Genomic DNA, 144,179 nt, shown 5'->3' with positions numbered 1-144,179 from the left:
AATTGTATACCTTAAACCTGTGGTTACTGAAATGTCAATTATACTGCAATAGAGCTGTCAATAAAAGAAAAGGAGACCAAACTCAGATATAGCAAAGACTAAAGAATAACAGCTGTGTTGTGAATAAAATTAATGTTATGTCTGAATGACACTGCAAGTTGACTTCAAGTTGTAAATGTTTACTTCACCTTGAGACTGTGGGAAAAGCAGTGAGGTCACTCATCACCTATGTTACATTTGTGGTGCCTGTAAAATGCTGCCACCATATATCTTAGTGCCTTTAGAATCTGAACAATCTGTCCCCTTCCTAGGAACTTAATTGTTCTTAATTCTTTTGGGTATAGGAATTATTAGAAGGAAAGTTAGTCATTACATTAAATTGGTTTTGATCGATCTCTGAGCCATGAACCTGTGCCAGTTACCACATCTGCTTCCTTTGATAGTTTCATTAGTATCCTCTATGAAGTGCAATTAAAACAGAATAGATAAAAATTTTTAAAAGATTCAAAATCCTGCTGGGGAGAACATGGATGACCCTTGAAAACAGTAAGCTGAGTGAACTCAACCAGGCACAAACAGACAAATATTGTATGATTCCACTTAGATGAAATGTCTAGAATAAGCAAATCCCTAGAGATGGAAAGTAGATTAGAGGTCCCCAGGGGCTGGGAGGGAGCAGGAAATGGGGAGTTATTGCTTAATGGGTCCAGAGTTTCAGTTTGGGATGATGAAAAAAATTAAAAAAAAAAAAACTGGTAACGGATGGTGTTGATGGCAGCACGTTGTAGCTTTAATTAATACCACTGAATTCTACAAATGGCAAATTTTATATTATATATAGATGTTATCATAATACTTGTTTTTAAAAATCTTCCTGGCTCCACCAGTCTTGGAATGACTGGGACGTGGCACCACTGCGGGGGGCAGCCAGGAGGCATTTATTTACATGTAAGAGGCTCCGCAGAGGCTGGGGGGCGGAGCTCACCGCCCTGTGCAAGGGAGGGGACCTGCCGAGACTGAGCAGCGAAGGGCCGAGTCAGCCTGGTTCAGAGGGTTCAGCAGCCAATCACTCCTCTAAGGCTGAGGATGGCCCCCAACATTGCTTCCCTAATAGCTCCTGCCTAGATGTACGCCAGTACAAATATCACCCAATACTGTATGCCAGGCTCTGGACTGCGCATTTGTCATCTTATAAATCGTTCACACTAACCTTAGTAGGTAGTACGTTAGGTGAGGTTGCATTTAGCTTCATATAGCTGAATTTAAGAGGGTCCTCCTCCCCACCCCACTCCTCCACCCCCTCCACCGCCTATCCCCCCTCCTTCTTCACCTCTTCCTTTTTCTTTTTTTCCTTTTTGCATATGTGAAGCAATCCAGGCATGGGCAGTCTGGTGTTGGTGCAGTTGTCCAAGGAGTGATGCTTCCTGCTCTTACCTGCTCCTCCTTCGCTCTCAGTATGTAACTTCACTCCTTAGTGCTGCTCCATCTCTGGGTACTGTATCCATGTCACAGACAGCAAGAGGGGGAAAGTAAAGAGCAAAAGCAGGTGCCAACTGAATCTGTCTCCACCAGGGAAACAATAGCTTTGTTGACAACCGCACCTATGACATTTGCTTATAGTCCATTTGCCAGAATTGAGTCACATGGCCAGTTCTAGCGAAGTCTGGGGAAAAGAGGGTTTCTAGCTGGAAATATCCCTAAATTGAACAAAATCATGGTTCTATGGGTAGGAAGAAAGGGAGCGCAGATACTGAGTAGGAAGCTAGCAGTGCCTCAGAAGATGATGTTTAATATTCCCATTTCACAGATGAGAAAGCTGAGGCTCAGAAAGTTTAGCACAATTAGGAACTGATGAAGGTGAAATTTTAGCCAACTGCCTGACTCTGGCGTCTGGCACTTTGTCACCACAGTAGGCAGCTGCCCTGAGTATTGTGTCCCTGTATAATATCATCAGGAGTGGCATTCTACATAAATGTGAGAAGGATATTCTGGCTCCGTCTTTTGCAAGATCAATAAAAGATGTTCTTCCAGTGATTTCCTGACGGTAGGTAAGTCAGCGATCTGACCTCCATGCTGTATATATTCTGATAAATCGATTCGAGATTTACTGGAATAGGTATGGGCATTGTGAGCTTTGTTTATGGGTTTTACTTTTGGCTTAAGAAATGCAGGGCTTTCCCTACCTCTGGAATTAGCAGCAAGATTGCAGCTGTATCATGGAATAGGCCAAGGCACATCACAAGAAAAACTGACAAAGCTGTGATAATAACCTAAATTCCTCGTTCAGAATCAGGCCTCTGAGTTCACCAAACACATCACGCAAGCTGTTTCCTGACATACAGCAGTCTAATTTGCAGGCTTGACTGCTACTTTTATGTTAGATTGAAATAAAGCATACCAGTTTCCATCTCCTCCCTTCTCAGAAAAGATACTAGAACTGCGATCCTATAAACCCTCCTTTCTGCAGGAGTTCTGAGTTTCATGTGTGTGGCTCAGAGTAAGTACCAAACCCGTTTCACCGGTTTCAAGGGCCACTGAGTTGGCAAAGGTACATTATGTGCTTAACTCCATCCAGTTCCTTGTCTTGATATGAGGCCATGTCTCCTTGGTAATAATCAATAATGTCAGACCTGAAAACACTTTAAAAGTCACACATCTCTCATCTGTAGGAGTCCCAGGTATGCAGTCCTACCTAAGTAGAGGGTTGTAAGGCTGGGGATACCTATGTATTTGAAGCTCATGAGAAGTATTGCATGTATATGTTTGTAGGCAAGCAAATAAAGTAATTTACCTTAGTATATAAAAGGATTCTTAAATATGCTTTATAAGTGAATGCAAACAAAAACATTCGTGAAGTTGTTTAAGTGATCCTGATAACAGCTGGAAAAATACCAGAAAGTTCCAATTCCTTAATAGATATTTTTTCTCTCTGTAATGTGTGTGTCCACAGTACCCAAATTAGCCAGTTAAGTGGCAAATCTCTCTTAACTTGGTGCCAACTAAGGAACGAAATTAAATTAGCATTTGATTGAGTTTGATCTTGAGTTTCAGGATTTCCTTTCATTTGTTTCGAAGAGGCCTTGTGGAAGAACTGCAGAGTTTGAGCCGAGGGGATATTTCTTGCCTCTTGTTTGGTTTGTTTGGATATTTTTGGCAGCGGACACTTGCATTTGTTTGCATGTTTATAAAGAGTCCTTTATTTCACCCTGTGTGAACTTGACATTTCTCTTTTAATATAAATAAATTGCAAATAAAACAGTAGTCATTTAACCCTGTGCCAACCAGAGTAGCTAAATACAAAACCTGAAAGTCTAGAGGCTCCCAAATGGGTTGTTTTTGTTGGAAAGACAACCTCCCTGCAGTAGCTCAGAGCTGAATGGTTCAAGGAAATGGTAAAGGACAATGGTGTTTTCAATTTCCTATTCACTCCCTCGATCGTGGTTCACAACAATAGCGACCAAACCATTTTGACATCTTGGTTTTGTAAACCAGCTTAATGACAGGAGTCCAACTGTTCCTGGTTCTGACCAATGCTTGGGCAATGACTTCATGTCTTTCCTCTCTTCCTCCCCTTCACAAATAACCTAACCTTTCTGAGGGTCTTTTCTCATCTGTAAAATGTGGATGTTTTCCTCACAGAGTTATCACAAAGAGAAAATGACTTGTGGGTGTGTCTTGAACTGTCCCTGGAATGTAGTAGATGCCCAATAAATGTGAATGCCCTTCCCCTCAGTTTTCGCTTATTCCCAGGTCTGACTTCACAAGCTGTGTCAATTCAGACAGGGCTTTGCATTTAGGAAAGTCTTACTCTTGGTTTAATGCTTTGCTACGGCCGTCTTGAAATTCTTAATACTGTTTGAGCAAAGGGTCCACATTTATATTTTGCCCTGTATCCTGTAAATTATTTAGCCAGTCCTGCCACATCTCTTTTTACCCTTTCTCCCTTCATCCAAACGTTTGGGTCGACCAGACGCTCTCTCAATTGCCTGGGTCAGGTGATCCATGAACTCTCCATAAGGTGTTCCAGTAGATGCCTGTGACTGACCTCCACTCTCCCAGCCTTGACCTCAGCCTTACCCATCTCCTACACAGGATTGTCTCCATGCTTCCGGTTAAGGCACCTGTGAATAGGTCAAGAAGTAGCTTTGAACAATGAAGTCTTTCTTAAGAGAAGATGTTTGTCCACAACTACTAGTTGGTCAAGCACAGAAGTAGTATCAAGAGTCCCCAGCAGCAGTCAACTTGTCAGGTCAGGACAGTCAGGACATGGGTGGGTTTTGTCTCCATGTCTTATTCTCTTAACTGCACCATTGGGGGCAAAACCAGGTTTTGTAAGGCCTGAGCTTATGTAATCTGGGGGCCCTTTTTAGAAAAAAATATTATTTAATTACAAATACAAAATAACATCCAGGGGCAGGCAACCATGGCACAGCGGCAGAGCTCTCACCTGCCATGCCGAAGACCAGGGTTTGATTCCCAGTGCCTACCCATGTAAAATAAATAGATAAAAATAACATCCAGACTCTTTAAATCACCTATGTAAATAAGGGTGCCCGAAGTGTATGCCTTTCCCAGTGGTTCTGCCCTCTACCACGACCCAGCCCTACTTCTTCCCACCAACACCCACCCTTCCCCTTTCTAACACAGAGTTTTTACTTTCTATTCCTTCTGATTATGAAAACTGAAAAGGACCAGGGCTTTGCTCTTACCAATTCATTTGTACCATCTTGCTTTTTATGCACTGGTGATACTAAATTATTTAAAAGATCTTGAACATCGCATATTATTTAGCACTTATGAATTTTAGAATTCTCCAGGTCTGGGTCCAGAGTCTGCCTTTCTATAGAATTCTGTGAGTGATCTGATGTATCCTGATCTATTGATGCCATTTGATTGCCAGTGGCTTGCTCATTTTTGTCTTCAGACAACATCTCTGTAAATGCTATGGCCACCATGACACCTCCACTCAGCTCTTCTCTTTCCCTCACTCTCTCCTGCATCCAGTCCATCCCACGTGCTATTGCTTCTCTCTCCAAAATAAACCTCAAAGGTCACTCTTCCCTTGACCACAAGCCCAGTCCAGGCCACCATCACCTCTATCCTGCTCTCCTCCACCAGTTGCCTCCTATATGGTCTCTCTAATTCCACAAACACTTCACTCCCATCCAGTCTCTGTTTAGCAGTCGGAGGAATTTTCTAGAACCTAAATAGAATCAAAGCCCTCCTCTCTTTGGTATCCTAATGGCTTCTTGTTAGGCTTTAAATAAAATTCATCATGGTCCACAAAGCCCTACATAAACTGTCTCTGGCCTCATCCCCACCTCTCTTCTCTTCAGCCATAATGCCCATTGCAGGTCTTTAGACATTACCAAGCTCTTTCCTGCCTCAGAGCCTTTGCATGTGGCTGTGTCCCATCCGCTGGGGAGAGTGCTACCTCTGCCCTTTACATGATGGACCTTGTTTGTCCTTCAGCTCAGACAACTGAGAGGGCTCTCCAGTTGACTCCAGGAGAATAGGTCCACCCCTCCCATTCTCACTGTATCCTTTTTCTTTCCTTTATAAAATTTATGACTTTTGAAACTGCAAACTGTTTGTGTTGGTTTTTTTGTCTACTTGTTTATGGTCTTGTTCTTCCATTAAATAATAAGCTCCATAAGGTGGTTAGGGTCCATGTCTGTTTTTTCCCCCAGTGTACACTACATGCCTTGTATAGTAGTTGAAGGAATTAGGTACTAAAATACACATCTGTGGAAGAAAAGAAGGAAGGAAGAAAGAAAGGGAAGGAAGGAGGGAGGGAGGAAAAGAAGAAGTAGGGGGAGGAAGAAAGGAAGGAAACGGCTCCCTGACTACATTGAATAGTCTTTATTGCACATATTTCATAGTGTATTGAAATTTAATATTTCCATGTATATTTTCTATTTAACAATGAACTACATAAACAGGTTATATATAATATTTAATCTCTGAACCCCCAGATTTTTAATACAATGCTCAACATGCACATATCCTGCTAAGTATTCAATGTGCATTTTATTAAGTTGACTACCAAATCATTGACTCTCCTGGACGGTCGTAGTTTAGAAATTTTATCTCTAATTATGCCTAAGCATAAATAGTAAACTCTACACAAAAGTTCACTCTGAGATTTATCATTTTTTTGACATGACCATTAGCTCCCAACTTAAAAACATTCAAAGGAACACAAGGTCCACTTGGAGAAGCAGATGAGAGGGAGGCAGGCAAGTTTCAGAATTGACCAGGACAGGATGACATGTAATTCCACAGTAGTAAGTTAGAAGCCTGTGACAATAACTATCCGACTACTAATAAGAGTTTTAATGTAGGGTGTTACTGTAGCGTACATAAAGGAAGAGAAAGTCACAACTTTTCCTTAAGTACATCAGTAACCTTTTCTAATGGTATTCTTTAGGTTAAGATCTAAGTCATCCAATAGGTTTCCAATAAATGTTTATTAATTTAATTAAATACCAACTGACACTTCTGATTATTTTTATCTGATATAGCTATTTTCCCAACTAAATTATAATCTTAATGTATTAAAAGCTTGGTGCTAGAATTGCTATGAATTCTGCTACATTTCTAATATCAGTGACTCATTTTTTTAAGCCTAGTTAATGTTTGTTGGTTGATATATGCATGTTCCCACACTCTATGGCAGGGCAGAAAAGCAACCCCTTCATTTATATTGATTATTTTCAAACAGGTAATCTTCTTTCTCAATAATTCTGAAACCCAGAGGTGATCTTAGAGCCACACTTGACTTTCCTGAGAAGGAAATAACCCTGAGAAATTCAGAGACTTGATAAAGCAGTACCATGACATTGATTAGAATTCAGGATTCTCACTGAGGGGTCTAATGATTATTATACTCTAAAATGCTGTGTGTGGGGGGCAGGCAATGGTGGCTCAGTGGTAGAGTTCTCTCCTACCATGCTGAAGACGCGGGTTCGATTCCTGGAGCCGGCCCATGCAAAAAAAGAAAAAAAAAATGCTTCAGAAGAATAGTGAAAGAAGGAAACAGAAATTAGATATGATTTTCTTTAGTTACAGATTATTTAATGGGATCCTTAAACATTGAAAAGTATTCTTATTTTATTGGTTTTATCAGTGAAAGCTCGGTAATGATTCCAAGGCTAATGCCAGATTAATTTGCCTTATAAAAACTCCATTGTCTTGAAACAGAGAGGAAAGGTGCAGAATTAGAGTATTCATATTTCATAGAGACAATGTTTATGATTTATGATGCTATCCCATTATTTTTCACAAGCTATAATTCATCTCAAAATATTTTAGGATTATTTTATCTTTCTAGAAGAGGAAGGAAGAATTTATTTTTAAGGCAATTAACTAGCCAGAGTAAAGCACCTAATTATGAGGATGGCTTTTAACCTTTGATTTACCTTCTTTTCCTGATTTTTATAAATATTAAAAATTAGTGTAAGCCCCAATTCAAGACACAGGAAAACCTTGAACAAAGAGCCTCAAATAGCCTATATTTGCCCTGATGACCCAGGCTGATTATGTGATTAGGAGGCTTCTCTCTTGTTGGAAGGTGGTACATCCTTTAGGGCTACACTTCTCCCCACGTTGAACAGACTGCCAACACAGGGGATTCTTATCTGGCTGCACAATAGTATTATCTAAGGAGTTTTGAAAAATATCATCATCCAGGTCCTACCCCAAAGCAATTAAATTTGAATTCTAAATGTATTAAATAGTTTGAATTATGCAATGCGAATGTGTAGTCCAAGTTGAGAGCCCCCAGCCTGGATGGGTCCTTCTGTGCAGATGGGACTACTCTGTCCCAGTCCCTGCATCGGTGAGAAAAGGCCCCACCTGGGAAAAGGAAAAGATGGTTCTACAAGAGCCCCCCTTGTTCTTTCTAATCCTGAGCTCAGAAGTGGGAAAGAGAGCAAGAGTTCTAGGTGTGTGCCCTGGGGGCAGACTGTTTTGTTTTGTTTTTATCTTTCTGCCAAAGACACAAAAAGTGAATAAAGGCCTCTGCTATCTTTAAAGGTAGAGTTTTTCATCATTAGCCCTATGAACAGTTTAGACTGAATTATTCTTTGATGTGGGGAGCTGTCCTGTGCACTGTAGGATGTTTAGCAGTATTCTTAGCTTCTACCCACTAGCTTCTATAGTACACATGCACAGGGTTGTGACAATCACACACAAAAAATGTCTCCAGACATTGCCATGTGTTCCCTGGGAGCAAAATAGTCCCCATCTGAGAACCACTATCCTAGAGATAGTTATAGAAGCATAGATGGAAAGTTGGGTGGGAACTGTGAAGGCATGGCTTTCATGAGTAGTGTTCAAGAAGGACAAGGATGGCTGTGTTGGTAAGCACATTGGCAGAGATGGTGATTTTGGCCAAGGCAAAAAGAAAAACTTTAAAGGTAGTAATAGTGACTGGACTGAGGCCCAGCAGAGAGGAAGCTGGTTATACTAAAGCTATGGATTAAGGGAGCAATGCCAGGCAGCCAGGAAGTTGAGGGCGGTTGCAGAGACTTCAAGAAGACAGAAAATATTGGTTGAACTTTCACTGTGCTTGATGGAGGAAAACATAAGAGCAATGTGTGAAAGGTTGGGGTTTGGCAACTTTGCAAGTGAAACATTGCCCTCCCCACCACATGGGACATGATATCCAGGGATGAAAGTTTTTCTGGTGACATGGGAGATAACTGTCAGGGATGAGCCTGGCTCTGGCACCATGGGATCAACAATGCCACTGTGGCCAAAAAGGGGAAAAGAAGTATAACAAATAAGGTATCAGTGGTTGAGAGAGTTCAAATAGAGTCAAGAGGATACTCTTGAGGTCACTCTTATGCAAGCTTCAGTTAGACATTGCTACCTATCATGGCTTGCCGAACCCCAACTAAAACCATTCCTGCCAATCCTAAAGAACACCTGGAGCATTTTATAAGATTCTACAAATGTTCCATGCACTAAGGTAACTTTCCAGAAACCTACAACATCCAGATGGGCCCCTGGACCAGTTAAGCCCTGAAATGCAGAGGGGCCAGCTTCTCCAGGACATCAACTAGTTCCATCCCCCTATCTCCTATTATCAACAGCCCCTTCCAATATGAAAAAGTTAGAATGGGCATAGCCCAAGTACCCATAAAGAGTGAGAGAAAGATCAAAGGTGTTGGTGAATTTAACAAATGAATATGATTGCTGAATCATTATATTGATTTTTTTTTAATCTTCAGTATCTTAAAGCAGCTAGAAGTATAAACCTAAAATTGTGGAATTGTAACCCATGTCAAACTCTGAAGTCTGTTCTATAACTAACTGTTGCGATGTGCTTTGAAATTTATTGCTTTTTTGTATATGCGTTATTTTTCACAAAAAAGAAAAAAAAAGTCGATTGTGATGATAAATGCACAGCTATATGATGATATTGAGAACCACTGATTGTATGCTTTGGATGATTACTTTGTATGTGAATATATAACGTATATCAATAAAAAATGAAGAAAGAAGGGCAGGACTTGAACACTACTTTTGAAGGAAATGTCACCTTTGGAGTGGATCAACAAGGATGGTCAATGAGAAGGAACTCTCTTTGATAGGATGAGAATCCCTGGATATTAAGTTAATAGAATGTAAAAGAGCAGGCTTTGCTTTGAAATCACCTCAAGATTTAATTACACTATAATCAATGTTTCATTAGTCATGGGTATTGGAGTAAGACCTTAAAAGTTCTTCTGCATTTCAGAAGAACTTTCATAAATTTTGTCATAGTCACTTACCTCAGTCTCCTCTCCTTAAATAAAAGAATAGAGGGAGGTTAGAGTACATATTCATTTGTTAAAGCTGCCAGAATGCAATATACCAAAAATGGAATGGCTTTGAAAAAGTGAATTTAATAGTTACAAGTATACAGTTCTAAAAGCCATGAAAATGTCCAAATTAAGGCATTAACAAGAGGTTATCTTCACTCAGAAAGCCTGATGCCATCCAGCACTTCTTTATCAACTGGGAAGTCACATGGCTGGCATCTGCTGGTCCTTGTTCCTGGTTCCATTGCTTCCAGCTTCTGATGCCAATGGTTTCCTCTTTAAGCATACATGGACCTTCACTTAGCTTTTCTGGGACACAACTCTGGGCTCTGGCTTGCTTAGCATCTCATGGGAAGGCACATGGGGATGTCTGCTGAGCTCTGGCCGTGTCTAAGCATCTGCTCTCTGTCGGCACTCCATGCATCCCCAAACATCTGTGTCTCTGTCAGCTATGAAGCAACTTTCAAATCAAAAGCTACACCAACAATTGGGCATGCCACATCTTCATGGAGATGATCTATTCAAAAGGGTTTCCACCCTACAATATTGAATCAGGAATAAAGGGCATGACTTTTCCAGGAAACACAACACTTTCAAACTAGCAAAGAGGGGATGAGTGAGGGAAATTTTAAAAGCCTGTGAGATTAGTTCTGACTTCACAATTTAAATCATGTAATTTTGCCTTTGAAACTTGGAAGAGACCATCATTTCATCCTTGTTTTTCCATGATGTTTTCATACAGAAAGATCATCGATGATGTCTACACTGACAATGGGAGTTAAAGCGTTTGCTAAACAATGGATAATACAATCATTTTTATGTTTCTACAATAGATTATTTGAAATAAACAAAAACAGTGCCAAAATGCTTTCCAGTTGGTGCACTTAATTCCCCAGATTTTCTAAGTTTAGGGAATAAATGACTTTTCCTTTTTAGAAAAAATCATAAACCTTAAAGCAGAAAGTAATGGTAGAGGTTATCTGGCCCATCCAAAATCAATCTTAATAAAAACTATAGACTATGAGAGAATCATATTAACAATTTCTAACCTTAAAAGCACGTCTGGTTAAATACAAGGTATGTTACATGGTGCTTAAGTTTTAAAGTTAAAAAGATTCCATAAGCTCTATTTCCTCTTCTGACATGTATAACTACCATTTTACCATTGCCCTTTCAATAGTTTAGGAAATGTACTGTTAATTTAGCCTCTTCAAGTGTTTCAATGGAAATAAACCAATTGCCACTTGGAAAAATTGTTGAAATGTGTTTATAGAACTCTACACCAAGATTTTAGCTGGTTGAGCTCCAGGTTTGATATCAAGTTGCATACAGGCTGCTTTTAGACCAGATCAGCTTTCCTTCACTTTTTTTTCCTTTCCTTCTTTCTTTCTTTTTAAGGTCATGGAAGCTGAAGGTTGAAAAAGCAAACAGAAAAAAAAAATTTTTTTTTCTGCTTACCAATAAGCAGGAAACTTAAACAACATGTTCTTAACAACAAAACCTCAATAATAACACTGAATAGAGGTACAACGGAGTAGAACTGGCAGCAGCCCAGGCTGACGTCCAGGAGATTCTCACGGTGAGCTGCTGAGTCATTTGTTCTCTCTCTGCCTCCCTGTCCTCATCTGTACATTGGGAATATAAACACCGAAGCTTGTGTCAGCATGAAAGCATGATTTCATTTGCACATCTTTAAAAGATACTTATACAGGCATAGTTCATTTCTGAAAGAAACATCCTCTCAAGGGCTAGAGGTATAGTTCATTTACAACCCTGTATTCTGATTAGTGGGCTGAAAAATACTGTTGGGATTGTCATAATCACCTATAAGTTAATTCCACATGTATGGCAGTTTTTTCCATATATGCCAAACATAACCCCCTTCCCCTGGCCTTGTCTGTCTTCAGATAATCCTGTGTCTACCACCGGCTTGCAGTGGGATGTAAGAATTTCTTTGGGCCCTGCTTTCCTTGTCTGCCAAATGAAGAAAGAGAAGTAGGTTATCTGGGGCCTCCAGCTCTAACACTCTAGGGTTAAGATGAGTCAGCTATAGTGTGTCAAACCCCCATTGCACTCACCCTCCTATAAGAGTCTCTATGCTGCTATAATTAAGAACATATAGGAATTTTCCGTAGGTGTGGGAGAAATGAAAGGTCAAGAGTGATTTTGTGTGTGAGAGAGAGAGACAGAGAAAGAAAGGGGAGGCTGGGGAGAGTGTTGAGAAAGCTATGTTGAATGCTGAAGCCCTTGGTTTCAAGAGAAAGCCGTGATAGGTGAAAAGGAAAAACAATAAAAGATCTCCAGCCACAGACCCTCGCACTTCTGTGTGGAGGTGCTCGGTGCACAAAGGACTCACCAAGGCCCCTTCCTGGGGGAGGATCTGAGACACAGTGAGATCATGGATTCGGGTTATGCAGGTTGGGACCCTGACCTATAGGTGCTGATTGTAGTTGCAAGAAGATTCTAAGAAAAAGGATGGTTTGATTTAAAAGTTTGGATAAATGACAACTAAAAGAGGCCACCAGTATATTAATTATGACCTCATTGCTCTCTCTCTCTCCCCTATATATATCTCTATATATATATCTGTAGGGGTGATATATATATAGATAGATAGATAGATATAGGGGAGAGGGAGATACATATACATATATATGTTTACATAAGTGTTTATCTTGTATACACACACACACACACACACACACACGAGATGCTTACAAATGTACAAATCACTTTTAAGATATTACTTAAGAAATTACCAGTGATGGCTTTGGGAAATGGGATTAGTTGGGATGGAAGAGGTGAAGGAGGAAAGAGACTTGTTTTTTATTGTGGTATGTAGGGGGGAAAAATGTATCGTGTGCAAGTTAAACTTTTCTAATAAAAATACTAGTTAATTTTAACCATATGGGTTGGATATGATATGAATTGTGTGATTTAAGGCCAAGAAGTGGTTTAGGAGGCCAGGACCTTCCCAACCAGCAGGTCATGGGGATGTGTTGGGCTGCCTCCAACCCAAATTTCTCCCAAGAGAGGAAGTATCACTTGATGGAAAGGAGTTGGACTTGGGAGGAGAACAGACGAGAAATCGAAGCCGGTTCACCACTTACAAGCCGTACAGCACTGAGCATGTTAACATCTGGGCCTGTTTTTCTCTATACGTGGGAAGAATAATACCTGCTTTGTATCTTGTACTTTGAGGATGCAGTCAGATAATAGAACCTTCACCCAGCTGGTGATAGCTTTTATTACTATTATTATTATGACACAGCAGGTTCTGGCATGACTTTGCACTGTCTGGCCAGTATCCATTGTCTCATCATGGATCTGTCCCAACATAAAAAATAATATTGATTGACTGATTTTACAAACCCTAAAATAGCATTTGCTCCATGCCAGGCACTCTTCAAAATTCTATGTAAACGTTAACTCATTTTATCCTGATCAGAACTTAAGAGGTTGGTACTATTATTATCATCCCCATTTTACAAATGAAAAAACCAAGGCACAGAGAGTTCAAGTAATTTGCCCAGGGTCTCAAATAGAGCAAGTGGTGGAGACAGGATTCCAGTCTAGACGCTGAGAAGAGTACTTGTCTTTAACCCACCCAAGGCACTGCCTCCACACAAAACTGTGGTAAACAAAGCACAGTTTGGCTAACAAGTGACTCTCTTTATGGGAATATGCTAAATGTCCAAGTCAGAGATGCTGCTCTGCCCCTTTCTCCCATCCATGAGTTTGGGAGTTAGAGACTGGTTAATTCACTTTCTCCTAGATAGAAGCAGTAAAGGAAGGGTCTGCAACCTTCACCAGTTGCAAATATATATACAGGGTCTCTTAGTGCCTAAACTCAGGCTCAAGGTTATAGTGTTTGCATCTCTGCTGCCTTAATCCAAATAGGAAATATTAAATTATGCTTGCATTTATTGCATCCAGTGGACATTTGTTGGGTGCCTGCTATGTCTTTGGGGCTTTTAGATTTTATGAGATAACAGTGTAAATGACAGATGCCTACCCTCCGGAAGCTGATTAGAGACCATAGCTACATACCCAGGAAAATATAAACGACAATAGGATAACAAATGGATGTGTATTGAATGAGCTGTGTTTAGAGACGTGGTTCAGCATTGGGGGCTGGCTAGTTCCAAACAATCTGACCACAGGAATGATTATAAGATGAAGACATTCCACAGGAATGAATATAAGATGGGGACAAGCTGGAAGACTGTCCTTCTTTGCATGATAAAAAATTTTGATGGTCATGTCTAAAACTGAACTTCAGTCCCTGGAAGCATTAAGATACCAGAGATACCAGGGAGTTTCTGTTAGGAGGGTTAAATTGGCAATTATCCTATTGTGAGTGATGGAAAGCACTTCCTCCAGAAATCCTTCCCAGTCCCCCTCGAGCCTGGGTTAGCCGCACTGGCCCTTTTCTGTGCTCCCACTCCCCTCCCCAAATTTCTCAACCTTTGCTTATTGTATTATAAGGCCCTGCTTAAGGGCCTCTCCCTCCTCCGGGTTTTGGAGGCTTGACTAAACTAGATCAAGTGTGTTTCTTCTGAAAGACTTCCTAGGCTTTTAAAATGCTCACACGTGTTGCAACTATGCAGAGCCTTCCTCAAACATCTTTGATCATGGATTTTCTTTTGAGGAATTCCTTTTAATAACTCAAAGGATGAGTATTCTGAGGAAGGCGTTTTAGAAGTGCTGTGCTGGCTGCAGAGGAGAGAGCAGTCACGAGACAAGGCCCCCGCACTCGAGAAGCTCAGAATTTAGTGGGAAAGATAAAAGCCAAAACAAGGAGCTACAATTCAGTTTGTTAAATGCTAGAATACAGATATGTATAAGGAATATGAGCGGGGAGAAGCACTGAGGAAAAAGAAAAGGTCAGAAAAGGCTTCAGAGGGAAGATGTTTGGGTTTGCTAAAGCTACCAGAATGCAATATGCCAGAAATGGAACAGGTTTTAAAAAGGAAATTTGATAAGCAACAAGTTTACAGTTCTAAGGCCATAAATATGTCCAAACTAAGGAATCCAGGGAAAGATACCTTGGTTCAAGAAAGAAAACACCTCTGTCAGCTGGGAAGGCACATGGTTGGTGTCTGCTGGAATCTTTGGCTTCTGGTTTCAAACAGCTTGCCCAGGGGTGTTTTCTTTCTGCATCTTCAAATGTCTGGGTTTCGTGTTAGCTCTGTCATGTCTGTTGGCCCTTAAGCTCTGAAGCTTTTTCCAAAATGGTTCCCTCTTAAAGGACTCCAGGTAAGACACATATCCATGGAAACAACCTATTCAAATGGTCCTGCCCAACATAATGAATGAGAGTTAATGGCTTTTCTGAGGTACAAACAGTTTCAAACAGGCACAGGTGACATAAGAGTTTTGATGGATGAGTAGGCATCCAGGAGCATAAAGGGGAAGGGCATTCCATTTATAAAGGTTGGAGTTATGAAGCAGCATGGTGCACTCAGGAGATTCCCACTAGTTGTAGCTGACACCTGAGGAAATGGAAAGCATGGAAAATTACTACACATGAGTCTAGAGAAGGAGGAGGGAAAGTCAGGAAAGAGATCATGTGCCAAACATTGTGTTTTAATTTTATCTAGTGGTAGACAATGAGAAGTCATTAAACCATGGAGTACTATCATCAACTTCCCATTTAAAAAAAATATTTATGGAAATGAAGTATAGATTAGGAGATTATAAAATAGACACAGCATCACTTCAGGAAAGTAATGGAACATCTGGGTGAGAGATGATGAGGGGTAAACTGGGAAATTGACACTGGAGGTGGAAAAGTGTGAACAAATCAAAAGATGATCAAAAGGCAAATTTGACTTTGGTGTTGAGGAAGGCAGATGAGTGAAAGATGACTGCCACAGTTTCTGATTGGATGACTGGGTGGATGATGGTATCATTACCCAAGGAGAGAACAGAGTTAGAGAAGAAGATACAGACTTCAGTTTGAGGCATGTTGATTTTTAGGGCTTTATGGAATCTACAGGTAGACTTATAGATCTGGAGTTCAGACTGGAAATATTGAACGGGGGGGTTGTGAACATATAAATAGTATTTTAAGCCATTCAAATAGATGATCACCCAGGAAAGTGAAAAAGGAAGTGAAAAGAAGTGATCTAAGTGCAGAACCTTGGACAACAAGGGTCAATTGAGCACAGAAGAAGAAGCCAGTATGTCTCACTGAAGAAATATGGGAAAGTCTCATGGAAGTAATATCTACAAATCAGTCTCTATGTGCTGTTCCTAACCCTAGAAGGAGTGCATTAACTCATGTCAAAGAGCCATGCCATGGTCAGAACTCAGGGTCCATGAGAGAAATCCTAGACTGACACCAGACCTGTCTGCACCTTGCTTTCCCTCCTCCTTCCCAGCCCTGCAAATTTGTGTCCTGGTTGATGCCTAGAGGTCAACATATCCACTTTGTATTCTGTTCTTCCTCTGTCCCTGTCTACTTCCCGGACTAGTGACACTTCTAATTTCAACTCACAGTTGCAGGATGTTTTGTTAAAAGCAGCCTGACACTCAGCTTCTTTCCCCAATCCCTAATTTCAGAGGCCCAAGACTACAATGACTAGGTACGGCATCAGGGCTTGGGGCTTAGATTTGGAAGTCATCCTCATAGAAGCCATAGCTAAGACTATACAGGAGATTGTCAAGGTAGAGTTTGAAAAAGGAGAGAAGAAATACAGTGATAGAAATTTAGGCAATATCTGTTTTCAAGAGACTTAGAGAGGAAAAGAGCCAGCAGTGGAACCTGAAAACTAATATACAAGAAGATTAAAAAAGAACCAAGAGAAAGTAGAGATATGGAAACCATGAGAAGAGACTGTTAAGTGAAAGAGGAATGTTTGTTAGAGTAGCTTTAGGTTTACAGAGAGATCGTGGAGGAAACAGAGTTCCCATATACCCTATTTTTAACATTTTGAATTTCTGTTGTACCTCTGTTACAATCAATGAGAGACCATTATTATGATTGTGCTATTAACTATATAGTCCATTGTTTACATTAGGGCAAGGAGCAATGTTTGTCATTCTAAATGCTGCAGAGAGATTGTAGGAGGTGGCTCAAGAATGGGCCAATGGATTTGACAAGGCAGAGTCATAAACAATCTGATACAGGGATATTTAAGTCAAGTGGTGATGGCAAAACTCTACAGGTAAAGGTTGATGAAACAGAGACTAAGAAAAATATTCCTTCCTGAAGTTTGCAGGTAGAAAAAACAAGGTTGATAATTATTCCCTCTGTCAGTGGCACTGAAGAGAGGCAAACTTTTTTTTTTAAGTATCAGAAATACCAAGGAATCTACAATCTAACTGAGACAATAAGCTATACCTAAAAACTTAAATGACAAATATTGTATGATCTCACTGATATGTAATAGATAGAATAAGCAAACCTGTAGGGTCAGAATCTAGAATACAGGCTACCAGGGGAGGGGGTCTGGAGGCTAAGGAATTTCAGGCTTAAATTCTACAGGGTTCCTATTTGGAACAATACAAATGTTTTAGTAATGGACGGTGGTAATGGTAGCACAACACTGTGAACACAATTAACAATCCTGAAATATGTATCTGAATGTGGCTAAAGGGGAAAATGTTGGGTTATATATGTGGTAATAGAATAACAAGATTTTTAAAAACCCATGGAACTGCAGTACACAAACAGTGAAACGTAAGTGCAAGTGAAAACTTTATAACTATTAACTATACTTAATTGTACTATCACTAATAGTACTATTATGAGTGGGCCACAGTGGCTCAGCAGGTAAGAGTGCTTGCCTGCCATGCCCGAGGACCCGGGTTCGATTCCCGGTGCCTGCCCATGTTAAAAAAAAAAAAAAAAGTACTATTATTAAAATGTGCTTTCATCAATTATAACAAATGTTCCAACTAATAATAAGGTGGTATATGGGATTCCTGTTATTTATTTATTTATGTGAATCTACCCAATTTATTTCACCCTTTATCCCCCCCATTATTTATTAATTTTTATGCATTTTTTTTTACTCATCTGTCCACACCCTAGATAAAAAGAGCATCAGACACAAGGTTTTCACAATCACACAGTTACAATGTAAAAGCTATATTGTTATATAATCATCTTCGAGAAACAAGACTGTAAACCCACAACTTCTCTAATAAAGAAAAAAATTTTAACTGAAAATACAAAGCATGAGATCGTTCGGCATTTTCCATACCCAACCCTGTTTTCACTCCACTTTTATCCCTCTGTAACGTCATCCACTCCAATGACTGCAAAGATGACCTATGACATTGGCTCCTTAATATAACAGTGATTCTCAAGCTCTGTCTTAAGTCAGACCTTGCCTCCAATCTCCAGATCCGTGGGTCTGCCTTCACACTCAGGACCTCAAACTCAATCTAACTAGACCAGATGAATTTGGTAACTGAACTGGTGGCCCTTTCAGTATCGGTGCCGGGACATTTGAAATCAAATTTGGGGCCATTTTATCAAAAATGCAAATCTCAGCTCTAGAAGTTTAAGAAAATGATTTTCAAATGGTGCTTCCCTGAGCCCTAGGCACTGCCTCTGCTTTATCTGCTAAAGAGCAGAATTGGAAAAGCCTTGTATTTGGAAAACACTTACCCCCAATTCACTTTCTGTCCTGTCTTTGTTCTTTTTTTTTCTGCAACTGTTTCTAAGTTATGCCCTTCTGCTGGAACCAAAACTAATGGGGAAGACTGCTCATTCCCTCTTTTCTGACTATAGATCTAGTTGAGATTTAAGACCCAGGGCAGGTGGAGTGGAAGATGACAGCATTCATTCATCATTCACAAAATCCAAGCACTCCTCTGTCTCATATACAGAAGTGACCCTATTTCAAAGGGAATTCAGAGGATTAAATGAGAGCGTGCATGCAAATTCTCCCACGCTTTCAACAAATATTTATCAGTGTGCCAGGCATTGTGCAGAGAGTAGGAATGCAGTCGAATAAAAATTATAAGCGAGTTATTATAAGAAAGCAGGAGCTCTGCTATGATAGGAGTAGCTGCTGTTTTCTGCCAGGGAAGCACAGAGAAGGGGCAAACAGCCCAGGCCTGAGGGACTTCAGGCAGACTTTGAAGGAGTTGCTGAAAAGTTGCTCAGAAGGAGGAGTGACAGTTAGCCAAGGTGGAGGGGGTGGGGAGGTTGGTGTCTGAGGAAGAGGCCTGGGAGGGTTTCCTAGGCCTGGAGAGGAAAGGGCACTGGGTTGGGGACAGTGTATAAAGTGGCCCTCACATTTAGAATGCTGGGTGGAGTGTGGTAGGGGCTGGATTTAGATTCTTCAAGAAAATACAAGCAATTTATATCTTATCCTTCAGGCAATAAAAAGCCATTGAATGGGGCAGGCCACGGTGGCTCAGCAGGCAGAGCTCCCACCTGCCATGCCAGAGACCCAGGTTCAATTCCTGGTGCCTGCCCATGAAAAAAAAAAAAGCCCTTGAATGGTCTTGAACCTGGAAGTCACTGCAACAGCTGTGTTTCTTGGAAAGATCTCACCGTGTGAATCCTGGATGCAGCTGGGGAACGTGGGTGAATCTAGATTCTAATCTAAACCAGTGTTTCTCAACCTTAGTTTCATTATTGCTTCTCTAAGGAACTTTTTTGGAATTTTTTTTTCCTAATCGCACCCTCCCCCTGAAATTTTAATACCACTGTCTGTTTATGTACTCTCTGTATACCTATGCCTTATACAAAAATTAATAAGATATGCTTTTCATTCCCCAAGAACCAATTTTCATCTTGTGGGGTGGGGGAAGGGTTGGTAACATGATAACGAGCCTCTGGACTAAGGTCCAGTAAAGGCCTGCCCATTTCCCTCCCCTCCCGCCAACCCCATCGCCATGCCCACTATCCAGCTTGGCATTTCTGAACACTTCTATCTGGATTCCCTCTTCTTCATTCTCGTACAGGGGTTCTCAACCTCAGAACTATTGACAACCAGGGCCCAATAACTCTTTGTTGTGGGAGGCCGTCCTGTGCATCGGAGGATGTTGAGCTGCATCCCTGGCCTCTAACCCACTGGATGCCAGTAGCACCTTCCTGCCCAGTGCTTTCAGACCCTGCCAAATGTCTCCTGGGGCAGGAGAAACAGCTCCCCTTTGTGAACCACTGCTCTAGTGCTTTAGGCTGTAACTCCTAGTTCCTCTCAGGAGGGACGGCAGCACTGGGTCAGAAGGCCACCAGGACCAGAACCTTGGAATCTGCTTACCCTATAAACCACCTCCGTGTCATTTCTTTACACAACACAGCCCTCTCCAGCTGAGACCTCCCATTCCTGAGTTGATAATCTCATTACAACTAATCCTGTTTATGGCTGTTCTCTTGGCAGAACAATCTTGTCAGGACTGAGGCTCTTTCCTTGCCACCCACTGTTCTTCTTGCCCCATTGTTCCTGAGCTCCGTGACCTGGCCACATAGAAGTTCTCATTGATAGGACTTATCCTGTTTACTGGGAGTCTGCAGAAGGGTCTCATCAAATACTTCCATCCCTTCCTTAAGTAACAGGCTCCCTTTGATCGAGCAATGCAAAATAGTGTTTATCAGAAGCTACTCTGGCTGGGTTTCCTCTTGCTGATGATGGGGACATCCTGTCCCAGAGAGAGTCCCCAAAATAACACTCTCTAAATTTCAGAACATTTTCAGGCTTCTCTCTCTCTCTCTCTTTTCTCATGTGTATTTGTGTGTGTGTGTGTGTGTGTTATTGCTGTTTCTTGCTAAGCATTTTTCACAGGGTATCTCCTTATGCCAAGTGAAGGAAGGGCTAAGTTTATTTTTTTAACGTCCAAAATAACATCAAGCTTAACAGTTCAGCAGGTTGTCACCGTCAAACATTAGAAAAGGACAGAACTGATGATACCACAAACATTTGGAAGAAGCCCAATGTACGAGATTAGGGCTGGCCAGGTAAGATCTCTTTTCGTATTGTCCATTTTTAAACTACAAGTTATCTAACGAGGTGAAAGGGGGGTCATGGGTGTGAGTCATCAGGATCACAGGCTGGTAGAAGGGTTCAGTTAAGCAGAGGAGCAAAACGGACGTTCTGCTCACTTAGGTTTTAAGAAATTGCCAGGTTAAAGGTAATCTCAGAGGTTGCACTATAGACTACAGCAGACCTAGAGGTACACAGAAGCTGGAGATTGGGGAGCTTAATGCAGAAGCTAGAGAGGTTGAACTTAAATGCAAGGGAAAGGGTAAAAGGGACGGTCACTAATTAGTGGAGTTATACCTAGCATTGTCATATTGAAAGGGATTGTCATGTCAACTGAAAGGGGATGTATAGTGCCATATGCCCTATTGATTAAATCTACAATTATAAATGAGTTCTCACATGAACTATTCCAGAGGTTTGATATTGGACCAAGAGTCAATAAGAGAGGGATAGAGGGAGGAAAAGTAAAAATGCATGCTGTGGCCCCTAGTTAACAGGAAGACATCAACAGTACCGCAGCACTATCAGGGACAGCTTTTTGGGAGGTGGGGGGAGGAACAAGTGATTGGGGTAGTTTTGATTTGATATTTGATGAGTCTGTATTTGTTGGTTCTTTGCCTCTATGGACCAATGAAAAGTGTTTAACATTAAGAGTGCTGCTGATTGTACAACCATGTGAGGATATTGTTAAGACACAGTTTGTTTATTTTGGATATCATCCATGATGCCCAATAGATGGAGGGAGCCAAAGGTTACAATAACTGAGAAGCAGAATGGCGAACTGAGATACATTTATGTGATGGAATATGGTGAAGCTACAAAAAGGAACGACATCGAGAGGTACAATGAACTGAATAAACCTTGGAAACAACGTGTTGTACAAAATAATCCAGAAATGAAAGAACAATTATACCAAGGTTGTTTCAGAAAATATGTATAAGAATATTGGAGCCTAGACTGTAAGCCCTTATAGCAGCCACAGTTAGTTTGAAGTTGTAAATGTATTTCTAGATTCTGAGACACTGAGCTATATGTGTATCAGCAGATATTTCTCTGGAACTTTGAGTAACTCTATGACACCTGAGACCCAGAAATGGAGTGGTGCAGCCCTGAAAGTTAGCACAGATATATACAATAACAAAGTAAATGAAAAAGGGATGAGGCCTCAAATAGAGATAAAACCAAAGTCAATCTGACTGGGACTAAGGTAAATCAGAAGGCAGGGTAAAAATGAGAGTGTGTGCACTCTAGGCCTTCACCTGCTATATGAGACCAAAAGCAGAGTAGTTTGTTATGTCTAGAACCTAAATTTTCTGTAACACACAATCTAAATCAACCAGTCTGGATGGCTCATTTAAACAACTCAAACTTCTGGAGTCCAGAATAGGAACAAGGCCTTCTAACTCGGTATAGCTTCATGTAATACCAGGACACATCTTAGACTATGGTGGGCTGATAATTAAAATGTATTGTAAAGTCCCTTGAAGGTACAAAGAAAAAAAAATGAAACTATTAAATTTTCCCATCTGGGAAACCCTGGGCACCCTCTCAACAATTGGGGACTCCCAAGAAAATAGACAAGCCCTTGATTTTGAGACTTCCCCTTATGAAATTTATTTTTGTAGGGGAGAAGCTAAGACTACCTATTACGAGGCCAAAGAGTTGCTCCATGAAACCTCTTTTGTTGCTTAGATGTGGCCTCTCTCTCTCTAAGCCCAACTCTGCAAGGAAAATCATTAACCTCCCCTACTACGTGGGATGTGAAAGTCTTTCTGACAACGTGGGGCATGATTCCTGGGACCTGGCACCATAGGATCGACAATGCCTTCGGGACCAAAAGAGGGAAAAGAAGTGTAATAAAATAAGGTATCAGTGGATGAGAGAGATCAAATAGAGTCAAAAGGCTATTCCGGAGGTTACTCTTCTGTAAACTTCATTTAGATAGTGCTGATTGCCATGGTATGCTAAATCCCAACCAATATCATCCTGTTAACTCTGAAGAATACCTAGGGCTCCAACTGAGATTCTACAAAGGTTTCATGCACTAAGTTTGCTTTCCTGGAACCTATAATATTCAGAGGGTCCCTAGGCCAGGGAAATCCTGCAACCTAGAGGGATCAGCCTCTTCAAGATTATCAACTAATTGCATCCCCCTACCCTTTAGTGTCGACAACTCTTCTCAACATGAAAAAGTCAGAACAGGCATTGCCTAAAAATCCCTATACATTGGGGGAAGGATCAAAGGAGGAGGAGTTATAATAGACAGAACAGGATTTAACAAACAAATATAACTGCTAAATCACTATATTAACATTTCTTCTAGCCTCCAGTGTTTTGGAGCAGCTAAAAGGAAAAATCTGAAAGAGTGAAATGGTAAACTATGACAAACTTTGAAATCTATTCTGTAACTACTTGCTTAATTGTATTTTGAAAATTATTGCATTTTCTTTCTTTTCTTTGTATATATATTATATTTCACAATTTAAAACATTTAAAAATTAAAAATAAATTTAAAGATAATAGTAAATTAATAAAACATTTGAAAAGGGTTGACATATATGGGGGAAAAAAAAGAGAAAAAATTGCCAGGTGAAGATAAATTCTCCATCTGCAACAGTATTTTGCAAATTGTGATTCCTAGCATCACCTAAGAACTTGTTAAAAATACAGAGTCTCAGGCCTTGCCCCAGATTTACTGAATCAGCAACTCTGAAGGGTGGGGCTCCATCATCTGTGTTTTATGTGCACTGCATGGGATTGTGAAGCCTGCTAAAGTCTGACCACCACTACGCTACATCAACAGCTCAACTGTCCTCTTTAGGACAACTTCAGTGTACATAACTACTTAGTACATTATGATTAAAATGCAGATTCCCAGACCCTGTCCCTAAAGAAACAGATCTGCTTGGTCCATTAACAATGTACCCTGGGAAATCTGCATCGTTAATGAGCATCCCCCAGTGATTTGGGTGCAGGTGGTCCAAGGGCCAAGCTTAGGGAAACTGACCTGTATACAGTGGGCAATAGAAAATTCCCACTTTGTGTCAGTCTGATTCTAAAGAGATTCCCTTCATAATTAAGAATGAGCAGGAATCACGGTTCAGTTTCCATGCCGATTCATTCCGTAAAGCTGGCTACTAAAATTACCTATTGTGGCAGGTGGTTCTTTTCAGGATTACTCTAATACTAGAAGGTTGGGGACTGGCACTATCAATTCCTTTCACACTGACATTTGAAGCATTTTGCTAACTCCTAACCTGGATTGGACTCACTCTTCTGACCTGGAAACGAAAGCTTTTATATCCCATTACTGGTTCCTTGAACCACGATTCACAGCCCAGCTTTGTTTTCCCAGGAGTTTTGTTTTGCACAGCTGATGCATTCCAGGCATTGTTGGGATGCATTTTCCTTCTCTGCTTTCCCTCCAGTCCCTGCACTGTGCTATATGTGTATATATAGCCTCCTGGTGGGAAACTTCCTCAAATCCTGAACCTCTCTCCCAGAACCAATACCCAGCCAGGTTCCTGGCCTTTCACTCCGTGGACCTGTTCTTGTTGAGACCACTATCGATTTCTAATTCCCATTTAGAGAGGAAGCTGCTGCATCTGGATTGTCTTGGAAACCCCCGCAGACACCCCTTTTAGGTACAGTATTGCTATGATTTTTCTCCCTCCTTCATGGCCTTGTTTCTGTATCTCTTTAGACATCATTGCACACCACTCTTGATGGTTCTGAGGGCCTCTTGGGGCTCTGATCTTGGCTGTTTACTCTTTCTCCTATGACATGGTATTTTTCATGTGGTTTACTGTGATTTATTCTCAACCCGATTTTCTCATCAGTCTTTGGCACCCTACAGAGTTGGTCCTCCTTTGTCCACAGTCACTGTCGCCATACCAACCCTGACTTGGAGTCCCACAGTAGTAACAGACAGGGACCCAACAGGATCACTGTGGACAGTTGTGCAGGTTGTACACTGCACAAAGACACTTGAAAAAGAGGGCAAGTGGGCACAAAAATCCAGCTTGTGCTCTACTCACCAAGATGAGTGCCTTGGCACTGTGCTCTGAACACCTGGAGAAAGGTGTACTTTTCTCTCTGTACAAAGGAGCATCTCCCAGCCTAAACCATGGGGATGCTTCTGCCCAGAGAGGCACCTTTTAAAAAAAAAAAAATATATATATATATATATATATATGTATATATATATATATTATTGTGAAATATAACACATATACAAAGAAGCAATAAATTTCAAAGTACATCTTAACAATTAGTTATAGAACATATTTCAAGGTTTGTTATTGGTTACAGTTCCACAATTTCAATTTTTTCCTTCTAGCTGCTCCAAGACACTGGAGACTAAAAAGAAATACCAGTATAATGATTCAGTAGTCATACTCCCAAATCTTATAATTCTTTTTGAAAATTAACATACATATGAAAAAGTTATAAATTCAAATATAGTATAACAATTAGTTGTAGAAAAGATTTCAGAGTTTGGTATAGCTTATAGTTCCACAATTTTAGATTTTTACTTCTACTGCTCTGAGATACTGGAGACTAAAAGAAATATCAATATCATGATTCAGCAGTCATACTCATTTATTAAACCCTACCTTCTCTGTATAACTCCACCATCACCTTTGATCTTTCTCCCACTCTTCTAGGTATATTTGGGATATGCCCATTCTAATTTGTTCATGTTGGAAGGGGCTGTCGATAATATGGGATAGAGGGATAGAACCAGTTGATGTTCTGGAGAGGCTGGCTCCTCTGCATTTCAGGACTTATCTGGTCCAGGTACCTATTTGTAGGTTATAGGTTTCTGGGAAGTTACCCTAGTGCATGGAACCTTTGTAGAATCATGTATAGCCCTAAGTGTTCTTTAGGATTGGCAGGAAGGGTTTTGGTTTTGGGGTTTGGCAAGTCATGATAGGTAAGTAGAAATGTCTAACAGAGGCACCATTTTTCTTTTTAAATTGTGCAGTTTCTATAGAGACTGGCTAATGACTTGAGTCTAAGATGTAACCCAATTCAGAATCTATTCCTCTATTACTTCAGTTTATCCCATCTCTCATTTCCCCTTATCTCATGCATTCTTGTCCTGGTAAACATTATCTTATACTCCCCTCCTTCCCATTCTTTCAATCCTTCCCTCCCTTTTTCTGGTGTGTCTAAGTCCGTGTTGTCCAATAGAACTTTCTGTTATGAAAGAACTGGTTTATAGCTGTGCTGTCCAACGTGGTTGCCTCTAGCCGCATATGGCCATTGAGCACTTGAAACATGGCTAATGTGACAGACAAATGGAATTATTATTTCTATTTTAACGTTAACTCTTTAAATAGCTCCCATGTGACCAGTGGCTGTTGTACCAGATAGTGCTAGGATTAAGTTTATATCTATGGCAAATCGTCCATTCTGGTAGAAATCATGAGCTTTCCTTCTACCTTCTTATGGGAAACTTTCTCAAGCCCCTGCAGCCTCCCCTGACTCATTAGAAAAGAATCAGAGATTTCCTCCTGACCCTCTGCTGAAATACACTCCTTCTAAGTCTATTGCATTTATCACCATAAAATATGCACATTATCTTTTCTCTTACAAAGTTAATGGGTCTTGTAAAATTTCTTTAATTTACCAGCTAGTTGGTATCTCTATATTTTTATGTCTTCTTCTGTTGATGTTTTCTGTTGAAAACAGAGCAGAATTACAAAACGCTTTATTTGGCAATATCTACAAGACCATAATTAATGGGTTAGCACATGCCATTTTTAGATGTTTGCGGTACCACATTTAAGGTAAAAACAGGGGAGAAGAGAAGACACAGTAACATTCAAAGAAATGAAGACCTTAAAGTCAGCATGGGGTGAAGTAGGGAGCCATAAGCTGTGGACCTCAGGACCCTGGAGCTCTAAACACATCTGCCACCAAGAAGCCATGATGTCGGTCCAATCACTCTCTCAAGATCTTGGCTTTTGCCTTCATAGAATGCAGAGCCTTGGCCTGACATTCCAGTTTAAGGTATTTTCAAAATTAAAATGCTCCCTTGGACAAAAGTGGTCTAGGAATAACTAGGAGCACTGAATCAAACTTTTATCACAGAGAAAAATTCACAGAATCCCATCCCCATCCCCAACTAGTAATGCCTGTGATAAACGCGCCAACTTTGCTGAAGACCAAAACAGTATTTTAAGAACCAACAGAAGCCAGTTTAGAGTGAGTCATTCGTCCTGACTATAGCGGTAAAAGCAACCACAAAAGTTTCTGAATAGTCTATAGGGTGTCCTCAAAACATCTGCTCAAACCTTTTATTTACAGTGCCTTAAACAGAAATAAACACAGCCGTTAAGCTAAATTCTACATTCTACAAAACAAATGAAAAGTTAAAGTGTAAGTGTGTATTCCCTGGCTGAATATCTCTTGCTAGCATGCCCCTCCTATGTGAATGGTCAGGAAGACGCCTGGTCTGTTATATAAGCAGTAGAAAATCTCCGCATTTAAAAAAGAATGGGATTGTGCTAAAGCAAAACGGGTGTTCTGGAACTCTTAATGTGCCCGTAATTACCACTTAGGCTTCCAAGCTAAATGATTTGCTAATGGCGACTAAAATGTGACATACCCAATGTGAAATCATTGATTCATAACTTAGAAGGTTCTGAGTGGATTGTCCTCAATCCAGTGCCTAAATATTTTTCCTTTCTCTCCCTAACCTTGCTCCTGCTACCCATCTGTAAAACAGGAATAGGGTTATTGTGAAAACTTAATGAAACAAGGGCAGTCCCCTGAACAGACTCTGTCACGGCACCGAAAACCCTTCCTTCAGAATCCAGGACAACACTGCAATTGTACTTTTGTGTTTATCACTTGATGACCGCCTCTCCTGTTCGACTATTGAGTTTCACCAGAGCAGGGATTGTGTCATCTTGAATCAGCCTTGTATCATGGCCTCCGTTATCAGAGCTTGGCATGTAGTAGGTGTTCAATAAAAATCTTTTGAACGAAATATGCAAAACATTTATTTATGGTCACTGGAGTCAGGCACCTGGGTTTGGATGCTGTGACCTTGGACAAGTAATTTTTTGACCTCTGCCTCCTTTTCCTCTTCTGTATAAAAAGGAGAAAACGGTGTCTACCTGTTTGAATAGTTGTGAGAATTAAGTGGGATCACACATGCAAGGGGCTCATACATAGTAAGGACACAATAAACGTTAATGAATTTTGTCAGTGATGGTGGTGGCCGACAGGCAGTAAGCACTTCATACGTAATAGCTGTTCTTAATATTATTTACTCTCATTATGTGCCTGTGGAAGAATCAGTTACAGAAGTTTTCAGTTATATGTAGCACAAGGCCACTGTTTTATCTTTATATGCTAAACCAGGCAGAGACTATAAACAAAGGGAGTGGGGCAAAGGAGACACCAAGATGATGTTCACAGTGGTACTTGGGTCTTAGGGACCAAGGGAAAATTACCAAATGCTTTCCCACTTCCCTACTTTCATCTCTCTTGCCTCCTGGTACCCCTTCCTCATCCTTCTGTGGTCCTCTGGCTCTTAGACCCGTCTTCTCCAAAAGTCCCAGCCTATAAATCAGCCTTCCACACATTACCTGTCTTTATCCATTATGGTCAAAGGCTGGTCTCAAGAAAAGAGACTGGAGGCTAATTCTAGGTCCTGCTTGTACTAACTGGGAAAGTGCTTAAATCATTGTGCCACAGAATAGTTATCCCTCAGGCCGAAGTATTCAAGATGCTATCTTCCTCCAGGACTTGTGACCTGGGCTTGTGAAAATTAAATGAGATACATACATAAAGGACCTAGCTCCTAATTCAGATAAGAGAGTTTCCAAACTGTGAAAAGTAAAAATTTTGCCACCCCCATACTCCCAACTCATCTAGCCATTCCAAATTTTCAAACTGATTTGGCTGGTTTAGCTAATGGCCTTTTCGTTTCTCCAGGGTTCCCCTTTTAAATGAAGTGGTACTTCTTGTCTGAGGACAAAGGAGAAAGAGGAGAGACACACACGCCACACAAAACACACTTTTTCTTTGCCTTCCGACTCTTTGATATCCCTTCTCTACTTTGCAAATGAAAGTTTAACTTTGCTATAATTCCATTTCAGTATTTTCCATATAAATGTTCTTTAATGGGATAAGGTTGCAAAATCATTTCTTTATCCTCTTTATCCCCCAATTTTCTAGATTTTATTACACCAGATTTGAAATTCATGGCATTTTAAGGAACAGACTGTATTTATTGGAGAGCTAACTGTTGTAAAGTTTAATTATTTTTAATAAGCAAAATTACTTTGATCTATTGTATTCTCTTTTTTGCAAGTAAGGAACATAAATTAATATGCATAATTCTTTGAAGCTTATATTATACATTACTATTTCTTCTATAAATATGATTCAACAAGATCAATAGCTAACTTAAAAAATTTTAAAAAGTGGAGGAGAGATTAGCACTGTGCTAAAGGAAGGCAGTATTCCAAAGAACATAATTTAAAAAATAAGATCAGTAGCATAGATTTTTCTTAATATAAAAGTGCAATAAATGTTAAGACATACACATAATTTGATCCAACTTATTCTGGTGAATAGAAATCATAAATGCCTTGCTTACCTATAGATCGATGATTTAGAAAATAAGAGGAAAAGCATAAGACATTTTATAAAGCTAGCATAAACCTAATTCTAAAGAAAAATTTTCATGCAAATTCCCAAGTTCAGACCTTGTTATTCCTCTCATCCTGCTAGGAGCCATTCCTCCAGAGAACATTAAAAGGACAATGTTGGGAGATGTTTGATTAATAGATCGAGATCTAAAACCTTTTTTAAAAAGCACTCAGAAAGATCACCTTCCATGAGGGAGACCTGGGTTCGATTCCCGGATCATGCACCCCCAACCCCCAAAAAAAAGCACTCAAAGAATTAAGCAAATATAGCTTCAGATATTTAATTCCTTACTTATTTGTCTGAACAAAATCTGGCATCCTACTGACAACTGTAACTAAACACAGCGTTTAACCTTAAAAATAAATGAAACCACAAAAGGTAAAAAAAGAAAAATGTGCTTTGGGGTTTGGTTAAGAATTGGAGATTCATTTCCTTTCTATGTAGCACTGATTTTGTGGGGCTTTTCAACAACGAGGTTGGTTAAATTTTTTTTCTTTAAGCAATGGGGAATAATTTGCTTTTTGGACAGCTCACATTATGCCATAGAGAGTATTCTTCGTATTTAAATCATCTTCCCGTAGGCCCCTTCCCCCACCTAAGAGTCACAGCCGAGAGAGAAAACCTGCCTGGCTATATGTCACAGACACTGTGATTTTCAGGAAGTTGGGCTCTGAACTCCCAGTTCTGGCATTTGCTACCTGCGTGGTCTTGGCCGAGGGGCTCACCATCGGAACTTCAGTCTCCTCACCTGCAACAGGGAACCCACTTTACAAAGCTGTCGGCGGAACTAAATCTGAATTTTGCTAGTAGGCAAATGGTTTCCTTCACCACCTCCAGCTGCAGTGAACTTTCACTTCAATATCATATTGCTATAGGTTACAAATAAGACCAACCTAGGAACAGGTTGGGGATGGGGTCAAATTACAAATTGTGAACTCCTTGGTAGCCACAAAGGAGCGGCAGGCAGGGAACTCCTCCAGGTAGGGTCTCTGAAATCCTTCACCTGACATGGGTCCAGGAACAGAGTAAACACTAGATAGATGCTTTTAAATGGCTTTTATGATGAATTCAATAATGATAAGTGACCCTGACTAGAATGAAGCCGATAAAACTAGGATATGGTAGAGAATGGTGGGTTGGTAAAGAGCAAGGACTGGCGTCAAGCATACCAGTTATGGGTGACTTTGGTTGAAGCTGCATAATTTCTCTGAATCCAGATTTAAATCCGATCATTCTTCTTCCTATCCATTCTCCCTCCTGCCTTTCGCACACTCAAAATTACAACAACAAGAACCACTTTTAATTGCTTCCCACTGTCTCTAGGATAAATTTCCAAACATGGCCCACAAGGTCTGCTGCCCACCTCTCTCTCCATTCTGATCCCTGGGCATTCTATCGCTAGTTCTCATAGCTCCAGAAATACTGAACATTTTTCAGTTTCTCAAAAGCGCCACCCAGCTCGTTCTTGCCCGCAAGCTGTTCAGCGACATCTTGTCTCATCTGCTTGGAATGATTTTTCAGCCCCAGCGCAAACCTGCCTATCCCTCCATAGCTTGGAATACCCAACTCATCCTTCATAGCTAGCTAGGCTTAAGCCTCGTGTTCTACTGAGATTCCCCCAACCATCCCCATATGGTTAGGCTGCCATTATACCCTCACTTCTACTCACTGCATTATGATCTCCCTTCTTCCCCATAAGACTCCATAAGGTATCGGTAGTATGCATGTGAGGCATTAGTCCTCTCTTTTTCACTCCTGCATTTTTCAGTAGCAGTTCTTAATGCTCCCTGATTGGATGAGTTAAGAACTTAACATCAGGAGACTAATATCGACTTCATAGGCTTGAAGGTTAAAAGAGATGTTGTACGTTTAGTGCTTAGCATGACACTTGCCATTTAGTAAATGTCTCAATCAATGGTAGCTGTTATTACTAATAAAAATATTTAAGTGGTATTTTTATTTCATTTCCATATTATTTTGCTGGGTTCTGCCATCTTGTATCCATTCTTCTGAATAAGAGTTTTAAAGCAGAATAAGATGAAATAAATTGCCAAGCCTAAAACTGGAGCCAGGAGAGAAAGCAGCTTTGATGTGAGGAATCTGATGTAATTATATGTTTGTCTGAGTCTGGCAATGCTCCAGGTACAAACATTCATAACTAGATATTATCACTTTGGAGGGCAGTTTTGCTTTTTTTCCTTTTACAGAAATGTGATTTATCTCTATAGGAACCTACCTGTTAGCACTTGGAAAATGACTACAGTGAACATCATATAAACACACAATTTGCAAAAGATAATTATGAAATATCCACGAAAGTCTTATAGCTAAGTTCTCTACCTGAGCAATAGAAGATGAGCATTATGCTTATAGCTGGAATTGTAAGAAAGAAATTTCATAATGGAGACTAGGCTACGTGAAGCTTGTTATATTGAAGGGGCATGCTCTTTTATTAAAAGATTATAAATAAGTATGAAACTTCTTTCATCTCCAACTGACAGGGTCTGTTAAGTAACAAGCTTTCCTGAAAATATAACATGGCAGGCTAGATGCTAATGATTCTTAGTGTTAGAAGAACCTTCATGATTCAAAGGAATGCAGTCATAATGTTGATATGTCATGCAGCGGGGCTGATGTTTTTAAATGGGACTTTTCATTCCATTTTCTAAGGATGACCCAAATTGCATGGGAAGGGGATAGAATCAGGGGGCACATGGACTAGAGGAGGAAAATTTTACCCCCTTCGAACTCCTCTGAACTATTATTTCTCTACTCTGAGACTTCTCAGAGCTTCTATCAATAGATTTGATGTATCAGTTAGGGAGGCATTTGGTTGCAAGTAAGAGAAAACACATACAACAGTGGCTTCAACAAATAGAGGATTATTTTTCACACATAACAGAAATACAGAGTTGGTTGGTCATTGGCATGCTTGTACTCACAATGACCCAAGTCATTCCATGTCTCTGCTTTTCCATCCTTAGTGCCTCGTGTTGCAAGTTGTTTGCTGTAATTAGACATCATATCTGCTTTGAAAGCAGGAAGAAAGAGATGTCTCTGTCTCCTTTTATCAAGACCTCACAAACTCTACCAGAACCCCAGGCAAATGACTACTTGTGTCTGGGAAGTGAGTATTCAGTCGGAAAGTATTTAGCAAGGAAAAGGGATGAAGTGGCTATAGGGATTAACGACTAACTGTCATGCTACACTTACTTGGCTTAGTTGCTTCATACTAGTCTGGTTGCAGATGCAAAGGATAGAAGGGGGTTGACTGATTTAGGTGATCAGTCATGCTATCTTGGCAGGTGAAAAAATGAAGATTTGACAGGCCATTTCTGGTGGCTTCCGAATCTATAATATCTCAGCCAGTAAGGAATCTCATGGAAAATATTTTGCTATTAAAATTTTATTTTAAAAAATTTCCTTCTCAGGATAAAATTATCATTTCGTTATTTAGAATAGGTAGATTAAAGCAGCCATTCTGAGCTGGGCCAGATGCCTTCTTATCTGAAAGAAGATGAGCAACTAAGCAATCAGTCACAATGGTTCATAGTCTATTCTGTGTGATTGTGTGACCCTGTACACACAAGCATATCTGGGACCTCCTGATGTCCAGACTGGCATACAACCTTTATTGTCAAGTTGGAAAGAGATCTGAAAATCTCCATTCCATTCCATTTACAGAAGCCACCATAGCGTTTCTTCTTCTGACCCTAATGGGAAGCACATGGAGAGCATTGAATGTTGGGAGCCCTTCTATGCGCAAATTATGTTTTTCAAGCAAGGGTTATGATAAAGTAACCTACAAACATGACCCTGACAAAAGTCAGTAGCCTTGCTTATTCTGGCATGGTCCTGGTGCAATCCAGGGTTCTGGGAAGATGTACTTTAATCACAACCTCTTTTGCCCTCTATCTTCCCCTCCCTGTTACACTCATGATCTCTTACATAACATATATTAGAGTTACCAAAACCAAAAAATTCATTTCTGAGCTAATTTAATAGATGTCATTTGTACTTGACATCTTTTCTTCTAGAAGATCTGATCAAATTAGCATGTTGTTCTATTTATCTAAGGCATACATAATTTAAGTTCTTTTTATTTCTTTAGTGTTTGTGTCTGAGAGTAATGTTCTCTTTTTTCCTGTAGAAAAATAATACAGAGATGTATGGTATTGTCTAAATTTTCTTTAGCCACAAAAATATCCTATGAGGAATATTCCTTTTGAAAGTTTTTTCTTCTTAATATGCTAATAAGTCTCATGAGATTCAGTTCATTTACTAAAAAGTCCTTCATGGAGCTTCTATATTAAAGCTAAAGTTTACATTAAATAGTTCAAAACATTTTGGTTAATACTAGAAACACTGCATTCTCCACGATTCATGAAAATATTAAACATTAAAACACCAAATTGAAAAAGTGTTTTAAATTGTACCATATGACTCACCACAAATTTGTAAATTAGAATTTTTGCCTTCAGTCCAACAGCAGCTCAATGTAGCACACATCATGTGAGCAACTTCTGTATGTGTGAGGTTCACTGCTCTGAGTGTAGAGATAAATCAAACACCAGAGTATCTGCTCTCAAAGACCCTTATTCCATTAAGAGGAAATAAGTACATAACAGACAATTACAATCCAATGTGGCAAAATACCAGAAAGTTACATAGGGACAAGGTAAACCCTGTTGGGGAATGGTGGAGAGAGAATTCAGATGAAAGATTACGTCTGACGAAAAGCTTTCTTTAATGGGAGTGTTGTTAGGGGGTGGGGAGAGGCAGGAGGGCATCTAGGCAGAGGGAAATCAAGTAGAGGGGTCCATTAAAATTGCAGGTAAGCGCTGACAAGAACCAGAGCTAAGGCAGTACCAGGAGACGGGGATGTATTTGTGTTATTAGGACATAAAATTGAACACTTCGGCAATTTGACTTGGTATCTTCCAAAAAAGTTATCAGAAATGAGGCCTGTTAACGGTTCATCAAGACGATTTTGTGGATAAACTCTTTTCAATAGATTTCCTGATTTGACGTAACGTTTTGACAAATGCTAGGTGAACACACTCTGTTTTCATTTGAATACTAATAGATATATAAATTACCAGGGCTGTTTGTACAAGCAACAGCTTTCCAAGGCATTTGCTCTTGGTACATAACAGAATTTGGAACAAATAAGAAAATAACACATGTATTTTGTGGGCATGGAGGAAAAATCCTCTTCTTTCTGTCTGAATGAAGGAGAGAATTACTCAGCCACTTGCCACTGTAGACTACTAGAAAAGCTTTTCCAAACCTGTCTAATAAATGCTCAAGCAGCAAACAGCCTAATTCATTCCTCCCATAGACATGTCCTGAGTATTAGGCTGTTAGAACCAGTAATAGAAAAGTTAAGAAGTGTAGTCTTTTCCCGAAGGTGGAGGTGGTACAGTTAACTTTAGTACAGTGTGATAAGGGTCAGAGTCCTGAGATACTACAGAGAGAGATGTTAGTTAACTCTGCCTGTTGCCAACAGAAAAATTTCACAAAGGAGGTAATAATAAAAATTTGAAAGTTTTGAAGAGTGGAGAGAAGCAGAGCCAAGTGATGGTATACCAGATACAGGGAGGCATGGGAGATTATATTATTGCTTCTAATAATTTGCTCCCTTTCCCCATGAGAGGTCTGTATTTCCCAGCCCCAGTGAAGATCAGGCTTTGTCATCTGGTTTGGTGTGGCCAATAAAATGAGAGTGGAAGTGTCTTGTGCTACTTCTGAGCAAAACCTTTAAGAACCATCTTGGCATTCCAACAAAAGAGTAATTCCCTTACTCTTTTCTCTCTACCACATGAGAAAATCATTTCCAGAAAGAGTTGCTCATTCCGCTTGGGCCCCAGAAGAAAGAAAATTCCTGGAGTAGAGCCGGAGCCAACCTGGAGTCAACATGTAACGCAAGCAAGAAATAAACCTGTGTTGTTGAGAACCACTAAGGTGTGGGGATGGTTATCACAGCAGCATACCTGGGAAAGCTGACTCACACACAAGAACAGCACATGCAAAGGCACACAGCTATGAAAACATATGAAGCATTGGAAGATTGCTGAGAAGTTCAGCATGGCCTACAGCATAAACTCAGTGTTTAGAGCATACATAGCCAGAGATGAAGCCAGAAATGTAGCTTGGAACAGAGTTTTGAGTGGTCATAAATGTGCTGCTAAGAAAATTGAACATATCATTTAAATGATAGGAAGCCAGCAGAAGCTAAGGAGTGACATGATCAGAAGAGATCTCTGAAGAGAGTGGAAAGACACTCATATCAGTGAAGGCAGCTGAAAAGTTGCACTAATACTAATGTTTAGTGTGAACTTTCAATGTGCCAAGCATCTTGCATGTATTTACCAAAGTAATCCTCACAACAACCCTATGTGACAGGCACTGTAATAATCCTTATTTTAAAGATGAGGAAACTGAGGCACAGAGAGGTTAAATAAATTGGCTAGGTCACTCCACAGGAGGCAGTCTGGTACCAGAATCCCCACTCTTCACACCCTGCAATCCCAGAAACCTGGAAAATGACACCAGCATCTGAACTAAGGTTAAGCATGGAGATAAAAGAAGGTCTCAAGTCTATATTTCTGGAATTGTATGGGCTGAATATGGTAATGAGTTGAGGCTTAAGGGGGAGAGAAACGGAGGGGCCAAAGATAATGCCCCTTTTGTGCGTGTGTGAGGATGTTCTCAGGAAGCTGCAGTAGGTGGTGACACAATGAATGGAAACAGGAAATACAAGAACAGGTTTGGGGAGGAAAATGAAGAGTCCTGTTGAGGATATGTTAATTCCAAGGCAGCTATAGGGCATCAAGTGGAGATGACTGTTAGTAATCAGAAAATAAAACTGAAGTTCAGAAGCAGTGTGGGGTAGAGACAGATCTCGGTGGGATTGAAGGCCAGAAAGCAGATTAGTTCACCCTGACAAATGAGAAGAGGTTCAGGGCAGGAATCTTAGGAACACCATTATTTAAGGAGGGATGGATCTAAGAGGAGGATCCAGGGAAAGACTGAATTAGTGATAAAGAATGGAAAGTGTCAGAGAACGGAGGATGGGTTTTCAAAGAGACAGTCACCAGTAGTGACTTAAAACTGGAAGAATCTGTAGATGGGTGTGCTCTGCGTGTGTCATGCTCCAGCCACAGTGACTTTGAAAAATAAAGAAATCTTCATATAGAGCAACCCCATTTACACAGGGCGTGAAAACTGTACAACACGTGTACCCCAGTCGAAGTGCAAGGAGACAGTTGGGTGGAGGTAGGGGAAAAAGTAGAAAATTAGCTCCCTCAAATCATGATTCTCACAGAGTTGAGTACTTTTATACTTATTTATAGTTACAGAACTGCTTATGAACTTTGTAAAATAGCAATTTCCCATAAATGGGAGGAAAAAAGTATGCATTGCTTCAATTTACAGGAATTGTGTAATTCCAGACATGGTCATGAGAAAGAATTAAGAGTTAAATCTTTTCTGGAACACTCCCATACCTGGAACAACTGGCTTATTAGATTCACTTCTAATGTGCTCTCCACTAACACTATTAAATTTCAACAGCCCATAAATAGAGTAACATGAAAGATATTTGCATAAAATTCCCCAGATTTTTTGATGACCTAGTAGAATAACTGAACTTGTTTTTACATATATAATGACTTGAAACCACACATAATTTATTATGCAAAATATTCTACTTGGAATATCCCACATGAATGCTTTGTATTCAGAGAAAAAGAAAAATATTTTATACATATCACGAATGACTTCCTTGGCCAATGCATCTCACATTCTGAAGATTTGTTCAGATGATATTTTCTTTTTAAAACATTCCATGGAAACAAAACTTAGAAACTTGGGGCTAAACAATGTTAATTTTGTTTCTAGCACAAGACTTCTTAGAACCTTTAATATGCTGGTTTGCATTGTATAGTTCCAGAGCAATTCCCAAGCTTATCTAACACTGAGTCCTCCCTTATCTTTCAAGATATTCTTGAAAAATCTATCAATGTCCCATGTGGTAGAAGATGTTTCTGTTGAAAATGTTTGCTGTCCTTCTCTGTGGTGCCTGCCCCTCCTTGCAATATCCTTTTCCTATGGAAGGATTTTTCTTCCCCACACCACTGAACACAGGAGTGATCACAGGACCTACTCTGGCCATGAAATGTGACTCCAAGTAACATGTGTTGCTTCTGAGCAGACAGTTGAAGAGCTGGCATGTAATTCTCCTATTCTTTTCACCCTCTGCTGCAAGACCAGTAATGTCCCAGACAGAGATTGCTTCAACAGCCTGGAGTCCTAGAGTGTCCTGCGATGGACATGTAAATGCCTAAGAAATAAACGTCTGAAGTTGTAAGCCATTAATATATTGGCTCATGTGTTACCACAGTGAAGTTAGCCTACTACATCCTAAAAATTTCTGAACTTTTATTGCCCTTTACAGGTGTACTACTCATTTAGTCTCGATCTTACATATGCTAAAATGTTCTTAAAATTATTATGTAATTTAGGACAGTAACATCTGAAGGTGAACTGAAAAACAAATATATGAAACATGACAAAACAATAGTGCTCAAACTCTAGTGTGCCTAGAAATCACAAGCTGTCAAAAATGAACATTCTAGGGCCCAACTCCCAGGGAGCCTGATTATATGGATATGGGGTGGATCCAAGGAATTTGAATTTTAAATCAGCCTCTTGAGATATTACTAATGCAGGAGGTCTGTGAATCACACCCGAGGGAAGGTCACTCACTTAATTATTAACAGCTATGTGATAACATATGTTTGAATAAATAATATTTCCATTTAAGGAGACCTGATGGGAGATCCTCTTTTGAATTACTAGAGGCATTTATGAAATTGTTACTATTACATTTTGGTCATGCCTTGTTTTAGGCATTAAATGGAATTCTCTTGCTTGAGTCCCTGTACTACTAAAAAGAATAAAAAAACCTGGACCTGGATCTATGTGATCCTTGGTTCTTTCAAAAAATCAATCTGCTCTAAAGATCATACCAATGGATTTACAGCAGGGAGGTTTGGCAAAGTGTAATCAAGTAGGAGTCCTGGTAGGTAAGTGGAGAATGAAGAGAGATGTGGGGATAAGAGAGGAAGGCAGAATGCAGAATATCAGCGGAAATCAGGGCTTCACTTATAGCTGGATGTGGATGTTCAAAATATGTTTTCAAGAATTGGTCGCTTTCCATCTCTCAGCTCTGCTTTCCTCCATTTTAGAGTCATTCTCAGGCAGACTCACGGAGGGGCAAGATGATCCCACCGGGTACAGTGTACTTCTTTCCAATAATTCCAGCAAAAGTTCCCAAGCTGGATTTCACTGATCTAGCTTGGGTCAAGTCCACTCTTGAGCCAATCACTGTAGCCTGAGGTTTGGCCAGGCTGGGCCATGTTGCCCATCTCTGGACACAAGGATGAGGGTAGAGCCACCTGAATCACAAAGATCACCCAAGGGAAAATTAGGGAACTGCTCCCTGCAGAAACAGGGTCATGGGGGCTGCGGAGGGAGAATTCAATGTCACCACTGCAGACTCTGATGGCAGCACTCGGGCTGGGAAGGGATCTCACATGCTGGATTTAATATTTCCAAGAGGGATTTTCTCTAAAATGAATAAAGTAAGTAATTTAACTCCAGAACCTTTGGCGTTCACAAAAGTTGTCTATTGCTTTTTGAGAAAACTGTTAGACAGGAGTTTGGTGTTATAGACTGCTGTTAGATCTAATTACCATCACAAGAACTTATGTTTTCTACTTCAATGTTGCCTGCTAATAAAATCTTTACACTAGTTATGACGAACCTACATACTTACTGACCTTGTTTTAAATTCACAATTATATAGTTCCTGTAGAAGCCAGGCTTTCTGCAGATGTGTAAAGGTTAAGGAGAAAAATTCTGGCAAACTCTTGCCCTTTAAGCCAATTAATATAAGCCAGTATCAGAGTCTCCAAACATAATGGGGAAAAACTGCTTAGTTTGTATTATGACTTTTATTGACTCACTCTTGTGATTTTTAAAGAAGATACTCCATATTAAGTCTCTTTATAGAAACTGAGAATGTATGAGAGAAGATTCAATTTTTAATTCCATTGTGTCTTTTTATTTACAGCCCATATTTTCACTTTATTCCTATGGAACAATTTTGGTGTAACAATGTTTAAGCTAAGGTTGCTTCTCCACTGGCCTATTCTTTTTACCTAAAGAAAACTTCTCTTATTTGTTTCCTCTCGTATCTTTTTACAAAGATCTTTTTTTTTACAAAAAAAAAGCTAGTATCTTTTGTGTGTGTGTGTTACATTAGCATGCTGCCTTGTACACAGCAAGTGTTCAATAAATGTTTGTTAATACTGTGTGGCATAAGATCAACATGCCACCATTCACTGGCGCACTGCAGAGTCATTTTGTTTTCCTTATTAAATTTTTAATTTTGAAATAATTTCAAACTTACAGAATAGTTCCAAAAATAATGCAAAATCCATACAGAGAACTCCAACATACCCCTCACCAAGATATGCGGATCCACCACTGAACACCCCACTATACTTGCTGTTTCTTTCCTCCTCTCCTGTCCTGTCCTCTCCTTCCCTCCCCTCTCCTTTCCTCCCGTCCCAAACAATCTACACATAAGTATTCAGAAAATGGATTGATACATAGATAAACAGACAAACATATACACAGATGGATGGAAAGATAGATGATTGATGCAATGATGGATAGATAGCATGATAATGACAAATACGGCAAAATATTAAAATTGGTGGCTCTGGCTACCTAGGAGACAGAAGTCTGTTACAGCTTTCTGCATGGGTCTACACCACTTTTTAAAAAAAATATTTTTATTGACAAATCTTCACACATATACAGTTCATACATGGTGTGCAATCAATGGCTCACAATATCATCACATAGTTATGTATTCATCACCATCATCATTTTTAGAACATTTGCATCACTCCAGAAAAATAAATAAAAAGAAAAAAATTCACACACATCATACCCCTCTCTCATTGACTGCTAAAGCATTTCAATCTACCCAATGTATTTTACCCTTTATCCCTTTTATTATTTATTTACTTTTTTGCCATATATTTTTTTACTCATCTGTTCACACCTTGGATAAAAGAAGCATCAGACACAAGGTTTTCACAATCACACAGTCACATTGTAAAAGACATATCATTATACAATTGTCTTCAAGAATCAAGGCTACTGGAACACAGCTCAGGAGTTTAAGGTACTTCTCTCCAGCCTCTCCAATACACTATAAACTAAAAAGGGATATCTATATAATGCACAAGAATAATCTCTAGGATGACCTCTCAACTCTGTTTGAAATCCCTCAGCCACTGAGAGATTTCATTCTCTCTTCCTCTTTTTGGTCAAGAAGGCTTTCTCAATCCCATGATGCCAGGTCCTGGCAAATCCTGGGAGTCCTGTCCCTGGGAGTCATGTCCTATATAGGGGGAGGGCAGTGAGTTCGCCTGCTGAATTGAGGTCTCACAGAGGCCACATCTGAGCAACAAACGAGATTTTCTGGGGATGACTCTTAGAAATAATTGTAAGTAGGCTTAACCTATCCTTTGCAGGAATAAGTTTCATAGGGGTGAACCCCAAGATCAAGGGCTCAGCCTACTGATTTGGTTGTGCCCACTGCTTGTGAGAATATCAGGAATTCTCCAGGCAGGGAAGTTGAATATTTACTCCTTTCTCCCCAGTCCCCCAAGGGCACTTTGCAAATATTTCTTTGTACACTGCCCCAATCACTCTGGGATATATCAGGGCATCACACTAACCTGGACAAACTGAGAAAATCTCACACTGTATTCAAGATTTCATGCACTTATGGTGTTCAACTAAACTGACCAGGCAAATTAAATCAGGTAATGTGCTACCCAAATTTTGCACCAAATAAACATCTGTTCCTTTGGTTGCAGAGTCATTCTTGACACAGTGTGGAATTTTGCCCATGCTCTAGATGTTGGGGGATTTTACTAGGGATTTGGGAATTTCCAAAGATGAGATTATTTTAGAACATGGCTTATTTTTAAAAATTTTTTTCTCAAAATATAACAGCTGCTTCTATTTATTAATATTCAAAATGTGAAGTGGAGCCCAATTAATAAAATGAAGTTTATTTAGGAGCATGATTAAACTATCTAGCTGTTGTTGAAAGCTTTGACACTCAGAATTTCAACATCCAACCATGCATAGAAGCAGCTCTAATGCATTTAACCCATCTACAGCTTATATGACCTTTAATTGAGCAATTTCTCCATCTCTCACTCCACAGATCCTCCTCTGCACGGTTGATATGGTAGTAAGTATATTTATAATTTTCAGACCATTGTACAATACATTATAGAACAAACCAGAAAGCTAGATTCTTATGCTCCCAACCCCTCCCCTCAACCCAACCCCAGCCTACTGGCCATTTTCCATTCCAGAAAAGTTCAAGGATGTAGAGGGTTTGTCTGCATTGGCCCTTTCCTTTGGTAACTTGTAGAAAGACTGTTATAAGTCAAAATGGAAAGAGCAGGGGTAAGTAGAATGATGTCCAGAAACCAAATCATAATAGTCTTTTCAAGTGGTATCCTTGAATACCTTGAACTGCTCATGAAATTCTCATAACCTTGAATATCTGTTAATGTCTTCAGTGTCAGTGCAAATCACGGATTCCACTGAGAGTTTGATAGATGATCTTCATTTTATCTCAAACAAATGCATTATGGTTCAACTTTTTTTGTTTGTGTGTTTATATGAGCACTTTGGGATTGTGCCCATGCTTCTCTTTCTAGTTAAAGAACTAGTTTTCAGAGTGTAGCATAGCCTATTTTTAAAAGTGTGTGATTTCTGTGTATCTGGATTTTGCCCCAAGCTCTTCCCCCACTCCAGCATATGAGCACATCTGAGGTAATAATGTTATGTATTGGGTTATTTGAGCCTTTCTTATCATAGGCAACTACTGTATCCAGATAAGTCCCTGCTGATACTGTTGTGATGTCTGCCAAAGAAACTGTCTAATGTCACGTTAACACAGTAATAATGATGACCAACCCAGACTCCCAGCCTTCTTTCATATGGCGCTCCAGCAGCATGTTGACTCTTGGCATTTACAGCTGTTTACTTCTTGAAAGGTGTCATGTTTCTATGACTCCAAGTACTGGCTCACATTACAGTCAAGTGGAAGCAAGAAAATTCAGGCAAGCCTTTCATGGAAAGACAGGCCTGCCCCAACTTCAGGTTTCCTGGTAGATGAACAGAGAAGTGGGAGATGTAATCTCTCTTCACTTTTTCAGGGTTTTGATAGAAGGAAAGATGTGTAGTTGGGGATGTGGGTAAGAAAATCATGTTAAAACCTGAGATCAGACCAATCTCTGCCTCTGGGAAGGTGGTAGAGTGGGGGTGTCATTGGCTAGAGGGGAGAAATGAGGGTGGCAGGCCAGACCAGTGCGGGAAGGAGCTACAGCAACGTCTGAGAAAAGGGAAGTGGCAGTCCAGACAAGTGATGTGCACTTAGAAGGTTAGGTAAGGTGGGAGCAGGTGAATGTCCTTCCAGGTGGGCCAAGAGTGATCATGGAACGGTGGGAAGGAGTGAGGTAGTAAGAATCAAGAATGATGGCTGGGCCGGCCACGGTAGCTCAGCAGGTAAGAATGCTTGCCTGCCATGCCCGAGGACCCGGGTTCGATTCCCAGTGCCTGCCCATGTTAAAAAAAAAAGAATGATGGCCAACCAAAGTCATGGCACCCACTGGGTTTAAAGGACAGAATCCTAATTCTTCAGAAGTGGAGGTTAAATGGTGAGCAGTAGGACAGTAGAAGGATAGTGATTAAATCCCGAAGTAATTGGTTACAACATTGGCTTGATCACAGAAGAGTGGGAAAAGGGAGCTATTATCCTTTGATTGCCTCCTATATGTTGATCAGACAATGAACTGGGCTATAGAAATCAGTTTTTATTCATTCGACGGATTTTCATTCAGCACCTCCCATGCCAAGCACTGTTCTAGGCATTGGAGACAGAGCAGTGAAGAAAACAAAATCCTTATCCCCGTTTTCACAGACGAGACAAATGACAAACAATAGAAACAGATATTATACTGATTTAGAAGACAATAAATGTTCTAGAGAAAAAGAAAGCAAGTTTGAGAGAAGGAAATTATTGAAGTTTAAACTTTTAAATGGCTTGGCCGGAGGAAACCTCACTGAGAAGGTGACATTTGGGCAAATCCTTGAAGGAGGTTAGAGAGTGGATAGCTGGAGGAAGAACATGACAGGAAGAGGAGATGACTGAAGACTTTTTTTTTTTGTATGGTGGGGATCAAATTTCACTCTTTTTTTTCCGTGGGACTATCTCATTACTGGAGCACCATTTGTTGAATTTTGTTGTTGTTGCTGTTTTCATTGTTTTGTTGTCATTGTTTTGGGGAAGTGCACTGGCCAGCAATCAAACCCGGGTGTCTTGCATGGCAGGTGAGAATTCTACCACTGAACTACCCTTGTACCACCCACCCTCCACCCCGAAGCTACTTCTGGTTATCATACTGGAGAACATCTAGTGGGTATACACCAGGGATGCTACTAAACATCCTATGATACACAGGGCAGCTCGCACAACAACAAAGAATTATCCAAGTAGCAAACATGCCTAGGCCAAGGTAGCCTGTTTTAGGTCATCATAAGAGCTTTGGTTTTTACCCTCAAAGACACTGGAAGGCTTGACAAGCTCGTAAGCAGAGAGAAATCATCCAATTTAACCTTTTAAACAGGATTGTTATGGGTATTGTGTTGAGCACAACTGAAGGAGAGCCAGAGTGAAAGCAGGGAGAACAGCTAGCAGATTATTGCAATAGCCAGATAAGAGTTGTTGGGGCTTAAACCAGGATGGTAGGCTTTAGTGTTCATAACTTTAAATTTGGTTCCATTATCCTCACTGTATAGCTAAAGAAATAGGGGCTCAGAGGGGCAATGCGACCAAGTCAAACAGCCAATTAAGCCACAGAGTTAGGATATGGACCTAAGAGTGTGAATTCAAAGCCTGTTCTTCCCTTAGTGTCCCAGTTTGAAATAATGTATGTACCCTAGAAAAGCCATGTTTTAATCCTAATCCCATTTTGTGAAGGCAGCCATTTCTTCTAATCCCTATTTAGTATTGTATGTTTGAAACTGTAACCGGATCATCTCCTGTGATTTAATCAAGAGTGGTTGTTAAACTGGATTACGTAGAGGTGTGTCTCCACCCATTTGGGTTGGTCTTGATTCGTTTCTGGAGTCCTATAAAAGAGGAAACATTTTGGAGAAAGAAAGAGATTCAGAGAGAGCAGAGCAGAATGACATAACCATAAGAAACAGAGTCCACCAGCCAGCAACATTTGGAGATGAAGAAGGAAAATGTCTCCCGGGGAGCTTCATGAAACAGGAAGCCAGGAAAAGAAGCTAGCAGTTGACACCATGTTACCATGTGCCCTTCCAGATGAGAGAGAAACTCTGACTGTGTTCATCATGTGCCCTTCCACATGAGAAAGAAACTCTGAACTTCATTGGCCTTCTTGAACCAAGGTATCTTTCCCTGTGCCTTCCTATAGACTTTTCAAGGTTGACATTTTCTCAACCTTGAAATTGTAAACCAGCAACTTATTAAATTCCCCTTCTTAAAAGCCATTCCATTTCTGGTATATTGCATTCCAGCAGTTAGCAAACTAGAACACTTGGCATTATGATATCCCTCCCTTCTTCTTTCCTCTGCATCTTCTTTCATCAAAGCTCAAGCCCAGGGACAGACATATAAGTCCAGCCCTGAAAAATAAAAGGGACAGACTTAATAAATTTTCTTTCTACCTATCATTCTGAGCATCTGAGCTAGACTAACTCAAAACTGGGTAATCACAGTTACCTCTATCCATCTCTTTAAATTTCCTCTGAGGACAGAACCTGGAGCAAGGTTGAGCCTAGGGGTGGGACTCCCTGGGTCCTGCTGAGAGTAGAGATGAGATGCAAGAGGCAGGATGTCCAGCATATTATCTAGATCAATAGACTCTGCAAATATATATATATCTTAATTCATGCACAAGACTAAAAGCACCCTTAGGTGGCTGCCCATGGACTAGAAATTCTTCTACTGAGCACAGCCACTAGTGGATCAGTATCTCCCTGACAGTACATGACAGGTTGCCCTCTACTCCTTATGTTTGTCACAATTTAAACTTTAAACAATTCAGAATGGGCTCTTTCCATGTATAGGAAGCTCCCATTTTGGCAAATAGGGTAGACCAGCACACCGCACAGTGAAATTAGATTTTGAGCTTGTCTCTGTAAATTGAAGCAGTCAAAAATTGTCCTTTTAAAACTTTGTATTGAAGAGTAATATGCATAAATAAAAGTGTATATATCATTAATGTACATATTTATGAATTTTCACAAGCTTAACATCCATATGTAATGAGCACCCAAACCATTATTATTGAGAAACTAAATAGTTCCGTTTCTCCTCCCCTTTCCACTCACTTTTCTTTCAAGAATAGACACTATCCTGACTTTTAGTACTGTTAATTTGTTTTTCCAGTTTTCAAACTTTTTATAAATGGAATCATACAGCATCCACTTGACTTTTTCCTTCAACATTATGTTTGTGAGATTCATCCATATTGTATCAAGCTGTAGACTATTCATTCTCATTGTTATACAGTATGCCATTGTGCGAATATAAAACAGTTTATCTGTTCTAACTTGGATATGCATTTGGGTCATTTCCCAGTTTGGGGTAAGTATAAACAGTGCTGCTATGAAAATTTTAGCACATGCTTTTTAGTGAATGCAGGTGGTATTCTGGTGGTATGTGTCTAGGAGTAGGTGTGCAGGGTCTTGGAGAGAAACAAAGTTTTAATAAGATGAAAATGTATTAAACTGCATACTGCAGCTAGAGCAGTGTGGGAGATTAAATTATGTACTCCCACTTACATATCATTTTACTCTTAATCCACATTCAGGTGGATGTAGACCCATTGTATATAGTATTCCTTGAAGATATTGTTTTAGTCAGGGTGTGGCCCAACTGAAAGAAGTTGGGTCTTAATATGGATTATTGGAGGCCTCATAAAGAGATAGAAACCAGAATGCCACAGGGAGGAGCAGGAAGTCATTGGGAAGCCAGAAGAAAAAGAAGAGGACCTTGAATGTAACCAAGAACAGAATCCTGAGGATTGCCAGCATCCAGCACTAGACCACCAGACTGGAAGAAAGCACGTCTTGCCGATATCTTGATTTTGCATCACCTGTAGCCTAAGAACCATAAGCCAATAAACTCCTATTGTTTAAGTCAACCCATTGTGTGATTTGTCATAGCAGCCCGGTAAACTGAGACAAGTAGTAAAACAATTCGGGAAGGTTTAGATAAGTCCGAAGATGAAAGTCCAGAGCTCAGGATAAAAGTATAAGGGCCCATGAGGATGTGAAGTGGAGTGCAATTCACATCAAGGATGTGTACAGCCAGGCGAAATGACTTCTAGAAATCAAGTGGCAGAACAAGTGGTGTATCAAAGCGCATAGAGTCAGAACGACGAATTTGAATCCTGCTCTGCCAAATGTGACTGACTCGGGCGAGTCTCTTGACAGTTCAAAATCTTGGCTCTCTTGCAGGAAGCATCACTGGGAAAATTAAATTCATTCATTTCACAAACATTGACGAAAGACTTAATTATGTGCAGGGTACTGGGGATTCGGTGGTGAGCCAAAAAGAAGGGTCCTTGTCCTCAGAGGTCTTACTAGGAAGAAACACAGCAAGCAATTTAAAAACAATTGCGGCAAGTGCTATGCAGAAGTGTTTTCTGGGAATCTAACCTACTCTGAGGGGTCAGGAAAGGTTCCTCTGAGGAGGAGATATGAACCAGACCAAGAGTTAAGGGTAAGGAATTCCAGGCAGATGAAACTGCATGAGGAAGTCTGAGGAGAGAATAACCTTGGGTCATGGGAGGAGAAAAAGAGAGCAGTGAGTGTGGCTGAAACAGAGAGTGCAAAGGGGAGGAATGGGGAGAGATGGGAGTCAAGGGGTGGCAGGGTCTCTAAGTGATGGGTTTTACCTTTATTGCCTATTAAGCATTTTAAACTGAAGTTAAGGAGAGTGCTGGGGTACTGAGTGCGGGTGGGGACAGAATCATGCAAGTGCAAAAACATAGGTTGTTTTGTGAATTTGCATTTCAATATACACCCATGAACTCATTTACATTTATGGATGAGGGACTAACAAAGGAACATGGTAATGTCTGGAATTATTTAGGTGATAGTAACTATTGAATGGATGGATGCATAAATAGTCATTTACCGGGTTAATGCAACAGGCCAAAAAAATCCTGTTTAAGATCACTTAGTTTCCTTTGCTCTGATACTAACTTAGTTCCTTAAGTAGATTTCCATTCTAGGAACAGTAGCTAATATTTGTTGAGTGTTTCCTCTGCAGCAACTTCTATTCTAAGCAAAATGTAACAGGTGCGGTCTGTCATTTAATCCTCATTATAACCACCCGTCCAGGTAGGTTTTATTATCATTACCCCTATTGCATTGATGGGGAAATAGATTTCAGAAGGCACGTAGATCCACTGGCCTGAGATCGCCTGTTGGTAAGCACAGAGGCAGGCTTCACACGCAGCCCGTCTGATTCCAGCCCACCAGCTCTCAGTGACCACTTACCATAACCTCCAGAAAGAGATCACAAACAAGCCAATGCCAACATCTGGTTGATTCGATCACTCTATTTCCCGTTTTAAGTAAATATGTCAACATTGTGCATTGCACATTAATCTCTTTAAGTTGATTAGCAGGACTCCATGCTCTACGGCTTCATCCCTATCTAGTGGATGAAAAAGGCTGAACTTCCAAACTTGCAACCTGGCAGTGGATCAATGTGGCCAGAACTGCAGGAGAATGTCAGGAGTAGAGATTGGAGAGGTGGGCAGGGTCTTGTGGGCAATATAAGTATCAGGGATTGTTTTCTCAGTGCAGAGGGAAGGGATATGATTGGCATATCCAAGGGAGAAAATATGGCTAGTGTGATGGCAGTTCAAATGGAGAAGAAATAAGATATTCTGAATAAAGGGCACAAAATGATTGGCATATAACAGGCACATTTTCAGGGGTTAACAGTCTTGGCAAATTCGTTCCACTCTGCCAGGCTAAATTTCATGATTGGACACTGCTGCCATGGAAAGAGTGCTGTGGTCAATTAGACACGTCAACCACGAGCTCCAGGTAAGTATATGCTGAAGAGTGGTTTAATAGTGATTTTCAAGTAGAGACAAGATCCTTCTATAGAAGATTTCGGGTCATTTTTCCCCATAAGACCATACAAAGACTAGGTGGGCTAAACTATAGTAGGGAGATTTTTTTTTAATTAAAAGCCAATATTTGATGGATGAGGAACTACAGAAACTAGTACTGAATTAATTTTGGGTTTGGTATTCATGGACAACACACTGCAAACAACGGGTTCTGCAGGCAAGTTAATTTGACTTAAGTCAAATTCTTTATGCCCTTCCTAGAGATTCATGATGCATATTTGCATGGTAAAGATTCAGAAAAGAGTACACATTAAAAGAAACTTTTAAAATGTTAGCGCAGAATTCCCTAAATTTTTTTGACCATGGATTTTTGCTTTTTCACCTAACATTTAGTAACCCTCAATAGTAACATAATAATATCGGGGTGATGCTGCAGAATAGAATCTGTGATATTATCCGTTTTGGTCCTGGCTTGTGCAGAGCTCAATCAGTGGGGGAGAAAGAGAGGGAAGGAGAACAGGACATATGTGTTTGTTTGATATTAGAGAACCATTCTTGTATAGTGGTTATTGGTATGTATATGGCAGCTTTGCTCTAAATCTGATCACTGACTTACTGAGTAATAATATTTTACCTTTGGCTGATGAAGATAAATTCATAGCTTAAACCCATGTTCTGAAGTCGCCTGAGTTAGGACTACACACAGATGTGGGTCAGTCAGAGAACACTAGAGCTTATTCTTATTTAAAGTTTCCAAATTTTAGTTAAATGTTGGTTACATAAAAGACACTCCATAAGTATCTTTTGAGTAAATGAATGAATAGATAACTAATTGAATAATTATGGCGACTATTTGTCCTCAGAAGGCTTTTAGGAATTGTGCCAAATCTAGGAGAAATTTTAAATGAAACAATAAATTTTAGAAATAATTTTTGTTTTGTCAAGATTTAACAAGTTAGGTCTACTTTTGTCTGAATTATGCATACTGAAAAAAATAGGATCTTTGGGCAAAAATTGAGTAATGATATTGGGTAACTTTTTCCTTTAATAACCCGGATAAATTTGTGTGAATTAGGAAAGTCATTTAATCTCCTTGTTTTCTTGTATCCTGGACTAAGATCTCTAAGGTCCCTTTCAGTTTAAAAGTGTCTGTGAATCTAATGACTTATAAATGTGATGATTTTGTGCTTGTTTTTTTTTCTTGCAACACTGGAGCAGTGCATAATTTCATTACAAAACCAGGTCTCAGTCCAGACTGAAAGGGCCCCAGGAAAGCACAGAATTCCAGAATGTTTTGCAAGAAAATTCCCACTCATTAAAGGAGTACTCATGAGAGGAAAACAAGAGCTCTATGAATAGATTTTCCTACAAAAGTGCTGCAGCCCTTCACAGAGGACATGGATCTCAGTGTAAGCAGCAATCTCTTCTATGGCTGTCATGATAAACGTGGGCAACCACGAGGATTATGATGAGCCAACACTTACATGTCTTATTAAGTGTCAGACACTGTTCTGCGTGCTCTACTTATACTCATTCATTTACTCCTTATAACAATCCAATAAAGTAGAAGCTATTATTATCCTCACTTTACAGATGGGTAAACTGAGGCATGAAAGCTTCAAGAAATTTGCCCAGGGCTATAGACCTAGTAAATGGTGGAGCCAAATTTATACTGAGCTGGTACGGCTCCAGAGTTCCTGCTTTTAACCACTGCCATCTAGGATATCATCCAGCCATTGATAAAAGCTGAAACAGGTCAAGTCAACCAACATTAATTGGGAACTCAACATGCCAAATGTTGTTAGGGACTGAGGGGGATAAGATGACAAGGACCTCACTGCAACTCTTACCTAGGCCACAAAAAAAGCAACTCACTGCAGATGGGATGAAAGAGTACCATGGTGGAGGTTCTGTGGATGTCCAGAGGGAAAGAAGAAGGTAGAATCTGAGCTAGACTTGAAGAGTAGAATGTTGATAGATAAAGAGGTGGGAGGAGAGCATTTCGGTCCAAGTGATGGTGGGTTTTTCGAGCATACCAAATAGGCCAGTTTGCCCCTATTGAAAGACAGGCAGTAGGAAGATGGTCTCTGGCTCTTTGAAAGTTCTGAATGCTATGCTAAGGAGTGCAGATGCTATTCTGTAGGCAGTAAGGAACGATTTGTGTTTTGCTTTGAAATGTAATTCTGAAGATAGCATAGCAGGCTGTAGCCAAGGCAGGAAAAATGAGAAATTAAATTAGGGGAGTTATATGACAAATGAAAACAGGGATGGTGTGGGGGGTGCTGTGATACGGTGCCCAGTTGCCCTGCTCCGACCCCCCGCAGGAATAAAGGACTTACTATCCAAGTTGTTAGGAATGCTGCCATAGAGAGCCCGGCACTGTCACCTCTTCACCCAAGGCTATGCCCTCTCCCTGGAGTGGCTGGCATGCCAGAATTCCTCACGGTGGGCAGGATAATATCCCCTACCTCTTAGTACAAGCTTAGGACATCTAAAGGGTCATCCCTGTTTTAGAATTCTCTGCATTGCTGTGGAACTTCTTTCTCAGCCCCATCCTGTTTCTTTCCCTAAAGTGATTGTGCCAAGAGCACTCCCTAATAAACCTCCTCCACACTATTCTCTGTCTTAGAGATTGTATCCTGGGAAACTCAGCTTGCTTCCAATTGTTGCAAAATGTATTGTAGAAACAAAAGCCACTGTTTGATATCTTTGCAGGAATTCAGGGAGTGAAGGAGAAGAAAGAGTCAAAGATGATGTTCAACCAGAGTAGCTAGAAGGATGGTAATCTAAGCCATCAGGGCAATAATAATAGGCCTGTCAGTCACCTCCCTGATTTTCTTCTTGACCTTTACATTACTTTCAACATGGGCCAGAGGGAACCCTGCTCAAAACCCTCTTATCACACACAGAAGAAAATCAAAAGTCCTTAACACACTTACCACATTCTACCTATGTCGGCCTCCAGATACTTCTCCAACCTCTCTTCTGACCTCCCTGTTCCAGCCACTCTAGCCTCCTTGTGGTTATGGGTCATGTCAACCACATGCTGTTGGTTGCCAGATATTCTCATGTTCCATCTCTCATTTCATTCAGCTCTAAATCCACTCAGAGATGAGAACCTAACTACTCCTCCTAGAATAGTAACCTTGGTCATTCACTATCCCTTAATCCCACTTTATTTTTTCCAACGCACTTATTTCAACCTTACATTACATATATTTTTACCATCTGTTTATGTAATCATTGTCTGTTCCCCCCTCTTGAATGAGAGCTCCATAAGATCAAGAACTTGTCTTCTTCACTGTTGTATACCTCATCTGGTACGTAATGAGTGCATACGTTAAATAATGGAAATCTGAGATATAGTCGGAGTGGATTCTCAGCCAAAAACTTGAGGTCAATTTTGGACATGTTATGAATCAGAAGAGTACTTAGAATAGTCATATCAGATGTTCAGCCGACAGTTATCAATTCTGGTTTTGAGGCAAAGACAAAAAGGTGGAAATCCTCAGATTAGTCAGTACCTGAGTAGTGTATGATAGAGAATGAAATAAAACACCAGTTAGGAAATTGCACAGGAGAATGTTAGTCCAGTGAAGGGCTCCGACTGTAAAATCCAGAGGTTCAAGCCAGACAGGATCCAGGGACTCAAACAACGACACCAGGACTTGATGTCTCTCCATCTCAGCTCTGCTCTTTCCTGAGCAGATTCTCAGAGAAGATTCTTGGCCTGGCTCTTTCCAAAAGGACAACATAGCAAATATCTTTACCAGAATTTGCTCAAAGTTCCTTCTTACTCGCAAACCCAGCATAAAGACAGTGCCCCTTCCACAATAGTCCCACAAAAAACCAAAGAACCAGGCCCAAGGAAATAGTCAGGCTTGTTGTATGCATAGCAGGGCAAATGGTCTGGTTGGCCTAGACTGGGTCATATATATATATATCTTTTAAGGTGTTCTGGAGGCTTGCAGGAACTGATAGTGTACATCTCCTCTCAATTCTTCATTTAGTAACTTTACACTGGTAGCTTGAAATTCGCTGTGTTGGGAGTATCTATACCGTGGAAATGGCAAATACTATAAGTCAAGGCTATTTCTTTTCCAACAGCACGTACTCACTTCATGTCTCTGTGTCACATCTTGGTAATTCTCACGATATTAAAAACATTTTCATTATTATTATATCTGTTATGGTGCTTTGATGCTATTATTGTGATTGTTTGGGGGCTCCAGGACCCATTCCCATATAAGACGGTGAAGTTAATTGACAAATGTTGTGTGTGTTCTGACTGCTCCATTGATTGGCTGTTCCTGGCTCTCTCCCTCTCCTCAGGCCTCCTTATTCTGAGACACAACAGTATTAAAATTAGGCCAATTAATAACCCTGCAATGGCCTCTAAGTGTTCAAGTGAAGAGTCCATCAATGAGAAAAACTCCATTGTTGCCTTATTTTAAGAAACTGCACAGCCACTCCAACATTTAGCAACTCCACCCTGTCAGCAGCCATCAGCATCGAGGCAGGAACCCCCTCCAGCAAAAAGGTCATGACTCGCTAAAGACTAAGATGATGGTTAGCATTTTTCAGCGATAAAGTTTTTTTAAATTAAGATATATACATCGTTTTTCTAGACAAAATGCTATTGCATACTCAGTAGACTATAGTATACTCTAAGTATAAACCATTTTGTGATTCGCTATATCGTGGGGCTCTGGGATGAAACTGTCTTATATATAATCATATTATAATTGGAGATCCACAATGAACTAAGGACTCTGAAAAGGCCTGCAATTTCAAAAGCCGTCTGGGTTTATTTAACCAAGTGTTACCCAAACTTCTTTCATTAGGGATCCCCCTTGTCATGAAATCCTTATTACCAACCCTAGACCTTTGGAAATTAGTGAATCAGAGTATTCAAAAGAAGGGATCTAGCAGCAAACAAACTATTACTATGCAGACCTACTGCTGTGGCTGTGTTGGGGGGGGCAGATTCTTCTTGGTCCCCTCTTCCTTGAATAACAATTAGAAAGTATTCAAAATGAAAAAAAAATACATATTTTTAAATCAACTGATATGCCAGCCTCTTTTATTTGAACTTTTAGCCACTAAAAGGGGATTAAAGTCAAAGAAAAAATGAATTTCCTACATCTTTTAGGCTGAGTATTGTATGTTAACTTTTAATATTTTCATGACTTGTAATTAACCTTGGGTCTTTGAAAAACATTGTATGTGAAGGTTTCAGAATTTAGGTCTAAAGCTTCATGTAGTTTCATCTAGTGCTGGGAAGAAATAAAAAGCAAACAAACAAAAAGAAAGCAACAGTAAAGAACCCTGAATTTAAAGTAGATTTCTTTTTTGCAACACAAATTAATAAAGTAAATTTCATCCATGTTTGGAAAGGGTTTAAAGCTTTGTGAGTCTCAGGGTTTGTCTGTCTTGTTCACTGCTGTCTCCTCAGCATTTGCATGCAGAGGGTGTTAAATAAACATTTGTTGAATATTGAATTAAGAAACTTGAAAATGACTGAGGCATGTTTTTATTTCACTTTATGCTCCTTCATACGCATAGTATCATCTCATACCTTTTGCAGGCGTGTGGAGGCATTGCCTGCCCAGTGTGCCTCATGTCATATAGGAACTGACCTTCTCTCCATAGCCATTGATCCCTTATCTCCATGGCCATTGAGGAGCCACAAGACTTGGCCTTGATCTTTACTCCCTCCCTTGTTTTGCCTAACCTAGTTTGAATACCACTGCAGAAATGGAATCTTCATTGATATCTGTCTAACTGAAAACTATATTAATGGAATACTGATATGTTTTTGTTCTTCTGCTGAAAAGTTTTCTAAAGATAGACAAATGCATTTAAAATCCAGGGCTCAGAAACTCAGCATGAGTCTAGGATAATTAAAAATATATATTATTAACCTGCTGTGTGAAAATTAAAGATGTTGTTAAGTCATGAGCAAAACGAACACTCTCTAAGGGGGATGCTCCTGGCAACTGGGGATTTTGGTGTACAGTGACCCCACAGAGGCAATGGTGCTGTGAAAATGTGATCAAGGGGTCTCAAAGCAGAGAACAGCCTGGGAAGGTGGGCGGCCAGGCCCTACAGACATAATACCTTGGTACCATAAGGCAGAATTCAAATACCTAGAAGAAATGGCAAGCCATCTATCTCAATAAGCAATAATATCTGAATCAGAACTGTAGCAGAGAAAGGGTTAGAATCCATCCAATAAAGATGAAGGAGAGGAGCAAATTAGACTTCAGAATGATAGAAGACTATTCAGAGCATGTCTTGTGGGCTGGGAAGAGCCTTGGCATCGTGCTCTGTTAAAGTCAAACTTTGTCAAAGCCTCTCCTATGGCAGCAGGTCGTATACGAGATCCTCCTGACGCTCCTGAAACTAGAAGGGGGAGGAGAAGCCTTAGTAGGCAGCGCCGAGGGTGGAATGCAGTGCAGTGGTGAAGAGTGTGGACTTTGGAGCCAAACTGCCTGGTTTGCATCTCACTGTTGTCACTATTTATGTGGCCGCGGGCAAATTACTTGTCCCCCTTTGCCTCATTTGTAAATGGGGGTGAGGGCTCCTCCTGCAACTCCCAGGGTTTTAGGGAGGAAGAGATGGTGATGCACAGTGCCTGGCACTCTGTAAGTGTTCAACAAATGTAAGTCGTTGTCTAGTGACTACATATTTCGAACCTCACTTTTAGCCAATGTCATCAAAATTATTACAATGACATTGGAATTGGACTGGTCTGTTCAAATCTTTATTTTACCTCTTTGCGCCTTGGTTTCTTCATCTGTGAAAGGGGACTAATACCTAGAACACAAAGAAAATATGAAAATTAACACTAATAGCCAATTGATGTTAATCTCCCAGCGTGAGGGTCACCTGCACAAGGATGCCTCTGTTCCCTAGCATTAAGAAAACCCCAGTGAGGTTAGACTAATTGGTGTAGTCAGGCTTACCTTGGATGGGTAGAATGGAATTCATGAGCACCAGAGTTTGAATTGGATGGCACTCTAATCTAAGTAGTATTACACTCTCCTTTAGCAATTTGAGCATAAGATTCTGTAGTTGCATGAAACAGCCAGAAAGCCAAGATTTCTTGGGCAGATCATAGAATTTCAGAGCTGCAAGCCTTCCCTTGAGGGTGGTGTCCTCATCTACCTTAAATTCCAGTGGGGAAACTCAACAGAAAAGTCCCTGTTGACCAGAGCTGCCATAGCAATGGCCACTTTTGTTTTCCGATATGAGACCCAAGCGGTGCACCAGATTAGGTACCTGGAAACCCTAGAGACATTTCTGTTATTTAAATTAATTATTAAACTGACTCGTTATTTTTCAGCTACCCAATGTTTTAGAGATCTTGAATTAAGCCTGTTAGCAAATGTGTAACCACTGAAAATTCTTAACAGTCAGAAGCTGGAAACAAAATCTCACTGTCTTTCAGTTTTAGATTTTTTGGACTTGTACAGAATACTGAAGGCTGTGGATTAAGCGCATTAGTTAGAATAATATATTCAAGGGTTTGAGGAATTTAGGTCCTATTTCCAACTACTCCACTATCTCTGGCTTGACCTCAGCTCAATTCCTTAATCTTTTGGCTTCTTCCTCCATCTGCACAAGATGCCTCTGGCAACACACTGAGTGCAGTAGCTGTAGGAATAAATTAAATAACAGGCTTAATATCACCACTGAGAATGGAGTAAATTGCTCTTTTGTGGGATCCATTAGCTCAACTGAGAATATTAGCACAGGATTCTGGGGCCATGATGGACTATAAGGAACAAGGCGGCATCATTTTTAATGTCTTGCTTTGCCCCTGAAGGATTCTGGATAATAGATAAAGAATACAGGAAGAAGAAAGAGAAAAGCAGGTTACAGAAGAGATTGGTTGGTAAGCCGAAAGGAGGAGGTAAAAGGTAAAGGGATGCGGACCAGGTGACAGAAGTGAGGAGTGGATGGAGGTATCTGCAGATGAGAAGGTGGGAGAGGCAGGGGAGAAACAAAAGAGAACTGAGGGAGAGGAAGAAAAAGCACTTGCAATGCAGTTTTCAATCAGATGAGAGTTTATTGCAACCAAATGGGAGGCTGGAGAGGAAGCAGAACAGGGGGATGGGGCAGGCTGGGTTCACTCTGGAAAGAAAGGGTCTATTGGCAGCTGTGTCCCCTATTCCTCCTTTCAGTGTCTCTCTCCACCTCTCTGATATTTCCTCCCTCCCCAGGTCTAGGCTGCTGGCTCTGGGTGTTAGCTTTAACAGGAGACATTTAACCTCCTGGGCGGTAAAAGAAATGTAAGATTCTTGAAGATTGGAGATTCTTGAAGGTAACAAGTCTCCAAGATCAGGGAGATAACAAGATGTCAGTGTAACTGGGGGAAAAGGCTCTTATTCAGTGTTCTCAAATCAGAGCAAGTAATTATGTGATGTTCTAGAGGATAGGAGACGTCCACAGACAATAAAAGAGAACAAAGACTATTTTGCGGGATCTCAGTGATGGCCCTTTATGCTTCATAATCCTCTATGCTTTCTCACTAGGTACAACAGAGTGTTATAAGCACCTTATTGCCACCCTGTCCTCCAATGAAGGCTCATATGTTTATTTGCTTTAAGAGGTTTTTTGGGGGGAGGGGAGGTGTAGAAATCAGAAGAATGACAATATTCACAACTAATATTTATTTAGTGCTTACTTTGTGCCAGACATATATACCGCATATTCTTCCAAATGAGATTTGAGGTGGCTAATAATAAAAGACAAATTCTACCAGGGGAGGAAAAAATAGACATACATACTCTAGCTGAGGAAAACGATAGCAAATTTAGCAGCTGGAGCAGTAAGTAGGGATTTTATAGAAATTAACTCAGTTTGTCCTCCCCACAACCCTATGACGTAGTTACTACTAATAACCCCTTTTTATAGAAAAGGAAATTGGGGAAACTAAGATTTGATACTACATCCTTGGCTTGCACTCAAGGCCAGTATTAAAAAATAACGATGTAGGGATCTTGCTACTTACTTTCAACTTAAGTCATTTCAAAGCTATTCACCAGAAATAATATATTAGCTCTGCCTGCCCCCCAAAAGTGGCTGAAACCATTGTTGGGTAGTGTCCTGCTTCACTTGGACTTTTGGACATTCTATTTATGAGGACCCTTAGGACAAATTCCTCTCAGAGTTTGGGTCAGGAAAGACTTTCTCCCAAGTGAAATTGGATGATTCCTTTCCACTTGACAATGAAAGTCCTGAAACCCTTTGTTTTCCCTATTTCACTTGGCTATATGCGAACCTGAAACTAAGTTTTGTGTTCAACTGCCATTGTTTGTGTGTCAGTTTTTTTCCAACTTTTTTTTTGTAATATTTATCTTTCATTATAAACCATCTTCAATCCCTTTTGGAAGAATGGCACAATATACACAAACAAAAGACAAAATTTAATCCTGTTGGGGCCATGCTAGGGATATAATAATTTAGCAAAATATTTTACAACACACCTCTGTGAACATTCTATCTGAAAGAGAATATTCTCTAAAGAATTCTAGGCTGATACCATCTTTCACGGTGTTTACCACATTTTTCATGCCCCTCAAGTAGCATTTCAAACCAATTTGGATAAAGAACATATAATCTAGAGAAAATTAGCTGATTATTCTCATATGTCTTCTTGTTACAGTGATCTAATTAAAGTGTTGAACCTTGTCCAAAACTGTGCTCTAAAATAAACCAATTTCAATCTACATTTATCAGCCAGGCTTGAAACGAAGAACAGTTTCACTCATTTCAACCATTCATTGACTAATGACTATACTTAATTTACGGATTTTTACTGGGTTCCAAAACGTCTTCCAGGAATGAAGTCATGGCTTGTCCCACTGATTGATAAACACTGCACATTTGAGACCACCCTTCACGAGAAGCCTGTTTTTGTAATTTAATAACAAAACCCTATCACCTCAAGTTTGCTGCTTCAATGATTGATCCTTTCAAAGAACAAAGCTTTCACTGGAAGTATGATCATGATTCTTTTTAATTAAAAAAAATTTTTTTTTATTAAGGAAGTTGTAGGTTTACAGAAAAATCATGCGTAAAATGCAGACTTCCCATAATCCACCTTATCAGTGACACCTTGCATTAGTGTGGTACGTTTGTCCCCATGCATGAAGGACCATTTTTGTAATTATACTATTAACTATAAAGTCCAGCGTTTGCAATAGGGTTCACTATTTGCGTTGTATAGTCCTGTGTTTTTTTTTTTTAATTTTTATTCTAGCAACATAAACACAGTGTAAAGATTCTCCATTTAACCACATTCCAATATATAACTCAGTGCTCTAATTACATTCACAATGTTTAACCTTTTATATTTATAAGCATTTCAAATGCTTACAGTTTAATGATTATATTCAAGCATTCCAATGAACTCTCACTTGCAGAAAAACAATGAAAAAAAACAGAAAAACAGGGAGTAAAGCCAATAGCTGGAAAGAAGAGTACAAATTTTGAATACAAAATAATTAACTAAGAAGCCAATTCTGCTTTTCCAGAAAGTACTTACATTTCAATATTTTGCTGCTTCATTCCCATCTGATTTTACCTTGTTATATAATCTACACTTTTACTTATATTTCTGTGATTTTTTTTTCATTCTTTGGTTCAGTGAACACTTATTGAGACCTGCTATGTTTCAGATTCTCAGTGTTAAACAACATAAGCATCAAACAAAAAAAACCTCTTATTCTTATACTTATTTTGCAACGTCTCATGAAATAGCAAAAAAAAAAAAACAGTAAATATTACATAAAATAGTATTTAACATGAACTGGCCTATGACAAGGGAAATAAAAATGGTGTCAATCCATGGCTTTTGAAATTGAGCCAACACTTCCGTAAGAATCCATAGTGGTTAATTCATATTTTCACACAATAGATAACATAAATATACTCTTGCCAATGTAGAGAGCAAGACCACATCAAGTGCCCAAAATGAATTATGGCTTGGTCATGATCAGAATATTTTGAATGTGTTTTTAAGGCCCTTGTTTTATTATGGAAATAGAAAATCCATTATTTCTCATGAAAAATCTACAGACCACAATTCTTCAGACCACACCATAGTATGACACAAGCTATATGATGCCCCTTAGAAGCTGAGTCTTAACTGTCAAGTGAGTATACGTTGGAGGCAAGTTTTCTGTGAAGCTAATAAAGCATAAGCTTCAAAGCCTTTTCCAGGACCCCATCCAAAGCCCTGGCAGGAGCCCTAGCAATGTGTTCGCATGGCCATGTGTTTTTTTTATTCTTTGCAAAAGAAAGATAGCAGAGACAGAGGCCTTTTTCCACTTGGACTTGCCCTCCATCACTTTTCCTTGTGTTTGGTGGAGCTGGAAAAGGCTGGGCATCTCACATTTGTTTTATTTTCTTTTTCTTAAAAAGGACCACCCAAACTGCATAAATTTCAAGGCCCAGAAAAACAAGGGCATTAGCCCTTGACTATAATAACAGTACCTATTTCACAGGTAGGTGGTGAAGATTAAATGAGGTAATGCACAGTTCCAGATACATGGTGTGCATCCAATGACTATTCATCGTTAGTATTATCCCGAATGTTTCCTCTATATCCCAGTTTCTCTATAATACAGAACCGCACAAATTAGCATTTTTTTCTTTTGCATGGGCAGGCACCGGGAATCAAACCTAGGTCTCTGGCATGGCAGGTAAGAACTCTACCACTGAGCCACCATGGCCCACCCCACAAGTTAGCATTTCATGTAATATGTTAACAACAGAAATTTTTCTCATTTAAAAGGATTTTTTTCAACCCTAAGAAATAGGCTAGCAATATGTTTTTCTTGGACCCTAAGCACTTTTGCTTCATTTTTTTACACCTAAATGTTCATTTTTCTCTTTTTGATCTTAAAGGAAATTAGAGCATCTTTGTGGGTTCCTAAGAGTATTGTGGGGACTGAACATTGTGCCCACAGTGCCTAATGGAAAAGCCAGTTATAGGATTCTCTGATATCAATAATAAAAAATTTCTCAGATCATTAATGACTCAAGAGAGCGGTGAACAAAAAGCTATGTTGTGCATCTTACATCAGGTTTCAGATATACAAAATAGAAGCATGTTCTCCATGAAGGTCTTAGGGATAATAAGCATTCAGTTTTGGTGTTCAAAATATGTTCAAGCTTTAGCACGAGTCTTGAGGTGATACCCATATGTTCGTCTAGGAATCCTACTTTTCAATTAATGCACTTTCAGGTGTTTTCGTTGCACACTTTAGACTTACATTACCAATAGAGGAAAGTCATTTCAGGAAACAAACCCCATTTCGCCAATTTAGAAATTGCTTTGTTATTTCATCAAAGGTCTCAAAACACACACACACACACACACACACACACACATACACACACATATAACACAAATAAAAAATATGTTGGCCTTGGTGCTGGCGCATCAAATAAAACAAGCCGGCTTCCTATTGAAGGTGTGTCTGCAGAGTCCTGTGCCTCTGCGTGCCGAGGCTCTATCTGGCACATTTCTGAACTTTGCAAAATTAATTGTGTCGAAGAGAGCATTATCAAACGCATCCGGGATAGAGCGTAAACATCTCCAAAGTAGGATTCTGCGCCATCAGACGCTCTCCAGCTAATTTCATTTGGTGCATTACTCTGGAAGAAAACCGAGGCCAAGTGAAACTGCGGAAATGGGAACAATGCACGAAGAAAAAATCTCACCCCATTAAGGGATCCGTTTCTTCTCCGCATAAATAAACCCACCACGCCTGGGAGGCAAGACTAGATGGCTCCATGATAGTCTCAGAATGTCCCGCGGGCCCTCTCGGGCTGAAGGAACACAGTGCCAGGGAGGAGGAAGGTGGTCTGAGCCAGAGCGCCCTGGCTCTAGGGACATTTTAGGTAACTCATAATACCCAAGCAATCACACACACACACACACACACACCGCTCCCCTCAAGGTGCAGAAGCTGGTTTTACAGAAGCGGCTAAAAACACGACCCCCACTTTTCCCCTCCTCTATGCATCGTTTGCAATGCGCGTAGGCAGCGTTACTGGAGCCGTCCTTCCAGTAGTGCCGGTGACCCGGCCTTTTGAGAGGATTTGCACCGGCTTGGCAGCTTCGCTCTCCCGGGCCCTTCCATGACCTTCCGAGATTGGCCTCTGGACGCCAGACTCAGCGGAAGCACCACCCACTGAGTCCGGGGCCGCGCGCGCTCCTCGGACTCCCCGGAGCGGCCCCGCGGGCGAGGCTGGGGCGCGCGCGGCCGGGCCTCGGGGCGGCGGCGGGGGCGCGCGGGCGGCTTCTGGCGGGGGCGCGCGGGGCGCGGACCACGGGGCGGGGCGGGGCGGGAGGGCGGGGAGGGGGGGCGGGTCCGGGGCCGCAGCGCCCCCCGCCGAGTGGCGTGCAGGGGCCGCCCCCGCGCGCCGCAGTCTGGGCTGGAGCTTCTCGGCTGTGGCCGTGGCCGTTACCGTTGCCTCCGGGCGACTCTGGCGGCGGCGGCGGCTCCCGGCTCTCAGAGGGGAGCGGGGCGCCTTTCGTCCGCGGCCGCCTCGAGCAGCTCCGCACTGGGAACGGGGAGGCGAGACGGCGGCGGCGAAGGGTCTTGCCCTGTCCCCCTCCCCCTCGCTTCCAGCCCACGGGCGGCTGCGGACTCCGGGTAACCCCGGGGCAGCGGCGGAGGCGGTGGAACCGACGGCCGGGGATGGCGAGATAGCGGCGCGGGAGCGGCCCGTGAGTGTCGGGAGCTGGCGGGTGAGCGCAGGAGTGGGAACCCGAGCCCTAGAGCCCGGTACCAGGGGCGCGTCTCCTCTAGCGTCCGGCGGCGCGGACGGGGGCGGGGTTGGGGGGCAGCGCTCTGGCCGGCCCTGGCCCCAAGGTCCGTCCGAGGTGAATGACAGGGGGAACGCGACTCTAGGTCGCGTCTCTCGCCGTGCGCCCTTCGGCCACCCTCCAGACTCGGTCGGCGCCGCCGCCCCCGCAGCGAACTTCTGCACCACGCAGGGTATAAGTTCTGAGGCCAGAGGTTACCTGGGGGATGGGAAGGAGCTTTAATTTTTCGCCCCGTTGGATATGTGACCAGCCAAGCGATTGGTGCCGTTCAGCCCCAATTGATCATTAATTTTTTGTCTGTATTTATAGTACCTTTGACTTCCCTATATTTTTATATGACTATATCCAAAGGCACTATACTGGTGGTCAGAGTTGAAGTGTTGACAATCAAGGTTAGGCTTCGTGAAAGATGCTGCTTAGGGTGTGTTGTATAAAAGCACAAAGCTATAATCATGAGTTCTGACCGACAGAACCCTGCACATCAAGTGTTGTGAACTAACGTGTGGGCTTGAATAATGTGATTTTGGTCCCGGGTTTCAGCTACCAAAACTATATGGGCTGTTTTATTTGCAGTTGGGTGTCTTTTTGTTTCTTTGTGTGTTTAATGCAGTCAAATATTGATATAACTTGTGTCCTGCTATCGAATGGCATTTGGAAGTGAGGGTTTTTGTTTGTTTTGTTTTTGCATTTCTTTTAAGATATACTTTTAACAGAAAGGTTTCAGTTCAAAGTTTGCCTTCTGATTTGTTGCTCTTCAGATCCAGGTTTGTCTTTAACTTAAAACAAAAACAGAACCAAAAACATTTGCTCGTAGTAAAATTAATGGGACAGTATCACTTAGGCAGGGATCAAAAAATGGTGGCTAAATTAAGTTTAAAGCAACCTCTTCTCTATACACATAAATGAAAAAGTAAGGCGTTTATTCAGTGCAAATGATGCTTGCTCCTCTCCTTACATGATGATTTTGCTACGAATCTGAAATTACGGTTTACTAATATCAGAGGGCTCCTTGTCTAAGCCTGGGAGAGGAAAGGAAACCCAGGTACTGTGTGTGTGTGTGTGTGTGTGTGTGTACAGGCATGAGACTGTCCTCTCACTTATTTCTTACATTGACTCTTATATAGCCAGGTAGAAACTGTTGATTTGAAAGCTTCGTTAGGTAGTTACAAGCTCAATTCAAATACGAGGCATGTTTTCAAGGTGAACCCAGCAGCTAGTTCCCGTCCTAGAATTGAGTTGAAGATTATTTGCTTGGTAATAGGTGAGATCACAAGTACATCTCTCTAGTGCAGACTTGGATTCTCTTTTGGGAAATGAGAATCAGGAACTGTGCTGTTGAAGAGAACAGAACTTTTGTGATTGTTTGAGAACTTCTGCTTCATAATGGTCATCCTTGAATAAATAGGTTGGTAATCGTATATATCATTCTCCTGCACAGCACTGGGTCCCCCACTCCCCAGCTCCTCCAGAAACAAGGGCTACCAGCTCCTTGTATATAGCCTTCCACATGCTGCCTGTGCATGCCTGTAACATGCATAAATGTTATGTATATGTTATTTTTTGTTGTTTCTCCTCCATTGAGAATTGGTTATATACTTTGTTTTGCACCATTGCTTTCAGCCCCGTGGAACCCTACAGTCTTTCTGTACCTGTATGTAAGAGAGCCTTTTCATTTTCTGACAGCTGCTGAGAACCTTAAGGTTTCTTTAACCTCTTCTCTATTGATATTTATGTAGGTTGTTTCTAATATTGTCCCATAAAACAATTATAAAATGTTAGTTTTTTGAGGCTTTCGGGTGGATTTGAGTTACTCCTAAAGGTCCAGAGGCAGTAAGTAGTAACTCGCTTTACTTCACAGTCCAGGAAACAAATGTCCCTGCTCTGCAGGGTCCACCCTTTTTTGCCTTTTTGTAACTTCAGAGTGATCCATAAGGCTACTTCGTGTTTGGGGTGGGAAGTGAGCCTTGATGATCAGTACCTAAAGGTATATTCTCTGATTGACAGCTGAGTTCTTTGTTTCAACAAAAGTAAAGGAGTAGATAAAATTTTTCAAGGAATAATGTGTAAGAAATGTTCTTGAATTTGAATCTTTTTGAACGTGGAGAGAAGCCTCATACCCTTGTTTAAACTGAAGGTGAGGACAGTCTGTGTTTTTGAAAACTCATTTGCCATTTGGCAGGTGAATCTCTGCCTTCTGTACATTATCATCAGTATCTTATATATTAATGTTGCTATAATACGGTTGTAATCTTTACAGTTTGGGAGAGGGTTCCTAATAAATCCTCAGGGAGAACTTGAAAAAAAAAATTTTGGCCTTTACTCTTTTTTTTCCATTAAAAATTGGAGTCTCTTCTTAACGGTGCTTTAAAACAGAATACATTGTAGAAGTGATGCTAATGCTAGAAATTGAGCCCAATACATCAGAATGTTTGAGTTTTAGCCAATTTTGTGCTTTGTTATTTACATAATCTTATTTTTGAGGGTGATTTTAGACTTGTGTGAGCTATGATGACTTTTTTTTTAGCTGCTCAAACATCTTTTAGCGATTACAATATTCTTTTACCTTTATTATTTGGTACTTTTCTTTGTAGTTCAAAACTACTAATATTGTTTAAATTTGTTCTTCTTAATTATCTATTAAGCATGTGTTATATACCAGACAATCTTCTAGGAAATAAGAATATAGCAGTATGCAAGGCAGACAGGCAGACAGATCCTGTCTCACTTCGTGGGGAGATGGACAAAAAGATGGAGTTCACATTTTTAGTTGGGGAGATGGTGATAAGTACTGGTCAAGATAAGATCGGGTCGCTGTGGTAAAGAGAGACTGGGTGGGGATTGCTGTTTTAGATTGAGTAACTTGGGAAGTCTCTCTGAGTTGGAGAAAGGTGTGCTGCGAATGGAGTGACAGAAGCTAGTAATTTAGAGATCTGGGGGAAAAGTCTCAGACAGAGGGAGTAGCAAATGTAAAAGCTTTGAGCTGTGCCCCTAAGGAACAGAAGGATGCTGATGTGGCTGGAGTTTATGACAGATGGGCCTGGGGAGAGTGAAAGGGGAAAGCAATTGCAATGATAGGTGTGTTCGCATATGTCAAGAAATGTTTGCCCAAGTGGAAAAGAGCCCTCCAGTGCTAAAATTGGAGGCTGGAAGCCCCAGCAAGGCAGTAACAGGCCTGCTTGTTCTCTGTGGCATGCCCAGCGCTAGGCACAACCTCCGTCCCAGAGTGGGCTGTGGGGATTTATTGAATAAATGAGTAGAGAGTTTAAGAAATAACTTGCTTCAATTACCCATTATCTTATCCTGTTTCTAACTCCTGCTGGACTCTGTTACCAATGACATATTTGAAGTTTATTCTCGAATGTCCGTTCACATCAGTGGGACCATACAGTATTTGTCCTTTAGTTTTTGGCTGGACTCACTCAGCATAATGTTCTCTAGGTCCATCCATGTTATTACATGCTTCATAAGCTTATCTTGTCTTAAAGCTGCATAATATTCCATCGTATGTATATACCACAGTTTGTTTAGCCATTCTTCTGTTAAGGGATACAGACTGTGCAACAGGACTAGATACAAAAACTCAAAAATGGACAGCACAATAATACCTAATTGTAAAGTAATCATGTTAAAACACTGAATGAAGCTTCATCTGAGCTATAGGGTTTTTTTTGTTTTTTACTATTATTACTACTTTTATTTCTTTTCTCTATATTAACATTTTATATCTTTTTCTGTTGTGTTGCTAGTTCCTCTAAACCGATGCAAATGTACTAAGAAACGATGATCATGCATCTATGTGATGATGTTAAGAATTACTGAGTGCATATGTAGAATGGTATGATTTCTAAATGCTGTGTTAATTTCTTTTTTTTTATTCCGTTAATAAAAAAAAAAAGATGCAAATCTTAAGCCAATAAAATAGAGGTGAAGCAAAAAAAAAAAAAAAAAAAGAAATAACTTGCCCGATTCTGGTCAAAATATATTCAGGAATCTTTTATCTGCGCTTTTAACCATAGCTTTGGCCCTTGACATGAACAAGTGTGTTAATACTGTTAACACAAGTCTTTCAAATTATTGCTTCAAGTCATTTGCATTTGATTGCCATTCTCTGAAATTGACATTTGAAACCTTAAGAACACACCTTTTTCAGTGAATTTCAGTGATTTTGAGAAATGTAGTCAGCAGTTTCATCTTTGATTTCAGTGGATTAGTTATTTGCTTAAGTGTAAAGTTTTCAAGATGCCTTTTTGAGTGTTGAATGTTTAAGTCCTTTTGGGCAGATGACAGACAAAATATATGTACTTTATATAGGTACTTTAATTCTCAGAGAGGAATGCGTGCGTGTTCTATTTTAGGGAATATGAGGAACTTGTGGTGTTTCCTCTTTCTAACTTCTAATCTGTTATTTTAAATATATGTTCCTTTATATTAATTGAAAGCTTGGGAAATAGTTTTTGTGCCAAGCGTGTTGTTTTGATGCCTTATAAGAATATGGTGTCTTTCTCATGTCTGTGACTTTTGCTCTCTTGTTTAACATCAGGGGTTTTGTGATCTTGCAAAATGAGTATTTATTTTTTTCAATTTTCCTAATTGGTTGATACCTCAAAGCGGTAAGTTATTTCTGTGTGAAATAATTTTATCTTACAACTTTCAAAAGTTTTTTGCAAAAAAAGCTCTCTTAAGTCAAGCCTTTGTCCTTTTGTTCTGATACCTGTGGTTTCTGAAAACTCTTCAGGCAAACAGGAATAGTAGTCAACTGGTTTTGGTAAATTTAGAGGTTTAGATGCTTGAGTTAAAGTACTTTTACCAATTCTTTACATTTTCTTTTGTGACCTAGGAAATGCAGGGATTCCAGATATGCCTTACATTGTCTAAAGTTGCAACATATACATTCTTATTAGTCATATGCTACAGCTGCTGTTGCTGATGAACAGAGGTTGTGCATAGCAGATGCTGTTTCAGTTCTGTGTTGGAAATGGAGGGAAAACTGTTGGCTGAATTATTCATGTATTTTTGTACGAAGAAGAGAAAATCTTGGCCCTTACCCATTCGTCTGGTTTATAGGGCAGGCATGGAGGAAGAATTGGAATCACGGTATATGCCTGTGGTTGAGGATAGGCACCTGTACTGTTAAGGATTCTGAAAGGCCACAAGCAGGTGGTAGTACTTCTTGAAAGTGTTTGCGTGACTCTTCCATAGAGCGTGCCTTGGGAAAGTATTTGGATGGCTCCTTGCTATGCATTCATTGTATTACCCAAATCAAGCTTCTCCAAGGAGACCCGGGATCCAAGAACAACTGAAATGGTGGTGGCAGGAACATCTGGTGGAAAACAAGTGGTGACAGAAGCAGCGGTCCCCACTTCTAATATTAGAAAAGCTAATGAGACCGAGAGTTACAGATATTACGTGGACGGGAAAATTGAGTGTGCCTGATGAGTTGGGGGTGGGCGCAAGCTGAAGAAAGGTGAACATCATCACAGGGGCTTCAGGACTGTGACCCCTGAGGACACCAGGGCGGGTGCCATGTTAAAGCCCGGGCATCAACCGTTCCCCTCCAGTAGGCTTGGAGACCCACCACCATACCGAAGAGTTCATGTTTCATGCCTAAGTATTTATAGTGCAGTATGAAACTGAAGGAGGCAAGAACATTTTAGAAACCTCTTCAGAGAAAACAATGTTGAAAGGATAAATCCTCATCAAACTGGAACATTATCCTGCTTTTATTCCTTGAAGGTACTTGGGTTGCCAAAATTTTACTGTAGAAGTAACATTGGTTTTCTGGGAGAGCCTGGTTCTGATTTCATGGAAGAACTAGCAAATTAGTTTGTTATATGGAGCTTAAAATGCAAAGCTTGCATGAGTATGCGTAAGCGTTCAAACAAAACCAAAGGGATCACAGAATTTGAGAACCAAAGGGGACCTCACATCATTTAGTCATCTTCCTAAATTTAGAGATAAAGAAATTGAGACCCAAAGGTGTTGGAGTGTGTCTAATAATCCAATAGTTCCAGAACGGCTGCTGTTGCCATGTTTTGCTGATTCTTAACTGCAGTGTCTGAGTTCCCTTGTAGGCAGCACCTTGAAGGAAGGGAAATTGTGGGACTTTGCTTTGTTCCCAGCATTAAGACAGTGCCCGGTCCATGGTAGGCAGTCAGATATTTGTGAATAAATGAATATCTAAAATAATTTTGGGGACTTCAGATTGCCAAATTAACTATTAAGGTACTGTTAATAAAATTCAAATGTAAAATACAAGTTCATGTGTTTCTTTAAAAAATAAGTGCTTTGCTCTTATAGCCCAGATACTAAGCCTCATATTAACCAGAGAGGCAAGTGAGTAGTCAGTGTTTCACTTGCTAGGCTGGCACCTTCTGGAGCCTGGTTTCACACGATTCTTTTGGCAGTCTTTCTGGCAAGTTCACTGTGCTGGTATCTGATGTCCTTTGTTTTCTGTTCTGTATTTGAAAGCATATGAACTTTAAAATCTAGCATTTGTTGTCTGAAGTGTTTGCTGTTTGTCTGGATGGGTTCTGTCAACTAGTCCCACTATTTTTAAAACATTTGGGGCATATAGGTATTAAACTGTTTTTAAACAGGAGGTGTTAAGGAGTTGTCACTTTCAAATGCTGCTGGTGACTGTTTTGATTGTTGCAACTTTCCAGGAGGACAATTTTGTATTACTCATAGAAAGCCTCAGAAATGTGCCATGTCCCTTACTCAGGGACACCACCACTAGGAATTAATTTAAACCAAGGAGGAAAAAATAAAGTGCAGTGGTTCTCTGCCTACGCAGTGCATGTCTACACCATACTTTTTGTCAGTAATAGTTCTCCCACCACACAATGATTCTTCACTTGGTGGGAAGTGCACTTAGTGGGACATATCAAGTAGAGCAGTCAGGGCTGGCTGAGGTTTGGGGTAAAAAACCGCAACAAAGCTCATTTCTAGATTCTGGAATCTGCCACATAAAAAAATACATGCAAAATAAACCCATTTGCGAAATAAACCTCTTATTTGCAAAAATGATTTTTGCAACCTTGTTTATAATAGTTATAAGCTAGAAACAACTTAATTGTTCAGTAATAGGGAGCTTAATCAAATTCTGATATATTCATGAAATGGAATACCCTTTGTTTATTAACAGTGATGTAGACATATTTATTGGAAGAGTCTCAAAATTTGTGAACTGAAAAAGCAATCTACAAACAGTATGTGTAAATTGGCCTTAGGTTTTTTTGTTTGTTTTTATTTTTAAAGAGGGTGTATGTGTGTATGAATCTATGCTTACAATTTTCTATATATTATGTAGACTAATGCCTGGAAGGCTATATGCCACATGTTGGGTGAGATTTTCCATGTGTGGTGAAATTTCAGGTGAGTGTGATTCTTTTAACTTTCCTGAGTTTCCTATATATAAAGCATGTTGTTTAGTAAAGGGAGTGGACTCAGATCTCATTTTCCATTTACATGTATGAACTTGGACAAGTTCAGTGTCTATTTCCTTATAGTAAAATGAGACTAATAATGTAATCCAGCTCAAGGTGCCTGCAGATAATAAGTTTGACAAATGTGGACTTCACTGATCTGTAATGATGGATCATATTCCTATCAGTACAGAATTTCTAAGCCAAATAATTTTGTCTTCTAAGTTATGTCAAACTGTTGGGAAAAGCCTTTCAGAGCCTTCTGACAAAATATTTCATTGTTTCTGGTCTCTGGGAAAAATGTTGTGGAGGTTTTATTTACTTTAAAACTGAAATGCTTTCTGTTGCCAGTTGATTTTATTTTGAATTGATGGTGGGTTTTTTTCCTCCCTTCTGTTGTTGTCTTGCACAGTACTGTATGGTAAGTTCTTGAAGACCAGAGCCCCATCCTCTTTTCCATGTTGTCAGAATGAAATGCAGTGTACCCATTTGGTCACTGTTGGGTGTCTTTTCTTTCCTGGGCACTGGGCTGGCATCAGATTGCAGCAGTGCCTGGGACAGACATGTCCTGCCCCATGAGGGAAATCTGCAAAGTGGCCAGGACAGACCCTAGGACAGGACGCTCACTCACTGAACTGTTGGCATTGTTAATGATAAAGTAGTTCTCTTTTCCTCTACGGCCATTTAAAAAGGAAATTTTATCATGACGTTCCTTTTCAGTGAGCACAGACATCCCCCTCCTTCCTTATTCAACAAACAAATGATTTACAGACTGGGTAATTTTGCCTTGTTGACATCCACTGATGATTTAGTGATGATTTATGTTATATATGTATAAAAATACCCTAGACTAATACTCTTCAAATTACTACTATATGTCTTCTGTGATGGAAAAAGCTTTCATTACCTTAAGTAAGCCCTCATGCCTTTTTGAGATTATCTTTTATAAAATTATTGAGGATGGATTCCTGCTAATAAATTTAGGATGTGTGGAATTCATGGATACTCCACTTGAGAAATTACAGCATGTGATCCTACTGAGAGGCAAGGACAATAAAGCATGCAGTTTAAAATCATACTTCCATTTGACAGTATGTAAAACCACATTGATTTTATAATCTGTTCCCTATGTAGGGAATTTTTTTTTTTTTAAGTTGGCAACAGTTGTAGGTATTTTGATAGAAAGTCTCAGAAGCCAAGGAAGATAGTCATGAAAGATATGTTCTGGAACCTTCATGACAAACACTAATGTTGTTGCATCTTATTTCCCTCATACAGCCTAATAAAAGATGACTATTTCAGAAATCACTTTTTTTTGTTCCTGTGTAAAATGCATGGAAGGTTGTCATGTCACATGTCATAGCCACCAACAGAGTCCACATTTTATTCTCCATTTATTCCATGGTTTTTCCTTTCTAAACCATCACTTTCCATGGCCCCCTTTACTTCTCTCCTATGAGAACTACAGTTTACCTACTTTTTTATGGGGGAAATAAGATATCGTATTGTTAGCTGTTGTAATTTCTTTGCAAAATTCCTTATTTTTTAATATTGGACTGTTTTTTTAAAATGGAAATAGCTTTTTTAAAATTATATTTGCTTATTTTATAGAAATTAAGAAAATTTAGAGGATACAAAAGATAATACAATTTTTTTCAGTTTTACCAGAGAGATCCAACAATAACATTCTGTTGTATATCTTTCTAGATTAAGTTCTATGCTTATGTATACATATATTTATGACTACAGCTTCAGATACGTTAAACCATCATATTTTCTTGTAACATGCTTTTAAAATTTAACTTATTTTAATACTTTTTCGGTATATTATGTTCAGTTCATTAATTCATCCATGTTTTCAGTTTATTCAGCAAACATTTACTGCATACTTTTGTATGCAGTCAAAAGGAGATAAAATAGTACACCATGATGAAGAGTGAGTGGCATGTGGGTGTGCTGCAGTATTGGTCCTTTAGGGTGGCAGGCAGAGTCTTGTCTGCGCTTTACAGAGTGATGAGGAGAGAGCTTTCTGAGGAAGTGAGGTGAGGGTTGAGCTCAGAGTTGAATGATAAGCAGGACCCAGTCATTTGAATGGCTAGGGGATGAGGTCCCCCGTTGTAGGGATAACACTCGCAAAGACTCTGTCTAAGGTGGAACCAAGTTTGGTGTGTCTGAGAAATGGAAAAAGGCACAATGCCCGGAACCCGGAGAGAAGAGGAGCGAGGTATACGCCATAGGTGTGAAAGGGAGAGCAGTACCCGACTGACAGTGTAAGACTTTGTCGGTCCTGGTAAAGAGTGCAGGGTTTGTTTATAATGAGACCCTATTGGGCAGTTTCCCACTGGGGGGGCGATGTGATCTGATAGATGTCTTTTGAGGGGTTACCCTGGCTCCTTGGTGCAGATGGACTGGAGCGGAGCAAGATGGAGCAAGCATGGAAACAATGGGGCGACTTAGAAGGCTACTAAAGAGGTTGCTGCATTAGAGTGTGGGGGCGGCAGTAGGATCATGAGCAGTGTTTGGATTCAGAGTGTAATTGAAGGTGTAGCCGATAGACTTGGGGAGGAGGCAGAGGCTGATGGTGAAAGAAAGGGATGAATCAAGGATGATTGCTAGGTTTTTAACGTGAGCAGATGGGGGCACCATTTTTGGGGAGAGTGAAGACTAGGAGAAGAACAGATGAATCTCTTTTAGGCAGGTTGAATTTGAGAATGCCTATTAAACTTGCAGTGAAAAGTTGTATGTACATCTGGGGACAGGTCATGCAGAAAGTTGTGTCTATGTGTGGAGATAAATCATGGTCAGTAGGAGATTAATTTAAGAATTTCCAGCCGATAGAGTTTATTTGTTTATTTATTTATTGCATGGACAGGTTCCGGGAATCGAACTCGGGTCTCTGGCATGGCAGGCGAGAACTCTGCCACTGAGCCACCGTTGGCACCGCGCTAGGGTTTATTTTTAAATTAACATAATTGGCAAATAACTAAGTGTACAGAAAGAGAGGGAGAAGGGGACTAGAACGCACATGGAGGTAGCATCTTAATCTTTCTCAAATCAACAGACACAATTTCTTTCCCACTAAATTATGGATCATGGTCAATAAACATCATCACAGGAAAATTTCTTAAATTGGCGTCATAAATCTCATGTGAAGTGTTTGGCACAGTACCTAGCACATAGTAAGTTCCCAGTAAATGTTTGCAACCTTGGTTCATCGTCATTGTCATCACTGTTGTTATTGAATCAAAGGCTTTTGATGTGAAAGACATCATAACACACTGACTCAGAGCTCCGACTCCGGAGTCAAAATCCAAACCTGGGTTCAAATCCTGGCTTTGCTCCATAAAGGCTGGGCAACTTTGGGCAAGTAGTTTTGTCTCTCTGTGCGCTCATGTTTGGTGAGCTAAACTTGTGTTGTTAAAACACACATGTTTGGTGTGTTAACAACAATGCAGATAGGATGCTCGGCCTTTGTGGTACAGAGCAAGTGCACAGTCAAGGTTGGCAATGCGACCAGCTGCCCTCTGCTCACCATGCACAGCTACAGGTGTGTTCCAATTTCTCCACCTTGCCCTCAGGAGTACCTAGTGTCGTTCTTACTAACCTTTCCCAGATTGTAGTTGAATTATGTTTTCACATCATTTTCATGTTTATGGTCCATTTCTTAGTTTGCGAATTGCATACTTTTATTTCTTTTAGAGGTATTCATCTCACTTTAGTATCTTTTTTAACCATTTGTCTGGACTCTATGATAAAGTATATTAACACTGTACTATTTATCAGCACTTTTTTTTCTTATAGAAAACATCTTTTCAGCAAATATTTTAGAAATTCTTAATAGGCATCAGGCTTGTGTTGGTATCCAGGAGATACAAAGATGAATGAGGTACCTGCCTTCGTTGAGCTCACTTTGTCGAGAAGCATAAGTAACCCCAGAAACGTATACATCACACCGTGGGAGCACTGGGGGCGCTTGGATCTGGAGCCACGTGAGCTGAGTTTTGAAGGGCAAGTTTGGCGTTTCACTACATGGCCCAGCAGGAGTGGAGTGGGAAGGGTGCTCCCAGTAGAGGGCACAGAATGTTCAGCGGTGCAGAGGTCCGGCAGAGCCTGGCCCGTTTGGCAGGACTAAAGCACAGAGGCGGTGTGAGGAGGTGGGCAGAGAGGGGTCTGGGAAGTTAGGTTGGTGTGAAACAGTGTAGAGCTTCACGCCATGCAAAAGTTTGGACTTTTTGTACAGGCCAAGGAGTGCCGTGGGTGATTTCAGAGCTGTGAGAATGACCCTTCAGTAGGATGAGTCTAGATTGTGCTGAGGAGGGGTAGGCAGTCCAGAGAGCAGTTGGGGAAACTGCGGTTGTATAGGCCACAGTGGAGAGGCTTCAGCCAGGGCCCAGCTCTGACCGCTTGTCTGTACTTTGCTGAGTTAAGGCAAGTGACACATGCAGTTAGTAATGACTAAATGCACTTCTCATGCTCATTTGACTATGTTTTTTTTTTTTTTGTAAAGTTCTAAGATTAAATGGTGAAAAAGCCTTCACTGTGTTTGGTCTTCTTAAGTACTACAGATCTCTCGATGCTTTACCCTTAAGTTGCTAACCGTACAGGCAGCCCTGAAGTGTGGGTGGCATTATAAAATTGGAAGCAGGTTGCACTAGAGAGAGTGGAGTAAGAATAGTGAGACTAGAATTTATATTGAAGCAAAAGTTTATAACAATTTGGGCAATTACTAAAAACAGCAATAAAGACTTTGTTTCATATTAGTCATACCTTGCTGTCAGATTATCTACTTACATTTGAGACCAAAAATAAATCCTCCACTTCTAATAAAGACCAGGAGTTCAGACATTGTGTGTCTGATAAAGTAGGGAGGAAAAGAGTTGTCTCATGTGGGGCCTCAGTTTCCTGATCTCTGAAATAGATTGTATTACATGATCCTGAAGTCCTTTTCCAGAAGGTTCTTGGAATTTTGTGAGCTTTTGTACTGAGACATGAAATCAGAGCCCTTTTCAAAGTGGAGAAGGCATAAAAAGCCATCGATGCTCATGCTTGAGGACTGGCTCTAGACTTTACGAATTTATGGGAAAATAATTTATGGATCCATTGAATGGTCTTTTTCCTTTTCCCTTGCGTGAATAAAAAAGTGTTGATTTCCCTTCCATGTTGCATATGCAAATAGAAATTTTTAAACATATGAATAACAAGTCTCAGATTTTCTTTCCATGCCACGCTAGATCATCATGTCCACTCTTGTTTTGGAGACCACATCTCTGGTCTGTTCATTTCCTGAAACCACTTATTTGATTTTTGATTTTTTGAAGGTTGCTCTTCGCACTGAACTTTAGCTTTCCTGCATTGGTCCTAGTCCAGTCTCTTGGAATAATGTATATAAAATGGCTTCCTAACCTGTAAAAAATATATAAAAGGTAATTATGAAACTATGTCTACTTCATTTGCCCTTTTAAAAATTATTTATTTTTTTATCGTGATGTTATATATTCACATACCCTATAATCATCAGAAGTATACAATCAGTGGTTCACAGTATCATCATATAGCTGTGCATTTGTCATCGCAATTGACTTTTTTTCTTTTCTGTAAAAAATAACATATATGTAAGAAAGCAGTAAAATTTCAAAGCACATCATGACAATTAGTTGTAGAACAGATTTCAAGTTTGATATGGGTTACAATTCCGCATTTTAGGTTTTTACTTTTAGCTGCTATAAGATACTGGAGACTAAAAGAAATATCAGTATAACGATTTGGCAGTCATACTCATTTGTTAAACCCTACCTTCTCTGTATAACTCCACCATCACCTTTAATCTTTCTCCCACTCTTTAGATGTATTTAGGCTATGCCCATTCTAACTTTTTCATGTTGAAAGGGACTGTCAATAATATAGGATAGGAGGATAGGACTATTTAATGTTCTGGAGAGGCTGGTCCCTCTACATTTCAGGACTTATCTGGTCCTGGGTCCCATCTGAAGGTTGTAGGTTTCTAGAAATTAACCCTAGTGCATGGAACCTTTGTAGAATCTTATGTGATACCCTAGGTGTTCTTTAGGATTAGCAGGAGTAGTTTTGGTTGGGGTTTGGCAAGTTATGATAGGTAGCAATGTCTACTGAGGCTTGTATAAGACCTCCTGAGTAGCCTCTTGACTCTATTTGAACTCGCTCAGGCACTGATGCTTTGTTATACTTCTTTTCCCCTTATTGGTCAAGATGGCATTGTTGATCCCATGGTGCCTGGGCAGGCTCATCCCTGGGAGTCATCTCCCATGCCGCCAGGGAGACTTTCACCCCTGGATGTCATGGCCCATGTAGGGGGGAGGGCAGTGATTTCACTTACAGAGTTGGGCTTAGAGAGAGGCCACATCTGAGCAACAAAAGAGGTCCTCTGGAAATAACTCTTAGGCTTATTTATAGGTAGGCTAAGCTTCTCCACTACATATATACTTCACAAGAGCAAGCCTCAATATCCAGTAGGCTTGGCCTACTGACTTGGGAATCCCTAATGTTTGACACAGTATCAGGAGTTTTCCCCATGGTAACGTTTAATAGTTCCATAATTTTTTTCCTATCCCACAAGGGACTTTGCCAATAGTTTTTGATTATCTGTTTAATATACTCTGGGATGTATTCCGGCATTACATTAAACTATACAGGATTAAAGGCTCTCATTCTTATTCTGAGCTTCCTGTGTTTGAATTGGTTAAATGCTCTATCCAGACAAGTTGAGTTAATTATACGCTACAGAAAATTTAGGTTCTAGACAAAATAAAAGTTTCTTCCTTTGGTCTCAAAGAGTAGATGAGGTTCTAAAATATAGACAATGTCTTCCTTCCTTACCCCTGTATTCTTAATTACCTTAATCTCAACATGATTAGCTTCATTCTTACCAGGTTATACATATATAAAAAAGCCTCTCAAAATCCAGAAATAACAATCACTCCATACTAAATGTGACTGTTATGAGCGCTTCCAGACTACATTTGCCTTTTAAAAATTCAGAGTAGCTAGCTATCCACAGAACCCCATCTTAAGATTCCAACATCCTCATTTGTTTTATTTGTTCCTAACATGTTGTGGTTTTGATTTTGTCGATCATCCTTGTCACGTACCTGAACAAGTTCAGGTTTGTTTATACCCCTCAAATAATTGTGCTTAGAACTCAGTGTAGTATGCCTGGTATATTCTGTCAGATACAAAGGGCAGAAAAATCTCTCCTGTGCACACACACCCATTGATTGTTGGCCCATTTTGTTGATATTCCTTTGTATTTTTTCACACACACTTGTAAATCATTTCTCCTATAACTCATGTTTGTTCACTTACTGTATATTATTGTATCATTGTGATAATTTCATTTTGGACCCCAAAACTTGCCTTACTGAGTTAATATTTTGAATTTATTTACTATATTAAGCTCTTGGCTTGATTCATATGTTCATCACTTTTAGAACCCTCACGATTGCAATCTTGTATATTTGCTGTTTTGTCCATTTTCTTTCATCCACAGATTTGATGAATGTGATTCCTATATCTTGGTCTAAGTCATTAATGAAAACGTCAGCGACAGTAGAACTGTGTCACATCTGTCTGTAAGTAACCTCTGTCCAGGTCGACATGCCCGTTAGTTAAGTCCCCTGTGAATAAGGTTGATCATTGTGGTTAAAGAACCCTCCCCACTCTCTTTTTATACACAACCTCAATTTCTTCATTTTGGCAATAAACATCTTTCAGGTGTTAGAAAAGATCCTGCTCAAACCAGTGTACACTGCATCTGTGTCTGACACACTTTCTAAGCCTCTTTGTCAAGGAAGGGCTGAGGTTAGGCTGACATGGGCTGCGATCCCGTTAGGATCGCTGTCCCCCATCTATTCTATAATCTTTTTCAGGGTCAGCATCAAACCCACACGTCTCTGGTCTGTAGACTCTGCTTTCTTGGCAGATTTCCCCTTTCTGAGACAGTTTTGCCAAATACTCTCTCAGGTTCTTTTGTGCTCTTTCTTCATTCTGTGTTCTACTCTGATGTAGAAGACTTAAGTAAACCAAAGGTAGATTTCAAAAATTCCGTGTACGTTGAAGACACTGTAGACTGTAGTCTGAAGTTCAAGGTTTTATTTTAATTCCTCATTTTTAGTTTGTTTTTTTTTAAACATAGTTTATATTCTAAGGGATGCTTAGGATTTTGAGGTCTGGAGTTAAATAATACCATAAAAAATCAAAAGGCCACTTAAGTTATTTTGAACAGGATAACGTTCTGATTCTGACCAAAAAAAGTAAGAAAACATTCAGATACCTGTTGCTCAATATCTGTGCCTTGAAGAATGTAAGCCTTAAAACAGTTCAGATTTTAAGATTATTTGAATAGGAAGGCAAGAATTTTTAATGCCAATACATTTTGAGACAGGTTGTTAACTGGTGCCCTAAAACCTAGCTGTGTTTGGCCTGTGTGTGTGTTTTGTTTGGCCCACTCAGTGAATTTTAAAACATTGGAATGAGTTGCCAACATTTAAAAATAAGGAGATGTCACATTAAAAAAAAAAAAAACAAAAAAAAAACCCTGGATTTCCAGCCCTTTTGGAAAACTGGAAGATCTGTGACTCCACTGAACCCGTGTTTCAGTGTGGTAGTAACATAGGCTAAGGCGCTTGCTCTAGGCGCTGCTCACCTCAGTTTTGCCTCCTTACCGCATTTCATGTAGGTGAATTTACACCTGCTGAGATAGGAGCTAACCAGTAAAAAGTACTTGGGGTTGAAAGGAGGAGAGCAGCATGACAGTTATTTTCTGATTTGTTTCCCAAACATAGACTGATCCTTGTCATGACATGATTATTGGAAGTGCTTATAAAGCAGGTGGTATTTCCCAATCCCAGTAATAAACTGGGGGGAGCTGCGTTCCCCATCAGAGTCTCTGCTCTACTGGTTCATAAAGGAGTCGAGCAGGGTGCCCTAAAAATGAAAAAACTACAATTCTTAGGGCATTTCAAGTAGGGAAAAGTTGGGTCATAACTGTGTAATTTTAAAGCCAAGACCTGAGATGCTAAGTGATTTGTCCAAGGGCACCTCCCTATCAGGTGTTTGGTGGTAGAATAGGAGCTAGAGCCCAGGACTCCAGACTCCCGGGCCAGTGAGTTTTCTGTTCTACGTTTTATAGTTCAGTGTGATAGTCCAGAGCTGAGATTTGCAGTGAGGCCTGGATTCAGATCCCAGTGCTGCCCCTTAGTGACTCGGTGACCTCAAGCATATTTCAGAAAACTCCCAATGCCCCAGTGTCCTTGTTTCTGAAAATGGGCATAATGATGCTACCTTCAAAGTGTTGTTACTGGGATTAGGACAATGTTGCATTTGAAGAATTTACAGTACCTGCCTCCTAATAAACAATATATAAATGCTGCTCGATATTTGAAAACAGTATCTGAATTTTATATCGTCATGGTAGAGTTAGCTAAAACCCAGCATTTTAACCATATGAAACTATTCCATAATTAATAGTTTTCCCTTTTAGAATTTGGAGAGGGCTTTAGAGGTAGCTTTACGACATGTATTAAAAAAAATCTCTAGCTAATGAGCCAATGTTGTCTTTTTATTCATAATTTTTCTATAGCAGACAGATGCATTCAAAAGCGAACTGATGGCATGTGTTACTTCCTTTTCAGAATGCAAAGAAACAACTGGCTGGCCTGGAAATACTTTAAGGACTCTATCTGGAGATTTGTTTGGTTCATGTAAATGTGGAATATATAGTAGTATAAAGTCCTCTTAGATACGAGGATGTTGCAAAGAAAAATCTCTACTACCAGGGGGTTTAGGATTAATAGGAAAAGAGGGTGGGAGGAGAGGAGAGAATAATCTCCTTGACTCCTGGTATGACATGATAAATGCCCAAAGTGGAAGTTAAACAGAGTGTGCTGGGAGCATTAGGAGAGCAGCGGTCTCTGACCCGATGTCATGGCCTAATTAGAAGCCAAGCAGCAAAGATGCCCTAAGGTAGGGAAGCAAAGAAGGAAGTAGATAGAGGGTTTGTGAAAGGTGTTTGAATTTGATTTTGGACATAGGACCTTTGAGCTCTTGGTGGGACAGTCTCACGATCATTGGCCAGAAGCATGAAAGAAGACGAAGGTTAGAGCTTTAGGTTCCATTTAAAGTCCTGAAACTCACCATGGAAGATGGATTATGCCAGGGCCCTGCGGAGGCCCAGAGGCTAATTAAGTAGCAATTTAATAATCTGTGCAAGAGATGGTGAGGGCTGAGCCGGAGCTGGAGAAATGAAAACAGACATAGAGCATAAGGGAAAGGCTCAAGACATGCTCTGGTGGTAAAACTGGCAAGTAGGTGGGTGGGTTGGAGAAGGAGGAGTCAAGAGCAGCTCCTGCTTCGGTGACCCAGAGAGTGATGCCATGGCCTGGACTGCTGGGTACAAAAGAAGAGGTTTGTGGCATGGGAGAGTGAGTTTAATTTTGTACTGGTGGAGTATTTGAGGAATCTGTGAAATACCCAAGTAGATAAGTAGTAGCACAATATTTTACTGTTCCTGAAAGGGCCTCACTTGAGTGAAATTGTTTAGATAACTTGGCCAGGAGATGGTTAATCTGTAACTGGAAAGAGACTGATACTGGGAATACAGATTTGGAAGTCATTAGCATAGAAGTGATGTTTAAAACCACAAGAATCAATAATATTGCTCAGTGAGGGAATGTAGGGTGAAAGAGCAATGGGCTGGGGGAGTCCCACCAAGGAGGCTGAGAAGGAATGGTATCTTAATGGAGGGAGGGAATGGATTATTTAATAAATGATGCTGGGATAAGTGTTAACCATTGAGGGGGAGAAAAAAAGCTGGGTCCCTGATTCATGTTGTACAACGAAATTAATTCCATATGGATTAAAGCTTAAAATGTTAAAAGCCTTAAATATACTCGAAGACAAACTTGGTGCAATTTGTAAAATCCTGGCATGAGAAAGACCATTTTCACATGCTGTAAAAGTCAGAAACCATACAGGGCAAAATTGAGATATCTGACTCAAACAAAAAACTTCACTGGAAACTAAGAAAACAAATTGAGAAATATATTTGCAGTATATCTAATAGACTTAATATTTATATTATGCAATTTTCTTATCAAGTAAGGAGGAAGATTGATACTCATTTAGGGAAAATGGTCAAAAGATTGAACAAGCAGTTTGCAAACAAAACATTGCAGAATTACCAATAAAGCATGAAAGGATATTTGACTGCATAAATGTCATTTATGGCTCAATAGTTGGAAGAGATTTTAACAAAAAAGATCATTCTTGCTCTTGGTGAGTGTACAGGGAAGCAGGTATTGGGAAATGGAGATGTTCCTGGTTGTTCTTGAACTTGTGTCATGCTTTCCAGCATGTTAAAGGTCTCTTGGCATATTTTGGCTAAGGAGAAATGTTCTTCGTGTTGTTTCTTTACTATAATTGTAGAGTGTTTCATCCTTGTAATAGAAGGTAAAGGCCTATTCATTTGTTGAGTAGATATTTGTTGCACGCCATTATAAGCCAGGCACTTCTTACAGCCTAGTAGGGGGAGAGATGAGTAACCAGATGCTACATTTCAGTGTGCTAGGGAACTAAGCCCATAGTGAGGACACATGGAGGGGGCTGGAGGCATGGCGGTGAGGGGCCAGCATGTACCCTAAGGGAAGGCAGGCTTCTCAGAATGGTGTTCTGGGGATGGGAAGAACTGGAGGTGTGGTGGCATTCATAGGGGTCATGGTTTGTAGGGTGGCCCTGAGACCAGTGGGGCCATGCAGTATTTGAGGAGCTGCAAGTAGTTGGTTCTGCTGTAGTGCAGACTAGGATGGCTGGTGCAGGCATTCTTGAAGACTTTGTCCACTCGCCCTAACTGGAACCTTACGTTGAAGCAGTGAGGACCTTGGAAAGATTTTAAGAATGGGAGTGATGAATTCAGATTTGTTGTTGTTTTTGCATGGGCAGACATGGGGAATCAAATTTGTTTTGACATGTAGAAGTTGATAATGAACAGGCTCTGGAATTAACAGGAAAGTCCTCAGTGGAATAAAGATTACTAAAATCGACATAAAGGAATATAAGAGACCTGAAAAATGAAAGAATCTGGAAGAAGTATATTTTTTAAATTCCCAAGAAATGCAAAGAAATGAAATATTTGATAAGAATATTCATTTTGAATCACAGCCCAAAAGCTAACTCTCATTTTTTTTTTTTTTTTTTTAGGGGGGAGAATGAATAGTCTGCAGTGTCCACAGAGATATGTTCTTATACTATAGTAAAAGTTAAATTCTGATATTACTGCCTGGGATGCAGAATGCAGATTAAAGTACGAAGCAGTGGAATCCCTAAACAGTTGAGCTATTCCCTCAGTGTCTCCAACTTTCTCATTTCTCAGGGCCCTTAGTGTTTCAATAGTGTTTTTCAGAATGCCCCTAACAGTTCTTTTTATGAAATAGTTAGATCCAAACCATAAATAAATATTTTTGACCTAACACTTAAATTTGAAGGAAAAATAGTGTTCTCATTTCATTCTTTTTTTTTTTTTCCTTGTAGAGGCTCTCTTGGGGATGACTCTTAGACCTAAATTTTAAGTAGATTTGACCTATCTTTTGTGGGGTTAATTTTCATATGAACAAACCCCAAGACTGGGGGCTCAGCCTATAGCTTTGGTTGTCCACACTGCTTGTGAGAATATCAAGAATTCAACTTGGGGAAGTTGAATTTCTCTCCGTTCTCACCATTCCCCGAAGGGGGCTTTGCAAATACTTTTCCACTCACTGATCGAATCACTCTGGGATTCACTGGGGCATCACTCTGGACAAATGAACAAAATCTCATGTCCTACCTGAGATTCCAAGTACTTATGGTGTTGATCAAACCATTTCATTCTTAGAAAGCTACAGTTGCTAATGGGATGTGTGCATATTTTTTGTCTTGTGTAGCTTCTCAAGCCTTGGTACCAGATTGGATACTACCATCCTCAAATCATTAATTTCAGGACAGTAATTTTGTTTTATCCTAGCAATCACCAAACTGCTGCTTCTCAAACATAAAATAGTTGAAAGGCGTATAGTGTGATCTAAGGTTGAAACGGTGAACTACCTTGAGTTGGAAGTTCTCACAGTGCTGAACAGATGCTGCTGTGTTGCCCTAATAATTAAAACTATCTCACAATACCCATTTGCTTGCTTAGGAACCTCAGTTTGGGAAACATGGCTCTAAATTATAGGCCCAGTGTTGACAGTATGTGGATTAGCAAGAAGCCTAACAATGACAGAATACTTTATGGAAATATATTTATTTAGGTCTTGGTATTCATTCATCCAGCCATCAGCTTAGATTTTTTGAATTTCTGCTCTGTGCCACCCACTGTGCTTAGACACTGGAATCACAGCACACTGAGAGACGTCATTAGCTCTCAGGGATCTTGCGATTTGTTGAAAGAGTTCGAAAATTGGCAAGTGATAAAAGAGAGCGGGAGTCAGCAAACAATTTCTGTAAAGAGCCAGCTAGTAAATATTTCGCTTGCAGACTGTGGTGTCTGTCACACTCCTCAGCTCTAGCACAGTGCAGAAGTAGCCACAGACCGTATGTAAATGAACAGGCATGACTGTGTTCCAGTAAAACTTTATTTACAAAGTCAAGCAGTGGGTTTGTGCAGCCCCTGTAACAAGGTGTAATTAAACTGTTGTGGAGGCAAAAGTAGGAGCATCTGACATTTTGGGGACTCTCAGAAGTTATCTAGATATGATGATGAGCTCCTTGTACCTCCTTCTAGGAGTTTCCCAGAAGAATTTGAAGAATTAATATGACTTAAAATTTAAAACATTGATGTTTTGCTTCATCCCTGTGTCTTACTCTTCAGAGGCGCACAACTATATTTTATTTCTCAAAAACCACTGTTTATTAAAAAATAAAGATTTTTTCCCTTGATTTACTAATATTAAACATTATCTATTACTTCTTGATCCAGAGATGGGGACTTAACTTGGTTACATCACTTCCCCCACTCCTTTTCATCCTCCCATCATGTTGCAATTTTTGGTTAAATCTGCACTCAGTCTTTACATTATTATGAGTATATAAATGTTGTTTACTGCTGAACCAAGTGATATACAATAGTCATTTCCTTTCTTCTATGATTTGTTCTTTTCTTTAGTTTTAGTTTTGCATGTGCTTAATTTTCTGTGCACCTACTATCACTTCTTCCCATAAACCTCTAACATAACTATGGAAGCCCCTTTAATACTGTTTTCCATGGCCAGGTATCATCAGTTAATTTGTCAATTCGTTGTTTCTGCCCTGGGGATATACTGTACCCAGTTCTCTTGGGATGCCATCGGACTCGTTCTGAAACTGTTGTGAAGTCATCATCCTAAGACTGCCCTTTGTGGTCATGAAGGAATTCAGATTCCCTGTGGCACTTTCCTAGGCTGAAACTTCAGTTTCTTGGATCGTGTATTTTCTCTCTCCCTTCCCCACCCCCCCCACCTCATTTTGGTACAGCACGTCCTCTGGTGCAGCACCCTTCACAGAATGGGTGAGGGGGAGGTAAACTTTTTAAACATCATGCATGTCTTTATAAAATGTATTTATTTTATCCTCTCGCTTAATTAGTAGTTTAGCTGAGTATAAAATTCATATGTGAAAATAATTTTCACTTAGATTTTGAAAGGTGTTCCTTTTGGCTCTCTGTGCTGAGAGTCCCACGGCCACCCATGACTGCTCTGTAGATAGTGCTGTCACTGTCCCTGTGTTAGAGTAGAGGATTTGTCCAGGCCCCCGTGGCAGGCCATCAAGCCAGATTCAAATGCAGTCCTGACTTTGCTGAATTAGTCCAACGCCATTCTTATTTGTGAGCCTTTGGCTATGGTCTTCCCCTCCCCTGAGGCTTTTAAGTCCTAGTATGCAGTTATTTTGATATTTTCAATGATGAGCCTTGGTATGAGTTGTGCTGGGTACTTGGTAGGCTCTTGAAGGGCTGTATTTTGCAGTGGTATATATATATACAGAAAGAGATGTAGATGTATTATTGAATGTACATCTTTGTTATGGCACTTGTCTCCTAATTAATCTCCTTAAAAAACCTGTTTGTTCACACTTCCCATGCATAAAAATCTTTAACATGTTTAGCATCTCCCTCTACAGTTTGGTCTCAACCTACCTTTCCACACCAGCCTTCCCAATTCAGCCAGATTTGTTTATTCGTAGGCATTTCTCTAATTTTAATTGAATCCCCTACAGTTCTCTTTAATACAGTGAATCTATCTTTTTGACTTGTTAAAGCTGCCAGAATGCAATATACCAGAAATAGAATGGCTTCTAAAAGGAGAATTTATTATATTTCATGTACAGCTCTAAGGCCATGAAAATGTTCAAATTAAGGCGCTAGCTAGAGGTTACCTTCGCTCAAGAAAGGCTGATGCCTCTTGGAGCACCTCTGTCAGCTGGGAAGTTACGTGGCTGGCATCCGTTCGTCCCCTGTTCCTGGGCTCTGTTGCTTTCAGCCTCTGTTCCTGTGGGGGTCTCTCAGTTGGCTTCTCCAGGGCTGGCTTTCATATCTTGTCTTCCCTTGACTCTCTCCAGGTTCTGGTTTGCTTAGTATCTCATGGGAAGGCATTTCATGGTGACATTTGCTGGACTCTGCATTTCCAAATCCCTGGGTCTTGTGTTAGCTCTGGCGGCTCTGTCTCTTCTTCAAAAGACAGGACTATCTTTCCTCTTCTAAAAGACTCCGGTAGACAAATCAAGACCCACCTTGAATGGGTGGAGTCACATCTCCATCTTAATCAAAAGGCCACCCCCATAGTTGGGCATGCAACATCGCCACGGATGTGATTTAATCAAAAGCCCACATCCACAACTGGGCAAGCCACACATCTGCGGGGATAATCTAATCAAAAGTGTTTCCACCCTACAATAATAATATTAAATAATCCTTGAATGAGGATTAAAGAACTTGGCTTTTCTAGGGTATACAACAGCCTCTAACCAGCACACTACCTAACTGCAAACTTTCTGTTCCTGAAAGGTTTTATTCAAAGGGAGTTGGTACTGCAGAAACTTAAGACCTTGTCGGGGGGTGGATAATGGAATTAGTAGAATAATTGCTGGTCAAAGTCCTCAGACCATTTTTATGTTTCTTAGTAGGAAACAAAATCTAGAAAGCACACTAAGGAGGATTTTTATCAGAAATGCAGATACTGTTTGCTTTCCATTTGCTCTTCCTTGCTTGGGGTGCTCTTCCCAGAATCTCCTCTCTGTAGAGTCGTTGCCCTACTTACACATTTAATTTTGCTTTATTATAGTTAAGAAGCTGTCCCTTTCCAGTGTGCCACTTCCATCCCAGTATTTAATTATTTTTGTGAATTAATGGCAAGAGACTTATCTCCCTGTGGTGGCAGAAAGGTAGATTCTCAAGATAAAAAAGGCTTGGGGAAATAGTTATTAAGATTACCCATCTCGGGTGCACAGGTGGTTCAGTGGTAGAATGCTCGCCTTCCATGTGGGAGACCCGAGTTTGATTCCCGGACCAGCCACCCCCACCCCCACCCCTCAAAAAATTACCCCTCCCTTCCTGTCACCGAGCAGGTGTTCCTCCTGCACTTTTCCTCACCGCTCTGGGACATAGGGTCTTAGGGCCACTCAAGATAGCAGAAGAGGCCGACTGAGTCTCCGTCAATACTGCCCACCAAAGGGAAAAAAACAAAACCCAAAATGAACTAAACACGTTATAGTAGGGCTGCAGTTTCTGGTCCTCCTCTTACTTTAGTTTTACTTTTCTCTTCTTAGCTCTTTCTTTGCTAATTATCCTCGGCAGAAAGGTCCCAAACCTCATGTGCTCTGGGAGCCAGAATTCCTAGAAGAAATTCTGGGGATTCTTCCTCCAAGGAAGAAGCAAACTGAAGTCCATGTACAGATGCTGCATTTTCGCAAGACAGGACTTAAGGCGGGTTCTCTTCACTTAGAGAGAACTGCGCTTCAAACGCCTACATCGTCGGTGGGGACTGGGCCCTGCCATACCTCCGTCTATTGGGTGCTGCCTGTACTTTTTTTTTTTTTCCAAGAGAACAGAAATGTTTATTATGGTGCTTTGAAACCATGAGATATTCAATGTAGTTAAGTCTTAATGATCTTAGAGCTACGTAAAGATATTTAAGAGAGTATCTTGAACACACAGAAGAATACAAATTACATAGAGTACAAAATTTAGCAATCACTCAAATACAATATATGTTATGAATATATACATATATCAATAAGTATGGAAACATGCATGACTTTGATTAAGCACCAGACAGAAATGAGTGATTAACTCTCGGGAGGGAGGACTAGGAATTGGAGGTTTAAAATTTTCTTAAAATGATGAAGTTTTTAAAAAATTGAAGTAAGAATGACAAAAGATTTGACAAAACTGAATAGTAGGTTACAGGTATGTATTATTTTGTGTGGCTTTCTGGATGTTCGAAATAATATATAAAGTTATGATATTTACTGTAAAAAATTCATACATTACAGGAAGGCATGAAGAAAATAAAAGTCACCCATAATCTCACTACCCAAAGATAATCACTATTTTGTTGGAAGTCCAGACTTTTTTCTATGTATAGACACACATATACATAAACTTCTTCAAAAACAAAACAACAAAGTCTTCATCTTTTTATTTGCTTTTTTTCATTTAATATATTGTGAAGTTTTCACCTCAATGTGGAGGCTCTTAAAATTTTAATGACTATATAACATGCCTTCACATAGCCAGGAGATAATTTGAACATCAGTTCCTCATTGATGCACATCTAAGATATTTATGATTTTTTTTCATTTTATTTAATTTTAAAAGTAATATTTTCTATTTTCTAACAAGGAATGCATTTTATTTAAATTTATCATGAAATATTAACATTATTAGATGTCAACCTAAAGATGTGCAACTTAGAAACGTTAGATCATTAGTATGTGTACACATACACAGAACAGATGTAGTAAATATACAATATATGCCCAACTTTTACCCTTGCTATCATATCATAAGCATTTATGGTTCTGTAATACTTCATTATAGACATATGCTCTAGTTTATATAACCATTTATTTCCTTTTGCCTGGACATTGAGATTATTTCTTTTTGACTATTATAAATAAGATTGTTATGACTATTAATGTGTATAGTTTGCTTTTTTCCCTGCATTTGAGATTATTTCTTTAGGACAGATTTCTCGAAGCTGTCATTTTGACTCAAATAATATAAATTTGATTAGATTCTTGTTGTATACTGCCTGATTGCTGTTCCTGGGTGGAATGTAAATTAGCACTTTTTTTCTGTAACTCTATATGAGCAGGTACTGGGCTTCCTCACCAGTTTTGGTGTTTTTGCTTTCTTTTTTTTTTTTTTTATTAATTAAAGAAAAAAAAAGAAATTAACCCAACATTTAGAAATCATTCCATTCTACATATGCAATCAGTAATTCTTAACATTATCACTTAGATGCATGATCATCATTTCTTAGTACATTTGCATCGATTTAGGAAAAGAACTAGCAAAACAACAGAAAAAGATATAGAATGTTAATATAGAGAAAAAAATAAAAATAATAATAATAGTAAAAAAAAAGAAAAAGAAAAAGAAAAAAAAACAGACAGAACAAAAAAAAAAACCTATAGCTCAGATGCAGCTTCATTCAGTGTTTTAACATGATTACTTTACAATTAGGTATTATTGTACTGTCCATTTTTGAGTTTTTGTATCTAGTCCTGTTGCACAGTCTGTATCCCTTCAGCTCCAATTACCCATTGTCTTACCCTGTTTCTAACTCCTGCTGAACTCTGTTACCAATGACATATTTCAAATTTATTCTCGAATGTCCGTTCACATCAGTGGGACCATACAGTATTTGTCCTTTAGTTTTTGGCTAGACTCACTCAGCATAATGTTCTCTAGGTCCATCCATGTTATTACATGCTTCATAAGTTTATCCTGTCTTAAAGCTGCATAATATTCCATCGTATGTATATACTAAACAAACTGTGGTATATACATACGATGGAGTATTATGCCTGTACTTCTTGAGGTCTGAAGATTGAGGTCGGGGATAATGTAAAGAAAGACACAGAAGGAAAAAAAGACAGATTTTTTTTCCTTCTATTCAACAAGTTTGTAAATTGATTCTGCATGATGAATTTTCTTGAAAAGGAGAGCTCACTGACATTTCTCATTTTTAAATCCTTTATAATATTTATATGATGAAGTATACCAACTGGCGGCCCTCAGGCAGGATACAGTGTGACATGTATATGGTTTGGCTGTTAAAATGTTCAAAAAATATGAACTGTTTAATTACATTTGCAAATATGTGTACATCATGTAAAACCCCAGATTTCGAGCTTATTTTGAAAAATTGGAAAGTTTGTCAAAGTGTGTTAGTTGTTGCCACCTGTAGAGTAGGCAGGTGAACTATACTTTGCCTTGGTGCCGTCCTGGTTTCCACATTTGTTCCCTGTTTCCCCACCCCGCTAGATACTTACATCTACACCCTGTTGCTGTGTCAGGAGACAGCTATCCTAATTTTAAAAGTTAATTCCTGAAATCCTATGAAAATCCATTCTCCCCTAGGGAGTTAGGCATCAGTGAAGAAAAGTCAGTTATGAAATGTTCCTGTTCAGAAGGGAATGGAGAGAAATTTCACAAGCTTGTTTTTTCTTCCTGCAAATCCCTTGTAAGGCTCTGTTTGTTCATTGTTGCAGCCCTCACCTAAATTCATCCGAAGGTTTCACTTGGTCGAGAAGTTGGCTTTATTATACGCGAAACAAAATATTGCTCAAACGCCTCACTCAAAATTTTCTGTGTAAATGTTATGACAGAAGGAAGTCTCCTTTATTATCCTGCACAGCCTAAGCTAAGCAGGCTGCCGTGGCTGGGGCCCTGTCTTCTTTTATCCCTCCGCAGCCGGTCCTGATGCTCACTGACCCCCTCAGTGGAGCCCTTAGCCAGGGGCTGTGGCTGGCACTCCCGGGCCTCCTTTTGGGCTGGCGAGTTACCCTAAGCACCCTGTCGCCTGCCAGCCGGAATGGAACATTGCAGTTTAATTTGGGGAAGTTTCTCCTATGGGGCCCCGAATAGAGCTCGCTTCTGTGCTGCAGTGCCTGAGTCTGGAGCTGGGAGGGATTAAGTGATTTACCCTGAATCACACCCTAATTAGTAATGGAGCCAGGATTAGAGTCCAGTCCCCCAGCAAGCACCTGGTCCCAAGCTCTTCCTCCACTGCCTCCATCCCCCTCTTGCCACGTCTCCCTGGCACGACAGCAGGCACAGGTCCCTTTTGTAGAGCAACTGTCAGCGTGCAACGAGGAACTGTTTCACCCCCAGGTAACGCCAATCAGTGAATGTGGTTTGTGGTACTTTTAGTCAGTATTCGAGCTTTTAGAGGTAACATTTGGTCTCCTTTATTCAGATATTGCAATCTAAGAGCTATTTGGTGCTGTAACTTTAACAGCTGGCATTTTAGATGGTTCATGAATAAATTTTCCTTACAATAAGTAGGCTTAATGTTGTTGAATTGAAGAGGAAGTTACCCACTCATCCAGAAAATAACTGAATGCTTTGGAAATGTGTACTTGTGCCTTCTGCGTGTTTTTGGTTATAACTATTTAACCTGGAATTCAGTTCCTGAGTTTTTAACAGGACTTACAATAGCCAAGAAGAGAGCTTGCCATTAGATTTCACTTGGAAGAACGTTTTCTAGTTCCCTTATTGGGCTCTTGTTTAAATGTTGGATTTCTGTTCCTTTATCAAGCCTCTCTTTCTCATATCTTATTTCACACACTTTATTTTTGTCTTTTGTTCTTTTTCCTGAAAGATTGCTTAACTTTTTATCCCTCATTCTTTTTAAGTTTTTACATATCAGTCAACGTATTTAATTTCTAAGGGCTATTTCCATTTCTGATTATTCCTTTTACAGTGTGTCCTCTTCTTGTTTTATGGCATTGCCACGTTTGCTGTCACTGAAGATGCAACTTAAAGAATTTCTCCCCCTATTTCCTAATTAGCTCTCTTTCCTCTGTTAGTAATATTATTTTCCTTTTGATTATTCTGAATTTTGCTTTAATATTTAGGCTTTCCTCAGATGTTTTTGTGATCCTTGGCTGCCTGTTCCAAGATTATAGAAGGTTTGATGAGTTTTCCATGCATTGGAAGGACTTGCCATATGGTAGGCTTCACTCTAAGAATGGGCAGGAATATTATTACTTTGGGGGACCCCTGCATATCAGAATGTAGAAGGTTTTCGTCTATCTGTGTTGATGGTAGCTGCCCTGATTCTTCTCAGGCAATTCTTTCAGATTCTACAGGGAGAATACTTCTGTTTAGAGTGGGGAGTGGGAGCCTATCAAGGTTGGCTCCTGGGAACTGATCTTCTAACCCTTAGTTTCATCTCTTCTTCATGCACCCACCGAGAATATAAGTGGCTCCACCATCAATCCATCATTGTGTAGCCACCACATTTAGTAGTCATCCTCACGTCCTCTGTTCTCCCTGTTCCTTGCACAGCACACAAAGCACACCTATAGATAACATTTACTATGTGCTTTGCACTATCCCAAATGCCTTTGTATGCATTTCCTTGTCTAATCCTCACGATAAACCTATGAGGACAATACTGTGACCATCCTCACTTTACAGATGAGGAGGCTGAGTCCCATGGTGCGTGTCCTAGTGTGTCTCAGGTCACACGGTGAGCAGCAAAGCTAGGATTCAAACCTCGTATCCGTTCTTAACCGCCACATGGTACTGCCTGTCATGCTTTGGTAAGTTCCTCCATCTCCAAAACGGACCCTGAATCTGAACACCTCTTCCCACCTCCTCTCTTAGAACCCTAGTCCTCCCCACCTGTAATCTCATTTGAACTGTGGTCTCTCTGCTCCACGCTTCTCCCCTCTGGGCAGTAGCTAGAGAAATCATTCTACAGTGTAAATCGGACCACACATCTCAGCTGTGATTTAAACTGTCCAGTGGTGGCTTACCTCAAGGATATGGAATTCTGGGATGTTAAATTCTGTATCCTCAGGATGGATGCCCTGATCAGCCCACCGCACTGACACCTTCCCCCAGTGACTGTCCTTAGGCACTCTGGCTCTCTTTCTGCCCTTGGAGCTTAGCAAACTTGTCCCTTTACTTGGAGTTTGCCTTTACTTTCATTTGGAATCCTCTTTCCCTAGGTCGTTTCATGGCTGTCTCCTTCACCTGAAGTTCACTCATTCAGATACTCTCAACCACACTGACTTATTCTAGTCTTTAAAGTACATACCAGGATCTTAAATTATCTTGTGTCTGTACTTGTCTCTGAACTAGGACCTGAGCTGCTGCAGGGAGCACTTTGTCTTGTGCAGTGCTTTGCCTCCAGCGACTCGATGAGGAATTGGTACTCAGCAGACTGTCTCTAAATATTTGCTGACAAGTATCTCCTGGGATCTGTTAGGCTAACAATGCCTTACTCTGTTGCGGCTCCTCCTGACCACCCACTAGATTCATTCATTGCTCTTCTGTTTGCTTTCATTTTTGAACAGAAATGTGCTGTAGTCAGTCTACCACTGGTCCCTTTCCTGCTCTAATTTCCGTAGTGTTTGTTAAGCTTCAGCCAGCTGGTGTCATTGTCAATATTTTTGTCATCTCTGCAAACCCTTTATACTATTAATTACCTTTCTTTAAACTATTTAAACTTAAATTTATATTAAATAGAAACTTTATATCACAATGTAAATGCCAAGGAAACCAGTATTACTTATCATAAATAGAAAATGACTGTGAAAGTTAATGTATGCCAATTAAAATTTAAAAATGACAATCCACATAAGTCGAGTCATGTATCACAGTCTGCAAAAACTCCAGTGGTGTGCACTGTGTTCCTATATTTTAGAAATATTAAAGTAGAAAGCTGATAAACATGTGCTTAGTTATAATCTTGAACTTGAAGCCCATTAATTGAAAAATGACCCTATAATGGATACCTGAAGTGATAGCTGTATTAGCGTATTCTGAGTGTCTCCACAATTATTAAGGCATCAGTACCTGACACTACCTGTTTCCAGTGTGTGTGCACAGTGTAACAGTGTTTCTTTGAATAGGGTTTGAAATTCCTCTCTTTATCTAGGACTGACCGCATTGCCCTGACAATGGACGTTTACTTCCGTTGGAGACGACCATCCTGGAAGGGAAACTGTAAAAGAATGAGGACTAGTTCGGATTTTCAGTGGCTCTTATTATCATTTGTTCTTCTGTATCTAATGAATCAAGTAAATAGCCAGAAGAAGGGTAAGTGGAGCAGTTTTTGAGAATGAACCCACTGCAGGCTTATCATCGTTTTGATGGTGAAGCAATCTTATTTTCTTTATTGAATGCATCAGGTTTTTGGTGGTTAAAATACATTTCTTTATAATCTTTTTCTCTGTACTTTTGGATTCTTATGAAAAGTCCCTTAGGGTGCATGGGTGGTTCAGTGGTAGGATGCTCATTTTCCATGTGGAAGACCCAGGTTCCGTTCCTGGACCATGCACCTAAAAAAAAAAGGAGGTCCCTTAAAGATACATCTAAATATTCTTTTTTTAAATTATTTTTTGCATGTAAATCTAACATCTTCTTAATTATGTGTTAGCTATCTTAATTGTATTTATGAATATTTGTATAGATGCTACCTTGCTTATTTCCATAAAGTCCATTATAATCCCACTACCCCTTTGTTTGTTTTTTATATTTCTGTAATGAAACAGATCTTCTTTTCCACCAAGTCTGAAAACTTTATTATTTTTACTACTAATTTCTAATGGGATAGCATCTAATTTGATATTTCTACTTTCTGATTATATAGCTTTGTAATTTATTGCTCCAAGTGAATATCATGGTAACCACTTGTAAAATTTAAAAGAAAATAAACCTTTTTCATAGACATTTATATAGAGAGAGATAAGAGTCTTAGGTAGAACAACCTAACACTGTAGATGCTTTTTGCTCTCTCCCTGCCTTTTGGCTTCTCCCTCCTCCTTTCTCTCACATGTCTCCTCCTTTCTTTCTTTGCATTTTCTTTTTATGATGACTTTTTCATTTTCATACTTGTGTATTCCATAATTTAATGTTAATTTTAGATCCAAGTAGGTATTATTAGGATTATAATCTGAATTGTTGCTTTTCAGTTTAGGCACACACGCTATGTGAGACTTATGTGAGTTCATTAGTGTTTAAATTTAATATGCTTCCTAGAATTCTAAATGAGTTATGAGATTTCTGTGTAGGATGGTAGTCTGGCAGCAGGCAGTGATGCAGTGGTGGCTTAGAATGTTTAGAAACTGTGTTTGTGGGCATGGGAAGCACATAGCACTTTAACCTAGATTTTACTCTTTAAGAAAATTTTTTCCAAATGGGGCTACTAGAGATTACAGGGGTGTTAAAATTCCCCCAGAATCTCTGCTTCTTCCTTGCTCCCATCATTCCTTAACTTCCACTATTTCTACACTTGTTATAGTTGCCTGGAAGCAGAGTTTTGGATAGAAGGAGCTTACCCATAAGTGGTCCCACAGTTCAGTCCACCTTCATCCGTTTGCCATCTAGCTGTTTTTAACCAAAGCTGCAAAAATACGTAAAACCAATCACCCGTTCCTCCTGGGGCTGTAGGTTGATTTCTGCACAAAGGACATGAGTCCTCTGCAGACATACATGCTTGTACTTACACCTGAAAACAGTTTGACTTGCTCTTTGACAGTGCAGTTAAATTATTAAGCGTGCACTATGTTGTATGTGTCTCGTTTCTTCTTCTCCAGGGGCTCCACATGATTTGAAGTGTACAACTAGCAATTTAAAAGTGTGGGACTGTTCTTGGAAAGCACCCGCAGGAGCAGGTTATGGTGCTGTTTATGAAGTTTGCATTGAAAACAGGTAATAGAAATGTCTGGTTAAGTCACAACTACGACCTAGAGGTTATTTCTCTTTACTGTTGGAATACAAATTTTTTATTTTGAACATTTATTTTATGGAATTTTAAATCTTAATTCTCCATTTCCTGAATGTTTTAGATCCTTTGTCTGTTAAAATGGGGGTGGGGGCACCTTCTCCTGTCCAAAATTTTGATTACTTTATTATATAAATAGCGAGTTGTTATGAAACATAACACTAAGGTGCTGTGGGTTCTGATCTTTCTGTTATAGGGAAATTGTGAAGGTCTGTCTCAAACCATTGTCTACCTGGTTAAAAGTTTGTGCATAATGTAAGTGTGTACATGACAGAAAGTCTGAGTAATAGCAGATTGCTAAAGCTACCATAATGCAGTATACCAGAAATGGGTCGGCTTTTTACAAAAGGGATTTATGAAGTTGCAGTTTACAATTCTTAGGCCATGAAAAGGTCCAACTCAAGGCATCAACAGGATGATACCTGGACTCTGAGGACAGACCGCTGATATCTGCGACACCTCTGTCACATGGGAAGGCACATGGCCACCATCTGTTGGTCCTTCCCTCCTGGATTTTATTACTTTCAACTTCTAGCTTCAGTGACTTCCCCTCTCATCTCCTCCAGGGGCTTTTTCTCTGTCAGCTCTCTGGGCTTTTTTCTGTGTCTTTTACCCTTGTATAAAGGACTCCAGTAGAAGGTTTAAGACCCAACATCTCAAATAAAATAATATAATTGGGAGGTTGCACCTCCAACAGGTCTGCACCCACAGAAATGGATAAAAGAACATGGCCCTTTCTCGGGAGACAACATCTTCAAACTACACAACGGGCTTTTGCTGTCATGGAAAAGTCTGGGGTGAGGCAGGTTGTCTGTGGCCATCTGAGATATGATTTCCTCTTCATTATGCTAGTCTGTCATCTTTAGCATATGGTCTCATGGTCCAAAATGACTGCTTGAGGTGCAGCCATCATGTCTGCATTCCAGAAAGCAGGAAGGAAAAAGAAGAGTAATTTTCTGTAATGAGCCTTCCAAGAAGTTCAACCCAGCACCTCTGCTTACAGCGCATTGGTCAGAACTCAGGCAAATGGCTACACCTGGTTGCACGAGAAGCTGGGAAAAGCATTGTCCCAGCTAGTTGGCACTGTGCCTAGTAAACATGAATTTGTGTTTTTGCAGAGAATGGGAAAATGGAGATTGGGAAGTTGATGGGAGACCTTACTCTGTCAAGTAATCTTGAAAGTGGGCGAGAAGTTCCTAAGCCTGGAGTTGATGTCTTTGGGTTGCCTGCTTGCCAGAACAATTCGCATTGCTTTCCCCTCCTCCAAACAAGGGCACCGGGTTGCTCAGCAGGGCTGGAGAAGTTGTGCAGCATGGCAGCTCCGAGTCCCAGTTTGCCGGCATTAATTGACACAAATGCTTATTTAGATACTTTCTTTCTTGAGACCATCCCATTCCATGTAATTTACAGAGTGTTATTCTAAGCTTTGGGATAATTTATCAGTCAGGATGAGCTAGGCTATATTGCAGAAGACAACATCCCCAAGTCTTAGTGACTCATTTCCTGCCTGTGCTCTCTGTTCACTGTAGGTCACCTGAGATCTCTGTCCTGTTTCTCCCTCAGGGCCCCAGGCCCTCTCTGGGGTGCTAAAAGCTGTGCTGGCCTTTAAGCTTCCTTCATAAGGTGACAGGTGTGACTGTCACTCAGATTTCTCTATAGACACTTAAAGTCACATTGCCCAGCTTCACTTCACAGTGGTGAGGAATTGCCAGCCTGCCATGAGCCTAGAATGGGAGAACCCAGACACTTCGGTAAATACCACTGACAGTTAAGTAAATGAGCATGGGCCACAAAGAAAGCAAGTCAGTTCTGGCTCCCAAGGAGCTCGCAGTCAACAAATTCTGATGATGCTGAGTGTCCAGTGCTCTGGAGGGCTGGTGGAGCAGGCGGCATAGGCTGTGAAGGGTGGAGGTGCAGAGGCTGTGAGAGCAGGGGCAGGTGTGCAGGAAACGGTGGGATGCTGGTATGCAAGGGGCCCGGAATGTCTGTCCCTTTGCGCGAATTAAAATTTTTAAGGAAAGTTGAAGTGTACATGAATAAATAATAAAAAGAACATGAGAAGTGCTCAGTAGTGGTACAGAGCCATGGATGCACAGAGGAAGGATTCCGCTTTTTTTGTCTGAGAGATCATGGGGAATTGGAAGCATTTCGAAAGCAGAGCTGATGGGGAAGTTTTGTTTCGAGTAAAGCCTGAGCCAGGGCAGAGAAGCAGAAGAGTTGAAGGAGTGCTTGACAAAGCCACGTGTAGCCAGTTCCATTTCTTTGAGCACCGTCTGAGTGTGCAGGACGGTGGGATTGTCTGGTCTGGAAGTGTGGGGCATGTGCGGGTGCAGCAGGGATAGCGGGAGGTAAAGGCTAGGAAGGGGAGGTCAGGGTGGGATTTTGAATAGCTCACTGAAACCCTGTTTCTCAGAAGAATCATCTGTGCTTACACTCTCTGTCTTCTAGTACAACTTGGTTGTTTTTCCCACCACCATGTTCCTAAAACTTACCATGAACCTCTATGTTGTCAGTCTGGTTGACATCTTTGTTACATTTTACTGTGCTGCCTGTATCTTCATATCTTTTGTTTGTTTGTTTTTCAACCTCTCATTTAGTTCTATCTCAGTCTTTTCCCCAGGCCTCTTCCTCATCCTAAATATTTCAAATACAATCCTCCTCTACTTCTCGTGCTGGATGGTCTTCCCGAGCCTTCTGTGTGTTCTTTATGTTTGTTGTTCCTAGTCTGTAATCCAGCTCTGAGTTCTGTCCTGAAGTCCTGGTGTTAAGCACAGAAGCCAGTACAAGGTGTTGTGGAACAGAATGCAAAACGTGGTTGAACTATAAGGTGATGCATCTGGAGCCCACGGATCTGCCATTCCTCTCCTTGGAGGTTCTCTGTCAGCTGCGGCCCACCAGCCCGAGGTGTCAAGCAGGAGGAAAGACCCTGCCTGCTGGAGCCCTCTCGCCCTCTTGCCGCCTCTGCCGTGCTCACAGCCCTCCTGTCCCAGCTGTGCACCAGACCTCACCCTGGTCTCTAGCCGTTCGGCTTTACTTGCCCATCGATCCCACAGTGTGCTACCTTCTGCATCTCATGTGGGTCTGCCTGCAACACCTTTCCTCTCCCTTTGCCAGCCTGTCAGAGGAGCGCAGGCTTTTGTTTTGGGTTGGTTGGGTTTGCTTTCAGGTGCTTCTTCCACAGCTTTCCCAAGCATTTTGCTTTCATGCAAGTTACTTAACCTCCCAAAGTCTGTACTTTTATGTCCCCATCTGTAAAACAGGTATATACCTACCTCAGAGGTTTTTGTGAGGTTTTGTCTTGCAGACCCCACCGTGGTGTCTCTGCTTCTGAGAAGCCTCTCCTGCCCACTGGCCCATGCCTGAGTGTCTGTTCCTTTCTGGTGCTAAGAGTTATACATTTGTATTTTAATTTGAAGAAGGGTGTTTGAACTCTTAATAAAGCTGAAATAGCTGTGACTTAACTGTTAATTATAAAAAAAAAGAGAGAGAAAGAACAAAAAGGAGAAATACTATTCATCTCCACAAGTGGAAGGGGCCTCTCGCTGTCACTTGCCCTGCCTGCAGGAGCTCTAAAAGCATGTTTAGCAGTCACCTGGGGACCTTGGTAAAAAGCAGATTCTTACTCGGTGGGTCTTGGTAGGTGAGGGAGTGCTGTGTACCTGAGAGTCTGCGCTTCTCCTATGCTCCTGGGTGCGCGCCCGGTAATATTACTGTTGCTGAGTGCCGGATGGTGTCCTTTTATAATCGTGATCATTAAGTGCTGTGTACACAGTTACTCAAATGTGCTTTGAATTAATGTCTGATAAAGTTACTAGTTTAGGACTGCGGTGATGATAAAATGCTATGATACATGGCTACTCCTTAGAACAGTGCCTGCACAATTTGGTCACCAAGTTGATGAACTGCATATTTATTGAAGAACCACTGTAGAGCCTATGCCACACATATTTAGAGAATGGCCTTGCCCACATTCATCCTCGTAAATGAAAGCTTTCCTTTGTTTCATAAGAAGAGATATTGTTTAATTCTTATAAATTAAATATGTATATATATATATGGCTATAATATTTTGAAACATTGGATTCAGCCTTAAAATGCAGTATTATAACATCGTATTTTGTTTGCTTGTTTGTTTTTTGCATGGGCAGGCACCGGGAATTGAACCCGGGTCTCCACCATGGCAGGCAAGAACTCTGGCACTGAGCCACTGTCGCACCACCCTAACATCATATTTTTTGTATACTAAAATGCATAAAGTATTTTCTAGTGTTTTTAGTGTTACTTAAATGTTATGAAAATTGCACTATTGTTTTCGTCGCTGTATTAAAATGTTCTTTCTTATATTACAGGTCCCAGTCTTGTTATCAATTGGAAAAAACAAATACTAAAATCCCAGCTCTTTTATCTGGTGATCATGAAATAACAATTAATCCTCTAAATGATTTACGAAGTTCTAGAAGTAAATTTATACTAAATGAAAAAAGCGTTTGTAAGTATTTGCTTCAAAGGAAATTCAGTTTAAAATAGCTCAGAGCAATGCTTTTGCTCCTTTTGTGGTGCTTTATGAATGGTAGAAACTTACCATTCTTTTACTCTCAGTTGTTACACTAATACTGTCATTTACCCTGCAACCTTGTTGCTGGAAAATGGCAAACTTGTTTTCTCGTCAATCCATATAGACCCAAAGTTGAAGATACTTCCCATCAGTTTGATATTCTTCCCTTAACTCCCTTTGCCTCAGTGATTCCTGGGCATCCTTTGGAGTTTCTCAGGTACCCCTGCTTTGACCACCCCATTCCCGTGGAGATCCTATTCCTTTTTCACTGTATCCATAGGCAACCTATATTTCTCCCTTGTAGCACTTATCACAATTGTATTAACAACATATTGTATAGTTGGTGTTTACTGTGGATTTCCTTCACAAGAATAGGGTCCCGGGAGGGCAGGGACTCTGTCTTCTCCACCTAGCACCTGGCACCATGTTTCGTGTAGCAGGCATCTGTTACAGATTTCTTAATTGAATGCGTAGGACATATTCTACAAGTAGATTGGAAGCACCGAATAAACACAGGCTGACAGGAAGATTTTGCTACAGATCAAGACCTTAAAAGCTCCAGTAGTCTTGACTCTTAATGGCAGTACAAGCAGATTTGTTGACTCCTGATAACTGTTACAGGGCTATACCATAAGGTATCATCTTAGTCTTTTAAGGATGACTTATTTTGAAGCAAGGAAAAGAAAATATGGTTAATTGGTGATTTGTTCAAATTTATGGGTAGGATGCACGTTTGGGTGTCCGTGTCTGAGATAGCTCAGATTATAAAATGGGAGCGTAATAACCAGTTTTTTTCACTGGGAATGTGGAGTCTGTCCCACATTCAGGCCAAAGTGTTGTCAGTGTAAAGTACTACCTAGGGCCGTCTTTCAAGATGTGGGAGAAGAGCGCTGTGTTTTATTTCTGTATATAGTTGTATGTCAGATCCATGTCAGAATATTTTATTTATAATCATTTAGGATTATAATAAACTCAGTTTATGGCAAATGTTGAGATATTTAAGATACATTAATTGGGCATGCGTGAATTTTATTTAAATCACAAGGTTTGGTCTTGAGAAATTTTCTTTTTGAAATAAAGTAATACATCCCCTGAAGAACGGGGATGCCTTTATAAGGTAATGCAGATTATCTTATATCTGCATTAAAGGCATTCCTTTTTTAAGACTCTCGCCAGATTTATTCTCCAAGATTTTGTGCCCATCTGGATCCCCACAAACAGCATAGTAGAGTACCTGTTTTCTCATATCCTTGCCAGTATTGGGTTTTACCCATCTCTTAGTTTTGACATTCCAATCTAATAGTCCCCAAATTATATCATTGTTACTTTTGTACTTCCGTTATCACCTTTATAAAAAATTGTAATTTGTATTGTTTCTTGAGCTGTTTGTGACTTTTGTAATTTTTCTCATGTCACTCATCTCTTCCTCATTAATTCATAAGAGAGCTCTCTGTATTGTGGTTGCTAGCTTTGTCATACTTGCTGAAAATCCTTTCCTGAGTTTATAATTTTTTAAAACTTTGTGGCACTTTTCATACCACAAGTTTTCATTTTGCTGTTATGGCATCTCTTGGTATTTTTCTTTATGAGTTTTTGGTTTTGCTACCATACCTGATGTAAGTCTCTAATCCATCTGGAATTATTTTGTAGTAAGATTTGAAGAATCTAACTTAATTTTATTCTGGATTTTTACAATCCCAGGCATCTGTAGAAGAGCCAGATTGTGCTGACTGTTTCCGGAGGTATCCAGAATTCTTGCCTGGGAAGCTACATTAAGATGACAGTGTCAAATGGGAAAAAATTGGAGAGGCAAATCCAGACAGGATCTAAATGACTCAGGCGATAGGCAGTTGTTTTTACATATCAAATGATTAATTGGTAGCATTTTAAAATTTAAATGGGCCTGATCATGATTAGACTAACATGTTAGAATAAGAAAAATTGAAAAACAAATTAGGTGACTAGGAGAGATTCAGCAAATCTTTAGGCACCTGCTGTGTTCAAGAGAAGCTCTTAAAGGGGAGTATAAATGTGGATAAAAAGTTCTGGTGTCTTTGGTAGTTTACTATGAAAGAAAGATGAGAAATTAACCTTTTATCAGATCTGAAGGTACTTTTAAAAATATAAACAGCATATTAGAATTTATATAAAGCAAGCAAGGTTTGTAACAGATATATATAAGAAGTTTCTACTTACCAGGGCAAAGCACAAAAATAAGTCTTTGTAAGACTTTTAATATCTAAGTTCTTAAAATAACCTGAGAATTTGGATCTCTGCAAGGCAGACTAACTAATGAGGGTGCTTAAAAAGACTGGGAAAGCTCCTGATCTCCTGAAGTTCTTAGGAAGAAAGAGTGTACAGGTATGGGTAAAGCTATTCTAGCTTTAAAAATTGAACAAGCAAAACTTGTGTTAATTTTTTACCCAGCTGAACAGTTCTGAGTTCCTAGAAAGCAGGTTAACATTGTTATCAAACTTCTGTTTTAACTGGAAGGAAATGCAGATGGCAAGGCATGGATGCTTAGGAAACCTTCCCCTTTATACCATGAAAAAAAAGGAAGGAAAAAAAAGTATTCTTTAATCCTTCTGTTTCTAATTGTAGCTATTACTGTCTTTGGCTTGAAATATTGAATTTGACTTGCATTTTGAACAGTAGCCCACTGCTGTTTAGATAAAATTTAAATTATGTGAATTTTTCAAGGAGGGTAGTATTTTAATAGATGAGTGTTCCTTAGCAAAATGCTTCCGTGTTTCGTTATCATTAAGTTACTACATCATCATGACATCTTGAATCATTTGAAAGAAAGACCACATTGTTGAAAGCCTCTTACTGTGTTTGGTTACACTGGCACCTTGAACTTTCACTTTCCTGGCTAAAGTTACTTCTTGCTCATCATTGATCTGTATTTTTCCTTTTTTCAAAAGCAGTTCCCCACTTAAAACTTCCCCTATCAAGCATCCTCCACTGTCCTTGTAGCTGTGTGCTTGTTTACTTTGTTCCACAGTTGACACTTTAAATCCACATGTTCTGTTTCCTGTACAGCCCTAAACATTTTACATAAATACAAGGCAGAATGCTGTGGTCAGCAAATTTTACTTAAATCTTGTCGATGTACTTATTTTTAAGTTCAAAGACTAACCAATACATATTTAGTTTTTGTTATTTACCAACTCGACTGCCTTCTCTCTGCACACTCCTGTGTATCTGGTCCTGCTTATTTGATTGGACCTTAAGCTTTCTGAGGAAGGGCCAGGAGAGAAATAAGGTTAGAGAAGGCGTGTCTCTGGATTTCTTTTAACTTACTCTCACTTCACTGTAATTGTGGAAGAAACATGCAAGAAACTCCCAGGTCTCTCTGCATCTCATACCAGAAATCCTGCCTTTCATAGAACTGAGCGCAATTCATCCTTTTCCATTGATCCACAATTTTCAGCAACACTTGTAGGTAGGGCTACTTGAAGGTTTTCAAGCATACCTTACTTCTTTCTGCTGTCCTGTTTTTTTTTCAGCTTACCAGTTTCTTCCTGTTGGGTGGCTCAAAGCTTGAGCATAGTTTTAACATTACCTTTTGTTTTGTTTTGTTTTTGTTTTTGGGTGCATGGTCCAGTAATGGAACCACCATCTCCCACATGAAAGGTGAGCATTCTACCACTGAACCATCCATGCACCCTTTTCTTTACCTTTTGTAATGCAGCTTCAGATTTCACTGTTCTCCCAAACTTCCTAATCAGATATTGATAATACCTGGTCTTTTCTCTGTCTTCCTCTCTGAACTCTGTTTTATTTGGCGCAGATGCCAACCCACTTATTTTGATCTTCTTGATCCTGGATTTCCTCTGTTTCCTTCTGCTTCCTTCTCATTCCCTTTCAGGATTCTTGGCTGGTGTCTCTGGTTCCCAGAAAGTGTGACTATTGGCAGCCTCCAGAACAGCCTTTCCCTATTTGATCTCTGTGTCCTCGCGTTCCTTTCTTTAGCTCCGCTCAGTGAGTTATACTCATGAGGCTTCATCCACGGTTCTGACTTCTCACCTTTCTCTTCGGGCTGACTGACTGCAGAGCCGTCCGTGAGATGTCTTCTTCTTCCCCTGACACTCTCATTCAGCCACAGCTACCCTTCTGCATCTCTTCACCATGATTCCTGAGTCCTCTTGCCTTTCTTGCCACTTTCCGGACTGGAAACTCTGAGCAAACTGGAATTGTTCCTTTTAGTATAGCTAATCCATCTGAAAATCCAATCATTTCTTTGAAATGCCCACTGGGTATTGTCCTTTCTTTTCCATTTATGTTGTCACAGTCCTTGTCTTATAAATCCAGGAAGGATTTCTCCAGTGGACCCCTGAACATTCGCCTTATCTCTGGTCTCAATCCCCTGTAAACTGTGTTGCATACCACTGCTAAACCAGCCTGGCCAGAATCCTTCATATATCACGCGCCTTCTGCACAGTAAACCATTGGCTTCCCATCTTGGTGCCTTAGTCATTACTACAGTGTTGCTACTAGTTCATGATATCTGTTGCCAGTAATAATAGCTCCTAGTAGTGCTCAGTGGGTGATACCCTCCTGCATGAGGGGTGCTAGCACTGGGAGGTGAGGGACAAGGCTGCATAAAGGAACGAAGTAAGCTTTCCATGTTGTGTCATTTTGGGCTGCCTGACCTGACAGCCATACAAAAGAAGCTCTTTTACTTCTCTTTTTATGCTCCCTGCTTATAGGTCCTGGAGTTCAGACCAGACAATACTAGAGTATTCTAAGGTATCAGTTGCTGTTTATATTAGAAGATTTATTATGATTTCAAAACAGCTGATGACTGATTTTCTCAGATTTGGCTGATTAATCATTGGAAGCTGCCTTTACAAATAAATATATACATTTGTTGTTTCTTCAGTAATTGGTTTGCAAAGTTTGGCTTTTAATTCTTAAAATAGAGTCAGAAAATAATTGATTAATAGAATTACAGTAGGAAAACCATTACTGATTTCACTAAGTTTTATCTATTGTTTCATTTTCTTAAGCCTTAATTCCAGACACTCCAGAGGTCTTGAATTTGTCTGCTGATTTTTCAACGTCTACGTTGCACTTAAAGTGGAATGACAAGGGATCTGTTTTTCCACATCACTCAGACATCTTCTGGGAAATTCAAATTCTACGTAAAAAGAGTATGGAAATCGTAGAATTAGTAAGTTTGAATAAAAAATGTAATTTTTCTCTGTGACATCAAGTAAACAATTTCTAAAAAGATTTTAAAGCTGATGTAAGTGAACTTTTAGTTTATAAAGGAAATAGATATCCTTTTTGGATTCATTAATAACCATATGCTATGATTAAAAATCACTTAATAATTATTAAAATAATGTATAACCATTGTAGGAAGTGTAGGAAATTAAGAGAATAATCTATGATTCTGCCACTCAAACATGGAACATTATCTTTGTTCCCTTCTGGCCTTGTTCGTGTACATGCTTTTACATAAATGCGAAAGCTGTACATATCATTGCCCTCTGTTTTTAATCTTTGTCTAATGTCGTAAACTTAAAAATAAATGTTTTAAGACATGTAGCCACAGTAGTTTTTGAGACTTTAAAAATAAATCTATAGGCTTGTATTTATCAGGATATGAAATAGCATTCTTATGTTTAATTCGTAAAGCTTTTTCTATTGGTTTTTTATCCTGCTTGAGAATGGTTTCCTTATGACCTAATTTGAGTTTGCTTTTAATCTAAGGGTTAATTAGAAATTGTGATAATACGTTTTAACAGCTGGTACGTGGTAATTCCACCTTTATCGTTTTACTCTCTCCTTAATGGATATGAAATATGGTTTACAGATTTAAAAATTAAAGGACTGTCTCACAGTTTTACAATTTACTTGCCTAAGTACATATAGTAAAAATAATGAGTAACGCTATTCTGTATTTTATAATGCCTTATTTTTCCTTTTTGAAATAGTCACAGTCATAATTGAAGTTGGCACATAGCTAATGCTTACTGTGTCCCTGAGAATGCTCTGTATGCTTTACCTATGTTAATCATTTTAATCCTCACAATAGTCCCTTGAAGAAGATACTATTATTGTCATCATCCCCCCCGATAGAGGCACAGAGCTGCTAAGTGGCAGAACCAAGATTCGTACCCAGACAGCTTGGTTGCAGAATCTGTGCTGTCTTAGCCACCACCATTTGTGTTATATAATAAGTTTGTTCCCCTCCCCTCCCCCCCCCCCCGTAAAATGTAAAATGCTTCTCCCCCTTCCTCTTCACCTATGCATAATGAACCTACATTTCCAGACCCAGTGTCAGATCCTACCCCTTAAGGTAAAGCCCATCCTAATTAACTTGGCCTAAAATGCTTTCTCTTTTCTTAAACTCTAATTGCAGTTCTTGGCTGTGTATCTGGTTTTTCAATTAGCTTTTTGATGTAGCTCTGCCATTGTCTTAAAACTATTATTTATTTAAAATTGTACTGCTTAACTTTCTCTTATGGCTTAACATTTTTTGGTCTGGTACTGCCACTTCCTGGCCTAGGGTGATTTTTCAGAATATCCTTTTTCTCATTTGTAAAACAGGAATAATACTTGCTCTAGAGTCTTAAAAGTAAATGATATGATATGTGTAACACTGCTAAACAAATAGTACTTATTATAACTTCCTCTTGGGACTAGGTGGCTTTTAAAAAATATGTAACTAACTTCATGATTCTAGGAGTTCTTGAAGTTTGGGTAAAGTCAAAGATAAATGATTGAAATACCATTCCAAGACCATAACTCTTTGCCACAATGCACCTAACAGAGCAGCAGGGCTGGTAGTGATTTCCTACTTAGGGAATGTAATCATTGAAGGGAAAATATAAATAAGAGACAAGGAAAACAGAGAAAGAACAAATTAATTTTTAAAAGTGAAACTAAAGAGGGAAAATGATTCAGGTACATAGTAAAACTGGAGGTTTTTATTTATAATTATTTATTTTTAGTATCAATATTTTAAGCCATTATGGCTTAGCATGAGTCACTTTGTCATAGGCTCTAATGCTATCATTCTTTTTTTTCCAATTTCTGTTTTTCTTTTGGACTTGAATTCCTTTTTTTTTCATATAGCTGTGCATTTATCATCAAAACCAATTTTTTTTCTTTTTGTGAAAAATAACATATAGACAAAAAAGCAATAAATTTCAAAGCACATTGCAGCAATTGTAGAACAGATTTCAGAGTTTGATAAAGGTTTCAGTTACACAATTTTAGGTTTTTACTTCTAACTGCTCTGAGATTCTGGGACTAGAAGAATTATCAATATAATGATTCAGCAGTCATACTCATATGTTAAACCCTATCTTCTCCATATAACTCCACCTCACCTTTGACCTTTCTCCCACTCTTAGGGGTATTTATAGGGCTATGTCCATTCTAACTTTTTCATGTTTCAAGCCACTGATAACTTATTTGTTACACTTCTTTTCCCCCTTTTGGTCAAGATCTAATGCTGTCATTCTATAGTCATTTAAAGATCAGACACACGCTGCTTTAGTGCTTTGTTTATGAGGCATGTGGCAGCTTCTGCCAGTACAGTACCTTTGCACATAGCCTCACTCCATGCACGGCACAGCCCATGTTGTCAGGGGCTCCAGGAGCTGAGCTGGGCTCCAGCCATGGACCTGGATCTCAGGTCCCTCTACTCCACGCTCCCCTTTTTCTCTCCGCAGAAATAACCACTTTCAACTATTTTAGCTGATTCTTTGGTTATTTATCTCCATTTCTTCAAAGACCATGCAGACTTTGACATTTCTGAATTTTCCTTTCAGTTTTGAGCGATATTGTATTAACTTCTCGCAGTAGGAGACGACAGTTTAGCCCTCTCGCACTCTTCCCACCCCAGCCCCACATACATGCACGCACTCTGTTACATTTCCTTATCTTCCATTCCTTCAGTGTGGTAATAGAGTTCTATTATAAATTTTGATGGGGCAATATTATAGTTACGTAGGCAGTATTTGCAACTAAGCAAAGTGGTATATGCTACTACTGTTTTTCCCTTTTTTGATACAACAGTTGATATTGTGGTTTTGTGTGTGTGTGTGTGTGTGTGTGCGCTTGTCTGTTTGGTTCATTCAGTTCTAAATTCTTTCCAGAATTTGAAACTCTCTTCTCACAGTGTTTAGTTTTCAGCTTTATCTCCATGAATTAAATCTCTCTGAGGGCCTCCTGCCTTGTTTCCCATCCTTTTTCATATAAAGACACGTACAAATACTTGCAGTATTTTTACAGCACAGATTATGGTGGCTCAATGAGGCTGCTTGTGGCCAAGGTGTCCTGGGAGCTCCAGCAGCCACCATTCCTACATTCCTACCAGCCACCCCTAGGGTTGAGGGGATTCATGCTTAGGTTTACCCATAACCCATTCCAGACGAACCTCAGCGTCTTTTAGTACATCTATTAGGAAGCTAGGGTTCAAGGGGCCTCCATCATCATCCAGGGTACTCCTTTCACCTTTTTCTTGTGATGGATCCTCTTTTACCTGAATCTCATATCTTCCTCTTATTTTGTCATTTTGGTGGAAGCATATTTTTTAGTGGCAACTTGCTATTATTGATACCTCTGCTATTTATAGCAGCTATATTTTATATTTAGATGGACATATTTTGTTTACTTTTAAAATGTATATCAGTTGCCAACCTTTAACTCACTTGTTTGATGATTTTATGTGGTCTGTTATATTTTCTAATCCTAAAGGAAGGGAGAATATATCACTTACTTAGAAATATGATCTTGTGGTTGTGCACATTTTTAGGTGACCCACAACGCAACACTGAATGGGAAGGATACGGTTCGTCACTGGAGTTGGACCTCAGACTTGCCCTTGGAGTGTGCCACTCACTATGTGCGAATTAGATGCTACATTGACGATCCTCATTTCTCTGGTCGCAAAGAGTGGAGTGATTGGAGCCCACTGAAGAACGTTTCCTGTAAGCTTTATATTTAAATAAATTTTTGTTTCAAATGAATTAGGTGGCTCTTTCTCAAGAGCAAGGGTTAAAGTTTTCAGTCCTCTGAACCCCATTCGGTTGCATGAACCCGGGGGGCTCTTCCAGGCCCCATCCCTGGAGATTCTGATTCAAGAAGTTTGAAATCTGGGTGATCAAACAAGGTTTGAAAATGACTGTTGTTGGCATTGAAGAAAAATTTAGAAGTGTGTGTAGGTGATGATGAGAGCATTATTACTGTTATTTTACTGATCCCCGATTTCTGGACCCCACAGAACAGGCCCCACAGGGCTGCCAAGTTGTCACAGGAACATGGGAGTCTTCCAGCTTCCTGTCAGTCATCTGTCGATTGAATAAAACTTATATGCAGATAGGATGTTGGTACTGTGGAAGCAGGCTTGGGCAATATTTGGCAGTAAAATGAAGTCCTTAATAAATAGGCTGGTCATCACTGTGGCAAGATCACGCTGGTGGTAGAAGAACTGGTTTGGAGGAAGGAGGCATTAGAAACAGGTAGATAAATAAGGGGCATCATTGTACCATTGAGCAAAAGACAAGGAGGGTGTGAGCTAGACATTTAGAAATGGGATAGGGTCAAGGTATCAAGACATTGAAGAGACAGAATTAGAGTTGATGACTGTGTGCATTTGGTGATAGAGAGATAGAGACAAAAACAACCATCAGTTTGGGCAGTTGGATTGCTGGTGATGCATTCATTGAGACAGAAAATATATAAACAAGTTAGGTGGGAAAGATAAATGTCATTATTAGTATGTTAAGCTTCGGCATTTAGGAAGACAGTTGAAAATAGGCAGTGTGGTGCATCCAGTTGAGTGTTTGGGGCTGAAGATGTATGTTCCATTAGCGTACATATGATGTGAAGTTTGTGGAGTCCTGGAGGTAACATAGTTCGAGAAGAGGGAAATGGGAACCAAGGACACAACCCTTAGAAGTTTGTATGTTGGAAGGGAAGATGGAAGAGTGAGAGGCTAACAGACAAGCAGACAACAGTGTCAGCAAGTTAAGAGTAACCCAGGAAAGTGCAGCAATATGGAACCCAAGAGAGGAAGAAGGGAGGCTTTGAGAAGGAAGACTTGGGTAACACACCAGTTGTTCTAGAGGTCAAAGAGAAAGTTTTCTGAGAAGGGAATATTAGATTGACGAGTGATCCAGTTTAGCAAAGTGATGGGTGATAGGAGCCAGATTGAAGGAGATTAAATAGGTAAAAAGGAGAATACAGGTAACTGAAAAGATTGGCTGTTTAGGAAAAAAAAAAAAAACGATATGGTTTAAACCTGCAGAAAGTTGAGACTGAAGAAAAGTGCTTTAAAGAATGTAGAATACTTGAACATATATTTTAGACTGATGGACAAGTAAGAAGTCTCTCAATATATGAGATAATTTCAAAGGAATGGAATCATTTAATGAGTGGCATTTTTCTCTTCTGTGTTTTATTCCTGGGGATGGAATTTTTAATATGTATATATATAAACTCCCCTAATTCAAATGTCCAGTCTCCTTAGGTATTAACCTGTGACCTTAGCCACTGACCTATTATTTCCCCCCACTCTGTTATTTCCCCATCACTACCTGGTGATAAGTAAATAAAACCACACACACTTTTAATTCTTATGTGTGTCTGGTTCCTTGGAACAGGGGGACGTACCTTACCCTTGGGCCACCACTCTCCCAATCCACTTAACAATGTGTTTTGTAGATAGGGGGCTAACTATTATAAAAACCATCTTAAGAAAAAAAGGAGTCTTTTTAATGAGAAAATACTGATAAAGTGTTTGTAATTCCTTGTGTTTCTTTCTAGGGTCTCCTAACTCTCATGCTAAGGTTTTTCCTCAAGACAAAGTGATTCTTGTAGGTTCAGATATAACATTTTGTTGTGTAACTCAAGAACAAGTGTTATCTGCACAGATTGGCAAAGAAATATGTTCCCTTATCCATCTTGATGGGAAAAATGTTGCAATCAGGATCCATAATATTTCATCTTCTGCAAGTAGTGGAACAAATGTGGTTTTCACAACAGAAACAAACATCCTTGGAACAGTTATTTTTGTAGGATGTGAGTATATAATTCTGAAGAGAGAGTTTCTGTTAACCTGGTTTGGTTTTGTCCTCTCCTAAAGCCTTAATTCTTTTCCTGAGGGGGGTGCATCTGTTTCTTCCTTTTTACTTTGTTGTTTAATATAAATGAAATACAAAGGCATCAGAATTTTTGTTTGTTATAAGGTGAGTCCTAAGCTTGTTTCTTACATAACTATATCTATACAGCTGATAAGGTTTTGTAATTAGAGTTGGACATCCAGCTCCTAGTTTTTAGTTTAAATTCTTAATAAGCAGCTTTGCTTAGTCAAGGGTAGTTGGAATATAATCATATTTCTTAGTCCTCTGTTGTTAAATTAGAAATTATTTCATATTAATTAATTTCCCACCTACCTAAAATATACCTGTTAAGTACCTGAATTAAAAAAATTTTAACGATTTTGCGCAAGTCTTCCAGTAATGTAGTAAATGCTTGTCTGGCTTCTGGATACTGTATTTGAGGAGAGCAGGGGGTGCCTGGAGGGCAAGGGGAGAGGAAGACATATTTTCTCTTGGTGTTCTTTGTATAGTGGTGCTTCGTTCTTCAGGGGCATCTTTCCTGACACGGTCACTTCTACAGCTCTCAGGTTCCATCATCCTTCCAAAGACCATTGTGGTGGAGTGCCCCAAACTACACTGCTGGTGTTGAATGTCCACAGGTTATTATGCACGTCGAGATTTTAGGTCTAAATTTTATTTTTCCTGTCTCCTCCTTAGTGGTAAAAATGTTCCCTTCCTCTCTGCATTCTGAGCTAAAAGACTCCGACTTTGGTCTTAGGGTCTCATGAATAAAGTGCATAAACTTTATTGAGTGGATTTTGTGATACTTCTTTTGATTGCCGTTCTCTGCTGTGGGCCAGGTCAGCAGCTCTTGGCCTTTTTTTCCTTCCATGGTAGCACATGATGAATTACGTCACATGCAGACCCACTTCCTTTCTTCCAAATCCTAAATAATCATCATCTTAATACACCCACATTTTTTGGTATATGATCTTAATAAAGTGACTGAAAGTTTGGCCTTAGATTTAAAATAATTTTCAGAATAAATATATCGATGTTAATTTACATGTCACGTTGTTCAACTTTCTATAACCATGAAGATATGTGAGATTCTCTAGGACTTCGTTGATAAAGTAAGGTCTGTTTTAAAAAAATCAGGGTTTTTTTAAAACTAAACTTATTTTACTGAATTTTTCAACAAGTAATTGTTTAAAAACAAAATTCTCAAAGAAAAAATCATTTGAGTAAGTGTGATTGCAGGGAATATCAGCCTCTGCACATGTTTGTTTAAGCACGATTGCAGAAATATCAGTTTCTATAATAGCAACGTCAAACTGCAGCATTTTCCATTTATCACTTTAAAGGTCTCAAACACAAAAAACAAACTTTTTCTTTTTCTGAACCTGCCCCTAGAGAGCCAGATGAACAGTTTTAGTAAAGCGCAGAATCAACAAAAGAGGAGTAGTCAGTTTAAATATAAAAGAGATGGAGAATTTTACCAAGAATTACTCTGTAAATAATATTCTTATAACTTATTTAAAAACTCGGAAACTTTTAACACGGCTTATGGTGACTTTTAATATGATTTAGTACTTGTTTTCAATTCGTAGTTTATAGATGGTAGCTGATAATACTTTTAACCTGTAGATTTTTCTGAATTCACTTGTTGGATACAAGTTTCTTTGAGAGATTTGGTAGACCCTGAAGTAGGATTTAAGGTAAAAAATGATAGTTGCTCTCTTCAGGCTGTTATTGGGGAGGTTCTAACTGGGCTATTAGTCACTTTTAAGTATGTTTTAACTCATCCTTTCGAATGTAATATGAACTGTGACAAGACATGCCATTGAAAGAATGATAATTTATTCAGTGCTCCAAAGTAAAATGTAATTAGTGAATTTTTTTTTTCAGGAAATTGTGCAAAATGTAATTAGTATTTTGAAAATATCATATTTTCAAGGAAGATATATGCGTCTATAAGTAACTACATTTTTTTTCTATCTTCCTGTTAGATCCACCTGATATTCCTCAAAAACTGAATTGTGAAACACACGATTTAAAAGAAATTATGTGCACTTGGGATCCAGGAAGACCAACGGAATTGGTGGGCCCACGCGATACAGGTTACACTTTATCTGAAAGGTAAAGGTAATCAAGAAAGAATGGAAAACTTAAACCGTGAGGATAGTAAACTACATAGAGAAATAATCTGTTTCATTTATATCATGAGCAAGATATAAAACAAAATATGTTGTTTAAAATTGTGTATATTATAAATACTGCAGGATAAGCCCAGGCCCAGTTTCATTTCTTGGCTGCTTTTGAGAAAATCCTATAAGAAAGAATCTTCCTTTAAATATAAAAAAAGGCTTTCTCACTAGTGGGCTCATGGGTAATTTTTATTTTCTTTTATCATTATCTGTATTTTATATGCTTTCTTCTGTGAGCCTGTAATATGTCTATAATTAGAATTATAAACATTTTAAAAAAGATTATTGGACGTTTACTCATTCATTTTTTTCTTGCTATATTTATCTCTTACCGTTTTGAAATTTTTAAATACTCTTTATTGCTCTTTTAATTCACAGTTTTTCAGGAAAAAATATTATATTTAAAAGAGTTGAAGAGCCCATAAATGAAAGCTATCAGCTATTCTTTCAGATGATTCCAAATCAAGAAATATATAATTTTACTTTGAATGCTCATAATCCTCTTGGTCGATCAGAAGCAACAATTTTAGTGAACATAACTGAAAAAGGTAAACTGCTACAGAAGCTACTGTCCGTCTTGAGATTAATGGAAAGTACTTTTATGTATTCACTGGTGATTTTCTTTATAGCTGCGTAACATTAGTTGTGTACATTGTACTTAAATCATTAAAATACATAATTTCAAGTTTAACCATTTTATTGAAAATAGAAATTTGAGTGAGCCGTTTACATGGAAATCAGAAGTAGCTTTTTCTAATAGTTTTGGATTTCTGAATTTTTAAGAATTTTAACCTTGAAATAATCATAGACTTACAGAGAGTAGCAGAAATAGTACATTCCAGGACTATGTACCCTTCAACCAGCTCTCCCCAGTGGTGACGTTTTTGTATTATAGTCCAAACCAGGAAATTGACACTGGTGCAGTGCTGTTCGCCTGCTACCTTACTCACTGCATTCGTTTCTGTTTGCGTGTTTGTGTGTGTGTGTCTGACAAATACCAAACGAGGAATTTGTAGGCTTGCGGTTTTGCAAAGTCCGGAGTCAAGGCTCCAGCGAGTCAGTGCTTTCTCCCCAAAGACTCTCGTGTTGGGAGGCTGCTTATCAGGGACCCTTGTCCTTGGCTGTTCGTCACATGGCATTGTTTCGTGGCAGTGTCTTCTCCTTTCTCTTTTGGGTTTTGTGGACTTCTCATTCTTCCCGTTGGCAATTTCTCTCTCTGTCTGAATTTCCTTCTGCTTGTAAAGGACTCCAGTACTGGAGGTTAAAGGTCATCCTGACCCAGTGGGACCACACCTTAATTGAAATAACATCTGCAAGAGATTTTCTCTACAATGGGCCCCGATCCACTTTCAGGCAGAACGAGACCAAGACGTGTCCAAACTGGGTCACACAGTTCAGTCCACCGCAGTGTGTGTGTGTGTGTCTCGTTCTGTTCAGTCTGATCCTGTGTACAGATTTGCATAACTACCCCCACAACCAAAATACAAACTATTCTATCAGTGCAAAGGAGCTACCTCATGCTATTCTTTTAGCACCCGCCCTCCACTCCCCCTGCACCTGTGTCCTTATCCCTGGGCAACCATATAAGTCTGTTCTTTTATCTGTGGAGTGCTGTCATTCAAGAATGTCATACAAATGGAATCATGTGGTATGTCACCTTTTGAGATTGGCATTTTTCATGAAGGTAATGTCTTTGAGATTCATCTGAGTGGTTACATTTATCAATAGTTCATTTCTTTTTATTGCTTTTGATTTATGAATTTTTGCCAAGACCATTAAGTTATAGCTCAGTAGAAATAAAATGTGCTCCATCTCTTTGGCATTCATTCTTACATTCATTTCACGTGCACTACCCCCTGCCAGGCCCTGTGGCACTGAGACCAGCAGCCTAGGGGCCTTCTCTGAGAGTCTTGCCTTCCAATGTATTGTCTCTGACCTTAAATCAATACAGTACACCCTGGAAAGTGAATAGTAGATGATGATCCTGATGTCTTTCCTGTAAATATAAGTCAAGTGATCAAGTCTTCCTTCTCATGGTCCTTCTTATTTCCTGACTTTTTCCCCACAGTCAGCATGGCTACATGTTAGTCTTGTCCATCCCCTGCCATTTCAACCTTATCTGCCCGTGTGAGTCTTCCTCACCACGTAGGTGCTACTGTTACTCCAGTAAGGCGCATGTACTTCACTCTGCCTCTGTTCTGCCAAGACGCTTGCTGGGTTTCGTCTGAGCCTTCCTTCCAAGCTCATCTCAGTATCTCATTTTCACTGTAAGCTTTTCCCTTCCACTCTTACGTTTGAATGCCTGTAGCAGTTAGTATCTGTTGTGCCCATTTACACAGTACTTGGCATATACACTCTTTTGTTTGTCATTCCCCACATCAATTCGAAGTTCCCTAAAGGTAGAAGCTGATCTTGCTACCTTTTGGTATTCCCAGCACCAATTAAAGAGCGTTCAGCATGGTGGTTTTTTAAAAATATTGTCGTGAATTGAGCAATAAATTGAGGTTTGTGAATTCCGCAAATACCGGATAGAATATTGATAATCATACTTGTTTTGTTTTGTGTTTTCTTTTATTTTGTTTTGTCATATTAGAAAATAATGTTTCTCCTTGAAATATGTCTTTTAAGTAACTTATTTTTTAATAATTATATTTACAGTTTATCCTCATACTCCTACTTCATTCAAAGTGAAGGATACTAATTCAACAGCTGTTACACTTTATTGGCATTTACCAGGCAGCTTTGCGAAAATTAATCTTTTGTGTCAAATTGGAATTACTAAAATTAATTCAGTACAGGACTTGGTGAGTATGATTCTTCTATAAACATTCTTTGCAGTTATTTTAGATAAAATAATTTTCAAAACGAAGCAAGTAAATGTGCATAAATTCTTAGATTATTTATCATAGTGATTTACTAACAGCCAAGACATTACATTTCAATGTAATAACAGCGTTGTATTTAGTGTTTGAAAGCAGTTATAATGATACAGGATATCATAGAACATAAATTTGATTTTTAAAACTCAAAAGAGTGTTCCCAGGTCTAGTATGGTGCCTGGCATGTAGCTGGTACTCAATAGATTTGTGAATGAATGAGTAGTTTTTGCTGTAACCCTTAATAGCAGTTGCTGAATCCGGTAGCACTAGAGAGTAGAAGTGATTTTTAAAACCCCTGAGTACAGGGCGGGCCATGGTGGCTCAGCAGGCAGAGTTCTTGCCTGCCATGCTAGAGATCTCGGTTCGATTCCTGGTATCTGCCCAGGCAAAAAAAAAACCCGAGTACAGCAGTGGTAGCAAGTTGTAATTATAATTGGTAATTATAAGGAAAACATAACTTTTTAAAACACTTCAGATATTTAAGTGTACTTTTATACTCCACCATTTTAAAATTTGTGTTGAGTACAAAATGAATGATATTTTACTTGAATATTAATTTGAAAATTTGCTGACAGTTTCTGGGAAATCAATCGAAACTGAAATGCAGCCTGAAAAACTTCTTTGTAATAGGTAATTGGGAGCTCAGAGCTTTTCCTGAGACATGCAAATCCTCAAATTTATTTAGAATTGCTTCATTTTAACTTTGTTTACTTAATCTAAATAAATATTTGTTAAGTAATTTATCATACTAGAGGTTCTAAGTGACATGTAAGAAAATATGCATAAAAGATAGCTGCTTGTAAGAAGCTTCCTCATATAATCTTAAAATATATTTAAACCTCAAGATCATCTCATATTACTAAATTATTATGAGTTTGTTGCATCACCATTAGCCATTGATTGATGTTCAAAATTTTATGATCCCCTTTGCATAATTTAATTGTTCATTATTATTTAGATCCAGTTTTGGATTAGAAAGATATTCCAATTTTGTTTGTTGCTGTTACAGAGCCTAATTTCACTGACTTGGAATTTATATAAGAATCAAAGTGTATGAACGAACTGGTTTTAGTGTTGTATTTTCAAACTCGCATTGACATTCAGTGGACTTATGTTAATATTTGGGAAGGCTTTCAAATAAAAAAAAAGAGTGTTTGTGTATGTACTCATACACATTATATGCATACACGTATCTATCTACATATTAATTTATTTGTTTTCTAATAGCGGAATGTCACAATCAAAGGGGTAGAAAATTCAAGTTATCTTGTTACTGTGGGCAAGTTAAATCCATATACTACATATACTTTTCGGGTTCGTTGTTCTACTGAAACTTTCTGGAAGTGGAGCAAATGGAGTAATGAAAAACAACATTTAACCACAGAAGCCAGTAAGTTAACTATGTGATTTATGGCCATGCATCCTGAAGTTTTACAACTTTTTTTAAAGAAAGTGTCACTAAAAGGCCTAATTTACTTAGGTAAATTGTATAATGTCTGATAATAAAGTATTATATAGACATTTTAAATGATGTTTTTTAAAGTTTTGGGAATGCAGAGCACGTGTTCTGTGAAAGTACTAAGCCACCCTAACTGCAGTAGGATTGTGATTATATTAAAAGATACTTAGGAAACCAAACATGGAAGTGTGGTAAGATGATAGGATGATTTTTTCCCCCAGTCTTTCCTCCTTTTCCTGGAATTTTAACAATACATTTAGATTGCCTTTTAATTGGGAGCTATTATTAATAAAGAAAATGTATTGAAATTTTTATTTGGCACCTACGCTTCAGAAATGGACAGGGCTAAAAAAAGTTTCAAACTTCATTTTCCATAGTATAGCTAGATCAAAATAAATATCAAATCAGGTAACTGGTTTTCCAGGTATGGTAATTTCCAGAGCAGAATGGGGTTCAATCTATCCTTAAAGTAACCAGTTGTCAGCTTAAAAAAAAAACCTTATATATAAATATAGTTTTCAGGAATCATCCAACAAAAGATAGCAAAAGCTTTACTTGCACTATATAATTCAGGGGATGAAAGAACTTCTTGCAAATAAGTTAACAGGCAATAAAACAAAAATGACAGAGTTTAATCCAGTTTTGCCTTTCCACATGAGGGCTGGAGGTACACGAGGGGAGCGTGCTATCTGTGTAAGAGTTCCCTGGATCTTCAAAAATGAATCCAGGGAGATGCGGCGGTGGCTCAGTGGCAGAATTCTTGCCTGCCATGCCGGAGGCCCGGGTTCGATTCCCGGAGCCTGCCCATGCCAAAAAAAAAAAGAAAGAAAAATGAATCCTATATACATGAGATCACAGAGGCAGTAAACTAATTTCCTGTTATTACATAGCAAATTACCCCCAAACCCCATGACTTAAAACGGCAAACATTTATTATCTCACAGTTGCTATGGGTCAGAAGTTCGAGAGCAGCTTCGCAGGGTGGCCCTGGCTCACGGCATCTCACAGGGTTGCAGTGAGGACGTGGATGGGAGCTGCAGGCTCGGTGGAGGCTAGAGGAACCACTTTCAGGGAGGTTCACTCCCAGGGCTGTTGGCAGGAGGCCTCAGTTCCTCTCTCTGCCGGCCTGCCTCTTCGTAGGACTGCCTGGGCATTCTCATCACCTGGCAGCTGCTCCTCCCAGAGCAAGGGATCTAAGAGACATCAGGGCAAACACCACCATGTCTTTTATGACCTAGCCTCAGAAGTGACACACCACCATATCTGCCATGTCCTCTCCTGGTACAGTGTGGGGAGAGGATGGCACAAGGGCACCAGCAGGGGCTGGGGTCCTTGGCCATTTTAGAGACTGGCTGCTGCCACAAGAGCTTTTGCCCCCAGCTTATGAGCTGCTGTTGCCAAGAGGGTGCATCTTATATTTACCTCAAGAAGACATTAATTCACCTAATACGTCTTTATTGAATGCCCATGAGGTGTTAGGAATAGCCGAATCACTGGAGATCTCGGCCCATGGAGTTTATAGGCTAGAGGATTAAGAATAAATTAGAATATGTGTGCAATCACATGTCAGGTGGTGGAAAATGCCACAGAAAGAAAAATAAAACCCAGAATGGCTTATGGTTCATCTGGGGGAAGGGAGTTCCAGGAAGAGGGCACAGAAAATGCAGAGAGCCTGAGTCAGGTGTCCTGGGCAGGTTTGAGGAACAGTAAGGAAGTGGTGAGTGGCCAGAGTAAGGAGGGGCCAGCAGATTTTGGGAGAGGCACCCGAGGGCCAGACTGTGTAGGACTTCAAGGCTGACTTTAACCCTTTCTCAGGGCCTTGTGTTTTCCAGACATTGAGAGCGCCACTTTTCCCTTTGCTTCGTTTTCTAAGTGGAAGCCACTGAATGGCTTTACATTTGTCTTGAGAATTTCAGAAACCCTCGAAAATACTTGCAAGCACCACCATCTCAATTGTTGATAGTATCCTTTAACATATGGTAAGCATCTTTAAGTACTAACTTTTAAATCTCCCTCCTAGTTCCTTCAAAGGGACCAGATACTTGGAGAGAGTGGAGTTCTGATGGAAAGAATTTAATAATCTATTGGAAGGTAAGCATCTAATATTTTCCCTGAACACTTAAATAACTTTATTTTGCTTAACTGCCAACTTTGGTTAGGGAGGAGCCAGGATTTCCCACACTGGCTTAGTTTGTAGTATTTCTGAGAGATTAACCTGACTCCTAAAAATCCACAAATCTCTCCCTCATCATTGCTGATTCACCACAGTTGTTTTTACTTAGGATCATTTATCTCAAATCTGAGCAGTCTAGTTTGATTTTTGCAAGAGCTGTAAAGGACCTGAAAATGTCCTGGGTTCCATCTCCTTTGCTTTAGTCATAAACACTGCCAGAAACTACAAGCTAGAATCCCAAATGTTTATGTTAGCATCCTTTTTCTCTGATTAGGAAACTAACTTTTATATAGTTCATGTGTAATTTGTTTCCTTTAAATAAATAGCATTATTCTATACCAATTATAACGTTGTATGGTTTGGTAAAATTTTTAAAATAAAATATGAATTGCATTACAGTTTACCAGTTTTTCTCTACTTGAGCAAACTTTTTTGTTGTATTTTTAACTATCTGTTTTATGAACACCAAAAACGCATGAACAGTTGTTTTTTACATCAGATTTTATGTCATCATTGGATTCTTTAAAAATTGTTTTATTATTGAGAGTAAAATGGAATTTTATTTTTAAAAAACTTGATATCAATACAACTTTGAGTAAAGTGAAGCATATGTGCAAGTTCAGTTATAAATTTTATTGCTTTGGTTGTATGTGACTCGTGTATCTTCTTATGATTTGAAAATATTAGAATAAAACATTATAGTCACTTCAGTGTAGAGAAAGTTTGAATGTTTAACAAGAGTTAAAAATAATGAAGTGATTCACATTCTGACCTCAGTGACTAGGTTTATGGTGTGAGGTCATTTACCAAGGAAGAGCATGTTTGGGTGAAAAATTATGTTGTTTTGGACACGTTGTATTTGTTTTGTTTTTAATTAGAGCTGTTGAAGGTTTAAAGAAAAATCATGTGAAAAATACAGCCTTCCCATATCTCCCCCCACACACACACAGTTTTCCCTATTAGTAGAATTTTGTGTTAGTATGGTACCTTTGTTACAATTGATGAACAATATTATTATAAGTATACTATTAACTATAGTCCATAATTTACATTTGCCTTCACTCTTTGTTTTACTGGGAACTCTGATGATAGCTTTTGACGTATTCCCTGGGAAAAGTCGGCAGGCTGAAGTAGGGATGGAAATTCTCTCCCTGACTGCTGAAACCATCAGTTCTCCTTTTAAAGCCTTCAGCAGGGGGCTGCAGGGTTGGTTCAGTGGTAGAATTCTTCGCCTGCCATGCTGGAGACCTGGGTTTGATTCCTGCCATGCACTGCCCCCCAAGATAAATAAATAACAAATAAAAATTCAGCAAATGGTGCTGCAATATTGGGATAGTCACATGGAAAGAGAATGAAATGTGACCCCCAGCATACAGCATACAAAAAGAAAAAAAAAAATCCTTAACTGCCTGGGTGAGACTTTCTCTCCTTGTGGAAGGCAATCTCCTCAGTTGATTGTAAATGTAATCAGCCATAGATATAGTCAGTTTACTGATGATTTAAATTCATGAAATATCCTTAAAATACCAATCAGTCCAGTGCTTGCTTGACCAAACAACTGGACAACATCCCCTTGCCAAGTTGACACGTGAACTTAACCCTCACAAGCAGTGTTTTTTGAAGAATATTAATATTAACGTCAGTCTACATCACAGGGTCCTATATGTTGCAGTATAAATCAGTGCACTTTTTTTTTATATTAGAGAAGTTGTAGGTTTTCAGAAAAATCATGCAGAAAGTACAATGTTCCCATATATTTACCCTCACATGCCGTTTTCCCTTTTATTAACACTTTATATTAGCGTGGTATCTTTGTTACAATAGATTAAATAATATTACCATCATTGTATTATTAACTGTAGTTCATAATTTAATGAGGGTTCATGTTTAATCTAGTTAACATATGTACAACTGAATAGTTCCCCTTAAAGCCGTATTCAAATATATAATTCAGTGCTGTTACACTGACAATGTCTCGGGTACTCTTTTTGAAAAGTGTTTAGTTGTACCAGTAAAGAAGTTAGAATGTTCATTTCCTTTTATCCAGTAAGTCTGCTTTCGGGAATTTTTGTTAAGAATCAATCCTAAGTATGAAAAAAAAATAATATACTACCAGAATGTTCCTCAAAACATTTTAGTATTGTGAAAAATTGGGAACAACTTTAAGTTTCATTTATTTAAGGCACATTCAGGTAAACTGGTAAAAACAGCACAAACTATAAAGTCATTAAGATGTTTATGTCTTAACAAGGAGAAATTTGTAATACAGAAAAAGTGAAAAACAGGATATAAAATTGCATAGTATGAATAAAACAGCATTAAAAATCTATACCTAGAAAAACAGCTTGAAGAAAATATCAAGATGTAAGCATAGTAATATTTAAAAGGTGAAAATTTAAAAAGAAATAGAAAAAAATTTTAAGTGAAATTATGGGAGATCTTTACTTGTTTTCGTTGTTTTTTCATATTTTTCCAATTGTCTGTAATGGCATGTGCTACTTTAAAATGAGAAAGCCATAAGTGTGTTGATGCCATAATTTTTGTTTGTTTTAAAATAGAACATTATATCTAATCACTTTTTATTTTTGTGTATTTTTTTGGCTTCTGAAAAGGGGGAAAATGATTTCTCTGTTGTATTATTTTTTTTAGTTTTTAGTTCCTCTGTGCTCTGACTTCAGCAAAGGTAGCTTTTATTCCACGTCCGTCACCTGGTTGATGTAGGTCATAGTGGATTTTATCCATCGTTTACTATTAACAGCTTCATATTTTCTAAGGTTAACTTGTTGTTGTTAGAGTCGTGTCCAGATTAGATGTCAGTAGCCTTGCCGATTCACATAGTCACTTTCTACAGCTTTTTATAAGATCATTTATATTCTCTTTTTCATAGCCTTTACCCATTAATGAAGCGAATGGAAAAATCCTTTCCTACAATGTATCATGTTCGTCAGATGAGGAAACCCAGTCGCTCTCTGAGATCCCTGACCCTCAGCACAGAGCAGAAGTGCAGCTAGAAAAACATGATTACATCATCAGTGTGGTGGCAAAAAATTCAGTTGGTTTATCCCCACCTTCAAAAATAGCGAGTATGGAAATTCCAAACGGTGAGAACTTAAGACAATTTAGTATTTGTGAACAGCAAATTAAAGTGAATGTCCAAATGTTCAATGTCAGTATTCTTCTTTTTTTGGATCCATGTCATTATTCTTTTGTCCTCTGCTGCTGTTGACATATAAGGAGAAATCAGCAGATTAACGTCTAATATTCACTGAGACACAGCAGTCATTAGTACTGGCTCAAAGCGTCTACACCGATGGGTGAAATAATTGCTGTGCCCAATTACATTATTACCTAACGTTGGAGGGTTACAGTGGTAGATGTTGCTCCCAGGAAGAAGTATTTTAACAGTTTATGCAAATGCCAGTTTCACGCATTGCTGTGAGAGGGTGAGAGTGGATGCAGCTTTGTTACTAAGATGTTCTTGATTGATAGGAATCTTTTATTGATAAGAAATTCTTCCCACAATCTGAATTAAATCTGCAATATAAGTTTAAAAAATGTGGTATATTATGAAATTATTTAGTTCCTTCCTTTAAACTTTCATGTATTACCAGTGAATACATTCCTCTTTAGCCTCTACCTTACCACCTTTAAATGGTCTGTTTTCCTCCTTTTCTGTTAACTCCTCCCCCAGGTCATTCCCTGGTCCCCACTTCACCATCCTGCCCCAATACGGGGGCAGCACTCTATCACCATCCACTCTTAGAGGAAGAAAAACTGATTTAGCAAGGGTCCTCTAAACATTTATCTTTTTGACTCTTGCTTGAGGCCGTTCCTTATTGCTTGTTACTTAGAGGATCTTTGTTTTATTTCACTTGGCAGCAGGGGAATTAGGAAGAAGGAACGGGAAGGGCCTGGTACTTTTCAGAGATACAGAACACTGACCAAGAGCCCAGACAGCGGCGCCCTCTGGGAGGGGTCCGCAGGGCAGTGGTGCAGCAGCTGCAGGGAGGCGGGCCTGGCACCTCTTCATTTGGGCCTGGCAAAAAAAAAAAAATGAATTGCATGTATGGATGTCTATCAGAGGATAACCTGCTGATTTAGGTTATGTCTCATTGCTTTCCCAATGATAGGCAACAGTTCCATTATCTTTTAATTCAAGAACTATAATCCTATCTTTTCCGCCTGTCTCTCAGAAGATAGTCATTTATAGGCCTCACGGTGGCCTCGGCCTCAGCTTTCAGACACTTGCTGAGGCCCCAGAGCAAACCATTGTTCTTGAGGATTTCCTGAGTGGGAGGGCCTGCTGCCTCAACAGATTGGATGTCTGGATGTCTCGTCACAGTGAGCCAGAAAGCTGTCAGGTCCAGAGTCTTCTGTGCTCCAAGCCAGGTTGTTGGCCTGTGCTCAGTAGTAGTTGCTTTATGAATGTGAAGTTTGCTCAGAAAACATCTCTGTGGTAGTCCCCAACTCACTGAACCTTTCAATATGAATCAGCTACAGAAATTGCATCCTCTGTCCTACTACTGTGGGAAATTTTCCACTCTCTTTTGGGCGCACTGCCACAACCTGCACCCTGTTCCTCTCCCCCTGCCTTGGGCTTCAACCCCTCTAGGGTAGCAGTTTTCCTGGTCAGTATTCAGCTTACCTTCGTCGTGTGCCCCCTCTACATGCATGGGCTGGTGCTGGGGTTGCAGGCAGAAGCCCCCACCTGCTCTCATGGGCACACCGCAGTGGGTGAGAGGGAGGGGATTCACACCGCCCACCTGTGTGCCCGCCAGCTCCTGCGGCGTCACCGTGCAGGATCCCCCTCATCCCTCAGCCCCGTCCTTCTCCTGACCGCCCTAACCCGGCCCCGTATGTCACTCCGTCATCCTCAGGGCTTTTTCATTAAGTTTTCCTTGACTGCTGGAAAAATGATCCCTGAAAAAAACATTGGGTCATGCGTACAGGTAATTACTGTAGTTAAACAAAAGAACAGAAAAACGGCTTTAGCTTTTGCTAAAGTTTTGTCTAGTTTTTGCACAGTAAAGTAATTTTTATAAACCATGCTCATTTTCATGAGATTTGCCTCATATTCTGTTCTTAATGCCAGTAAAATAATCTTCCTTTCTTGTTGAAGATGACCTCAAAATAGAGCAGGCCGTGGGAATGGGAAATGGGATTTTTCTCACTTGGAATTATGATCCCAACATGACTTGTGACTACGTTATTAAATGGTGCAACTCATCTCGGTCAGAACCTTGCCTTATGGACTGGAAAAAGGTGCCCTCAAACACCACTGAAGCTATAATAGAATCCGGTAAGGTGAACTAATGTCTCTCAATTAAAGTTCCTAAAAAATATTTTTGAAAGAGCCTTTCCTGGTGTGAATGAAATGATGATTCTCCCTTTTCTTGTGCGAGTATGGACTGGTTCAGCTCTCCCAAGGGCAGTTTGCTGCAGATGGTACGTGAAAGGATTCATACCCTTTGATCTAGAAATTCCATGTCTAGGCATTTATTCTAAGAAATAATTGGAGAGCAGCACAGATCCACATCTAAGAATGGTCATCACAACATTATTTGTAATAGGGAAAACTTGAAAACAACCCAAATGCCAAATAGTGGAATGGGTAAACTACAGAACAGCTATTAAGTGGAATGTTAAATAGCATCAAAAATTATGTCAGTGAATATTGAGCGATGTGGAGAAAATGCTCATGAAAAAGAAAGCTTCAGAGCTATAGACAGCATGGTCTCACTTATCATTCTTTTGCCTTTGGTTATCCCAGGACCCAGGTTACTGAGATTAGGTTGAGGCTGAACACAAAGAGCTTGCACGTATACCCATTTCCCTGATGTAGGACGGGGGGACATCAGTAAAGGTGGGGGGCCTTGAACCGTGAAAGATGAACTGCCCTTGGTATTATGCAGCCTGCAGAGCACCTTGGTAGCCCAGACTGAACCACCCTCCTTTGGAATTCCAGCCCTGTTCCCAGTGCCAGCTTTCCTTCTAAGTAGCAGACACGAATGCGTCATGCGTCTACCCCCCTGGGTTTTTGGAACCTGTAGCAGGTCGGGAGTGATGCTTCTTAACATCATGCCCTCCTCATGGTCCTCCCTCGTGTGTGAGTGAAGTGCAGCCTGCTGATGACTCCTCTCATGGGAGCAGGTGCTACTCGCTTACTTTTTCCACCGTCAGATGGTGAGAATGAGTGCTGTTTATTAGGTTGTCGCCTTGGCTTCAGGCTATGCTCCAGCCAGCCACCTTCACATGTTTACGGGGTCCAAGCAGTGCTGGCCTTATTGCAGTGTTCCCTCAGAGCTTTCCTTCCAGCATCCTCACTCACTGGAGTGCTGCTGCTCTCTGCCACCTGCTTCCTGCGCCTTCCTGTGCACTTTCACGTGTAACTGAGCCTTGCACACCTTTAGTATATACTATGTACATCCTAGCTCCTTCCTCCGTCCTTTGTCACCTGGGCTTTGAGAATAACAAATGGACAGGGGTAGGGTAACAGGGTGATTTCTTTAGGTTATCAAGGGATATGGTAAATTGAAGCTGAGACCTGGAGGCTGAGAAGTCAGCCCCGTACAATTGAGGGAGAACCTTCCATGCTGGGGCAGATCAAACAAAGGCCCTACAGTGGCTGAGAAAGCAAAGACTCAGAGAAGTTAGGTAACTTATCCAAGGCCAGAAACCAGTGTGTGATAGCACCAGAATTCGAAGCCAAAGTTATTCAAGGCCTTAAGAGGCTGGGATCTTTGACTTTTCTCGGCTGCTGAGTTTTTAAAACAGCACATGGAACTTAGAGACACTTGTCTTATCTCAAGTGTCTCACTTATTCTCATCCAGTCATCTATTCATTCAGCTCTCCTCTTTTATGACTTCAGCACACATTCCTAATACTCTAAAACAGGCTCTTATTTTTTGTTTGTTTGTTTGTTTGAGGTGGTAGAATGCTATAGGTATTAATACATATAATTTTACCATGCATGTATAAAATCAGGACCACAAGCAGATCTGTCACCAAAGAAAAAGTTGCAAGGCTGATTACCGCTGACTAAAGCTTTTTTCCATTAATATTTACTCAACGTTTACCAACAAATCGCAAACGTTGAAGGAAAAATATTGCAAGAAGAAAAGTTAAAATTGAGAAGAGTCTATCCAGTTTTTCTTTGAATGGCATGGTTTTAGATGACTTTAGATGAGCCTGCAGATCACTAGTATTCCATGCACGCATGATTGGAGAACTAGCACTTTAACCACACTAGAATAATTGCATTCCCCAAGCTAGATGCAGTCCCTTAAGCTGATTCCCCTTTCTGCCTCCCCGCCCCCAAGCACTGTCTTCTTCCTAGAATGGCACTTGTGAGCACCTAATTGCCCTTCAAGGTCTAGTTAAGATGTTTCGTGGTGGCGTTTTCTCTGACCTTAGAATCGTTTGGTCTCTTGTTCAGGGTTCCACAGCATGCAAACCTATAAGCATGTATGGTGGTTATTTTTGTGTATCTGTTTTCCCCACCACTCTGCCAACTTCCCCATGCCAGGGAACTTGATAGTTTGTCTCTGTGCTCCCAACACATCACACGTTGCATTGCATTGCCTTGTGGGGGCATGTAAAAGGGGGAGCTTTTTAATTGAAATTGGGGTACTTTTCTTGCAGGTCTTGCTGACCAAGTTAACTGGCCATACTATAAAGAGGCTGGTCTGGCTGCTTTAACAGTGAGGCTCCAGGTAGCATCAAAGTCTTAGCGTGCTGCTCCTTAGAGCTAGGGGAGCAGCAGTGGTTTCTTTCCAGCGCAGAAATAACAGTATTTAGGGGAGGGGGTCAGCGAGGCCATATATGGACCTGTGATAGGTTAGTAAATGGACTCTGGATCAAATCTGAAAAGAAGTTGTCATTGCTTGATTTTAAGCAACAAAATGTTAAGACTTGATCCCTTTTCATCCCATCAAGGTGATGGGAAAAGCTTTTCATTACGATAGAACCTAATTTTGTGTAGTCGATTTTAGCTCTGAATATCTTGAAACTACAGGTTTATTTTATTTTTATAGTTATATATAACATGTTTAAAATTAGCTTTGAAAATTTCAGAGTAAGCCATTATAACTTTGATATTTCTAAAATAGATATCCATTATGTTCGTCCTGTAGATCAGTTTCAACCAGGTGTAAGATACAGTTTTTTCCTGTATGGGTGCAGAAATCAGGGATATCAATTATTACGCTCCATAATTGGATATATAGAAGAATTGGGTAAGTTAAATGGGTAAGTTTTTTTTTTTATTTCAAGGTAACATGAGAAGTTATAAATCAACAGCAGTAGTGAGTTTGGGATTCTAAAAATAGTTTGAAGTTGACCTCTTTAGTGCATGGAATAATTTATAATTTTAAATTATTTGATCATTCTTACTCTGTTTATTTAATGCTTACATTTCATATTTTACTGTTGTCATTAAGAAAATCCAGTCTTAATTTGGATGTCAAAAATACTTAATTTGCAGCTGTATAAGTTTCTAAATATTAACTTATTCAGGACTATTGATAAAGAGGGGAAATAAAAGTGGAGTCTTTTTTTTTTTTTTTTTTTTTTTTTTTTTTTTTAAGACAGAGAGAAGGAAGGAAGGATAGAAGGAAGGAAGGAAGGAAGAAAGGGAAACATTTTTAAACATTTTCTTGTTTTATTGTATTCTGTTTCTCCGTTTTTGTTACATGGGCTGGGGCCGGGAATCGAACCGAGGTCCTCCGGCATAGCAGGCAAGCACTTTGCCCGCTGAGCCACCGCGGCCCGCCCAAAAGTGGAGTCTTTTTGAGTAACCGCTAAAAAATATTGCAAAGGTTGTTTCCCTAGATATGTTTTCTCTGTCAATCATATTATAAGTTTTACTTTAGCTTTTATAAAGATGTTTTGAATGGTTATTTTAAAAATTTCACTGGAAAAGTATTTGTGATATCTCTGAAAGCTTATGGTTAAATAGGTTATAAAGTTTTCATTCAAGGTTTGGCTATTTTTTGAGGCTAGAAATCTCATTAAACATTAATATCTTACTCTGTATTAGTAAAATATCCTTTAGCAGTTGAGTTTTTCTTTTACAGCTCCAACTGTTGCACCAAATTTTACCGTTGAAGATACTTCTGCAGATTCAATATTAGTAAAATGGGAAGATATTCCTGTGGAAGAGCTGAGGGGCTTTCTAAGAGGGTATTTATTTTACTTTGAAAAAGGAGAGAGAGGCACGTCTAAGATGAGGGGTTTGGAATCAGGTAAGTAAATGATTAACCCAAGAATAATATTTCTTTGAAGTCCCTCATTAACCCAAAAAAGAATGGAAAGGGGAAAAGAAAGAGGAAAGGAAGTGCTGCTGAATAGTTTAATACTGGTTTACCAAAACTCTCTGAAAAAATAGGAAAATGAGAATGCAGTCATCTTATGATAGAAGAATTAAGATTTTAGCATGAGATAAATGGCATGTGTGGTCTTTCAGAAAACATTTAAATCATTTATTCTGAAAGCCTTTTATTGTAAGTCCCATAGAACAGAGACCATCACTTACTAGCTTTGCATTGTGATCCATAAATAGCATCTTATGGTTACTTTTAAAAAAACATCTTGTGCGTGTAATAATGGAGGAGAAAAACACAGGAGTCAAAAGAATGGCTTTGTATACAATATGATAAACCCTAATGTAAATTACGGACTACAGATAATAGCATGATAATGATATTATTTCGTCAATTGCAGCAAAGGTTCCACACTAATGCAAAGTGTTAATAATAGGGAAACCATGCGTGTGAGGGTTGGTATGTGGGAACTTATTGTTTCCATGATTTTTCTATAAACCACAATTTCTGTAATTAAAATAAAGGGTTCCTCAGAAGAGCCCTTCTTTCAAACAAAATGGGCCTTTGTATATGAAGCAGACAAATTTAAAAAATAATAATAATAAAAGAAGTTGCTAAAAAAGAAAAGAAAAAGAATGGCTTTGAAGTCTCAGTTGTTACCTGACGAGAGCTGTCTGTCCATGTGTATAGTTAGCCGACTTTGTTAGCTCTGGCCTTAATGAGCTGAGAAACATAATTGACTTAATTGGGAATATGTGTATCTATTAGGGCTTCAAAAGTATAGTTGATCCTTGACAGTTTGTAAGTGTATGTCCAAGGACCTTAAAGAACTCTCAAATTTAGAATACAGAAACGTTTATACAAACTCCTGGCTTTTACCCAAATTATGTTTCTGTCAGTAGCCATGTTTCTTATTCATAGCCATATAACACAAACTTATTGTATTATCAGCTTTAAAGATTTCCTTTCCCTTGATGATTCTCTTTATAAAGAACTAGTTTCAATTATATAAAGACTGTCTGACAAAAAAAAAAGCAATAAAGTTGCATTGAGTTGCTGACTGGGCATTAGCTAAGTCACTGCCCCAAATCAGTGTCATTAAATATTTGCCTTTTACCCAAATCATTAATTTCTGTGTTGCATGAATCTTCAGAGTTCCCTGTAGATGAGGAAAAACCTGAATATCAAATTCTAGAAAGATCCAGAGTCGAATGTAATTTTCCTCAAATGTTCAGAAATTTTAGACTTGAAGTAGTTAAAATTCTAATATCTGGACTTCTAGTTTGACATGGTAGATTGGCCAACTGTATTTATCTCTGCTCAGCCCCCAAATCTCATTGAAATTAAAATAGAGTAGAAAACATATAGAGCCATAAAAACAGAGGGAACTAGAGAAGCACAGAAACAAGACGATAGAAATATGGGGTTGGGCGACAGTGGGGAGTATGACCTTGAGAGTGGCGGAGAGTGGAATCTAAGTGCCCGCAGTGAGCAGAGAGGTGTCACTGAAAAATCACCTGGTTTAACCAGGTGTTGGAGCCAGATGATTAGCATAAGTCAAGGCTGAATAGAGGGGGGTGATCAGAAGTGTGTAAAAGGAGCAGTCAGACCCCCGCATCCTCCACCTGCTTCGTGCACACAAGAGTCTTTTTATAGGAAAGTGAATCTCTTTATAGGACAAACTAAATGGTCCCAAATTAAAAACAAAAGCGACTGACATTTGTGGGATTCCTCCAGTGAAAAACCAGGAACCCACGTAATCACCCTCCACTGGTGGTAAGTGGAGCCCCCCACATCCGTAAGTCCCGCCCCTGAACACTGAGCTTCCAGGTAGCGCTGTAGTGATTTGCTTCTAAACGTGAATAGCGACCAGGGATCGCTGTGTGGTTGAGAAAGCCTCTAATGTCAAAAACAGAACCGAAACTAAATCAGAGGAAAGAGACTCAGTGCAGAGAAACAAATTCAAAACAAAATAAACTGTCTGCAGATAGTTGAGGTAAAACTGTATCATTAAAAAGAATTGATACTATAAAAAAGAACAATTGGAAGGCAGGTGAAAACTCCTCAAAATTAAAAATGTGACCCAAGGAAAAAAATTTTTAATTCGAAAGAAATGTCGGAGAATAGAGAGATTCTTCCCCAAAGCAAACAAAGGCAGAAGAGAAAAAATTGAAGTTAAAAGATTATTTCTAATAATATCCAATATTCAATTTCTAATAATATTCAATTATTCTATAATTCTAATAATATTCAATTATTTCTAATAATTGAATGATCAGATTAAGACTTCCACTATCATCTTTACATAGGGTGATATATGTTCTATATAGAGAGAACAGAGTGAGTTGGAGGGAAGGAAATCATCACAGAAATTGCACAAGAAAATTCCCAGAACTAGAGGACTTGAGTGTATAGAGTGAAAGGTCCTTAATCACACAGTAAAATTAATAAAAATTGATCCATGCCAAGGTATGTCATTAAGAAATTCAAGAGCACCTAATATATACGACAAGCCCTGAAGATCTTTCAAAGAAGAAAGGTCATCTACAAGGGAGTATTGGAAATAAGAGTGGCAGCCGACTTCTCAGCAACATACTAGGTACTAGACAGGATCAGAGCAGTGTCTTCAAAATGCTTAGTGAAAATTATTTTCGTCCTTAAATTGTAGACTCTGTCTGTCAGCCAGCCTGAGAGTGGAATGAAGACATTTGTAGACATGCAGGATTACATTTACTTCCTCCGTACATCCTTTCTTGGGAAGCTTCTAGAAGCGTATATAAAAATAGGGAAAGGAAGTGAGCAATGCCCAGGAGCAGCAGGAGAGAGTAGGGGAGGGAGCCTGGATGGCAGCAGACTGGAAGGCAGGAGGAGGGACCCGCTGGAGGAAAGCGGCTGGCTCCAGGATGTGTGTGTGTGCTGGGGGGAGGCGCAGACCTGGGGTTTTGCTGCATTTGACCATGTGGAAAATTGTACTGAGTATTCAGCAGAGGTTGTGGGAAAGCATTAGGAATTGGTACATAGGAAATCAAGCAAATGAAAAAAACAAAGCAAGTACTAACCCTAGGAAAAACAACCGTATTCAAGGAAAGAAACGTCATCATTCCATGCAGTTTGTCTTTTCAGTAATTCATATTTATATGATCAGAGCAATGCACACATTAAATATTAATTTAAGCAAGTGCTTTGGCATTCCTATTTAAGTGCTCTGGGGGCGGGGTGGTGGTGATAGTTTAAGAGGTCTGCATTTTCACCTACCCTAAATAAGGCCTGAGCAGATAATTTCTAAAATTGAAAAATCAGGAGCTAACAACAGAAGTTTGTTATTTTGAACAATGGAGGCAGATACCCAAAGAAACTGATAACATGATTTTTAAGCAATTGCCAGGAGATGGCCAGTGGCTGCTTTTTGTTACTAGGCATTTAGTAGTATTTCATTCTCATCTTGCATTTTTTTATTACAATTTTTTAAAATAATAGTTTTAAAACTTCTTCCACACTTCCTTTTGAAGTGATTCAGAGGCTTCTTTGCTAGGCTGTCAGGTGAGAACTCACCTTCTGTTTTCTTTTCCTAAGTGTTTTGAAGTCCTCTCTGTGGTTTTGCACTCTTGCTCCTGAAGTCTCTTGTTGAGTCTCAAGGCGGGGTCAGCCTGGGTGACAGTGTCCTCTGCCCTAGTGTCCTCTGGTTATTCGTGGGTTACAGGCTCTTAGTCATAGAAAGGGAAGTGACTTTTGTCGATTGCCTGCCATGTGCCAGCCATTACTCAAGAGAATATATATTAAATCCTCATACAACCCTGTGAGGAAAGTGGTGATGTTGTAGTACCTAGTTAAAGAAACTGAGGTTGAGAGTAGTTTCAGTGAGGTCCCCAGGTCCCCCAGCTTACAGCTAGCAGGGCAAGGTTTGGACTTGCCTCTGGCTGGCTGCAGCTTCCTTGGTACTGGTGGCAGCCGGCAGCCAGTCTCACTTAGCAGGGGCTGTGGGTCTGGCAGGTATGCTTAATTCAATCATGTACTTAAAATGTTGAAGAGATCAGTAGTAATCTTATTCTCCGTTGTACAAATAGGTCTCTCTGACATCAAGGTTAAGAATATTACTGACATATCCCAGAAGACACTGAGAATTGCTGATCTTCAGGGTAAAACGAGCTACCATCTGGTCCTGCGGGCTTACACAGATGGCGGGGTGGGCCCAGAGAAGAGCATGTACGTGGTGACAAAGGAAAATTGTAAGTTAAATACTCCCACAGAGACACTTTCCATACTTGAATGCAGTGTTTCTAGCGATTTTGATTTACGTTGGAACCCCTGTGTGTTGCTGTTGCTGTTTTTGTGTGCTGTATGGTGAAGTCACATTTCATTCTTTTTCCACGCAAGTATCCTGTTATCACAGCATCATTTGTTGAATTTTTTGTTTGTTTTTGTTTGTTTGCTTGTTTGTTTGGGAAGTGGATGGGTCAGGAATCAAACCGGTCTTCCGCATGGCAAGCGAGAATTCTACCCTTGCACCCCCTATGTTGTTGTTTTCAAATTTCAGGTTTACGTTCCTTGAATAGTGGTGGAGGCAATGGTAAAAGACCACAAGATGACTTCATGTTTATACTTGTCAGTTTTTTAAGCTATAGCCTAATTAGTACCTAACGAATTAATTACTTGGGGATATACCTTTGAAGTCTAGAGTTCTAAATTCATGTTGAATTTAGATAATGGCTAACCAGTTCTAAATTTTGTTCCTCAGCTATCCTAACTGTGATATTTAAGATATGCAGGGAAAGAGTGAAAGAAATAACCCTAAAAATATAGTTTTTAAAAGCACAGCTCTCAGAAACTCACAGTTTTCCAACTCTACTGAGATGGAAAGTAGAAATGATGGCTTGACTGTTTCCAACAGCAGGGAACTTGATTTTGGATAGCAGGTTTGTTCTCTCTCCCAGAGTTGGAGTTCAGGCACAGCTCTTAAATAAAGCCCTCTAGAGCAGTGATTCTCACCAGGGCATGATTTTGCCCCCAGGGAGCGTTCGACAGTGCATGGAGACAGATTTGGTTGTCACAACTGGGAGGATGCTCCTGGCATCCGGTGGGGGGTGAGAAGGGAAGGCTGGAGTTGCTGTTAACATCCTGCAAAGCTCAGGCCAGCCCCCGCGAGAGAGAATGATGTGGCCTAAGGTGTCAGTAGTGCTGAGACTGAGAAACCCTGATCAGAATAATTTTAAGTGTTAGTATAAAAATTATCACAGTTCGTTAATAATTTTTAACACATAGTTAAAATGCGTTAAATAGTTTTTCGATGACCCTGGCGCGGTTTGAACTTTTGTTCTTCAAATAATCTACCAACCTGAAGTTCTTCTAATGTGAATTGGTTCTGTGCTTCATACCAAGGATGGCGATTTTGATATTTGAAACTTTCCCTTTTCAGCTGTGGGATTAATTATTGCCATTCTCATCCCGGTGGCCGTGGCTGTCGTTGTCGGAGTAGTAACTAGTATCCTTTGTTATCGGAAGCGAGAATGGTAATGGTACCTGCGTTTATTCTTGCTGCTTTCTTCTTAAGATTGTGATTAAGTTTGTGTGTTGATACATAGTGTATCTTTTGGGTTGTAACTGGTTAGTAAAAAAATATCTGTCTTAGGTGTGCTTAACGTTGAGTTTAATATTAGGCAAGAACATGACATATTATTTAAAGATTTAAAAATCAGTAGAGTAAATTTTCCCTACTATTTTTAGTAATAATTTAAAGTACTGAAAAAGTGTATGTACAGGCATAAATATGGCAATAGCTACATGTGGGATTAAATGTAATTTAATGATTAAGATCTCACTTGCCCTAGTAACTTATTTAGAAAGTCTGGTCATTTACTTCTTTATTCAACAAGTGTGAGTGAAGGGAGATGTAATGGTGAACAAGCAGAGGCCTTATAGACTTAGAGTATAATGAGGAAGAGGGACACTGAGCCCCTAGCCGCAAAGCGGTCATGAACACTAGGAAGGAAGGGGACTGGGCACCATGAGGAGGAGGACAGAGGGAACCACTCACTGTCCGTGGAGGTGGCGTGGGAGTGACATTTGAGCAGTTACAAAGGGTGGATGGGGGGGAAGGAAACAGAGGGGATGGCTTCTATGAAGTCCCCAAAATTGGAAAGAGCTTGATATTCTGGAGAGAGTGAAAAAGGGCTATGTGGCTGGATGAAGCGAGAGAGTGAGTGGCAGTGGATGCGGCAAGATCAGCAGAGGCTGTATTCTCAGTATGAGCATGCCAGCCGAGAGAAGTTGACCAGCGATCAGCTGGTCAACCAGAAGGCACTATCTGGGTCTTAAAGCGTCCCATCATTTATGGTAAGGAAGATAATGTATTCTAGCAATCCTAGGCTTATACACCAAAATAGTAATAATTTTAGACGAGTGGAATAGACTGTGTAACCATCTTCTCATTACCAAAGTCATAGCTTTAAAACATAGATTTCAATACCGAGAAAAGGACAAAATGGGGGAAGGGGCAGAGTTTAGGAGTTAGAACATTTTGAACTTGCATTAACAAAGTTATTTTTCCGACAGAAATTTCAGATGATGTTAATTTGAATAACTATAAATATAAAACTGATGTGATGCTGAGAAAATTTTTATCGCATTTAGTTTTTGCTTAAGATTAATAGCCTTTCTTTATGTACTTTATAGTACTTGTGACATATGGTTATCATCTTTATTGTTACTCTCTTCGCTTTTTTTTAACCACTTGGGTAAAGTAGTCATATAATATCACAGCTATTCCTTGCTTATAGTCCAGATCCTATCATATGCAGTCGAGAATGGTATAATGCAAATATGTTACCTAATTAACCAATTAATCATGCTTAATACAGCTTGCAGTATGAAAATCTTGGTTATATGAGCCATGCCTTTATTTTACGTTTGACTTGATAGCACAGTTGCCGTTTAAATGCAACATTCAACTCATTGCTTCCATTTGCAGTGAGAATCATAAGATATTAGAGTTCTAGAAATAGAATTACTGTTTATAGTTTTCAAATTGAAATCTCCACAATGCATAGTATAGAAATCTCTAGTGAATGACCACACATAAAGATCTTCATTTTTATCTTAGATGTTCACTATTCACATGAAAAATAAAAATAAACCTGTTGATTTCTTAACTTGTTCTTTAATTGATAATCTTACAATTATTAAACTCAGTTAATCATTCTTTATTTAAAGGATTAAAGAAACCTTCTACCCTGATATTCCAAATCCAGAAAATTGTAAAGCATTACAGTTTCAAAAGAGTGTCTGTGAGGTAATCCTTTATTTTCTTACATTTGTCTTTGAAGTACTGGCTTTATTTTTTCTAGTCTTTTGTGAAATGTGTTTAGCATGTAAATGTCATCCGAAGTAAAATACATTGAGCAAATAACAGCGTCTTTACCTCCACTGAATCTTCAGAATTATTCATTTAAAATTGTTTATACGTGCATTCTTTTCCGCTGCTGTTAATAGTGAGGAAAAGGCAGGCCACGGTGGCTCAGCAGGCAGGAATGCTTGCCTACGGTGCCAGAGGACCCGGGTTCGATTCCCAGTGCCTGCCCATGTTAAAAAAAAAAAATAGGAAAATATTGATAAGGAGAAAAAATTACTGCTCCAATAGGCACTACAGAATAGTAGAGAGAAGTTTTTACAAGCAGATAGGAAAAATATATAAATTGATGTCCCTTTTTATAGGACGGGCCACAAAAAAGTCATAGCTTTTAGGACTATTGCTAATCATTGTGCTTTTTAATTTATTTCTAGGGTAACAGTGCTCTTAAAACACTGGAAATGAATCCTTGCACCCCGAACAATGTCGAGGTTCTAGAAACTCAATCAGCAGTTCCTAAAATAGAAGATACAGAAATCATTTCCCCAGTGATTGAGCGCTCAGAAGAGAGCTCTGATGCGGAACCAGAAAACCACGTGGTTGTGTCTTACTGCCCACCGATCATTGAGGAAGAAATACCGAATCCAGGAGGGGATGAAGCCGGAGGAACTTCACAAGTCATTTATATCGATATTCAGTCAATGTATCAGCCTCAAGCAAAACCAGAGGAAGACCAGGAAAATGACTCTGTTGGGGGGGCAGGCTATAAGCCACAAATGCACCTCCCTGTTACTTCTACTGTAGAAGACATCACTGCAGAAGATGACTTAGATAAAACTGCAGGTTACAGACCTCAGGCAAATGTAAATACTTGGAATTTAGTGTCTCCAGACTCTCCTAGATCCACAGACAGCAACAGCGAAATTGTCTCTTTTGGAAGTCCATGCTCCATTAATTCCCGACAGTTTTTAATTCCTCCTAAAGATGAAGACTCTCCTAAGTCTAATGGAGGAGGGTGGTCCTTTACACACTTTTTTCAGAACAAACCAAACGATTAGCATCGGCACCCTTTTTCTTCAGTCTGCCATCTCAATAAGCTCTTATTCTAGTGTTGCTGGGTCAGCACTGGGCATCCCTGGAGGGATCCTGTGAAGTATTGTTAGGGAGGTGAACTTCAGGACGTGCAAGTTACACTAAAAGTGTTAATGTGTTTTTAACGTAGTCTAAAAGCCAAAGTGTAGAGCAACTCAAGAAATTCAATCCGTAAGACTCAAGATTTGGAGCTATTTGTGATTTGAGCCAAAGAATTCTCATGTACTCTACCTGCAAGAAGCATTTCAGGACTAATGCTGTCTAATTCATGCAAAACAAATCCCACAGTGACTGTTTTCTATTCTTTCATTAATGGTTTTCTCATATGTGTACTTTGTTGAATTCCAAGCAGATTTGCAGGCAGGGGAGAAAAACGTCAGATTGACAGCTGATGTTTATTTGCCTGCCTCTTCCTCCATTGTAGCTGAAAACCAAGCACAGATTTTAAAACTTTTAATTTCATTCTCCTCTATCCACAGCATTTATAAAAATTAATATAATTTTTCATGTAATGACATGTATTTAGTGTTTTGTTTGATAAAGCATGCTGATTTCTCTGCCTACTGTATATGGATATCAAATAGTTGACTCAGGGGTACAAACTTGGAAAACGAGTATGACACTGACCAGCCCAGATCTGAATCCTGCTTTGGTAGGTTTTCCAAATCTTTCCATTATTTTTCAGCTTTTATGCTGGCTTCTCTTCTTTTGCCATTAGCTTCTCTGATGTTTAAAATTTAAATTTCTAAGACTATAGATTTAAGTTTGAAAAGAAATCCATTTTATTTTGTGACACGTCAGTTTTATAAATAACATGGGCAAAGCATATACACTATTCAGTATCATTCATGAGCATATAATTCTGCGAATCTACTATTCGAGACTACTAAGCAATATCTAGAGGCATTAGCTCTCCGTGTAGTTCTGATTGGTTTTGTTCCTCAAGAGAAGACTGGTCCTCTGAGCCTCGGTCACCCAGGCAGCCATGCTCTTTGACACCTGGGGGCAGGTGTGCCTTCTGTTTTGAGTCGTAGCAATTCCCCCCTCTTTAAATGGTTATCAGTAATGACTGATAAGTTTCACAAAGTGATAATGCTTCTTAGAGAGATAATTAGGGCTCTTTTATATTGTCATAATAATCAATTGAATTAATGAGCATATCTGCAACGCAAGTGCAGCAGTTACTTTGTGAGCTGTACAGAGTTGGGTGCCGTCAGGACAGCATCCTCTCCCCATCCTTGTTTTTTATGAGTAATGTCTAGTATGAGAAATGTGGCTCTTGGAAAAGCATAACGAACGTGTAAAAAGTGCATCTTGTTTTCCTGCCCTTGGGTTGTCTGTGCATTTCCTCTTGTGAAAGTTAAGGGAAAAAGTACTTGAAAGTTTCAAATACCTGAGTAAGTTAAGATATGCTTCTTTTAAAAATCATCTAATGTAATGTTCTGTGAGGCATTTGCAAGTAATGGATCAATTAATTATTTTTCCTTGCTCATAATGTGTCTTTTTAAAAAGCAGGCTATGGAGAAACAGCCACGTAATGACAAAGGGAAAAAATCTATTTGGGTACTCTGTTTTTGAATCCTGATTTTAACTGCAAGGGTTTAGGAAAATTCCTGAGCGTCATGATTTATGGATTTGTGGAACAAAATACAATTAATTATGTATGCATAGTACATTAAAACTATAAAATAGCTCTTAGAAATTTTCAGTGATGAAAATATATCAAACAGAGTCATCCCTGAACAGTTTTTCTCTTGTCTTGTACCTTCTTTGGCTCCTTCCCTTAGCTTTCATCCCAAACCCTTAGACCTGGGGCTGCTTTCCCTGCAATATCTAAGGACCCTTTGTCTCCCTGCCAAAGCTTGCCATTACCATACTCCTCTTGCCCTCAGCTCAAGCCTTCAGTTCCCCATTGAAGTTTACCAATCCCATCTTTCATCTCCTTAGGACAAGGATAAGTGTTTGTTAAGATAAAAGCTTACTTGATCTAGACTAATATCTGAGATGATGGGGAAAAACCAGAAGAGGTTGTTCTCTCATCAGCCTAAAATTTCAGCTGTAACCGTCTGAATCCGGTGCCCCTTCTAACCTTAAAGGTATAATAACTTGTTTGTTTGACCAATGGTGGAAATCTCTGAAGGCTCTGCAGTCCTTGTACTGCCCAAGGTTTCACTACTTTTCCTCTATGAAAAAGGGTCCGAGTGCTGCTCACCTCTCTCCTGTCTCTAGAATTCAACACACGCGCACACACACACACACACATGCACACACACACACGCACACACGCACACACACACACACACGCACGCACACACAATCATCTGAGAACCCCTAACCTGACGAGAAGCAGAGTCATGCTCTGTTAATCTGGACCAGCTTCTTAGAACTCCCCATGTGTTTGGAAGAATATGGTTCAGACCTGAGGGCAAAATGGGTTTTCTAACCTTTCCCCATAGAATTGGGCACAGCCAGACCTACTGTGCAGATCCAAGGTTATATTACCTACCCACCTCTCCTCACCTGTGCACGTTGGGGGCCCCTCAGCTCTCCAAGGAGGTGGGAAGGAAGAGTGAGAACCCCTTTTCACATATCCAGTTGTTGGTGGCATGGGAGACACGGGTACTGTGCCGTGCTCATTGGTGCCAGGACCTCGCTTCCAAGGGAAGGTGGCCCAGTAGTGATCATACTACGTCCAGTCACATCAGCTGCTTCTCCCTTGGGGAGGATGACGGAGGACTGGTTAAATGGGAAGGCTCCGTGTGTTCTCTCCAGCCGTCCCTGCCTGGGAAAATAATGGGCAAATCCTCCTTTCTTCAACTGAAGCCAGACATTGGTTAGAAATTCCAAAGGTCTAAATTAGAATCTCATTTCAATAATGTCTATTGAATAAACACACAGGGCACACTTGCACATCTCTGACCTTTTTTAAGCCAAATTTAAAAATCAAGCCTCCTTTGTGAGGAATGGATGTTCTGGTGGTCCTTATGACTGCATATCTTATGTGAGTGGCCATCTTCAAGAAACGAATATAACGCTATTCTTTGAAGACTTAGCTAGGCTTTTGACATTAAATAGACCTTGTATGTTATGTATTGCATGGATCTGTGCACAGAAAACATTTCAATCATCTCAGTCTGCTGAACCCATATAGAACCCTGAATTTGAGATCGTGGCCCAGAATCTCTGAATGGTTAAATCGTATGTTTATGTGCTTAAGTGATAGAGGTGCTTTGTTCCTGCAGCTTAGAAACAGAAGCAGCCATTCATTGAAAATTTTAAGGGAGGAAATATCGGCCTCATTTGCCATACCAGCATTACTTTCACGGCTCATGGATCTGAAGGATTGCATTTAGAATACCTAGTATTATTGAACTTTCAGAAACTTTGGCAAGAAGTCACATCCTTTAACACTTCATGCTTTATTCTTTTTGCATTCTTGTTGGGAATTAGTCCCATAATTTCTTAACCTTTTTTTTTCATACCGTCCATATTTAAAGAACATTATAGTCCTTTCTGGATTTGAATCGTTAGAGGGGTTAGCAAAGGAGACAGAGGACATTTCCTTCCAAAAGGAATTTGCAATCCATTTTATGATAGTTTGAAATTAAAATACCCCTTAACATGTTGTCAATATCCAGAAAATGTTATCTCAGATTCTTCTACTACTCAGGCACATGATCTGATGAAACAGTTTTTTGCTGTATAAAGTAATGTTTGTTGCTTTCTATTTTGAATCATGTTAAAATTTGTATCCTTTTTTATACAACGCTGTTTTCTTATTCTGAAAGTGCAAAATTGGGCATCAAAGGTAAAGTGTGGGATACTTAGCCCCCAAGACTAGGCACACCATGGGAGTTCAGTGAATTGTTTTCTGTGGACCGAGTCCCATCCTAGAAGGTGCAGGTTCAGGGTTCTCCTGCAAGATGGTATATATCAAGATTGAGCTTGTGTGGGTCTGAGTCTGCTGGTTCAAAGATTCAGTCTACAGAAGTGGTTTCAGAGTTTGAATGAAAACTTGAGAAAGACTCATTCATAAACATCACTAGATACCTTATGGTCTGTCATTTTAGGTGCTCCCAGTTTCTTTTAATTTGATGGGTAAACAACTTGGGACATGTTTGTACCAACCAGCTATGTTCTGGCAAACAAACAGGACATTGATGTATGAGCTTAATTGATTAATAGAGGAACTCATTCTCTTGATAAAATATTCCCTCAAAGCAATTAGTTTAAGCTGGTATTTCCTGCTCTTACAAAGTTTTATTATATCATGCCCATCTTTTATATCCAGAAGGCAATGTTTCACAGAAGAAAATGATTTGTGGCCAAATTTACCAAAAATGTATCTTTTAGACATAGCCTTAGAGTATCATTGGAAATTACTTGGTTTGAATTTGGTTTCTTTATATCTCCATGGATTATGTACCAGGACTATTACTAATATTTAAACTTATTTTACCAGAGTGGTTAGATTTTTATTCCCTTTCAATTTGTGCCTTTGTCGTAACTATTTTACATGATCATATTCATGTTAATTATAGTACAATTTTAAATACTGGTGTAGAGGGCTCAGAACAACATTCAGTTAATTGACTGATATATGAAGCTTTATTGTGTATGTTGCAAATTTCAGGGGCTGTAATTTGGTCTAAAATATATCCAGAGTTTTGTAAGTATGGTTTGCGTTCTGATAAGATCCTGTTTTAACATGAGAACAGTAATGCTTGTTTCTTCCTATATGAGGAATGTTAATATTTTGGATGATAGTGCCTGAGTTATAAGCAGAATTTATCTACACAAGACAAATCCTAACTCTGCAACATTTTAATGGAAATTAGCGTTTTAAGAGGGAAGCCCTCCGAATTCTACATGTTTTTACATGCAAGTGCCTAGCTAAGGACTCATGGAAACATGAAATGCAAAATGTCTTATCCAAGTAAACTGTTCATTGTTTGAGCATTAGCTACATACACAGCAGCAATTTAGATGACTTTTTGTGGTTATAACTCAATCACCTAAAAACTAAGACATTTGAATAGAGAGAAAAAAATGAATGTTTAATTGATATTTATTACATTGCATATGCTTTCTAAGACTGCCTTTACAGTAGCCAAGAAAAAAAGTACTAACAACATAGACCCCTTGCTGCTTATCATCCTAAAACATTTTGTACACCTGATTGGGTGGTGCACTTAAATTTAGTGAATTCCTTTCTTTCTTTAAAATGTACTTCCCTTTAGAATTATTTCCTTTTAAATGGGTAGCTTTCTATTTCTGAACTCAATTTATTCCTCAGCATTTTTTTTTTAATGTAAAAGAACAAATGATTCTAGCTGGTAATACCTGTGTAAAGCTTCGATAAGTTCACTGTTGGACTTAACGTTAACATTCTTGTGATTAATCATAGAAAAGAGCACAGTTTGATGGTTCTTACAAAGTTATTTTTCTTATAAAGTTATTTTTTGTTCCCTCCCTAGTTTGATTCTAAATATTTTTTCCCCATTGTTTCTAATGTACCATAATCTAGTGTCATCTCCTATTTAATGTTTCCCTTCTAGGATAGTTTTATTTAGGAAAAGAAAATGCCATTGAGAATTGTGTGATTGAAGGCAACACACAGAAAGAAACCCCATACAGTTCCTTTTTTTGGAGACTAGGTATTATGTGATATCCTGTTATTTTCTAGAAAAGGAGCATGGCTTTTTCTTAAATACATTTCAATTCAAAATTGCTTGAATACTATAGGCTTGGCTGAGACGACATCCTAATTTGCAATAGTACCTTCTTAAAGGTGTGCACTGTGCCCAGAGGTAAATCAATTTTCCTTGTAGGAATGTTTCTTTTCTTCTCTCTCATTAACTTGCCATAAGTCAGAGGTCCTAATAATGCTAGGAAATTCCTGTTTTTCACTTTCAAAATTGCATCATAGTGAATTACTGTTTACAAAATACACATACTGTGAACAGATGCATTTTGTCTTTTATAAGGTTGTTTGTAGAATAAGTGTTTTTTTTTTAAAGGGGCTATTATATGTTAAATATTTCAGTTTTTTAGCAATTACTAGTAACTGCTCATTTTTGTTGGGTCAATTGTGTATAAATGTAACAGAAAGGAGTAGAAACTGCAGATACAAAACTTCCCTTTTAAATTTCCTGAAATGTTACCACTACAGATTTTTTTCCTAACCAGAATGATTAATTGTGATGCGCCGTCTCTAAAATCTTATTCCTAAGATTCATATAAGAAAACTATTAAATATACCGGAAATAAATTATAAATTGAAATATTGGTGTAATTCAGTCTGATTTGCAGAAATCCAAGTTTAATATGGAATAAAACAGCTCTACTACAGATATGAAAACAGGTATTTTCTGTCTTGTGAAAGTTCAAAGATTTTGTTGCTGTTAGAATGGAAAATTTGGACATTTTATATCCTCGTATAATTTCAGACTTTCGTTTCCATATCTTTGGGAAAATATGGTTATAGCAAGAACGTAGAATATAAGTAACCTCTTACTAAGACGCCATAGATGTAAAGCTAGTATGCTTGGCTGTAAACTCTAACAATGTTACTTATGTCTGTTTTTAAAACATGCATGTATTTAACAATTTTACCATAGTATTGTCATGAAAAAATAAATATATTTTCTTACATCTTACACTGACAGATTTGGGCATTATTGTTTGTGTTTTTACCCTTTCTATTTTAAGCACCTAAGAAAAATGGCTTCTGCTTTGTGGTAATGCTGGTGCTGGTGATTATTTGGGGTTCCTTTATAAGAATTACAATGATTACAAAGCTTTAGGTGTAGGACTATAGCTAAAATTTTAATCTTTAAATATATTAGTAGTAATTAATATTATCTTTATCTGTTCAATTAAATCTGTAGTCTACATACCACAAAAGTCAGTATAAAAGTAATCAAACAGAATTCTGCTTTAAAATATGAATGCTAAATAAATGAATACTGTTCATCAAAATATGGTTTTTAATTATTTCCTCTGAAGAGAGTCTAAACTTTATGTAAATTCTGGGAATATACCAAAATTATACTTCAAGTTACTGAATTTGGAAATACGGTCGTTGAGCC

At 39.5% G+C, this 144,179-nt stretch overlaps 1 protein-coding gene across 12 annotated transcripts; it reads left to right on the top strand.

Moving 5' to 3' along the window:
* The first annotated feature begins 62,176 nt into the window (after positions 1-62,176).
* Positions 62,177-143,747, top strand: LIFR (LIF receptor subunit alpha). Of its 12 annotated transcripts, none has more exons than XM_077117018.1 (22): positions 62,177-62,476; positions 77,522-77,603; positions 79,665-79,733; positions 93,150-93,310; positions 94,810-94,924; positions 99,347-99,486; positions 104,565-104,728; positions 108,329-108,503; positions 110,341-110,595; positions 112,625-112,754; positions 113,201-113,370; positions 115,481-115,626; positions 116,929-117,091; positions 119,181-119,251; positions 122,221-122,434; positions 124,453-124,632; positions 127,467-127,568; positions 128,409-128,576; positions 132,719-132,880; positions 134,068-134,161; positions 135,861-135,939; positions 136,431-143,747. In XM_077117018.1, exons 2-22 carry the CDS (start codon positions 77,527-77,529, stop codon positions 137,052-137,054), a joined length of 3,459 nt encoding a protein of 1,152 aa, XP_076973133.1. In that variant the 5' UTR covers positions 62,177-62,476; positions 77,522-77,526; the 3' UTR covers positions 137,055-143,747. The 12 variants fall into 12 exon arrangements, with proteins under 12 accessions (XP_076973133.1, XP_076973135.1, XP_076973140.1 ...); XM_077117025.1 differs by lacking the exon at positions 79,665-79,733 and adding an exon at positions 86,797-87,040 and having other exon boundaries at positions 62,178-62,476; XM_077117017.1 differs by lacking the exon at positions 62,177-62,476 and adding an exon at positions 74,534-75,422.
* The last annotated feature ends 432 nt before the right edge of the window (positions 143,748-144,179 follow it).

The sequence above is a fragment of the Tamandua tetradactyla genome, chromosome 9 (assembly GCF_023851605.1).
Source record: "Tamandua tetradactyla isolate mTamTet1 chromosome 9, mTamTet1.pri, whole genome shotgun sequence".
Taxonomy (NCBI): Eukaryota; Metazoa; Chordata; class Mammalia; order Pilosa; family Myrmecophagidae; genus Tamandua; species Tamandua tetradactyla.
This window is presented reverse-complemented; position numbering and strand designations above follow the sequence as displayed.

Excerpts from the sequence above, each read along its gene's own strand:
- LIFR (XM_077117018.1), top strand. The coding sequence starts at position 77,527 with ATGAATGTGATTCCTATATCTTGGTCTAAGTCATTAATGAAAACGTCA. Across the intron at positions 77,604-79,664 it reads GAACTGTGTCACATCTGTCT|AATGCAAAGAAACAACTGGC; the intron begins GTAAGTAACCTC and ends CTTCCTTTTCAG. Across the intron at positions 132,881-134,067 it reads CGTGGTGACAAAGGAAAATT|CTGTGGGATTAATTATTGCC; the intron begins GTAAGTTAAATA and ends TTCCCTTTTCAG.